This window comes from Mastigoproctus giganteus, chromosome 11 (assembly GCF_048544385.1).
Source record: "Mastigoproctus giganteus isolate SK-2022 chromosome 11, ASM4854438v1, whole genome shotgun sequence".
Taxonomy (NCBI): Eukaryota; Metazoa; Arthropoda; class Arachnida; order Uropygi; family Thelyphonidae; genus Mastigoproctus; species Mastigoproctus giganteus.
In genome coordinates this window covers 48,886,208-49,030,386 of record NC_143585.1, presented here as the reverse complement: position 1 = coordinate 49,030,386, position 144,179 = coordinate 48,886,208, and the positions used below count along the sequence as shown (strand labels likewise).

General features: G+C 37.9%; 4 protein-coding genes across 4 annotated transcripts; 2 read left to right on the top strand and 2 right to left on the bottom strand.

Annotated features, from left to right (window-relative positions):
* Positions 1-46,229: 46,229 nt before the first annotated feature.
* LOC150077995 (uncharacterized) lies at positions 46,230-53,634 on the bottom strand. The gene is made up of 5 exons (XM_090385055.1): positions 53,521-53,634; positions 53,218-53,346; positions 51,942-52,135; positions 48,339-48,433; positions 46,230-46,419 (listed from the first exon to the last, which is right to left on the bottom strand). Coding segments are annotated over exons 1-5 (483 nt in total). The 5' UTR covers positions 53,585-53,634; the 3' UTR covers positions 46,230-46,418.
* Positions 53,635-72,341: 18,707 nt separating this feature from the next.
* LOC150077994 (uncharacterized) lies at positions 72,342-81,757 on the top strand. The gene is made up of 5 exons (XM_090385229.1): positions 72,342-72,458; positions 76,926-77,051; positions 77,809-78,002; positions 80,353-80,447; positions 81,610-81,757. Coding segments are annotated over exons 1-5 (480 nt in total). The 5' UTR covers positions 72,342-72,394; the 3' UTR covers positions 81,611-81,757.
* Positions 81,758-90,193: 8,436 nt separating this feature from the next.
* Positions 90,194-113,706, bottom strand: LOC150077993 (uncharacterized). The gene is made up of 6 exons (XM_090384424.1): positions 113,595-113,706; positions 113,291-113,419; positions 112,013-112,206; positions 109,005-109,099; positions 93,435-93,520; positions 90,194-90,258 (listed from the first exon to the last, which is right to left on the bottom strand). The coding sequence occupies exons 1-6, from the start codon at positions 113,656-113,658 to the stop codon at positions 90,194-90,196; spliced, it is 633 nt and encodes a 210-aa protein (XP_090240550.1). The 5' UTR covers positions 113,659-113,706.
* Positions 113,707-129,310: 15,604 nt separating this feature from the next.
* On the top strand, positions 129,311-143,476 carry LOC150077992 (uncharacterized). Its single transcript, XM_090385089.1, has 5 exons — positions 129,311-129,435; positions 139,106-139,231; positions 139,990-140,183; positions 142,546-142,640; positions 143,320-143,476. Coding segments are annotated over exons 1-5 (480 nt in total). The 5' UTR covers positions 129,311-129,371; the 3' UTR covers positions 143,321-143,476.
* Positions 143,477-144,179: the final 703 nt, after the last annotated feature.

Here is a 144,179-nt window from a genome sequence, read left to right as displayed (position 1 = left end):
TTAAAACATAATGCATGCAGAAACAAATTAACAAATATCAAGGCATTTCCTTGAAAATAGCAACAATATTTGAATAGCATAAACAAAAATAATAAAAAATCGTCTGTGAGCATTCATTTTGGAAAGAAACATATAAAATTAGATAAATTAATTCACTACAAATAATATGTCTGAAACACACATTATATCGAATATATTTATTGTTAATTGAAGCACGAGATGTTTATGAATATTATGCAGTGCTTTTTCCCATTATTATCTCTTTCTTATCTTTATGTTTTTTTTCCCCATGAGACCCATCCAGACTGGTACTAGGTGCGGGGCACCTGTATAGCATAATTATTGATCAAGGAACTCTGGTTATCTAATTAGTAGCATCATAGATGAATCCTATATGAGTATATGAAATAACCTTCGGGTGACCTTAATATAATAGTTTGGTTTTGTCAGACCCCTTTCTTCTTCTTTCCAAACTATGTTCATTTTCTCGACAGCAGATATCGGATGGTGATAGAAGATTTCCGTCATCATTATCTGACCATTCTTACGTTATCATTGTCTGGTCCTTCTCATGATCTACGCCAGACCGTTGGTAGTCAAATCTATAATCCCAAAGGAACATGTTAGTACTAGGATTGTGCAGGTTTTAATGATTTTGACTGGATTCCCTCCGTTTAGCTTTGGTTTTCTATCTTATTTATGGTCTCCTTTATCTTCTTTTGTTCTAGATGTTTATCTTACATCATTTGCATCGGTGCATCATCTTGCATCGGTTTATCAGTCTTGTTAGTTTCGTTTCTTTTTTCGGATGCAATCCGAAGTATTTGCATTTCCCTAGTCATAATTCCATCTTGAGTTCAGTGTGGAACTTTAGGTTGATCCATAGTAGCTGGTAGAATTGCATGCCTGTTATCGCGTAGAGCTTGATATCGTCAATGCACTGACTATCAGGTTTGAGAGGGCATACCGGTTCTTCCAACCTTCTTTAAGGATATATCCGCACTTGCAAGTATTAAGCATATTGAACAGCGGTGGACGGCTAGACAAAATCCCATTGGACTGAGGGTATCCCCCTGGAAGACTCTCTCCTGATGGAATCGCTTTTGTCGTGAATTTCTGACCTTCAGCGTGGTCTTCCATTTCGCCATGATTGCTTATAGGGAGTTTGCACAGCCAGCGGCGATTTTGTAGACATTCATTGTCTCTGTCATCCAGCTATTGTGCACATAGTCGAAAAATTGCTGTTGTCAATATAGGCAGTGTACAGGGTTGCGTTGATTGTTGTCGGCTTGTTCCTTACCTGCTGTATCGATCGCAATGCTCAAATTTAAAGATCCATAGGTTTCTCCAGAACGCTTCGATGGCTTTCTCGTAATGTGGTCCGTTATCTTCCTTTTCATCTTGTCCAATGCCTCTATACAAGGATTTTTGATTTTAAATTCTTGTTTGTGTTTACTCTGACAGCTCTCTCTGTATTAGAGTAACGATGCTGCTTCAGGGTGTCCAGATATTCGTCTCTTCTCTGACTCTAGGTCTCGAGTTTGCTGCAAGTGTTGTCTTTTTTTAGGTTTTGATTGCTATTCACTTGGAAGATCAGTTTCTTGCTTCTGTTTCCATGATAGTACTAGGTTAGTGGTCTATTTTGATTCTGGGGCTCATCCAAATTTTGCTGAACCTTCTTTCTCATGTTGATGGTTTCTCTTTTTTTTTTTTTTTTTGAGTTTCTCTTTCTGATTTCTCTGGTTTCTGTTCCATGTGGTTCTTACGCAGAGAAGTATACGGCTGTACGATTGCCTCCCATCGTTCCACCATTAATAAGGAAGAATAATATCTTCCATCCATTATTATTCTATTCTTTTTCCGCTCTCAACTGCTCTGAGTTGTACTTCTTGCACTTCCCTCTCTAGTTTTTGTTTAGCGTTTTACTAATTGTTTGTTCTTTTTTTTGTAGTTGATTTTGTTTGATTTTTTCCAATATTTCAGGAGCTATTAGATTCTTAATGGTGATGGTCCGTCTCTAGTAGGCTATTCGCAGTTCGGTGACCTGAACTATTAGGAATCATACCGACCACTTTTTGTGCACTTTGGTCCTATACCTTTTCATATCGGTCTCCATCTTGGTTCACATTATGAACGCATCATTTCCATGCAGCGCTTCATGCATTGACGTGCTTGATGGTTATTAGCGCAGTTGTGGTCGAGGCATTCCCAATTGGTTGGGTTGGATGGTTTCCCAATTTTTGTGGTAGCCATACGGGGGACGGCGCCACTTACTCCACTTTTTTTTTTCCTCGGGAGACACTTGCCGACTTTTCGAATGGATTCTCTACCTACGGCTTGACTACGAGTGATTTTTCCTGCGCCACTCTCCATGCAGTTGTTCAATACTTCTATTCGATATCGTCAATCGGTTCTGGAAGTGGTCCTATTCAGCTTCAGCTTGAGTTCAGTAGTGCTTTTAGTTATTTGGTGCAGCATAAGATTGCACAATTTCCCTCCTTAGCTGTCACTTCTGCTCTGGGGAGGTAGGTCCAATGATGCACCTTTCGCGATTCTGTTTATTGCCTAGGCGGGACATGAATTCGAATCTTCCAGTTGGTAGGCCAACGTTGTAACCACTTGGCTATCGCGCCCCTTTATTATTATTTTTTTAAATAATATTTCATATCATATGAGTTTATTTACATTTGGGAAAGACGCGCCAGTGGACAGTTTCACGGGTTGAACGATGTACCGAGCCTTCCGAATAAAAGCTGTAATTTAACTTTATTCCACAAAAACATAATTTGGAATTTCTGAAATCTGAGAATGTCTCTGGCGATGCCTGCGACAATTCCAGTCTCATATAAAGTTTTAATCAAATGCATCGTTCAAATTCGTGTTAGATTCGGAAAACGAGTAGCGTAAGCTGTATTGTTCTTACAGTAAGCGCATAATTAAAGTTCAATCTACCACTTACCTGAAGTTCAGGAGGGAGTTGGTAACAAATAATCAAGTCTACTTCTGTGTTGGGAAGTAATTCGAATCCGCCACACGACATTCCATTACACGTAATATTTCCTACTACTGGACAGTCGATACATGGTCCCCCACTCTTTGGGCACACTTTAACAGTTGGATAGATTGTTAAGATTTCAATTAGTAGTCTACTTACGACTGAAATACAAAGGGAACATATTTAAAATTACAACCTAAATTTCTGAAGGAATTTATAATCGAAATTAGGTAATTTTGCATTGGTAAGTGATTTACTCGGAACATAAAAAAATGGAACCATGCTGAACTAGAAATTTAGCGAAAAGAAGAGCTGAATTCTTCGGTTCGCTAAAAAAAATATGTGTAAAGTGAATCTTTCTATGTGTATTCTTAAAGATGTTTAGCTTATTCCCAAAAATTTAAATTTTTTAGAAAGTTAGAAATTTTTAAAGAGAGAATTACATTGCAGAATTACATTCTACAATGTAATGTCTTTCTCCTGAGGCGGCGCGCAGTGTGTACGTGCTTCTCTCCTTCTTTCCTGTTTGTGAAGAGTGTGTTGTCGGTAATTTGTTTCAGTGATCTCCGTTTTCGTTCAAAATTTATTTTTTTGGACTTATAAATTATGTTATTAGGATGCTATTATAATGACATTACTTGTCGTGTTTCACCTCAGATGAGTTATTCAGTTTTTCATTCATCGATCTTAAGTGTTAAGGGACAAGATTTTTAAGTTCTGTGTTATGTTAGTGTTTAACAGTGCTCAATTAATTTTCCTGACATCGACTGTTTTTGAATTTAAGAGTTTGCTAAGGTAAAATATATAAAATCATGTAAATCGTGTCATATGCAAACTTATAATCACCTTACATGTTCTGTTTGTAAGGAAACCTTTTGCCTCCTTTACAGCGGTGGAAAATATGCGCAGAAGCTAAATCAAACGTTACGCAAAGTTTTTCGTTGTAAGCATGTAGGAATAAAAATCTAACCTCTCTCTCTATCTCTCTCTCCCCGCCACATCGATAGAAAATATTACTGTAGACCCTAATAATGAACTCCCTCGGTCTTTGGAAGACTCTCAGGTAGAGACCTCTATCTAGGTAATATTATTTTTAATCAAAAATCCTTACAGAGTTGATAACTACGATGATCAATAATTTCATGTCTTTGATGGATTCTATTTTAATTGAATTCAAGGATTTTAGGATGCTATATGAAAAAAGAAACGAAGAAAATCACTCTCTCTATTTTATAGCTATATCCGCAAGCAAAATTCCATCGGAACACCTTTAATAAGTTTCTTAACAACTAGGATGCAATGACGCTAGAATTGACGGATCTGTGCTCACAAATTATCGATTCCATTAATACAAATCACCCCTTATTAAAAGTTTTAATACAGCCAACTCAGCACTAATTAATATTACTTTAGGGAACTTATCGACTGATTCAACGAGCAATAAAAAATGATCGGATGTCTCCTCTAGTTTTACCCATACCTCAGTGTCATTTAGAAAGTCCTATAATCTGAATTGAAGCTATCCAGAATGATCTAGACGAAAGGAAAACTGCTCATTCAATATTAAAACCAAGCTTATGTGGAAGATATAAAATTTGACAGAGTGGTGGATACAACACTTCATTCTATATAACCCCAAAAGGCACTGGATTCCTTTCAGACATGGACAAATTGATAAATAGTCTATATATGAACATGACAATTGCAACATAATGACCTTTTCCAATCCTCATAGTTCTAGTGCACATTTTGACTCTTTTTTTAATCAGTAAATGCTAACAGAGTAATCATTTACAAAGACCTAGGAGTTACTTTTAATCAAACGGTAGCTTTATCACACATATTAACGGCATTATTCGAGCTGGCTACCAATTAACTAGATTACTCAAACGCTTTCCTTTTACCCTGGGTTCAACAACGCTGTATAGAATCCTTTACACAACGCCGGTGCTCCACAGACCGGGATTCGCCCCTCCCCCTTATTTGGTCACCACATCCATGGATATTGACCTCGGAACTTAAAAAAGGCCAGAGATGTGCTATTAAGCAGTTACTGGAGCTGGATAGTAAGATCAAATAATGATCGCTACGATTACAACGGATTAAATTACAGGTAACTGCATGATTTACAAGAAATAAGATTCTTCTTATGATTAAATTTAGAACTAACTATGGATGGATTAACCCAATAAATAAAATATTAAATATAATACATACTTTAGATCTAGAACCCTTTTTCATATTTGAAATTTTTATTAATTCTTATAGATTTGCTTAAAATTCGCTTAATATATATTTGTATTAGATTCATCTTTTATCTCGCACTCACATATGCAATTGTGAATGGATGCCGGCAGAATTTAACAAAATTGAATACTTCAACTGCTATCTGTATTGCTATGCGTTTTACTGAAATGCTCTTTCTTACTTCCATTGTTTTTAACATTTACGAATAGTACTTTATTTCTTATTTGTATTTTACAGTTTCATCATATTTTATTTTTATTTGTGTTTTCTTTTGGTCTGAAAGTATATTTCATTTTTCAACCTACTGATTTCAATGATTTCGATTATTTTGTACCTGTTGTTTGCATCTGATTGTTTGCATGCAATGTCAAAGGGGTGTTGCCCTGTTTTTTTTTTTAGTAATAATAATAAAAACGAAAAAAAAAAAATTGTAGGTGAACATCCCGAAATGAATTCTACTTATTTAATACGCCATGTCTAAACAACAGTGTTTGAAATTTAGTTCTTGCAGAATGGTTAATATATGAAAAAATGTTTTTTCGAAATATAAGCAGATGAAAAACTTTCTTTAGAAACTAAACAAAAACGAAAATTCATATATATATATATATGAAAGTGGTCTGGCATAAGTAATTAACAGTTATTATAAGAAAGAAATTATCAAAATTAATATCAGTTATTTTTCTTTATGAATAAAATTAAAAACTTCTTACTCCCAGTAAAGCGGATGCAGTACACCTTTCCTGGTTGGAGTTCGCAAGGAGGAGCAGTAGGGGAACAACCCGGATTCTCTAGGCAGTCGTCATGGAAACATGATTGAACAGTGATAGGATCCTCACCTAATATAAATAATAATAAAACAAACGTATAGTTAACTGTAATGAATTCTGTTGTGATATTAGCACAGGACAAAATCACTTGATAAATAACGAATTAAAAATCGCATTGCATTCGCTGATTATCCTGAAACACTGGTTACTCCCAAAGAAGTTCCACTCCTTACCTACGCATTGATATACCAGAGCGTAGAACATTATCAGAACAGCTAAACCTATGATTCCTTTCATGGTTGGTAGTTTGGAAATTATCTTCGAGTCAGAGAGAATAAATGATTTTCAGGAGCTTCCTGGATTCTGTTTCATCGAGTGTCAGCTGCCGTTTATATAGCAATGTGAATGATCCAGCAGCCAATGAAGATTTTCCATGACAGACGTTTTTTGGCACGCGTACCAGTATGAATGGCGTATTAACTAGAGTGAGACATTGCATAATTGAACCTCACAATGGCACTGCACATAATAAATAGACATATACACGAAGCAGAATGCAATATTAATTCCAGATATTGTGTGACTCCACCTTTCCCGCTCTCTCTCTCTCTCTCTCTCTCTCTCTCTCTCTCTCTCTGTGTGTGTGCGTGTGTGCACGAGCATACAGATGATGATCGTACTTCAAACAAAATGATTAAAAAGAGGTGAGAAACACAAACGAAACTCTTTTGCTGTTACTTATATTTCACAGATATATTTTTTTCTTACTGAGAAAGTAGGCTATAGAAAATATTAATATTGGATTCCTTTCGTTTCTAAGGTGTTTTATCGAGTTAAAAGGTACCAGAAAAGTGATAAATTAAGAAATAAAATAAAATAGCTTAATAAGCTTAAAGAAAAATTAATTTTAATTTCTGACTCCCATTTTCTGCATTGTTTGACATAGTCACATAAGTGTGTTTCTTCAATATTCAGCTATATGACTTCTTGTATCCTACTTTGCCATTTACTGAATGAAAAATACGTGGTTCTTTCTTCTTGTTGTTATGGTAAAGATTTGGGCACACCATAACTTAGACCATATTGTGCCGTACATTATACGTACGAAAATCTATAAATTGCAGGTGTTCTGTGGTCGATTTGTTGCTTTCTGGATGAAAAACAGGAGATTTACGAAAAAAGAAGAACATGGTACCCTCGCTTGAGACCGACTTACTCAACAAACTTGTGAAAAAGAACCAAAGAACGATAATAATTCTTTTCGTCCTTGACAGGATTCGAGCTCAAGTCTTTACCATCCGCTCGGAAGAGGACAGTGATAATACCAACTGTTCTGCACACTACGGCGCTTGAGGTTCTCTGTGCAAAAGGTTACATGTCCAGATGTTTAATACATCTAATGGCGCGGATGGGATAAATAATAATAATAATTGAGATACTAAGATCTGGATGCTTTCCCGCTACAGACATCAGTACACTATGCCACAAACGTTGCAATCACGATATTCACTAATGGTAACTAATTAACAGATTTTACCATAAACTAGTGTTTAACTTAATAATATCGAGGACTTTTGGTAACTTATTATGCACGCTTCTTCCATAATTATAGTTAGGTCGCTTTTTCTCGGCTGTAGGAAATCCCATAAAAGTTCCTCGGCTCAGTGACGTGAATCGAACTCGGTCTTTTTCACCAGTTGTGGTGAGTACGGTAGTTATAGCCATTGTGGTACCAGAGCAGAACCTCGGTAGTAGGAAACAAACAGGCACTCGCTAATTTTAATTAACGTCTTTAAATGGAATGGCCCTTATGTCCATATACCAAACCATTGACAGGCCGATAACGCAGACACCGTTTTGGAAGAAGTGCAGTTTTATAGGGCTTGGCATCATGTTTCTCAAGAAAACATCCCCCATATAAAACTCAACGTACGACTGAATGGTTTGGGAAAAATAATGTGACACTGATTGAATGAACTGGCGAAAATCTGCAGTATTAGACCTAGAGAACACTGGCGAGATGCAGTGGAAAGGAATGTGAAGCAGATCCATGGAAAACATCACTTGCTTAATTGAAATGTCATGCTCGAAGAATAATGAATACTTTATGTCAATAGATTACAACAAAAAATAATTTGTTTTTCTCTGCTGTTGTCTCACAAGCCAAAGACGGCCCGGAAAAGAATGCAACACTGGTTTATAATTTTTTTTTTCCATTTCTCTAAATTATTTTGGTTCCACAACCTATGTACATAAAAACTATGATATTCAGATGCATTGAATAGTTATTGATCATTTTTTGTAAATTTTTATTTACAATAGCTATGAAGATGGTTCAATGAATAAGCTGGAGTGAGAGCGTAAATCCCAAACTAATGTATAGGTTATCCTATACTGGAAATAACTGGCCCACGTTTCCGGCATTAGATGATCATACAACCAACTGATGATCATACATACAGACCACCCAACTAAAGTATATTAATTGGGTGGTCTGTACGTAAAAAGTATATTTTCTGCATACTTTTTACAAGGTGCAATGGTGGCTAGTTGATGAATTAATAATTTAAAAAATTCAAGTTATTCTTTAAATTCCGTTCGAGCTTATTACATGCCTGATAATCTTGGCCCGGTTGTTGTGTTATAAGTAGAACATCTATTTAATTCTTTCTCTTATGACTTTATTGTTATTATATTTTTCCTTTTAAGACTTCTTTGAGGGATATGAATGACAGTAACTCAGCTAAACTTTGTTTAAATACATGGGATGTGTTAGGACAACTAAGAGTAAGAACAGGTGCATGTATGCTTGCAGTACACCAATACTAAGAGTATAGTAAACAAATTTGATGAATTTTAAGTGCTGGTCAAGACATCAAACATGGGTATTGTTGGGATATCAGAGACGTGGTGTCACACAAATATAAGGAATGCAGAATTATAATTTGGGGAGTACAATGTGTACAGAAAGGATAGCCAGGATAGGAAGGGAGGATGGATTATACTGCTGGTTAAGAAACATAAAATCTAAGTAAGTGCATTCAGTCGACACAGATGGACACTGAAATGTTGAGTCAGTTTGGTGTGACATAAGCACTGGGAAAGCAAAAATGAGAGTAGGAGTGTGTGTTAGGACAAATGACTCTGATGAGTACAATGGACAACTATACAGAGAATTAGAGTGGGCCTGTCAATCAGAATGTCTTATAATAATAGATTTTAACTTCCCAGATATTGACTCGAAGATCTGGAACAGTCACTCGCCGATTAGCTAGTCTTTTGTTGATTCACTGGAAGAGTGTTTTCTAAAGGAGCATGTTCGAGAGGCAATCAGAGGGAGTAACACTCTTGATCTGATTATCAGCAGTGATTATTCATGCATTAAGAATTTACAGATAAAGTAACCTCTGGGTGGCAATGTTCACAGTGTAATGAGGTGGAATTTACTTGAAGATGTAAATACCATCAGGGATAACGAGAATGGTTTTTGCTTTCGTAAAGGTGACTTCAGTGGTCTCAGACAGTTTTAAAATTCTATACGGTGGCACTAATCGATGATGTTGCCAACAGCAAATTCTAAATGGGAAGCATTCAAGGAATTAATCTTGACAGCTACTAGACTTTTCCTACCGATTAAGAAATACCGTTCAAGCTTTAATCCTAATTGGATGTCAGATGAACTAATGAGGCTCGTAGCGGAGAAGAAAAATGCATGGGATGCATATAAATTATCAGGCGACACAGAAGCCTAGCCTACGGCAGATATAAGCTAGCCTGTAATAAAGTCACAAATTAGATTAGGCAAGCGAAGGCAGATTACGAGAAATATTTGGCAAACGATGCAAAGAAAAACAGCAAAGTCTTCTTTACTTATATAAACTCTGGGAGGAATAGGATGAATCAGATTGGTCCACTTGATATCGATTGTTTGACTGTTGATGATCTTGCTCAGAGAGTTGAGAGACTTAATCAGTATTCTGCATCTACATTCACAGATGAGTAATTATTCAGGGAAGTGGAGGATATAAGTTTATTAAACTCTAACAGGGAGCTAAATGATTTTGTAATAACTGAGAGAAAAGTGCAGGAGAAATTGTTGAAATTAAACATAAGAAAGGAACCTTAGGTGGATGGGATCCATCTAGTTATATTAAAGGAGGCAGTAAAAGAAGTAAGCAAACCCTTAGCCATAAATATAAGAGCATCGTTGGACACAGGAGAGGTTCTCACGGACTGGAGATGTGCAAATTTTATCTCCAATTCACAAAGGGGGAACAAGGGGTGAGACGACTTTAATACACAAGTTTGTTTAACTTCTATTTAGGGAAAAATAATGGAATCACTAGTTAAAGAAGCATTGCAGGACCATCTAGCCAAGGCTGCACTAATAATTCAGACACACGCATGGGTGTGTTAAGAAAAAGTCTTGTCTGAACAATAGGATTGGATACTATGATGTGGCCAAAAGGAACTGGATGCAAAAGTAATTTTGATATCATATACATGTACTTGGATTTCTGGAAAGCGTTTGATAATGTTGCTCAAGGAAGACTATTCTACAAATTGGAGCAGTATGGCATTAAGGGAAAATTGCTACAATGGACAAAAGAACAGTTGAGGGGGAGAAGACAGAGAGTGGTAATCAACGGGCACTGCTCTTCTTAGACTAATGTTATAAACGAAGTGCCCCAGAGTTCGGTGTTAGGCCCAATGTTGTTTTGTATATTTATCAATGATATTGATGAAGGTATGCCAGGTTTAATTCCGAAGTTTGCAGATGATGCAAAAGTTGGCATGGTTGATAATGACAGTAATGAGAGTATGCTACTGCAACAGAATCTAGAAAAGTAGGGCAGATGGGCTGATAAGTGGCAACTGAAGTTTAACATTAACAAATGAAAAAGTACTGCATATGGGTAGCAGTAATCCTAGAGAAATGTACCACTGTGTGGTACTACACTCAAGGTAGTGGAGAATGAAAAATACCTCTGAGTAATTGTGCAGTCAGATATGATTTTTCTGAGCAATGAAGACAGGCGGTCAGAGCAGGGCATGGCGTATTGTCAATGATATACAGGTTTGGTTTTGTTTGTTATTTGGTTTTTAGGAGCATTAGCAACTAAGGCCATATTGCTCCGGGATATGCGGTGGTAATTCCCTGACCTTTCCGCATCCTTCGTATTTGGTGGTGACGGGCTCGAACCCCGGTCTAATCAAGAAGCGTGTGCTACGCACTGCTGCTCCTGCCCACCTGGCTACAGAGGCGCCGATATACAGGAATTTTGCTAGCAGGGATAAGTGGGTGATTATCCCTTTGTATAACGCAATGGTAAGGCCACGCCTTGTGTACTGCGTACAGGTCTAGAGGCCTCATTTAAGAAGGATGTACAGTTGCTAGAAAGAGTACAGAGAGGTTCAACAAGACTGGTGAGGGGAACAAAGGAGTGCTTTTACGAATAAATGATTAAGTTCTGCAACTTGCAGCATCTGGACACTAGGCACCTGCGAGGTGATCTGATTGAGGTGTATAAGACCTTGAATTGGTTGAGCGGGCTGAATTCTGATGGAACTCTTCCTCTTGCTCAGATTACAAGCCTGGGTGGGCAGAAACTGAAATTTCGGAAGGCAGTTGTCGAATAGTTGTGCGGAAATTTGCCTTTAGCCAGCGGGTAGTTGATTGCTGGAATTCCATCTGTCATTGTGGAAGTTGATAGCTTAAATAAATACAAGGAAGAGTGGATAAACGTTTTGAGCGAATGAATGGTGAAATCGGAAGTTTTTTTTTTTTTTTTTTGGTTAATGCTGTACATGTATAAGCTTGATTTCTTGCATCATATGCCTCTGCTAATGGTAATCTCCTGATAAAACTACTTCAATTATACTCTGTGGAACTCTTCAAATAAGCAGGCCGCTGCAGATTACATTTGCTGTTAGGACTGCAAAACTTGCAATGCAGCTGAAGAAACCCTGTGGTTATTCTTAACCCCCAAGTGTGAGAATTTACCTGCATCTTCGATAACTTCACCGCAAAGGGCAAAGTCGGAAACTACACTGCAATTTTAGCGAGGATCAGCGGATGTAAATTGCTGCTTACTGGAAATGCTATACAAAGCTGCATTCCTTACCACTATAACCTACTGTGCAGGTGCCTGGTATCATCCTGCAATCATTGTTCCTAATCATTAAAAGCTCACTTACATTCAGCGTAATATTCTTCTCACAATCTTCCTACAATAAGCAACCAAGGGCTGCAAAGTCCTGGAGGAGATCTCCTCCTGGACCGAAGGTAATTCGCAAAGGTATGGACTACCGGCTCGGCAAGGGGGTTCGTTTAATAGTGTTTGCTGGGTTATTAAATTTCACTAATAACCTATCAAACAATTAATGAATGAAAAAAAAAAAACGCCTTGCAGTCCATCAAATTCAAGCCTCGGAAAACCGATGGAATATCACTTCCAAAGGCTTCATCACTTACCTCAAAAATATTCTTACCTCAAATAGCCGAGATATACGAAAAAGCTCCAACATGGCACAGCCCATGTTTATACACCACATTCCAAATAACGATCTATGGATCCATGAATCACAAACTTGCTTTTGTGAATAACTTGGATGATCCTCACTGCCTTTGCAGTGAAAACGAAGACTGGGATAAGCCATTCTATGTTTTCCCGCTCTGAGAGGACCTGCAAGCTTTGCTCATGGAAAAAATGCATTCCTTGTTTCGAGGAAGTGAACGTCTTCTGATCAAAGAAGAAGACCAGTACCACGCTTTCTCTGCTTTCGCCATGATATATTCACCAGACGAATATCAGTGGTACAGAGTCTTGGAACCGATGCACACTGATTGACACCCTCTTCCCAGATATTGAACGTCTCCACCAGATTCGATTATCTTAACCCGACCGTGACTATCTTCACCTAGATTGGGACCCATTCCACCTACTGAACTTGACGCTCATATCGCTTCAATGGATAAACTCAGTAGTTTCGCTTCGACGTTGTCACATGGAATAGTAGTAGTAGTAGTAGTAGAAGTAGTAGTAGTAGTAGTAGTAGTAGTAGTGGCATGTGATGCAAGAAAGCAAATGTATGAGCTTAGGCAGCATCAGCCAAAAAAAAAAAAAAAAAAAAAATCACACCATTCCCTCCAAATGCCTGTCCAGTTCCTCCTTAAATTTATTCAACCTATCAACTTCCACAACGACAGATGGAAGTTTGTTCCAGCAATTAACCACCCGCTGGCTAAAGGCAAATTTCCGCACATCTATTCTACATCTGTCCTTTCTTAATTTGAATTTATGCCCCCTTAGGTTCGTAATCTAAACAAGTGGAAGGATCCCATCAGAATTCAGCGTGCTGAACCCATTCAAGGCCTTATAGACCTCAATCAGATCACCGCGCAGGTGCCTAGTCTCCAGCCACTGCAATTTGCAGAACTTAAGCCTCTCTTGATAAGAGGATCCCTTCATTCCCCTCACCAATCTTGTTGCCTTTCTCTGTACACGCTCAAGTAAATCTACATCCTTCCTAAAATGAGGCCTCCAGACCTGTACGCAGTACTCAAGGCGTGGCCTGACCATTGCCTTATACAGAGGGATAATCACCTCCTTTTCCCTGCTAGCAAAAGTCCTATATATCATTGACAAAACCCCATGACCTGCCCTGGCAGCCTATCTGCATTGCTCAGAAAACTTCATATCTGCCTGTACAATTACTCCCAGGTCTTTTTCATTTTCTACCACCTTAAGTGTAGTACCACACAGTTGGTACGTTTCTCTGGGGTTACTTCTACCCATATGCAGTACTTTGCATTTGTCACGGTGAAACTTCAGTTACCACTTCTTAGCCCATCTGCCCAAATTATCTAGATCCTGTTGCAGTAGCACACTGCCATTACTGTCATTAACAACCCTGCCAACCTTTGTATCATCTGCAAACTTCGACATTAAGCCTGATATACCTTCATCAATATCATTGATAAATATACAAAACAACAGTGGACCTAACACCGAACCCTGTGGGACCCCACTAATAACATTAGTCCACGAAGAGCAGCACCCATTGATTACCACCCTCTGTCTTCTCGCACTTAACCATCCTTTTATCCATTGTAGCAACTTACCCTTAATACCATTCTGCTCCAATTTGTACAATAGTCTTCCATGCGCAACAGTGTCAAAAGCTTTCCTGAAATCCAAATATATGATATCAAAATTATTTTTTGCATCCAGTTCCTTTGTATCCACATCATAATATCCTATCAAATTTGTCAGACAAGACTTTCCCTTAACAAACCCATGCTGTGTCTGAATTATTGCTGCAGTCCTGTCTAGATGATCCTGCAATGCATCTTTAACCAGCGACTACATTATTTTACCTGGAACAGAAGTTAAACTAACTGGTCTGTAATTACTCGTGTCACCCTTCGATCCCCCTTTGTGAATTGGGGATACATTTGCACATCTCCAGTCCGTGTGAACCTCCCCTGAGTCCAGGATGCTCTAATAATTATGGCTAAGGGTTTGCTTAGTTGCTTTGCCGCCTCCTTTAATATAACTGGATAGATCCCATCCACCCCAGGTGCTTTTCTTACGTTTAACTTCAACAATTTCTCCTCCACTTTGCTCTCAGTTATTACAAAATCATTAAGTATCCTGCTACAATTTGATAACCTTCTGCCATTTTCAAACCTTAATAATTCCTCAGGTCTGAATGTAAATGCAAAATACTCATTCAGTTTGTTTGCTATCTGAGTAGGATCATCAACAGTCGAACCATCGATGTCAAGTGGACCAATCAGATTCATCCCCTTCCTTTTAGAGTTTATATAAGTAAAGAAATCCTTGCTGTTTTTCTTAGCATCTTTTGCCAATGATTTCACGTAATCTGCCTTCGCCTGTCGAACCTCCTTTGTGACCTAATTACAGATTAACTTATATCTGCTATAGGCTTCTGAGTCGCTTGATAATTTATATGCATCCCATGCATTTTTCTTCTCTGTTACGAGTCTCATTAATTCATTTGACAACCATTTAGGCCTAAACCTTGAACAATATTTCTTAATAGGTATGAACCTTTTAGTAGCTTCCACGATTAATTCCTTGAATGCTTCCCACTTAGAATTTACTGTTGGTAACATCGTCAGTTGATCCCACTGTACAGAATTTAAAAACTGTCGAAGACCACTGTACTCGCCTTTACGGAAGCAAAACCCTTTCCTTTACCCCTGATGGTAATTAAATCTTTAAGTAAATCTCACGTCAGTACACTGTGATCACTGCCACCTAGTGGTTCTTTTATCTGTAAATTCCTAATACATGAATGATCACTGCTGATAACCAGATCAAGAGTATTACTTTCTCTGGTTGCCTCTCGAACATGCTGCTGCAGAAAACAATCATCCAACAAATCCACAAAAGTCTGACTAGTGTGTGAGTGACCAACCCACAAGTTCCAGTCAATATCTGGGAAGTTAAAATCCCCCATTATAAGACATTCCGATTTAGTAGCCCACTCTATTTCTCTGTACAATTGTTCATTGTACTCATTCAAGTCATTAGGCCTATAACACAGTCCTACTCTTATTTTTGCTTTCGCAGTGCTTATGTCACACCAAACTGACTCAACAGTGCACTGTTCATCTATATCAACTGGATGCACTTCTTTTGATTTTATGTTTTTCTTAATTAACAGCATAACACCTCCTCCCTTCCTATCCTGTCTATCCTTTCTGTACACATTGTACTCCCCAAATTCCAGTTCGGCATTCCTTATATCTGTGTGACACCACGTCTCTGCTATCCCAACAATATCCGCCTTTGATGTCTTGACCAACACTTCAAATTCATCAAATTTATTTACTATACTTCTAGCATTGGTATACATGCAAGCATACATGCACCTATTCTTATTCTTAGTTACTCTAACACATCCCATATACCCACCTGTTTCACGATGACTGCCATCCGCCCCTGAAACCCCCAACACCCCTCGCTCCAGGTCGCTACTTATTTTAATAGAAGTTGTGCAAGAATCACCTTCACCTCTGCCTACGGCTACTGTTAAACTATTAGTCCTTGTATCCCCCCAAGCTATCAGTTTTCCGATCCACCCAACACTGCCTCAATAGCATCAGCAAATATTCTTGCACCCTTTCTATTTAAGTGTATCCCATCCCTGTAGAAGCAGTCTACAGGGATGGGATACACTTAATACATTTCCCGCCCTCGGGAGGGTGGGAAAGCTGTCTTTCCCACCCTCCCGAGCGCCCTCTTCTTCCACTTTTCGCCTAGGTGGGAGAAATGGCACCCAGTCTGCGCAGATTGCCTTCCGTTACATCCTCCTTGGCTCTGTCTATACCCTCTTTCCTTCATTCTCTTCAGTACATCCTGTACTCCCTATACGCTATAAATTTTTAAATTGGTCTCTTTCCAGGATGCTGAGGAAACCTTGGTGGAGACCAGCCAGAGAATTATGGGTAGCCTGGCTACCTCCTAGCAGTATTTGCGGGCAACGTAAGGGTTCCACCTTCAGCCAAAAGTCAGAACTCAACACAATATGTCATATACAACACACAACACTTCCTGGCTCTCAAAATGATATACCCTTGTCAGAGCAGAGTTCGTGTGGAGCAGATGTAGGAAACTACCGGATGCGCCTTTCTCCTAACACTTCTCATACGTCATGTTACCGCTGCGAGAGGTATATATCAAAGTGGGAGTTGCAGAAAATTTAAGTGAGATAGAGGAAGCTTTTATACTTGGAGAAGGAAATTACGTGGTGAATTTTCATGGAGTCTAGATTTCTATAATGGCCTCTTATACTATGATCACCGAAAGGTATAATATGATTATCGAAAGGTGTGACCAAGTTAACAACTTGGGATTCTCTTCCCCAGCAGTGCTAAATTTGATGCCCATGTCTTTAAAATCACCAGCAAAGCATACAAAACACTGGAATTTATCAAACGGAACACCTACAAGTTCACAAACTACAGATATGCTGTCATCCTTTATAAAACTACACCGATGAGCCAAAACATTATGGCCAGCGAGTCGTTATGCAAATCGAAGCAACTGATGGTGAACTACGGCGTGTGCGCGGGTCAGGACACGGTATAAAAAATATCTGATACTGAGCTTCGTTAATCAGTGTTACTCTTGTTCTTCAGATGGGAAAGGCAGCAGACTTAAGCGAGTTTGACAAAGGCCAAATTGTAATGGTCAGGCGGCTGGGTCAGGGCATATCCGAAACGGCACGGCTGGTGGGATGCTCACGGTCAGCCATGGTCAGTACCTACTGAAAGTGGTCCGAGTAGGGAAAACCCACGAACCGCCGGCGAGGTGTTGGACGACCACGCCTCATCGATGCTCGAGGTAAGTGGAGGCTCTCCCAAAAGGTACGTGGCAACAAAAGGGCGACTGTGGCGCAACTCGCCGGTAATTCGAATTCTAGTGACGGGAGTAATGTGTCAAAACACACAGTACATCGAACCCTGCTGAAAATGGGGCTCCGTAGCCGCAGGCCGCTCTCCGAGTGCCTATGTTAACAACAGTTCACCGGCGACAGCGCCTACAATGGACACGCGAGCATCAAAACTGGACCTTGAGTGATTGGAAGAAGGTCGTCTGGTCCGATGAATCACGTTTCCTGTTGTACCATGTGGACGGCCGGGTACGTGTTCGTCGTTTACCTGGGAAAGTAATGGCGCCTGGATGCACAGTGGGACGAAAACCAGTGGCAATGGTGCCATGCTTTGGGCAATATTCTGCTTGGTTAGCCTGGGTCCAGTCATCCATGTGCCGGGCATTCTGACGTCTTAATTCCGCTGCCTTTCCCATTTGAAGAACAAGAGTAACACTGATTAACGGAGCTCAGTATCAGTTTTTTTTTTATACCGTGTCCCGACCTTTGTACGCGCCGTATTTTACTTGTAGTTGCTTCGATTTGCATAACGACTCGCTGGTCATAATGTTTTGGCTCATTGGTGTATATTATGTCTGTAAATTGCATGTATTCTGTGATCAATTTGCTGCTTACTGTACGAAAAGCCCGAGCTTCCAGGGGGAAAACCATGCCACCGTCGATTTGGACCAACTAACTCAGCTAATTTGTGAAAATGACCTATGTAAATTCCTTAATTTATAGACAGGAATCGAACTCAGTTTTTTTCCATCCGTTGTGGGGAGGACGGTGATTTTACCAACTGTGCTGCCCTCGAGAACATCTATATACAAATTATACGTAGCATATTATATATTATTTATTACATTATTAATTTTCATTTATTTTCTTCCATTTGAAAAATTTAACATTAAAATTATTCAGAATTCCTTACCAGTTGTCTTGAGGTATGTCTTAATTCCGACTGCAGGTTCTGTTGACAGCACTTCGTAACAAGACCGTGCAGTCGAAATTGGGACATTTGGCAAGAAGCAGGCTGGCAACAAGTAAGAAATTCTAATAAGTTGAAATTTTGTATATATAATATTAATTTTAACATAATAATAATTTCGTTTATTCTTTTTCTTTCTGTCTTTAAAAAAAAAACAGCCTAAGTCTGAGGATGGGTTCCGGCAAGGGTCCCGAAACGTTACTTAATTGAATAACGATTTATTTAACAGCTAAATAAACTATCTCAATATTCACTTGGCAAAGGAGGGTCTTTATAGAAAAATCGAGGAATGTTTGTTCTTCTTTAAGCAGAGGAGAATAAATAAATCTACTGACACGACAATTATTTAAATTTTAGTCAACGTGAAAATGAACCATAAAACAAGTCGCATATTTTATATTCCACATAAAAAGTATATTGTATTTTCGTTATATACGAGGTATGAGTTTGTGGGAGTAGAGTATCTATGTCATGCTGCCATCTACAAATATGAGTTGCAGAAATCTTTCAGACTACATTAAGCCAAATAACTGAAACAGAAATTCGACTGAGATTTTTTTTTTTTTTTTTTTTTGTCAACAAATGATTTTCTTATCTAGAGGAACTGTAATTTTTCTTCGAAAAATGCATCATAGGATCAAATAAACTTTTATTACATAGCAAAAGTTTTGTTTATACTCAGGCATGACCACAAAGTCAGCGGAGTTTACAATAAATCGTCAATACAAATGTTAATCGTATTTAGCAGTCACGGGCTTGAATCCCGGTCCGCTTAAATAGCGCGTGCTACTGCACTCACGCTCCTGACCGCTCGGCTACGTCAGGCCTGCTCACAGTCATTTAATAAAGAAATTTCGATACTGCAGCATTCATTAAACAGATATTCAGTGCGAATAATGGACCACAGATACGGCTTAATTTAGTCTGAACAAAGGATGATCGCGGGGAAACAGATTATACATGAGTTGCAAAAATTTCAGATTCAACCACCTTTTATAATGTTCCCTTACATCCTGTTCTACGTCTGTCAAGAGGGTTAACCGGGGAAGAACCACAAGTCAAAGTTTCTATGCCGGGCAACCATGCGTCGTGGACGAAAGGAGTAAGAGGAGGAGTATTCCAGCGTATTGTCCTGTGGATCCTTCTTAGAACAGTATGGAAACTGGGTATGCAAAATGGAGGTTGGAAATTTAATGTAAACTACGTGGTGGACTCTACCACTGTTCAGCTATAGCAGTCGACGCTGACCCCAAGTATCCCCGTTAACGCTTGTCACAAGCAAATTATACCGACAGTGATCATGAGAATTGAACAGCAGTTCATCGAACATGAGACCAGGATAGTGGGACAATGTATCATCAGATATGGGACAAGGATAATGAGGCAGAGTTTCAATGGGATGGGTCCAAGATAGAGAGACAGTTGTTCACTGTGCGTGGGACCAGGACAGTGGGACAGTAGTTCATCGGACTTCTGGTTGTTCAGTGGTCAGATTAATCGTGTTTACAGTTGCATGATGGGTTTAGTCTGGTTCTACAGATCGGCAGGGAACCGTAACGGCCTTGGGCATCTTTCGTTGGGAGATCTAACCTCTCAATAATACCTATAGATCTGCGCTTCTACAGACTCTTACAACTTCATAATTTCTGATCATGCGAACTTCTTTCAAGGCGACTACGGTATTTTTCAGCAAGAAACGACTATGTATCATTGGATGCAACCGCATTGGAATGGTTATTCTTACATTCTGATAGGTTCACTGATCTCTAGCAAAGGCATGGCTGTAAGAAAGATTTTACTCGTGTTGATGAAAGAATGATTCGGTGCAACTGTAGACATTGCATTTGGATTTCAGAGATTGTATTTCAAAACCATAATAACATATTCCGACAATAGTAACAAGCTATATATCACATGCATATTGACTGTATTATATTTTTGCCTTGATTGAAACAGGATGCCGCTAATTGGCAATATAGTTGAGAAATTAATTTTTCATTCAAAAAATAACTTTCCAAGCAGAGGGGAGTCTGGAGTTCATTGTACATACTCTACGTACTTCACTACTTAATATTCGAAATCTCAGTTTTTCTCTGTCGTTCTGTTTATCCAATATTAATTCATTTGATTCTACTCAGAAAAAAACATTGCGAAATACTGGAATTCTCATGGATGACTGCAATACTGTAGTTCATATTTGGTGCTAATCTCGTATTCAGCTTTCTATATGTGTCATTATATTTGTATGCAGTCCCATTAGGGATGTATCATCGAAAGAGCATTGCAAATCCTTAACATTATCTCTCATAATTTACTACATGTCACATTAATCAACATTCAGTACAAACATATACGCATGTCAAGCAATGTCTGTGGTGGAAGACCTTTATTAGCTGCTGGATCATTCTCATTGCTATAAAAATAGCCATCTGTGACTTCGTGAAACAGAATCTTCGGAAACCTCCTGAAAATCGTTTCTTCTCTTCGAATTCTAAAGTAATTTCCATACAATCAACCATGAAAGGAATCATAGGCTTAGCCTTTGTAACAATATTCTTCGGCCTAATATATCAATGCGCAGGTAAGAATTCGGAATTTAGTTCCATTTCTGTTTTCATATTGTGATTAAATGAAGTAGACAGATTTCACCTTGAAACCGACATTGCTTTTTATCAATTAATTCAATTCACGTTACACAATATTATATCAGAATTCGTTCTCACTAATTTTGCGGTATTTTTTCATATTAGCTGGTGATGAATCAAATTTCACTGTTACATCATGTGGCCATTCCAATTGTCCTCCGAATCCAGGTTGCATTCCTCCTCCTATTCCTCCTCCATGTGAAGTTAAACACGAAGAAGTTCACTGCGTCCGCATCGATGGAAGTAAGAAATTTGTAATGTTTTTTTTTTTTTTAAATCATAAAGAAAACTGTATGAGTAATCTTATTTTGGTAATTTATTTCTTGAAATTGCTATTGAAATAATTTTAGACCTCGCCATACCCTGATATAAATAGGAAGTACCTAAATATACCATAGAGAATTTTGACTCCTATTAATTTATATTTAGGAAATCTAAACAGAGCAGCTATAAGTATAGAAAAAAGTTTTTATATTTGTTTATTCGTAGAAGTAAATTTCACTCCCGTTTACATTTCCTTAAGCAATTTTAATATATTCGTAAATGTGTAAGGAAAATTTTCCTAATACTGCTGTTCGTATCCTCGCACCCCTAAAGAAGGAAGTTCCATGTCAGCAGGTCCTTCTATACGTGGAATTTCTGCTTAAGAATTCATTCACTCTGATACAAACATAAATATGGGTTGGTTATTTTAATCGTTCCAGCGAGACCTGAAAATGTTATTTGATATTTTCTAACCGCATGATGCTGCGATTAGATTTAAATTGTTATCATTAAAGAGATATCCTTTAAGTATACTGAAGAAAACTGGAAACTTTAAACTTACATTGTACATGTTTGTCAAGAATGCAACTCTTCCGTTGGAAATTCTCAGAGCAGTAATTTTTATTATTTTTGTTTATATATTTTTTTTAACTTGAGTAAACAAATTTCAATGTGTAGTTTCTTAATTTAATTTCTAAAATCCATCCGATATTTTGGATTGATGTAACGTGAAATATCTTCCATTTTGTATTTCAGTTGTGAACATAATTCTTGGAATATTACTAGATTGTTTCGGAACTGTGCAAGCCTGCCCCAGTAGTGGTGATGGTACATGTACAGATTGCGAAGTTAAAAACATTACATGTAATTGTAATGGATTATCATGTATTGGATTACCATTAGGTCTCAACGCAGAAGTAGAATGTGTTGTCTGTTACTACCTTCCTCCTGGACTTGAAGTAAGTTGCGGCTTTGAATTTTAACCGGTTACTTATTAAACATAACAATCCAGCCTATGATATTCTTTTTTTCCTATCCTTATTTCGAATTAAATTAAACTATATATTTTTTGAAAATTTTATCGCTTAAAGTTATATCGCGATTGAAAGTTTATTGGTACTTTTGTATTTCATATTATGTAATTGTGAGCAAAATATAAATTGCAGCTTCTACTTGTAATTCGCACGACCCGTTTTTAGTTGATGCTATTGACAGGTGTCCTCCACTCATATGATTAAACTCATGATATGCAATATGGTTTTTATAAGAATAATCATAATAATAAGTGCAAATGGTAGGGACAGGATATTAGAGAAAATATTCCCTAATTAACACTTATGCTAACTTAGGAATCCACCACAATCTAATCCTCGATTAGACTGTAGATTGAAATTACAAAATCCTCTAACCCATCAATACGTGATTTTAGAAATTCATTAAAAGTTATGTCGCAGAACCTTAGAGCGGTCCGAAGACAGAATTCTACAGACGAATTCGTCAACTTTGCTGTATTAGTCTATGTAGGTGGTAGATGACTTTCATCAACCGGTGAAATACCACCACTTTGCTTATTGGAGGCTTGAAGTGGTGAAACCCATGTTTAGTCTCTAGAGCAAAGTTTCCGGCATCCCCCTCCCCCCATACTTCTCCTTCAACCCATGCACGGTACTAAATACTATAGGTTTTGATACCTTTCGTGTTTGGGGTTTTCATAAAAAAAAAAAAAAAAAAAAATTGAGTACTGTGAACTGAGAAATTTAAAAACAAAATTTTAACTTTATTTTTCGAATGAACCATGATTTTGTTACCTATATACACCGATGAGCAAAAACATTATGACCACCTACCTAATAAGATGTCGGTCCTCCACGTGCAGCCAAAACAGCTCGTACCCGGCGAGGCATGGACGCTACAAGATTTCTAAATCAGCAGATCCTTTAACTATTGTAAGGTCCGTGGTTGAGACGCCGCAGATCGGAGTTGCTGTTCCAGCACAAACCACAGATGCTCGATGGGATTGATATCTGGAGAATTTGGAAGCCAAGGCAATACCTGGAAATCTTCCTCATGTTCTGAGAACCAGTCTCGAACAATCCGGGCGGTGTGGCATGGCGAATTATCCTGCTGAAAGACGGCACTGCCAAAGTGGAAGACCGTTGTCATGAAAGGGTGTATCTGGTCAGCAATGATGCTTAGATAGGTGGTCGATGTCAGTGTTCCCGACACATGGATGACTGGGCCCAGGGTATCCCAGCAAAATATCGCCCAAAGCATGACACCACTGCCACCGGCTTGTTTTCGTTCCACGGTGCATCCAGGAGCCATCACTTCCCCAGTTAAACGATGCACATGTACCCGGCCTGGACGTCCAGATGGTGCAACAGGAAACGTGATTCATCGGACCAGACGACCTTCTTCCAATCACTCAAGGTCCAGTTTCGATGCTTGCGTGCCCATTGTAGGAGCTGTGGCCTGCGAATCGTGGTTAGAATGGGCACTCGGAGTGGCCTGGGGCTACGCAGCCCCATTTTCAGCAGGGTTCGATGTACTGTGTGTTGTGACACATTACTCCCGTTACCAGCATTCCAATTATCGGCGAGTTGCGCCACAGTCGCCCTTCTGTTTCCACGTACACTCCGGGAGAGCCTTCACTGACCTCGAGCATCGATGAGCCGTGGTCGTCCAACACCTCGCTGGCGGTTCGTGGGTTTTCCCTCCTTGGACCACTTTCAGTCGGTACTAACCACGGTCAGCCGTGGTTAGTACCGACTGAAAACGACACCAGCTGTGCCGTTTCGGATATGCTCTGACCCAGTCGTCTGTCCATTACAATTTGGTCTTTGTCAAACTCGTTTAAGTCTTCTGCCTTTCCCAACTGAAGAACAAGGCCAACACTGATTAACGGAGCTCAACATCCGGTGTTTTTTATACCGTGTTCGGACCCGCGCACGCGCCGCAGTTCACCAGCAGTTGCTTCGATTTGCATAACGACTCTTGGTCATAATGTTTTGGCTCATCGGTGTAAGTGTTACTTTTCGAAGAGAGCATTATGCGCTTAATCATAATACAATGCAATACAATGCAATACAATGTAATTTATTTAATTTATGTAATTTATATAATTTATTCGTAATAATAATTAAATAGCAATGCCAAGAATTCGTACGCACTGTCCACAATCCCACTCAGCAACAGCAGCATTCTGATTTGTAAACAAAATCACCTCTATCTGAAATGTGTTGCTTCAAATATACACTTTTTTTTTTATATTCCAGCACGACCAAGATAACACAGTAGTTTAAAATAAATCATGAATACAGTCGTTAATAGCAATGATAATACAATCACTGCTATTAACGACTGTATTCATGTTCGTTACAGTCTCGAATACAGTCGTTAATTGCTATTAACGACTGTATTCGAGTTCAGATAACTGCTAAATTAGCAGTTACGCGAACTCGAACAACGGTTACCCAAACTGTTTGTGCTACTGCATTGATCACTCCAGATGTGTTCCTTTAATGAGACGTTTGTGGGAATTCATCTACAGTTGTTATTCTAACTTAATAAATATCCGTTTTTGTACAATAAAAAAATAACAGTAATCTTTGTACAAGCACTTCGCATACAGGGATTAATTACTAGTGTATATATGGGTTAATTATAAAATATACAGGGGTAATAGGAGCTATAGGTTAGTATGTATAGCAGTTATTTATTAGTGTATATATTTTATTTAATACCCTTCCTTTAATTAAGAGTATACCATTCTTTTTTTTTTCTTTATTTCCAGGGTGCAATAGAACTGATTGTGTGCATCTTCGTTAACATCCTCGAATTGATAAAGATTCAACTTTGTTGTATCAGAATTTTATTATTCTGCGTTTGGTAAGTAAGATATTGAATCGCTTTTCGTCTGTCCTGATGATGGGTAAATTTTTTAATCTCTCGTTTTACAAACAAATATTAAAATATTCAGCGTTTCCTGTTTATATCATAAATGGAATTAGTTCATTGGTATCAATACAGAGAGCGTCTATAATTATTGACTTGATTATGAAGCTCGATTAAAATTTTATTGTAATAAATATATTGAAATGCTTTGTTGTAGTTATGTTGCAATTAGGTACCACCTCAGCTGGAAGTTATGCAGCCACATGTATTCCATAAGCAAGATGAGGCACAATAACGCTGAGAGTTTGCATGTGGGCGATTTTCTGAATGATAAAAAATATTGCTAAACGATGGATCGGCCGGGAGAGTCCCATTCTGTGGCCTCCTCGTGCTGCCTAGGGATCACATCTGGGGATTTCGTTGTTTGAAAATAAAGTTATTAACGTCACAGAGTTAAAAGACCGGATAGATGAAGAGGTAGTTAGTTCCATTTTTCAAAGGATTCTTCAAAACACAGATTAAAATCAGCTACCGTCTTGACATTCTGCGAGCCACAGAAATTGCCTGTATGCAGGTTTGCTGAAGTGCGGTTATGTGATAAGAAATTGCGATAATGAATTCTTTGAATCGCTTTATTAAATTCAGCAAACCGTTTTACAGTATTTGCAACAATAAAATTTTAATCGAACTTCATAATCAGATGAATAATATGTAGCCACCCTGTATTCACCAAGCGCTAAAAGTCATTTTACAAATATACCTGGTCTCATAATCTCAGTGATGTCCTAAAATCTGCCAAGCTACATTCAGTTTTCTGAAAGAATCCAATTATTGGTCGATTCAACCGCTGTTCATCATAGTTATCCTAGTTATTCTCTGTACGATTCCTGGCACTTCAAAGGGGACAGTTGTCAGTATGTCTGCTCTGATGTTCTCTCTCAAGACTTATTAACGTAGAATCACCTCTTATCGACCTTCTCTGGCTTAAAATCTCTCTATCCGATTCGGGTATAACTGATGCTTCTATCGTTCTAGGAACTCAATGACTTCCTTTCTTTGAAACTTGGATTTCTTCAGTCCAAATTTCATAACAGCGAGGTAAGTTTCCTTGGTGATTTTAATGTTCACAACGCCAACGGCTTCCATTTTCTAGTCCTGCGGACCTAGCTGTTCAAAATATTGAGGATTTTTCTATTAATAATGACTTTGCACAGATTGTACATTTGCCTACGAGAATGCCTGCTTCAGTAGCACAGTGGCATATTCACCGTCATTCCCGCACGAGGTGGTAAAGCCCAGGGTTCGAATCCCGTCAAAGAGATTTTTATGGGCTTTTTTTTTTTTTTTTTTTTACACTCCGTAGCTGAGTACTCGGGCTCAGGCAAAAATGGCGATGTTTCCCTACTCCCCACAAACTCAGGTTTGTCGTCAGTCGGGTTTTTCACCAACACGGAAATCGGAGAGAACCCATCCAATGCACAAACAAAATAAACTTTGGCCGATGAAGGCATATTCCGGGTTGCCCTAGTGTTTTATTTTTTTTACCTACCAGAATACCATTCGAGGCAACCAATATTTTTGATCTTTCTCTCAAGAACAAGTCTTTCAAGAATACGGTCGAAGCGCGTGGTCATCTGGGCACCTCCGATCACAAATTGGTAATGGTCTCTTCACTAAAGGAGCAGTTCTCTCGTGACTATTTCTAGCCTCGTGTTATTTGGCATTACAAATATGCAAAATTAGATGTTCAACAAGATTTCTATTCTTCTTTCCTTGATTGGATTAGGGTTTTATATCTTCTGATATTAATGTTTGCTCAGATCATGTCAGTGAAATTATTCTTGTAGGGATGAAATCGTTCATTCCACACTTCTCTCTAAATTCTCGTCCTTTATCTAAACCTTGGTTTCCCGATAAATCTGCTAAGGTTGTTCAAAATAGGAACGTTGCATATTGCAACTGGATTGTATTCAGATCTTCTACATTCATTTTCTGCTACTCCAATGCTCGCAATAATTCTAATGCAGTTACCAATCAGTCTAAAGTAGATTTTGAACAGGATAAGAGTAGAAAACTTTCTTCTTGTTCAAACTGTAGTCCAGCATTGTGGTCAATTGCCAGAGCTATTAGCCGCAACTTTTGCCCATTTTAGCTCCCAACTGTGTTAAAACCTGATGGTTCTATTTCTATTTCAGCTAAAGATAAAGCCAATCTCCTAGCATCCTACTTTTTTTTTTTTTAATCTTGTATTGATGATCCTTATAAATCACCTCCTATTACCCTCAGTACTCTCAATTCAATACCTCCCGTGGTCTTCCATCGAAAGGATATCAGAAAGATTTCGAACAAACTTGATGTCAAAAAAGCACCAGGTCCTGATGGTGCTTCTCCCCTTGTTCGCAAAACCTGTGTCCTGAGATTACTCGTATTCTGTCTTTTTACACTTTCTTATTTCACACGTGACTCTCATCTACTTGGGAATCTTCTCGTGTCCAAACAGTTTCCAAAAAGGATAAAAAAAATCCTACAGAACCAATTTTCGTCCCATTGAGCTTACTTTCTCTCTTTGTAAACAATGGCGAAATCCATCAACCGCCAACTCCTAAACTATTTAGAAACCTTCGGTCTGATCAATGATCTCCAATATGGATTCCCTCAGTGTCGATACAGTGGTGATATATTGGCTTATGTTACCCATCTATGGACAAATTCAACGGAAAAGTTTGGTGAAACTCAAGGACTTGCTCTTGATAGTTCAAGTAATTTTGAACTTGTTTGGTATTAAGATCTTTTAAACAAAATACCATCTTATGGTTTACCAATTTTTTGTATCTTGTTTTTTCTCCAATTGCTTACTGCGGTTGATAGCAGACGACTCACTATCTCTTAATTTCATTACTAATGATGGTGTTCACCACGATTCAGTTTTTCTCTCTGGCTCTTTTCCTTCTGTATATTAATAACCTTTTTCCTTTGACTTGAAAACGACGTATCTATACCTTTTCTGATGTTAGTACATTGCATCTGACCTTCCAGTTTGAGAAACCTTGCCCTGCTCAACCAGCTTCAACTTCTCGACTAAAACTGCAGCCATTATCAACCCACTGCAGGATGGAAGCCTCCTCAACAATTCTTGCTGAGGGAAATGGACCATAATCTGCCACTCTGGTCCAGTGCGGGTTGGCAGATCGACCGTATTTAGCAGTCAGGGGCTTGAACCCCGGTGTACTCAAAGAGCGTGTGCTTCTGCACTTCCGCTCCTGCCCTTCGGCTACGGAGGCCGTCTATTCACTACTAATTCCTTAAATGATGAATTTCAGGTATTCTCCAGTGGGGAAATGATAATGTAGTTAATTTCAATCCTTCCAAAACTCAGTCCAATCTTATATCTCGAAAAAAAAAGGATTCTTTTACTCCTATGCTTGTCTTCCTTGACACTCAACTTTCTAGATAAGATCACATGTCCCTATTAGGGACATGTGATCTTATCTAGAAAGCTGTTCCACTCCGTATAAAAAAATGGGTTTTCTATTTCACTCTCGATGTTACTTATCTGACGAAAAGAGATTTAAAACCGGGTTTGATTGAAGATGATGAAGTTTGAGAATATACGTATCGTAGCTCCCTCGTTCAAATATGTTATATATTATAAGGTAGAAAATGTATTTTTATGAATATAGTGATATAATAACACGTGTATTTATTTATTCACAGATTTCCCAATGATACTTTTTAGTTGAGTCAACAGAGGTGTATAGAGCCAGTATACACAGCACTATATGAGATCAAAGGCATTTATATTTGAAGAAGGGAGAAAACAGCACGTAGCACTTTATGACTTACTGATGATTTTGTTGTAACCACACAACCTTATATTTTAATAAATTATCACTTTCTTTACATTGTATTCCTAACGGCATTTGAAATTTCATTTTGAATGAAAAAATATTTTAAAAATATGTTTATTTGATTTACTTGCAACATTTTCAGTTTCTAGTACGTTTTCTGATCATCTTAAGAGTCTAAGCAAGATGAACACAGGCATTGAAGACAACGTTGTAATAATTTTAATTAGCACAAAATAATGCCTGAACACAAAAAGCATAACTTGATATATAATGACTGCTCCGCTTTTTTATTTCAATAAATTGCGTGGTGAAATGAATATTCTGTATTAAAAGAAACAATGTGCAAATGGTCTTAGATTAAGATGCTATTCAACCAAGACTTTAATTACTAAACAAGAACCTAAACGACTTCTAATTCGAAATTTTAGAACACTTTTAGAAGTATCGGATTAATTTATATGCAAGTGGGTAGCCCCTTACCTGAAGTAGCAGGATATCAGGCGCTCCCTTGGTCGGCCTTAAGGTATAGCTGGTTAGCCACGGCCCTGGCCCTTTGTGCGTTATGCTGGAATATTTTCATCTCTGTGGTGTTGAATTTCTTAGTTGTAGTCGCCATAATCAGTTATAGTTTGGTGCATGCTGGAATATTGGCTTTGATGTATGAGGGGCCGTTGGGGTCCCTTATCGGGTGTTTGCAATCCATTTTTACCGACTTTCAATTAGCACAGATAGGGTCTTTGTCCTTATTTGGACAGTTTTTAAGCTCGTGACCCCGCTCCATACAATAGCTGCAGGTGGGCTGAGTCTGGGCACAGGTGTGGGTAGTATGCCCGAATTTACAACACCGGAAGCATTTTGGGACGGGCACGTACGTACTCCCTGAAGCGCTGGCTGCCCCAGTTGATAAAGACTCTGTTTTGCTGGCATATAGTCTTCCAGGCCTGGTGAGAGCTCTTCCACCCAGTTGGTGGCGTTTCCTGCTCTAGCTTTAGTCTGAAATCTCGGAGTAACGATGGTTGATGGTTCCTTCCCTGGATGGTCTTGCTGTAAGTTTCTTATGTACAGCCATGTTTGGATCTCAGTCGGGGTTATGTCCTTATCCAAGTCGCATATAATTACACCAGGTCACTTTCTTTTCTGTGGTAGGGCTTGTAATCCAAGTGTGTGGATTCTTTGATTGTTTAATATCATGTTTGCATCCTCCTTTGTCTGGGTTTCAATGATAACACCCACATTTCAGGTTTGCGGATCGATTTGATTTTTGCCGCTCTTAAGTCTTCGGTAAGATAGTTTACTATATGCTCTTTACCTCTTCGCTGGTGTGAGTTTCATCTTTGGATGTCGGTCTTACGATGACTAGGTGTGGGAGTTGAGAAGAGGGTCTTGCATTTAGTGGTAGGTTCCTTGGTTGCTGTGTCCTCAGCGCTTCAGCAAAAGTGGGTGCGCGCTATCCCACTTTGTTCGCCCCACTTTCAAGGTAACACCAAGCCTGGCAGTTATTTTTTTCATTTTCCAGATGCGTTCGGTCCAAAATTGTTTCTAGTTTGGTCCACAGGAAACTATTTCAGCTCTTAGTCCTGTAGTTACTCTGCTGCTGTGCTTCTTGAATAAGTTTTCAAGGGCGTTTCGCAGGATCAGTTTCTGCTCAGGAACGGTGCCCTTGGGCAAGATTGGATCCAGTGGTGGTTCCTCTTGTTTCTCTTCGGTAGAATTCCGTTGGGAGGCATGAATCTCTTTTGATTCTCTCGTGTCGGTTTGTGAGCAGGTTTTCCTTTTAGCGGAGGGGGCTCCGGCGCGGAGGTCCATCGGCCCTTCGTCATGCTCGATGACTGTAATGTCATCCATGTTGGTATGTTGCAACGCGGTTTGGGTTTTATTGGTTTTTTTTCTCTCCATGTTGGGATAATTTCGGATAATCGAAGTAGGTTCCGATTTCCGAGTCTGTACGATGTTGATTTTTGGTGCAGGAAGACACCCGCTACAAGTTCGTAGTCCAATTTTGTGAATTTCTGTGCACTAAAGAAGATTTTGGCTGTCTCCCACAAACAGGTGGGGGGGGGGGAACAGCTATTCACAAAAACACCCCTAGAGGATCGGAACAACTTTCTCCTGGGGGTTTTCAGGGGCGTGAGCACGAAGATAATATTTGTTTTTTTCCCGTAGAAGCAGTATTTGTGGAGTTCGTCTTCCATCATAGAATGTTTATGGAAGAGGGGGGAACACAAAAGTCATGTTTTCTTCGTTATATCCACACTGAATCTTTGGAAATTGTTGGAGCACAGTCTTTGCCCAAAGTTACACTGTTTTGGATCACCTCCCCAGTCAAGAGCTAGATCCAAGCGCGGCGGCCAGAAATAATTGGGCACCCTCTCTATTTCGCTGTTGTCAGTGGCATGGTGACTGTCTGGCAAACAAAGGAAACAGATAAAAACGCTTGTATTTAACTAATAAGCCCAGACAAAAACAAAAGTTTCTCACCTAGAGAATCCACTGCAGTTTAAAAATTCATTGATGTACTTTGCCTGAAAGGAAGCACACTTAGTGCACATGTTATTAACTGAAATCGCGGAGCAGTGAACAATGTGTCCCACGCGGTCGGCAGCCATATTGGCGATCGTGAAGGCAGCCATATTGGCGATAGTGAAGACAGCCACATTGGCTCTAAGCATAGGCGCTACATATAAGCACAACGCTATCATATATAAGAATTCAAAACTCCATAAATTCATTAAATCCGCACAGAATTACGCCTACGCCTACAAGACGTAAGCGCCTGGCCAGTAGGTACCTTAGTCAAGCCCTACAGAGACAGATGGGCCAGACCACTGGTTAAAAATGATGCAAGGAATCGGGCTCAATAGCAATCAAGAAAACTACCCCCAGCTGGGAATGCAGAACATCACATCCACCTGTTTGTACAAAACGTGAGGAGCATCTCAAATAAGCTCCACACCCTACAAACGATGATGATGTACGAGGACCTGGATTTCATTTGCCTAATCGAAACCTGGTTGGGAAATGGAAAACAGTTAGATCGGCTAACTGCGGCAGCAAACTGCAAATGTGTGGGAACCGGAAGAACAGATAGGCGAGGAGGGGGAGTTATAATTTGCTATCAAAATAAATACCAGCCTATAAGAGAACGAAAAACCAATTCAAATAATTTTGAAGGGATTTGCGTTACCTTTTCAAAAGAGCACGTGAAAATACAGTTATGCATCATATACCTCCCACCTGAGCACTCAAAGGAGACAAGAAACGAACTCTATGCTTGGCTTGCTGCAAATCTAAAGCCATCAGTCGACACAATAATAGCGGGAGATTTTAATTTGCCTTTTCCGAAACACAGGGAGGCCAAGAAAGAGCTGGATGCTACATTGGGTGCATTGCACGTAACGCAGCTTCCGACACCAGTGACAAGGGGAATGCAGCAACTTGACCTGTTGTATCATAGTTCCTTAGACATAAGGCTAGCGCAAAACTGCATAAAATTTAAGTCGGACCACAATCCCATTGAAATAGAAGCAGCACTGAAGATACACAAATACATGCAGGGTAACCACACGAACTGGGAAAAGCAAAGTAAGTATCTTTTCTCCGTGAAGTATATTAAATCAGAGGTCATTCTCAGTCACCTGACTAGTTACAACTGGAATGACCTGCAAGAAAAGCCAGTAGACGAAGCTTTAGAAATGATCACTAAAAAGCTATACCAAACAGCATTGGAAGGAGCAGCAAAAGAAATCAAAATATCTGAGAGAACAAAAGAATGGTTTAACCCACAACTGAAAGCAAGTTTCCTCAGGAAGCAAAAACTGTATAGAAAATGGCAAAGAACGGGTCATCCTGCCGATCACATTCGTTATAAGAAAGAAAGAGCACATTTCATCAAAGCAAAAAGACAGGCACACTGCAGTGTTGTTCGTAACAAACTAAAACGAGCAAAAAGAATTACTAGCAATAGAAATAGCACAGAGAATATGACCGAATGCATTTTCAAGGAATGGGCTAATAACACTTTTAGTAACCTGCATGGACTGAATCAAATTGAGAACACTGATAATGGTAACAAAATGTTTGAATTCCTGAAAGATTTAAACAAGCGAAACCATTCGGCAATAGAGGAACCAACAAGACCTCCTTTGAGTGAAATACAAATCACCAAAGAGAGCGTAATGAAAGCAATCAACGATCTGCCCAATAAGGCCACTGTTGGACCAGACAAATTTCCAATGTTCATCCTTAAGATAAGTAGCCCATTTATAATAGATCTATTACTGCACATCTATCAGGAAATCATCAGGTCAGGAGCTTTCCCGCAAGCCTGGAAAAATTACATTGTAACCCCAATACCAAAGATTAAACACCCAAAATTGGCTAAGGATTACAGACCAATTTCTGTCAGCTGCACCCTACAGAAGGTATTCGAAAAAGCACTGCTTCCCACCATCAATCAACACTGCTTCAGCCGTAGACCACAACATTTGCACTCAGTCATTTCGGGTAGATCAACAATAACAAACTTACTGGAAACCCTTTTTCGCGTGCAGAAAGCACTAAATGCGAAAAAGCAAATTGATATTATTTTTTTGGATATCTCTGCAGCCTACGACAACGTCTCAATTCCAGCGCTCATTGCGATTTTAAAGAATTATTTTAATGTAAGAGGAAATTTGTTAACTATAATAACCAGCCTGCTAGAACATAGAAAACTTATTGTTAAGCACCAAAAGCTACAATCTTGCTTTACCATCTCGCGAGGAGTGCCACAAGGGGGAGTTCTTTCGGCTACTCTCTTCGCGGCCGCCCTGGAGCCGTTTCTTGCACGGTACTACAATTTTATAACATATGCTGACGATGTAAAATTCTTCATCACTTCCAAAGACCATGAATCAGCAGAAGGTATTTGTCAGATGGCAAATAGCACAATCAGAGAATTTGAGAGCTACCTGGATTGCATCGGGCTCCGTATTAATGCGCAGAAGTCTGCCCAAATGACCATAACTTGCAAGCAGAATAAAAATGACATTTCGATCTCTGTGAACGGGTCCAATGTGGTAAAAGTGCACTCTCACCTGGACCTGGGTCTTAAGTGGGATGACAGACTCACCTTTGCTCAACACTTCGCCCATATGAAGACAAAAATATTCGCCGCTTTATGGGCTACTAGACAGGAACTTGTAGGAATTAGGGATCCTCAGCTAGCGACCAAGTACATTTTAATGTGTGTCCTGCCAATTGCAATGTATGCCTCGCAAATCTGGTCTTCAGCTCCAGATTCACATTATAAGTCCGTCCTTGGGATCGAGTACTGGTTCTTGCGATGGCTTAACAGAATTGCTGGCCACCCTTTTACTATCTCAAGGGCCATTCTCTACTCAAACCTTAACATCACACCCTGGATGCAGCGGACAATTAACAGGAACATACACACTCTCGCACAAATGCTCACAGGCAGAGTGGATGCTCCAGTCCTGGATAATATTCTAGTCAAACCGCGTGCCACTGCTAGACGTTGCGGGGAAGTAAATAATCCACTGCGTCCAGTCCTGAACAATCTTAGTAGCCTGCAAAGATTCTTCCCATCAAATGCAGCGAAAATATTTAACTCACTACACATAGATGCCGAAAAACTGTGTGAGGATGCAACATACCGGAAAGAGATCTTCCACGATTCGTATAGACTTACCAAAATATGAATCGGCTGCAAAGTACCAAAGAATTTAGAGTAAAAGAGAAACTTTCTGCTTTCAGAACAATAATAATTTGTTGACTGTAAAAATATACCTTCTGTAACAGTTATGTAAATATGTAATTTATAGATGGAATTATTAGTGAATTGTAAATATATCAGTTGTATAATGTATGTACAGAATCATCAATGTTTAAATACTGTATATATTAAACATAAAATGTGTATATAATATTTCGGGATGAGACTACGTGTTCAGTATATGTAACCCACTGCACGTAGTATCTCGTACCCTGATATGTACTTAGCACCCTCCTGGCACTTTGCCGTCCCGGGGTGGTTTCCTTATGGAAATAAACGGATAATAATAATAATAATAATAATAATTTCACATAAAGTCATTTGGTGATCCAGTATCTTTAGTTCTTTAAGTCCAAATCTTTGGCCGAACGGTAAATCCAGGATTAATCCGGTGATGACCAGGAGAATTGAGCGTTGTATGGTGTCCAAGATCATTTTGATCCACTGTTGTGGCTCTATGGAACTTCACCGGGGGAAGCGTACGTAATCGCCGGGGTGAAGAAGGCTTTATAGTGCAGGATTAGTATGGTAAAGCAAATAAAGATTGATTTATTTATAGTTCTTTCTTGAAATATCCGCTATGGCACCGTGCACAGATGTATACATGTGTGCAGCGCCAATACGGATGGAAATATCAGAGCGGATCCACCAACTGGAATATTATTTTCAATAGTACTGTAATATTTGTATGAAAATGTACTACATTCCAGCTCTTAGTCGGTACATGCTTTGATATGACTGCATTTTACGGTTTTTTTTTGTTTTTTTTTTAACTGAGCTATAACTATGGATACTAAACTGTAATTATGCTTTATAAAAAAAAAACATTCTAAACGATCTATTTAGATAAAAAAGCGTTTGCTAGTTTCCAAGAATTTAAATGAAAAGTAATTTAATTTAGGACTATCATCCTATAGCTATGTTCTTCATTATCCATCTGTTGGGCGGTAAGGGGTTTTGGCCTTGTTGTTGTTATTATTAGCGTTAGTTGTTACGCCACCAATATTAGGAGGAATGGGAGGTTGTAGTGTTACAACATCCATGTAAGCGCGACAGAGTTCGGTGTTACAATACTTCTTTGTCATGGACCCCCCCCCCCCATCTAAATTGGTCACTGTTGCTCCAAACTGAGCGTCTAGTATTTGCTAGGGCACAATTTGCGTACCCTTAATATTCAAGCGAGAAGCTTTTCCATGAATACCGCAGTTTGGATTGGCGTTGTGTTTTCATTTAATACTCCAAGACCCTGGTGGCTTTGCCTTAAAAGCCGCAATAATCCTTTACGTATATCTTATTCCTAATTTTGATTTTATCTGGTGTGGATGAGAAGTAACAGCGAGGCAAACATTAAAAAAAAAAACTAAACAAATAATTATTTAAAACCAATCATACACAAAACTAACAAGTTACAAAATAAGTAAAGTGATATACTGTACTAAGTTTGAATATTATTCTCTTATTATAGTAATTATATGCAAGTAAACACATTTCCATCTTCTTCCGTTCAATTACTGTTATTCAGACATTCGTGTTTCATACTCATATAATAAGCACACATAATAATCATCTCCTCACTTATCAAATTTACTGGAACTAGGATGTAGATGCTGAATCTGCCTTCCGTTCCACCGAGGATCTAAAAATTTCTGGCTGGTGGCTCATGCAGGTAACAGCATGGCGACTTGTGCGTTGGAATTTCTTCCACCCTCTTCTACGACTGCCTCTCTGCTCTGCCTCTTGGGTCTTCAAGGGCTCTCTTTTAAGCCTGAAGCTTCTCCATGAGTTTATTCACAATCAGCATAAAATTTCACGCCGACTTGAAGACACGTCCGAAGCACTTGAAAAAGACATGATGGAAAATGAATGATACCATAACCAGACACTCTCGGCACGTCTAATATCTAGCTAAGAATTTATAAACAAACCCTCTTCATCACCCTTTTCGGAATGGAAGGGTGATACCTGATACGTGGGCACATTTGTTACATGCTAAAGGTATTCACTTATTCACGTGAGAATCACGGTTTTTCTCTCTCTCTCTCTCTCTCTCTCTCTCTCTCTCTCTCTCTCTCTCTCTCTCTCTCTCTCTCTCTCTCTCTCTCTCTGCCTTACTAGTGAAAGAAGGCACATACTGACGTGTTTGGGTTTTGTTGTCATAAGATAAATACCCATAAAATTCCTTGCGTAACTGTTGGGATTCGAACAAAGAGTTATTTTCACTAGTGTAGAAGAATGATTGTTATAACCACACAATCTACAAGGGTCTAAGACTTGATAACTAGAGTCCAAGTTATGAAATAAAACAATAATAAAAGGCTCCATCTTCGATGAAAGTTCTGATATTTTCCTAGCTGGTGAAGAGTAGAGAAGCCCTGATACTATAAAGGATGATGCACGATGGTTGAATCTTCTAACCGCTGATGGTGCCTCACATTGAATTTAGTATTCCTCACACGAAATCATTGACGCATATCCGCTGTTGTGATTATGCCATATAAATGAGAGTTTCTGAACGTTGAGAAAGAGATTTGTATATTTGCAAAACTGTACCATTAGTACTCATAAGGAATATTCGCAAAAACCGAAATATTGCAATATATTTTAATTAACTGTAAGAAACAGGCTCGCGTTCAGCAGAGTATACGATTGCTCTCCTCAACAAGTTGTGGAGAATAGATCTCGTTTTCGCCGGTCTAGATGGTAGGAAACGTTTTCGGTTTTATGAATATTATTTTTAAGTAAGTTGATCTTAAGAAGGGGTGGGTTATTGTTCAATATTCATCTTTGACGAGATGCTGAGAGTAACATTCATGAGTCTTTTTCACCAGGTGGCTGATTTAGCAGATCTACGGCTAAGCTAATGATTTTTCTAGCCGAAATTGGAAGTTTTTCTTCATTTAATCAGCAAATCTCCCACAGAACACGTGCAATTTACAGATATATTATATATGCTGCAATTTATTGATGCGCACCTAAATACAACAATAATAATAACAACCAAAACAACAACAAAAGAAAACAGGGTATAACTCACAAAGAATACTGTACTCCTTCCAGTTGTGATCAGAAACTTGCAGCCTCAATCCACGAGGACTGATGCACCTCTAGCCGTCAACGACAATCCAGTCAAACCTCCGCGAACCAAGGCAGATGGCGATGTACTGATTAGATTAATTAATGTGAGTATTTCTTAATGCATTAAACGTTCCTGAAGGCTGATAATCTTCAAATCACTGGTGGCTACAGTTAATTACAGTGGAAACCGCTCAGAGCTGAATCTAAACATGAAAAACACCCAGATGTAATAAAATTCAGTTCAGCTACAAAAATCATATTCCTTCTGTACTTATGAATTGTATTATGCTGCAAAACATATCATCAGAGAAATTATGGAATTCTATCTCCCCAGCAGCACTTTCACAAGGTCAGCTCCATCCACTCATCTTGAATAATCTGATAGGGTCATTTGTTTCTTAAACACTTCACGGAAAATGGAGTGCGAGTGATACATCTTAGGGTGCAGTAGCAGACCTGTTTGAATTGCCCGTGGTTCAATTCACACTTCACTCCTAAATATGGCAATAACTCTATTTATTGACAAAAATGACTAGTTCTAAACTCTTTATTGAGTTATTTTTGTTTTCATAGCCAATTTATTGCATTTACATTCCAAATTCCTGTTTGCACCGTTGTACACAGTTCCTCAGATATTATACATTTTCATATTGAGCCTATGGTGAAACAAACGTAATAATACGAATAAAAATATATGAATAATTATATGAAAAATTTTTGAATAAATATATGAATAATTTTGACCTTTGAAAATAACAGATCTCGCTTAACTTTCTGGCAATGGCACAATTCTCCAGACTTTAAGATCAGTGCCAGATATGAGAAATATCCATCAACAAGCTTCAAAACCTTCTGATACTTTACAGGCTGTAAGTTGAAATTTAACCTGCTCACTAAGATTTTCACGTGTAGACGAAAGAATGTTTCGGAGAAACTATAAGCATTGCTTCGATTTCTAGAGATTCCATTTCAAAACCATAATAAATTATTTCGCCAATAGTAATTGGCTGTATATTGCATGCATGCTGATTGTATTCTACTTTTGTCTTTATTGAAACAGAATGCCGCTAATTGGCACTAAAAATTGGGAAATTAATTTTTCATTGAAAAAATGATTTTCCAAACAGAGAGGAGTCAAGTGTTGATTATACTGTACATCTTGTTACAGGTTGATTAGAACGGAGAGTACTACTAGGGGGCCCCTGAAGCCAAGAAGCCAGCACAAACAATAGAACCAACGCTAAATGACGCAGGCGCCTCCGTAGCCAGGTGGGAAAGAGCAGCAGTGCATAACACACACTTCTTGATTAGACCGGGGTTACCCGTCACCACCAAATACGGAGGATGCGGGAAGGTCAGGGAATGACCACCGCATATCCCGGAGCAATATGGCCTTAGTTGCTAATGCTCCTAACGACTAAACTACGCATGCAACACACAATGAATTCCCTAACAACAACGCAGAAGAAATCATCTCTTTATGCACAACACGCAAGAGCTGAATATAATTCATATTTCTTCCGCTACAGGATGTCACTAATTGGAGCTATACCTCGCAAAATTTCTTTTTCCAAATATAACCCTCCATGTATAATAAAGTCTGTAGATTGCACAGCATACAGTATCTCTCAACCTCTCTTTGTACAGTTCTCTTTTTAAAATATGCATTACAATATTATTTTTTCAATTAATTAAATAAGATTTAGCCCACTATAAATCTTGCTCAGAATAAAGGGTGATTCATGTTTTTTTTAGATGTACTGCACTTAAAACTGTACTTGCAGGCACTATACCTCTTGACTTGCTTGTTGTGTTTAGAGGGCTTTGCTTTTAGATCCACAGAGGCATTTCTACGGAATTTCAGGGAATCATTGTTAACCCTCAGGCTGATCCCAAAACTGAACGAATCCAATGCTGGAATTTGTTGGTCAACACCTGACAAAATAGATGGACTTCTACCTAAAATGAGCCATTACAAAAAAAATTCGTTCCTGACATAACTACAGTACTTTCATCATCCACCAGAAAATGGTTTTCATCCTCACTATTTACCTCCTTTTTTTTTTTTATTTATTTATGTAAACCCAGGAGAGGTATTAGAATCTATAGTACTTAGTACCATGCTTGGGTTGGAGGTTGAGAAGAAGATATTTGTTGATATTGGACTTGAACGTCTGTAGACTGTAATTTTCAGGAAATACGTATGAAGGAAGGTTGTTCCAGAAAACGGCAGTTGAATGAATAAACGAGGAAGATGAAATGTTGGTTCTGTGAGTTTGAAGTTGGACAGTAAATGGATGTTGGCTGATGGCGGCACGTGTTCGGACTGTTTTCAAAGAGAGAGCGGAAATTACAGAAGCCAATTCAGAAGAACAGTACCCATGGAAGTATCTGTAGAAGAGGCATGCAGCAGAAACAGTACGTCTATGAGAAAGCGAGTGGAGAGACTCTGTTACAGATGAATCATTAATTAACCTAACTGCCCTCTTCTGAATGGAATCAAGAAGCCTGAGAGAGGTTTTGGGGGGGACCAGCCCAGATGTGGAAATAATATTCCATGGCAGGGCGGATTTGCGATTTTTACAGAGTGAACAGCTGTTTGGAAGAAATGTAACGCCGAGAACGAAAGAGAAATCCAAGTTTTTTAGATGCAGAGAAAGCAATATTTGTAATGTGCTTGTGACAAGAGAGAGCTTTGTCCCACTGGAGAATTACCTGAAGAACCGCATTTAAATAATTGGTAGCAGATTTTCGAGATGTTTAAGCTGATTGAGCACGGCAAGATTTCTCAAAATGGAAAGTGGAATGCAATGTGCTATCGTCGGCAAAACTATGGATAGGATTTCCAGTCAATGGAAGAAGGTCATTAATATACAAGAGGAAAAGAGTGGGGGAAAAACTGAAACTTGGGGGACACCGGAATTAGTGAAGAAGTTAGAAGACAGAGAGCCATCTACCATCACCCTCAGTGAGCGATCAGAGAGAAAACTGGATAACCAATTACAAAAAACAGTTGGCAAGCCATGAGATGGAAGCTTGTTTAGAAGACCTTTATGCCAAACACGATCGAAAGCCTTTGAGACGTTTAGAGCCACTGCTTGTATTTCTCCGAACTTTTGCATTAAATTAGTCCATAAATGGGTAACATAAGCCAGAATATCACGAGTGGATCGACACTGACGGAACCATACTGGCGATCGCTGATAAGACGGAAGGTTTCTAGTTGGTTTAAGAGTTGGCGGTTAATTGATTTCTCCATTACTTTAGAAAGAGTAGAAGTAATTACAATCGGACAATAGTTGGATGGTTGGGATTTGTCACCCTTTTTAGGAACTGGCTGGATATGAGCAAATTTCCAGGCAGAAGGAAAACATCTTTGATATAAGAAAGTGAAAAAAAGGCGGCAAAGAACAGGAGTAAGTTAAGGAGCACAGGTTTTGAGAACAAATACCATCGAGACCTGGAGCTTTCTTCGCATCAAAATTCATCAAAATCCTTCTGACATCGTTTTGACTGAAGACCACAGCAGGCATTGAATGGGGCGTGTTGGGAATGGTGGGAGGTGTTTTATCAAGATCATTAATACATGAGTTGGAAGAAAAATGGGATGCTAGCAGGTCAGCTTTATCTTTGGCTGAAGTGAAAACAGAACCATCTGGTTTGGACAGAGGTAGGAGCAGAGATGGGCAAACGTTACGGCCAAGAGCTTTGCCAAGAGACCAGAATGCTCTGCTACCATTAGGGCAAGAATGAAATTTCTACTCTTAGCCTGTTCAAACTCTAGTTTGGACTAATTAATAACTGCTTTACAATTGTTGCGAGCTTTGATGTAGGCAGAAAATTAAGCTGAAGAATTAAAACAAGCCAATTACGATATGAAACGTACATCTCTTGAACAGCCTTAGCACATTTATTGGAAAACCAAGGTTTAGATAAAGGACGAGATTTTAAAGTGGAGTGTGGGATAAAGGATTCCATTCCTGCAAGAATAATTTCACTGACACGATCTGAGCAAACGTTGACATCAGAAGTTTTGAAACAGTAATCCGACCAAGGAAAAGAAGAAAAGAAATCTCGTAGGTCATCCAACTTTGCATTCTTATAATGCCAAACAATACGAGGTTGGGAATAGCCATGAGATAAAGGCTCCATTTGAGAAGAGACAATCACCATGTTTTGATCTTAAGTACCTAAAGAACCTCTAACTTTGACCGTGTACTTAGAAGGGTTGTTTGTGAGAAAAAGATCAAGCGTGTTGGCTGTATGGTTAGGATCGTCCGGTATTCTTGTAGGTAAATGAACAATCTATGGAAGGTCATTAGTAATTGCAAAAGCCTCAGCATCTCGACTAGCTGGGTCGGTGTGACTAGAAAACGGAAGCCAGCTGGAGTTGTGAACATTAAAATCACCAAGGAAAATTACCTCACTGTTAGAAAAGTTGGACTGCAGAAAGTCAAGTTGTAAAGAGAGGAAGTCAAAGAGCTCCAAGTGAGTAGTGGAGTTGGGAAAACGGTAGAGACAACAGACGAATTTTGCACAATGAGGTAGAAAGATTTTAAGCCAGAGAACATCGAAAAGAGGAGATTCCAAATTACCAAGTCTCTGACAGGGAATATCGGAACGGAGATGTGTACAAGTACCACCTTTGAGGTGAAAGGAATCATACAGCGAATAACTGTATGATTCGTTTGGGCAACTGACATGAGCAGTAGTTGAATCAACCGATAACTGAATTTCTGTCAGAAAAAGTAAATAGGGTTTGGCCGACTGCAAGTGGAAATGGACATCGTTCAGATTAGAATTCAGACCACGCATATTTGTGAAATGAATTAGAAAGTGTTTGAACTTTTCGCAGATTGGTTTTCTCTATTAGTTTGACAATTCATGGTGTATTCAATAGCAAGAAAAAGTGGGTGGGACATGCTGTGTGAAGTAATGAAATTTGTGGATATGGCGTCACATGGTAAGAATATACTCAGATCTTGATATAACGTGGCATCGACAATGCTCCCCACATACAACCTACTCGTACTCCCTCCAATCACTATCTGGCAGAGTAGAGGTAGCAAGCTTATGTACTAGCTGATCCGGAAGCCTCCTAGAGAGTTACTAATAGGTTCCGTCCGGTGTACTGACTAGCGGCCGGCCTGCGAACACCGTTTTAGAGCTGTACACTAGAAATGTAAGTAAGATTGGATCTCGCCACGATGTTCATCATAATCTCAAAATTCATCAAACATCCTGCATGATGGAAGAGTTGGGAAAGTTTTGACCGGAACTTAGCTCTGGAGACTAAACATGGGTTCCACTACTTCAAGCCTCCAATAAACAAGTGGTGGTATTGCACCAGTTGATGAGGGTAATCTACCACCTAGTTCTGCCTGGTAACACAGAGGGGCGGCATTCCTTCATGTTGTGTGGGCGCCACACCTCGCCCCTGCTTACGTTGGTTCACACCTGGGTGGTCACCCACCGTGTGCTTGTGCATGGAGGTTATACCCAGGATTACTAACAGTCCCACCATCGTGAAAGTGGAAGCAGAGGATTTGGCTGACACGGCCGTCCGGACTTCATCGAAATTGGGTCCGCTTGACTTGAGTGTCACCCAAATATCAGTTCCATCACCGTTTTAGACTTCCAAGTAGCAAGTTCAACTTGTCTGGCATATCTGAGAGACTGTGTGTGACAACCTCAAGGATGATACTAACCTACATTCTAACTGGATATGGTTATCTTAACGCAAAACTTTACCAATTCAGACTTTCTAATACAGTCTCCTGTTGATATGTGCTACCGGCAGACTCTTCTGAAGTCGTGTTTGAATGCTCCCTTTACGATTGATTACCTAAGATTTTAAGATTGGCTCTTAAGACAACAGTTCCAAACTTCTCTCCTGGATGTGAGGAAATACTCATATCTATCAATAATTTCCAGGCTCTTCAAACCTTTTGTAAAGCGGCTTTTAATCGTAGTTAGACTTTCAACCTCAATGTTAATTCAAGAAAGAAAACTGAAAACATCATAATTCAGCCTGTTCTGTCGTAGTGATGATATCATATCCAAAATTGTTGTGGTTTTCAAGAACACGATAAGGTTTTAACAGATGCTGCACTTTTCTGGCTTATCCTCTATCAAGACTCCCTACAACTAAATCCTTCCTGTGCTCAGTGATACCACCAACCACTGACTTCTGATACCACTCCAGATTAACAGAACAGATTTATATCTAGGATTTGTTCCTGCCTTACAGACCTCGTTTTTGGATGGCATTACTACTGCTGTTTGACTGTACATCTTTTCTCCTTGTTTACTACTTTGGGCAGCACTGGATAAAGACTTGTAATGTGTGTGTGCGTGTGCGCGCGCTGTTGCCGGCTTGTGACAAGCAGGTTCTTTTGAATGATTTCAAACTCGCTTTGGACATTCAGTGCGTGACAGTTGAGGTTGGTTGGCCATGGTATATGCGTAGTTGTGACCTACCTCCCCGTAGTGTAGATTTTTTTTTTTTTTTTTGTTAGTTGTTGGCGCATCAGCTTCTATGACCATAATACACCCCCAAAGTTTTTGCATTTTACTGTGATCCAGGCCCGAGGCGGGATTCGAACCCGCGAGCTTTGGGTTGCCAGGCAGGCACTTTATCCACCTGGCTAGCCCGGTCGGCCCGTGGTGTAGAGTAGACGGACACTGGGCAGGCTTTCCAGGTGATCCACAAACATAATATTACACACATTTATGGCCTTTTACAGTGCTCTCTGTAATCATCGCAGTGTACAAAGGCGGAGTTGAACTTTCGTTCAGGTGCCGTCCTACATAAGATATTATACATGTCTATATTAGCTATGCGTTATTCGATGCTTATCAAAGGAAAACTATTCCGATTGAAATTTATCATTTACTTTTTGCGTTAAAATTACAAAACCAATTTTTTCTTGCACTTCGATAACCCGCTTCTTTCTACTAAGTAGCTCTCCTTTTGGTGACAAAAAAGTTGCTAAATAGTTAGTTAATAATTCTATATAGGTCATTTTTCAATTTTGCGAAGAGAAGCATTTTTTAACAATTTTCAAAGCTGGAGTTGTCCCGGAGAGCCAGATTTGAGGCGGCAGTGGTGGGGAGAGGCCTGAGTGGAGTCTTCCACGGCCGTCACCTGCCGGTAGCTTCTTCCCCAAGACTTTATTCGCTTCTCCAGGAAGAAGTCAGAGTCGCGTCTTCCACCCTTGTCATTCACAACAACTGGAAAGACTCGAATAGACAACGTTTTCGTTAGTTCTTCAGTTTTAGGCCAAGCCGCGGTACTAGAAAGGATTTTCAGAGTTGGCTTGGCAGATTGCATTGTTCACCTCTTGCAATATTGTATTAGGTTAATACAGAAAAAGAAATAATTCTGTTCATAGGGCTAGAGGAAAGGTATGGTGCTATTTGCTGCCATGATCCTAACCATCTGTATGCTAAACAATGATAAAGAATAAAATTTAAAATACAGAATGTAAAGAATAGGAAATGAAAATAAACCAAAGCAACATTCATCCTCGGAGGAGCTAGCCCACTCTTCTTTGCCCAAAGAGACATACGCGAACATTCCAAAGCGCAAGCATTATAAATAGAACTACCACAGAAAGAACCACAAAGAAAGAAGCACTATCTTTTCAAGAATTACCAGCTTGTGACCTCCAAAAAAGGTCTTATTTCAATCATTGATTGCTTACTCAGTAAAAAGGCAGTGGATGTCCCGATACGTCCCGCTCATTACGAGAAATAACTAAATAAAGATAATATACTCTAGGACAACCACCCTCTATGGTAAATAAAGACACAAAACAAACTTCAGATTTAGACGTCAACACCAACAACCAACAAATCGGTAATTGTCTGAATAAAAATAAATTCAATAAAAACTCTGTATTAATTACGGAATCTTTACTCGTTTCATCGAAAATTCTAAAAGTATTCTAAAATTTCGATTTAGAAGTAGCTTACTTTCTAGTTTATTATTTAAACTGTGTTGAATGGTATCTTAATCTGACACCCCTTGATTACTATTTCTTTTAATACAGAATATTCATTTTACCACGTATATTATTTAAAGAACAAATAGACGTCATTATTTATCAAGTTATGCCCTGCACATTTTTTCTGTTCAGACAAGATTAGATTTTAAAAAAAACTTCTTAAAAGTCTATGCAAGATTAGCATACACTTTTATGACGATCAGAACACGTATCAGAAACTGAAAATGTTGGAAGTAAACCAAATAAACATATTTGTGAAATATTTATTACCGCCTTTAATTCAAAATGAAATTACAAATGTCGTTAGGAATACAGTGGAAAGAAAATGGCAATTCATTTAAAATATCAGGTTTCATGGTTAAAACAAAATCATCAGTAAGTCAAAAAGAGGCATGTGCTCTTTTCTTCCTTCTTCAAATATAAAAGTATTTGATCTCTTATAGGGCTCTGTAAATTGGCTCCACTTCGCTGTTGGATCAAATACAAAGTATCAGAGGGAAATCTGGAAATAAATTAATACACGCTTTATTATTTCAGCACATTCATAAAAAAAGAACAATTAAAAGAAAGTTTATATCTAATATTATATTTGACGATGGATCTATGCTACATTTTAGCAATTACACAGATAGTAAGAACCTCTTTACGAGGTATGTTAATGCAAATATATTATGGAAATTTGCATAAACATACCTCGTTATTATATAAATATAAGGTATACTCCAAATAGAGAGAGAGAGAGGTTCAGATTTGATAATATCAAAATTAGTTTTTATTCACCTTCATTGAACATAAAACAATTTTGAATCTCAGTTCATCAATAATTTGATTAAGCACCACAGCTGCACGTTCCTAAAATTCTGTGTGCCGTTTTGCTGTATTAATAAGTGCATTGCACTTATCGATGCCTTAATTTACATTTGTACAGTTGCTATAATGTCTTAACATGGAATTTTATAGTTATAATAATTATCAGAGTGTTTTGATGAATCTATTGCGTACTGATTGGGAATAAAAGTAAATTTTTCAATAAAGTTCATTCGTTTTTAAAATATTCGCTTTGAAAAAGCAAATTTTATTTTTTAGACATCTAAAGATATAAAAACATAATTCCTATAAAATATTAGTTGAGAATTTTGTCAGAAAAAAAAAAAAAATATATATATATATATATATATATGAATAAAATTACGATACCAGCCAGAATCCCGTTGTTTCTGGTTTTATTTTTTTTCTGAAAATCAGAAAATTAAAAAAAATAGTCATTCTGGTAGGGGAACCATGTGTCTAGTAATGGATAAATCATGCTACAATGAGAGTGGAACTTGCTGAATGCAAACTTTTATATAATGATCTGATATGGTCATTTTATAAAATCAGTCGTTATCATTCAGATTTTATTTCATAACTGTGGTGCCCTTATTGCTGTTAGAATACATATGGCTGCATATCTTCCAGCTAAGGTGCAGCATACAATTTCAGCATATCTAGGTTTGCGAAGTCACAGGGCTTTTGTGGAAGAACAATGGCCCAGTCACCTGGATAAAAGTCAGTGCGCACCACACGTTTAGTTTGGGACTCTCACTATCCTGCTCAAGAATTGAGTGGGAATTTTCAGGTGAACATATGCACAAAATATCTGTTAACTTTACCAGACAGGTGGAATGTCGCTTCATTACTGAAAACGCCAGAAAGAGATCATCTTCGTCTATATGGTTGAGATCGTGAGCGAATTCTACTCGTCGTGTTTCGTCCTGATTCTTAATTTCGTGGATGATTTGCACTTTGTAAGCGTGAAGTTTCAATTTCCTGAAAAACCACACTGTGCAGTGTTGCCCGTGTTAAGTGCAACTGTTGGCTTGCCAGGCGGATAAATTTTGTTTGGCTTCTAATAAACACTTCTCGAATTTCCAGTACTTTTTCTGAAGCTGCTCTAGGCCTACCTGCTCATTTCTAATACAGCACAGTGCCGGCTTTTTGAAACTGTTTCAAAAATCTGCTTAGGTGGAGCGTTCTTGAATCCTCGTTGAAAACGTCTCTTTACAGTCACTGGAAGTTTGGTATCTCACAACCACAGCAAGCACATTGCTCTATCCTGCACTGTCACCATTTTAATGAGCTGTACTGTGGCAATGCTTGTTGGGATCAAAGCGGCCAACCGCACGAGGGGAAAAAAAAAAACTCCTTGAGTGGCTTTTCATAACTGCAACAAAGCTTCTCAACATATTTATTACAATAAAATTTTAATCGAGCTTCATAATCAGGTCAATAATTTATAAACGCTCTCTGTACTGATACTAGCGAACTGATTACATTTATGATATTTAAATATGGATAATATTTTGATATTTATAAAATGAGAACATTAAAAATTATACCCATCACCAGGCCAAACGAAAAGCAATTCAATATCTTACTTACCAAATGCAAAATAATAGAATTCTGATGCAACAAAGTTGAATCTTTATCAATTCGAGGATGTTAACGAAGATGCACACAGCCAGTTCCACTACACCCTGGAGATAAAAAAAAAAAAAAAAAAAAAAAAAACCCGGATTACTCTTAATTAAAGGAATTTTATCAAATAAAATATATACTCCAATTAATAAATGTATTAACCATAAATATTTATGGTTAATACATGATAGGATTTATGTAAAGAAGAATGAATCGTCAAGAGCCATAAGAATTTTGAGTTCAAAATATCTGCAGAATATAAAATATACGCTTTTATTCCGTATAATTGTAATATTTTGAAACGTATAACTAAGCAAAAACTAAGACATGAGGTATATTTTTGAGGAATCACAGATCTTTAATCCACCTTTACATTTTTGAATAATCCTAATATTAAAACTCTTATAGTTGGTTAAGATCAGCTCTTTCTGTTAAATTTAAATATGAGGTCAGCAAGAAAACAATTGATTTAACGTGTTACAATATATATATGTATATGTAATGAAAGAATATATTTCAAGTATAGTTTTAATAGAGGTTAGCATAAAAAATTTGATGGAATTTCTCAATATAACATACATGATTATGACAAAGTGTATATGGTGAGAGAGTTTAGGAGAGGTGGAGGAATTATAATTTATTACAGAGCATGCTTTAAGGCTGGTTGGTTTAGATTTTATTGTTGCATTAGCAACTAAGGCTATAATGCGCCAAAACCAGGTTATTTTGCTTTATGGCCGTATAGGATGTAGCACGTTCAGGTTTTTCGTGACTCAAACCGATCCATGTAGAATGTTTCTGTCATCTGCTGCACTCAAACCGGAAGGGGTGATTTAATCACAGGTGACACTTGTGTAAAACTCACATCTTCTATCGTATCCTTTATGGAGGTGAAAACCAACATCATCTTCAGTAGTAGGTGATTATTTCTTCCTTAAAACGTGAACCATGCAACATCATATTGAAAACAACTTCAACCATGCCGTGAAAAAGCTCCTATAACATGTTCTTGAATGATCCTTGCTGCATGAGTTGATCCTCCGGGTAAATCATACTGAAATTGTAATTCCAAGGTGTACCAGTTCCTACAACACGATGTCCTAAGGTTAGCTGTTTCATTTGTCGATCATTATATTACAGCAAGGCGGTTCCTTTTGCTGCCGACTGTGTGGTGCGCTTCCTTTTGCTGCCGACTGTGTGGTGCGCTTCCTTTTGCTGCCGATTGTGTGGTGCGCTTCCTGATACTGCTGGAACGAGCTATAGCAGCTGCTAAATAATCACTAATGGTTCAAAGAAGACTAGTACAAATAGTCCAGACAAAATCCCTAGTAAGCCCACATTTCATCACTGAGTGCTCTTTCAAGACGAGGACAGGTGCTTCCCTGAGTGGTATTTCAAGTATGAGTACTTGACGAGGAGAGGTGATTCAGATTTTGCATTTCATCACTGATTGGTCTCTTAATTCGGTGTACTGGACGTGTCGATTGGAAACGTCAACCTCTAACCAAACATGTTTCAACGATTATGAAGATTTGCAATAGATTATGTTCATCTTCTGACTGCAATTTACTGATGAGAATACTTCCATGGTCTGACTGCAATTTACTTTGGAGAATACTTCCATGGTGTGAATTCAGCTTTCCGGGTAATTTTTCATTTATTAAAAAGACTTTACTTTCTTAGACTGGAACTGTGCATACAATTCTTAGAATTGTATGCATAGACGGCAATTTCCCACTAGCTACTTTCCATAGCAGGGATTCCAAATTCGTTTTATATGAAATGCAGATCTTCAATGTCTTATACTTGTGCGGGAACATAAAGTACAGAACTTCAATATCTTGTAATGGGGCGTGAATTAGTGCTGTAAGTCTGTAAATATCTGTACAGCATTTTGATTAGTGTCGGGGATGCCAGAAAAGCTGGCTTGAACCGCCTAGTATTATAAATAAAAAAAAGTACAGGTATACCACTTAACTCAGTCTTGTGGAAACTGCTGTTTGAAATTATTAGGAAAAGATCCTAATAATATATTCATGATTTGTGCTTTATATAATCCACCATCGAATATGTAAACAATTTCCTAACAGAATTAGAAAACACAATTTGGCAATTGGATGATATACAGGTTTATAAAACTATACTTGTAGGAGATTTTAATATTAATATACTTAGTAATGAATCAGATAATGTGATACTCAAATAGTCTGCGGTTTTAAACAATTAACGATGGACATTTCTTATACTGCCTAATATTAACACAATTATAAAAAAACTTGGAAATAAACTGACAGAAATGTTTAAAAAAACATTTATTACAATCAATATTTTATGGATAAGCCAATTATTCAAAAGGAGAAATGGAATATCATAAATAACAGGTTAAGGACAAGGAAGAAATAAGGAAGAGCACACAGATCTTATTAGAGAACTTAGTGGATTCTTTTAACTTACATTTAAATAATAATTTCATAATGATTTTATTTATAGATTTGACCAAAGCATATCACTTAATTGAAATCTCAATATTGCAACAAAAATTACTGAAATATGGTATTAGGGGAAGAATCAATCTACTTTCAGCATGTTATTTAACCAAAAGAATAATAAAAGTTGAAGTAAGAAAATATAAGAGGAAAATCATATAATATAAAGAGAGTACCTCAAGGCAGGGCCAGTAACATTTAATATCTATATCAATGACATATTTCAAGTAATTAAGAAATCTTTTATAAAAATTATGCAGATGATATAATCTTATAAACAGTTGGAAAAAAAATAACTTACCAAATATGACTAATGATTTACAGTAGGATCTTATTCATTTGCAGAGTTGGCTACATGATTATAAATTAACACAGCTTTAAAAAAACGAAATTTAGGCAATTAGACCTCCTCATCAAATCTTAGATAGTCACCCTTCTATTAATGGTAAAAATATTTGGAATGACTTGACTAAGAGAAGGCTTGACAGATAGAACAAAATGAAGTTCGATTCAGAAATGTAATTAAATAAGTCCCTCTTACACTAGAAAATAATCCCTCACCAAACGTTTCGTACCGTGAATTATCAAGTACAAAGAGGTACTTTGTAATTGGACTAAAGTCAGAAAAATGGTCTGCGGTACATTTTCTTTCATTCGTGCGGAAGAAGGTCTTTACTGATTGCACTCAATTCGAGTGAGAAATGTTATTTTTATAGATGTAAAACCAGTTTTGCGCTTAATGAATATATTGAAATAAATAGCTGAGGTAAGGTTCTAGAATATTTCGTGTTCCTTAAAGCGAACAGAGTTCCAATCTAGAAAAGAGCGATCGGCCGATGGTATTCCCTTAGAGTAGAGAACAGTCACCACAAATGTCACTTTAGACATTAACTTTGCATGTTATACATTAAGTGCATATGCTCGTTCATTTGCATTACTCACATGACAAATGCGCATAATTTCAAATCTCTTTAAATGTAATCGCGCGAATTCAACAATAATTTAAGTTTTACCCACAAACGTATAATATGAAATAAAAATAAAGCGCACTAAGAGTGCCTCTAAGGATTCCGCTATTTACCTGAAGTCCAGGAGGGAGATCGTAACATATATAAATGTCTAATTCTAGGTTGAGAACTAGTTCTAATCCTTCACACTCTTTTCCATTGCATGTAATGTTTTTTACTTCGCAATCGGTGCATGGACCACCACTTTTAGGACATGCTTGCACAGTCCCTAAGATACTTCCTATAATTCCAAGTAGTCTCTCCACGACTGAAAAAGAAAGAAAATGGCTCATATTTCAATTTACATCAATAAAATATTTCTGAAAAGTTTTAGATTTAAATCGGGAAATAATAAATTGTTAACTGACATATTCAAAACAAAAAAATAAATAAATAAAAATTGTTGCTCTAGATATTTTGCAAACCGAACGATTGTATTCTGCAAAAAGGTCAACATTTATTAGATCCATTGCTTTTTCGAGTCTATCGGTTCGGCGATGTATGGTTTGTCTAATGTTCGAAATGCAAGGATTCCCTGACCATTATTGGCCTTGTGGTCTTCCGAAGTGATGGGGCATAATGATGAGTCTATTTTATTTATTCACTTTGTTCCAATTTCGAAATTCGGTAGTTGGTCCTCATCATTGGCTTCCTTCAACAGTTTGAGCGCATTAGGAATTTTGTTCCTTCTATAAAACCGATGCATTTTTAATCGAAAGCTGACAAAGTAAAACTGTGGTGATTCTGCAAGCGCGAATGCTTAACTATAGCTGGCAGTGGCTTTCGATGAGGTGAAGCCAGTTGACCAGTGGACGTCACTTCAGCTTTAATTCTCAACACACTCCTAGCTGAAAAACCAGTTAAGTCGCTTGTATTTGAGTATGTTAATAATCCCACTGGCACTGTTCTGATAGCACAGTCAGTGGGATTATCGATACTAAGTTTTAAATAAGCGTTGTTGATAATTTGCTTCGCCTGATGCCATAATTTAGTATCTTTAGTGAAAACTTTAAACACGTTGCCATTCTTAAAATGCTCAGAAGCTTATTACGCATCGATCATTTCTATAATTTTTACTCATGCTGTATCCAAAATGTTTGGTATGATTTGTTGTAGATAAGGTTTTACCTGATCAAATATTTATTTATATGGTACTGTTTATTCCAAATCGTCTCAGCAGATACAAAACTCTTCCAAGTATATTGTCTTGCGTAGCGACACGATCGAGCTAACCATAGACGCTTACGTTGACTCACGATTCTGCCACGAAGTATAGATAGAGTAAGAAAGAAATTAACAAAAAGATTCATCCTTAAATTTTCTTTATGGATAAAAAAACAAATTTCTTACTTCCAACAACATGGATGCAGTGCACTTCTCCGGGTTTCACTTCGCATTGAGGAAAAGTAGGGTCGCACTTTGGATTCGTGGGGCAAGGTGGATGCGAACATGATGAAACAGTGAAATCTGGTTCACTAGCTAATATAAAAAAAAAAAATACGTAAATTAGTAACAATGAACATTGTGGCTGATATTATGAAAAAGGACAATTAATTCATAAAAAGGAATTCACATTTAAACCTGAAAACACGGTACTCAACTTAATAATAAATAATATGAAAGAAGAAACGGCACTAAACTCCAAATGGTTACCTGCGCATTGATAGATCAGAGCAAAGAATCCCGTCAGAATAGTTAAGCCAATGAGTCCCTTCATATTTGATGGTTGAAAGAACTTCGATCCAGAGAGAGATTAACAACGATTCTCAAGAGCTACTCGGACTTTGTTTTACTAGGTTCCAGCCTGTTTTTAAAGCAATGAGAATGATACAGCAGCCAATGAAACTTTTTCACCACACTCGCTGTTTGAGTTGCATGCGTACGAATTGCGTATTCATGAGATCGTCTCCTGACTCATTCTCTCATATTCATATATATTAGCAGCATGGATATTGCTTATTGCGCTGGTGCAATGCATTGACAATTCTTATATTATTAATTCGGGTGTAATAAATTGTGAAAAATGACATTCTATTTATGTATTCTTCTCTCGATGGTGCACATCTGAAACAACAGTAATAGCACTGCATACAAAGTATGAAGATAAATGAAGCAATAATAATAATAATATATATGATTTTCGGTATTATGTTAATATGTCTAGAAGCATTATTTTGTTTTGTTGAATTTATTTCTGTGTTTTATTTGCTGTGAAAACAAAACTGTCTCATTTTTAAATAAAGTATTTTCGCCTCCTTATCTATTTTTTCCTCATCGTCCTTGCAGGTGGTGGTCATTGCACATTTCCTGCGGTCTATTTTTCACCTTTGAATTTCAAAGCAGCAAGGAGATTAGAGCTCCCTCCTTGCTGGTTAGTGTATATTTTATCTTCCAGACTGAAAATAGACTAAGCTTTCATTTCGAAGATGAACCGGTTGAGGAGGTACAGTACCTCTGTCATCCTCCTAACTAAAAATATTAGTCAAAGTAATCTTTCCGACTATATTCAAATTGAAATTTAATTAAATTCGGCTCAATATTCGTCTATTTTCCGAAAAAATAATTAAATTTTATAAAGAAAGACTAATTTTGCGTAATAGAAGTAAAATTGACGCTGAAATCAGTAAAAAGAAGGATGGTAAATCATGAAATCTTTTGCCACTCACTTTTAATATAATAGACGTTTATTTTATCCTCTGATATAAGAAATAAGATAAGAAAAATTTCTTTAGTTAAGAAAATCATTCGACTGAAATAAACATCTGAATCAAATTTCTATTAAATTTATTTCGCTTAATTCAGTCTGAAAGATTTCTTTGACTGATATTTGTAGCCGCAAACATGATATAGCTGCTCTCGAAAACTTAATTCCTTGCATGTGATAAAAATATAGTCTACTTTTTATATCGAAGATAACACATAATGGTCCATTTTCACGTGGGTAACCATCGTATCAATTGTCTTGTCAGTAGATTTATTTACATTCCGGTGTTTAAATAAGAACAAAGATTCTTCTAACTTACCTAAATTTTCTATAACTCCCCCTTTAATATATATCTATCAAAAACGGGTACATTGAGATAAACACTAGGAACATACAATCTACAGTCAAAATATTATGACCACCTCTCTAATAGCTGGGTATGTCCTCCTCCTGTTCAGCCAGTACCGCCGCCACACGATAGGGCATCGACTGTATAATGACTCTAAACGTTGCAGGAGGAATGTTGAACCATGTCACCAGGATTGTATCAGTAAATCTGAGATAATCTATGGTGGAGGAGATGAAAACTTCTGAGCTGTTGATTTACGTAATACGACAGATGTTCTTTGGGATTTATATCCGGCAAATTTGGCAGCTAAGGGGTTAGGAGGCACTATCCTGTTGCAGAACACCTGTGTTATTCACGAACACAATCACCATGAAGGGGATTACCTGGTCAGCCGCAATAGATAGTTGTTATTATCATTCTAGGGGTGTAATCTATGGGAAGGAAGGCACCAAGAGATTCCTAGGAAAACATCTCCCTCCCAAACCAAAATACTGCCAACACCTGTTTGTTTCCGTTGGATCAGAACTTTAGAGTCAATCCTTCTCGTATCATCCGTCTACCATCCTTACGGCATTGCAGGAAACGTGATTCATCCGAAAAGACAGCCATTTTTCTCATTTGCAACTTGTTCAATTACGACGTTTAGATTTAGGTATCATTGGCGATGAGTGGCTGTAAGTATAGATAACTCCTTGACCGGAAGTTTAATTTTGAGGGCTCATAAGAGGAGGATTCGTTGAAGTGTAGTCCAGGAAACACACCGCTACTAGTGGCAACTTTGCTGGCTGCCAGCTAGGCTAATTGGCCAGTATACTTTAGTGATTGGCCTTTATCAGTTGAGTAAAAACGCATTACACTGCCGAGTTATCATAGTTTGGCTGGGGGCGCATAACATAATAAACAAATAAAGAAAATGTTTGCCCACTGGTTAAATTATATGAGAAAAAATTTGTTATATAATCACTCAAGAAATAACTTATATGCCTATGTGTAAAATGTCCATCAATTGCTTGTGTTCTCTAGTTGATTATCCCATTTTGCTGGGCGGTGACCGTATCATGTGAATACAAAGATCATGATCATGCATTTATGCATATACAGCAGTAGCGTAGCTAACCTTTTTTGGCCCGGAGGCAAAGAACATGTTCTGGCCCCTACTTAAATAATGAAAAATGCTAAAACAGGAGACAGCCAAAGACGCCGGGCCCAGAGGCAATTGCCTTGCCTGCCTACATGGTAGCTACGCCACTGATATACAGGTATGTGTTGTTTGATTTGGATGGGTCAAAGACGTACGTCTAACTCCATCTTATATCTCTGTGCGGGGTACAGAATAATCTGTATTTTAGGCCAGAATGTGTAGTTTAGTAAATGTTTGGGTAGTAGGCGAAGGTGTGTTTGTTTGTGTTGTTTCAGGCAATATAACTACCAAGGAGCAGCAAACACCAGGGAATCTGCTAATACCTAAGCTTAGTCAACAAGGAGCCAGGGCCTGTTATACTACCTGTCTGTATATTTTATACATAAAATTCTGCATCCACAGGTGGTAGGAGGCCAGACTTTTGCGGGAACAGACTTGCGCTACGTTAGACTTAGCGCTGGCAAATGGATCAAGAAAATGCTAGAAAATTAAATATGTGAATAAATCGTATTATGAATAATAAGTTCCAGTTATTAGTACTAAACCAGTGGATGCTTTAGAAATTCCTGCACACAAGCTGTCCAAATCTAGGTACCAACAAAAAAAAAATGGTTTATCACTAAGTCCAAAACAACTGGACTAAACATGGACTATAACAATATAAAAATATTAGTCTAGAGCACCTACTGACTAAAATTATACATATACAGTATATGATTATAATATATTAATTAAAAGCGTTCCTATACCTAAACCTTGCCTCTAAACGAAGTTTAACTGAGGTAAGATCCTTCATATTCCTCAATGAAATCATAGTACAACGAAACATATAAAATAACGTTATAGAAAAAAGTATTTAATACAGTATACCCATGTTATATGAATATAGACAGATGGAACAAGCCAATCGTCGTTAGAGGAGAGCAACTGATAAAAATTTAAAAAGAAATAATACTTAAAGGCACTCCAAGTAAAAAGAACCCAAGGGAAAAAAATTGGAAAAGTAAAAATTAAAAGTATTTAAATAAGAAAAGCTTAAAAACGCCACTTTGAGTTCCAAACTTTAATCAAAATTTGCGTTTGCTTGCACGCTGTTTTTAGCCATGAACTGAGAATAATTGATAGCACTTGTAATAATCTTATTCTGTCCATATTTCTGGAAAAAATACGTAAATACATATGATGTTTTCTCTGTATTGGACAAACTGTTATCTGTTTACAGAAATAGTGAAACTAAGAGAATGATATGTATTAGGTAACGTTTTACAGAGCAGCTGCAGTAGAATTTGGACTCAGCTGTGGGTTAAAACGCATATTCAAATAAAATTATAAATTCCTAACTTGTAGAGCCAATTAGCCGCATCCTGTTTCAACAAAACCAAAGATACGAAACATTCAGTATACAGCTTGGTAATAATATTCGCTGCACGATTTATTATTGAATTCATGCAAAACCACAAGCTATCGAAACAGCGAATATAGCTGCTCCAAAACACTGATTCATCAACACGTTAAAGTCCTTTTTGGTCAAGCCTCCATTAGTCCTGCTTTCATTTAGCTTATTTCGCTGTACAGTAAACAAATGTTTTATTCTGTGGTCAGTGGTTCCATTTCTCGTATAACATGATAAATTTTCTTTTAATCTTTAAATGCAGAATAACAGGAACAGTGTGGCTTTGTGCTTCTGTCTTTCCCTCACGTAAAAATCGATTTTTGTTTGGCTAGTTTACACCATTCATTACATTCTGATGTAGAAGAGGTTAGCTCACCCAATCAGAAAGCTGATCATGAGATCAATCTTGCTTACAGTTCTTTCTTCTTTTTTCTTTCTTCTTAATAACGTTTAAGCCAAATCTTCAATATACGAGTTTCGGAACATCTTATGAGGGATGAGGATCTGTTAAAAAAGGCATATAGAGAAGCGACAAGATTAATTATAGGAATAAACGATCATGTTACTTTTTAACTATTGTATCTTTTAATTCTTTTTTCTTAAACAACTAAATACATCAGAATGCTAATAGACACAGGAGAAGCATATTGGTATATTGACGAATTTTGAATAGGAATGCAATCAGTGGGAAGTCTGGGTAAGCGAGGTTAGTAGAGATTAAAATGCGAATGAAACAGTACTGCATCACCGATTTAAATTCAGCTTGGGAGGAGGTGAAACATCCACACATGCATACCAACCTTGCTTGTTCTATTGATTCGTGAAATTGTCTCATGAACTCATTCTATTCTTCGTTTCTATTCTTTCGTAAACATATACACAAAATACCTCTATCATGAGTCTATAAAATTGATTTTAAAATATAGTTTGGCTTTGATTTACACAAAAAAAACAAATCTTTTCGGCAAATAGGGGAAGAAAAGAATAGAATATTTACATGGATTATTGAGAGAAGTAATACCATAGGGGTAAAGTAAGTAAGTAAAACCATAGGGATCAAGCTGTTCTCTATAGCTATGACGCGTTTAGGATTTGTCGTTATTCCGAAATATTCCTATCATAATAGCTTGCATATACAAGAGAACTTAACGAACATCTGTGTCACGTCTTACTCATAAATAACAATTAAAAAAGCGGATGCTTCTACTTGGAATTCAAAATTCGACTCACTCATTTACTGGCATGGCAGTGTTTCCTGTAGAACTTATGGGAAGAATAGCAAATAGTTTAAATAAGTGTAAACCTAGCAAAAAAAGTGTACCTATACCGTTGGGTTTGGCTGTTTAAGGTTTAAAGTAGAGGAGACTAATATAATTATGAGCTGCCGTATATTTTGCTAGTTTAAAGTAACAGAAAACAACCGTTTAAAGTCCTTTTGAACAATCAACCCCATACTACTTCACTTCACTCTGAGGTGTATAAAACAACAGAAAAAAATAGATTGGAGTTTTAGTATTGGTATTAGTATTATAATCACTAAGTGATGCAAGAAAGCGAGTATTTTTCTATGCATCAGAAAAAAATAAATTCTGTCACCCATACCTTCCCCGTCAGAGGAAAGTGCGTGTGTAATTTCGCTTTGATATTCACCATTCTATTAACTCTACCACTATTGCAGGCAGTTCATATTTGTATGATTTATGGCAGGCTACCGAAGGTGAACCTCATAAGATCCAGCCTTCTGTTACACCACAAATTTTTGAATTTGTTTCTTTTGTATTCAAAAAAGCAAAGAACATGGGTTTTTTTTTTTTTTTTTTCGATTTTTCCGGTGATAGTATACTGCCCTCATTCACTTTACTGTTTTCCTTCATGCCTTATACACCTCTATCAGGCCCACTCTAAGCTATCCAGGCTTTGCATCTCGCACTTTCTAAGCCGTTCTTCATATAAAGATCAATTAGCAACCCTCACATATTCAGTTGTCCTTCTGTGAACCCATTTTAAAAGTTCTGCCTTTCTTCAAAATTATCCTCCAAACCTGAATACAATATTCTAAATGTTTTGGAAAAAGTGCTGGGCTGTCAGCATCATTTTTTTTCAAAATGACAATAACATCCTTTTGCCCACTCCTGAAGGACCTGAATATCACAGACAAGACAGTCCCCATGTGATTTCCCAGTTGCTTGCTTACACTGCATGGAAAGTTTCAGGGCTGACTAAATTTAAACCGGTAAGTCCTCTTCGTCCTGGGCTATTTTAGCCCTCCCTCCTCCCACAGCTTGTAATTAACTCCTGGATTCATGTTCCTATGTGCAAACCTTAGATATATACTTTCTCAGTGACACTAAAAAAAAAACTCTTGCATTACCTGTGCTCAAACGAATGCCGTCTTTACAAAACAAAATTTCTTCTAACTACAGCAGGCCACACTGAGAGAGACTTCCTCCAATAAGCCTTGCACTTCGTAAAATCTAGAGTTAATCCACAAGGCTCTCACCATAAATTGCATTCTATCTTGTGTGTCAGATTTGCAGGCAAAATAATATTTTGTCCCTTCTGATAACATTTTTCCATAAGGATATTTAATTTCCTAACCACGTCATCACTTCGTTTATGGTATAAATTTTTAGTATCCACATGAATTACCAAACACCCTTTATTATCCTTAAAACTAATTAGTCATATCATCTATTTTTGGACTTTTCAGACATACAGTGGTTCTGTTCCGGCTGTCTTTATTACAGAATGCATTTTCCTTACAATTGGATCCTCCAGAAAACTACCTCCTGTGCAGTAAGAGCGTTCTATACTGAAACATTCACTCCTGGGGCAGGAATGGGGAGAGCATGGCTCGGTAAAGGATTAGGCACTGGAATCTCTATCGAGCTTGCAATTCGAATTTTTCTAGGGCATCTACTCAGGTTTTCGGAGATGTAATCTCACCTAACAGTACACCCATTTCTAATTTCAGGTCGTCGCACTACCTACATTTAGAACACTGTCAATAATCACCAACAGCCAGAGATAGTTCTCCCTACATGCGACAGCGAGTAAGTACAAGGTATAAGGCCGTAACTCACAAGCAAATTGTCAGTGACATTTCTCCAATCAGTCACAATATCCTGTGATGCACATCTTTGCTAGATGAATCTATTATTTAAATAAAAGTAAAGTAAACATTTAATAATAAAAATATCAAAATAAGCACCAATGATTTAACTTTCAAATTTTCCTCCTCAAAAGTTAAACTAAAAGTTGAAAATTATTACAGATATAAAGAATAAATTTAGCCTTGTTTTATCGTGTGAAATGTCTGTTACAAAATTTATTCGGCCTGTGAAGCGAATCCACCTTCACATAACTGGTAAAGAAAATTAAGGAAAAATGTAGTGCATTACAGAGAAAACATATTTACTAATTTTAACTAATTATAACTAACAAGCTATAAAACAAAATGAAGAGTATGTGAGAAACTTAACTCTTAGTAATCGTATCACCAGCTTTTAACGTTAAATGCTGGTGATATCTCAGGACACCCAGGGTATAATGCGAAACAGTTGAAATAAAATTCGATTAACAGCCTAATAATAAATGCGGTAGCGCGCGTGCATCTGTGTGAGTCGGTCAGTAGTTTCTGTGCTCCGCAGTTTAATGCTAATTACAGTGGCTTTAATGCTTAACCTATGGATGAAGTACACAATCAATATCCTTATCGAGCGACCGATCCACTGACAAAGCTTTCATCCTACCACCTGAATCAGGCAAATAGTATTTACTGTTTTGCCCTATTCGTATCATTGCAAATGAATACGAAATGCTAGAGCACGTTGCATTCTGCCTTTGTTCACTAGCTATAGCCCGGCTGCTCAAAAGCTTACCTTCCGATCCCAGCATTAAGCTGAAGTGCGCCCTTTGTTATCGCTCAGCCTCCCGCTGATTCTGCTTGCCGTACTATTCAACTGTGCGAAAAGTTCGCAACCCCTAGCCTGAAGCCAACTCACAGCAAGACATCCACGTAGACTACGCAAACACCCGTCTATTGAATAGCCCCACTGCTTTCCTCCCAAATATGAGTAGAAATGGAAAACCTCTCAACTCGACACAAAAGTGTGCCCACTGATATCATTTGACTGGTGACGTCATCCGCTGCAACAGCTGTGATAACCGCTTCTGTCCCGGATGTTCGGGCCCATCCTCAACCAGCTGGAAGAAACTTTCCATGACAGCCAGGCTGAAATTCAAGGGATCGTGCTGCAAGAAGATACGCTCATCAGGACACAAGTACAACCCAAAATTTTCCAACAATAATTCACAGAACTCACTACGCACAGTCTAAAGCGGTAAGTAGATAACTCCCAGCGAGGCAGAATTTACGGAAGTCGTAAATTTGCAGACTGGCATAAGAATTTATGCCAGTCTGCAAGAAAATATGAACAATAATACCTACGAGATTGACACCACCGTTACAGATATAACGCCTCATACCGACGCCCCCTACAGACGAACACCAGACCACCTGAACCTGTCCGCATCGGATGCAAGTATCGATGCCTCTTCAACAACCCCTCACACAGCTAATATTATGCCAATATCTGAAAACAGTCAAAGCACACCTGTGCGGAGATCCGAAGGGTGCCAAACCAAACCAGAAATTACCATTCAATACCTAAAGTCATCCTTAAAGCAAATCATTGACAGCAAAATCAAAGAAATAGTGGAAGATCTCATAGAGAAAATAACTAAATAAATAAATTTTCTGTTTATACTCCGGGACGACCAAACGGTCAGAGGAGTTTACAAGATATACAGAATACAAGAAACAGCACCGTATTCAGCAGTCACAGGCTTGAACCCCGGTCACTCAAGGCACGTGTACTTATGCACCCGCGCGCCTGACCACTAGGCTACGGCGGCCAGTTGCCTAACAAGTCACACAATCAACGCCAGCCTGCAAGTCAACTCTCACACACTGTAAAGTACGATGTGCAAGTCTACTGATACAACAGCATCACCCCAACATGGCTGTACAGCTTTAACAAACACACATGATGCTCAATTTTCAGAGTCCCCCCGGGATAAGTCACACGCGGAAATCCTGGCCACCGAGGCGAGCAATAGTGGCTAAATCGTCAAAGGTCAAGCTCTAATATGCACCGCGATAAAATCAGAGTTCCCTCCGGACTTCAATCCCTGACAATGACCTAAACCCATCGCTGACTTCCCAACGCAGTCAAGAAAATATACCGACAACCTCATCAAGCCACGTCGATGCCCAATCTAGCTCAGTCGACACATTTCAAACTCAGACGGATGATTAGCCCAATAACAGCGCTGCCCAATCTGTAGCAGCTTCACTAAACGGCGATACCAGACAAGAAACCTGCACTCAGAGAAAAGCATTTGGCCTGTCGGAACTAGGATCAAGCCGTTTGTTCACTATCAATCAACCTCGAAACCTAAAGCGACTACTCAGACCCGACAGAAGTACTCCCACCGCAGTCACAGCGGATTTGGCGATTATAATTGCTTGCCAGAAAGGATGCCAGCACCAGAACTTTCCGACACTAACATACTTAAACAAACTCCGCCCAAGGTTGCTAATACCGTCCTCCAACGCGAGGGAATCTAAGTTCGCCTCATCCTTGTTCCCTGTCCTGAACTCTCAGCACCGAGAGCCTCTACTTGTTGGCAGCCGGGAATCAAGGCTCCCTCCCGGGAGGATAAGCATAACAACCTCTCCTACAATCCGAATAATGTTCCAGAACATCAGGTCTTTACGAAACAAACTAAATGCACTGGAAGAGATTCTACTCTGAATCTCCTTAGACATCTTGTGCCTCGCTGAAACGTGGTTAGAAACGAACCAGACAGATATAAACTACTCCATTCCCGCAGGCTTTCATGTACTGGCTGCCTCTCGCGATAACCGCAGAGGGAGTGGAGTTGATATAATCTTTGATACGGCAAAGTTCTCCATCGTACACACTGTCTCAAGCATCTCTCAAGATGTGGAAGCTTTAATGATAACTCTGGAACATCAATATACCACTATAGACGTCGCATCCCTGTAGCTTCCTCCAACGCCAACTATGATGCCATCGACGAAGCCACTAACTGGTTAATAAATAAACTGCACCCAGCAGCCACTCACATCGTATGTGGAGACTTCAATCTGCCGCGATCTACCCAACACATCAAATGTCGGCTCACAGAATCTCTCCAATCAATCCAAATCTTCCAAGTTAACTACCGGCCAATGAGAGACCAAAACGTGCTGGACATAGTCTATTCTACGGCGCTATTGTCAACTTGAAGAAACCACAGCCGACATGTTTCAATCAGACCACCAACCAATCACATTTACAGCTCTTCTACCCAAAAAATATTTCAATACCCCCAAACCAAATTTCTGCGAAAGGTCACCACTCCAAAATTTCTGAATCCAGCGCTCTGCATTGAACCTGCATCCACAGTCACATAGAACATCTTAGATGGATGTGAAGTGAGCCTCGCAATCGATCTAATGACCAAATGGATCAATACCATCGCCCTTCACACTGCTACCTAGAGAATCACCATCACTCCGCGCTCCAGAGCGTGGTGGATTCCCCAGCTCAACAAAAGTTTCCACTACAAACATCACTATACGCCAAATGTCCAAGACTGCATTTCATTCTCCAAAGCCAGGGCCGAATTAAACAGAAACAAATCAGTTGCAATTAAGAAGCACCTCGAAAGAACCCTAAAAGGGGGAAGAGAACCATTCTACAGAATAAAGGCTAGTTCTTTCAGTAACATCGACCCAGTTGCCTGGCTCGACTACGTTCCAGATTTTCTAAGCAACCTCCAGCTTTATCCAACCTGCTACTCTTCAACCACTCTTATCCCACTGATGGTCTCGCTACGGTCCGAATTTCCAAGCAACAACTGATGCAGGCCAATAATACTCTCCCTCTCACAGCAACCATCTGTGACAATGGCATCCCCCAGTTCATCATCAAATGCTTAAGAGTCTTCATCATCGATTCACTCCTCCACCTATATAACAGATGCCTCGAAGTTCATTTCTTTCCACCACAGTGGAACAAGTACTCTGTCCGGCCTCTTCCTAAGCACCAAAAATCAACGCTCCCAAGCCAACATAGGCCCATCGCTTGTACCTCTGTATTGCTAAAAATTCTGGAGAAAGCACTGCTACTGTCTGTCACCCATCAAATTCTCTGTGACAGTCCTCAGCAAATACACTATGGGATATCAGGAAGGTCAACTATAACAACCTTGCAACAACCACACTGCACATCTTAGAAGCCATCGAAGAAAGACAGGAATTGTCAGTTATATATTTTGACATCCATTCGGCATTTGATGTCATCTATATACCAAATCTCCTACATCTCTTAGAAAATTACTTCAATTTTCGCGGCGATGTTCTCTGGTTCCTAGAATCTCTCCCATCCAAGAGGACCCTTTTGCTAATGATCGTAACAAAGACCTTCACCTGTCACGTAACTGCCAGTGTACCTCAAAGGGGGGCTGTCTGGCGTTCTTTTCTCAGCAAACATGGTGCCGTTTGTAACCAACAAGTGCAATTGGATCACATATGATGACGATGTCAAGCTCCTTACTAGGATATCGCCATCCAACTCGGCAGCCGAAACCACTCAGCAAATCAATTGCAGGACATGGCTGACTACCTCAATACTTTCAACCTCCAAATCAACCCCCTAAAATCGGCACAAATAATTTATTCAATAAAGGGCAGCCCAACAACGTTGGAGTCATTGCTTAACAGGCTCCAACGTTGTTGGGGTTCCGAGGAGCCGTTAAGCACAGGCCTGAAGAGCTTGAAATATTACATAAGATGTGAACAATGGGATCTAACAGCGCCTATTCTCATACTTCTAATGTACTTTTTTAAGGAATGATAAAAATTATAAATCGGCTTTAATTCAAACAAACACAAATCATTTCGGAAAACCAGAGAAAAATAAATTGATGGAAGTCATAAACCATACGGATTAAGCTGTTCCCTATAACTACGGCGCCTTTAAGATTCTACAAGGATCTTAAAGTAAATAATACAGATAAGCAATACTCGCATTACACTGTAAATTGCACTTTAAAATTTCCCCTTTTCTCTTACTCTTCTTCTATCTGTCATATTTTCCTATTCCTCTGCTTTTCTCTCTCTCTCTCTTGGTCTCTCTCTCTCTCTCTCTCTCTCTCTCTCTCTCTCTCTCTCTCTCTCTCTCTCTATTTTCTGTATCAATCTCTCTTTCACTCTATCTCTCTCCCATTTCTCGCCTCCCCGCCTTTCTCTCTCTCTCTTAGATTGATCTGTATCAATCTTACTGTGTCGAAATCATTTCATATCGCCTACAAACTGGTGAAATCAGCCGACTGATTCACTCCCTGTCATAAGGTGGGCAAATGAGTTTGGTCTTTGAATAATAATAAGGATTTTGCAAATATACAAGTCTTTCTCAACGTTCATAAATACACATTTATATGATATTAACAGCCGATATTCGTCAATGATTTCGTGTAATGAATACTAAACACAATGAGAGACACCCTGAACAGTTAGAAGATCCTTCCATCGTATATCATTCGTGATAGTTCCGTGGCTTCGCTAATTGTCACCCGCTTGGAAAATGTCAGTTTTCTTTCACAACGAGTACATCTGAAAAGAATTTCAATTTACACCGACTACTGACCATTTTAAGCCATAACATTTGCATAATTAATCGAAAGCACCTACTTTCAATGAGACCAGTCTCCCAAAACTTTTTAAAATATTGTATATATGAACGATCATACATTATTATTATTATTTTTTTTTAATTTGGTGATTCTGTTTGACCCAGTTATTAAATGAGACATTCAATGGCCTAAGATGAAAGGAAATTACCTAAATTTGGATATCACTAAATAATGTTGAACTATTAAAGTTGCACATCCTAGACAGAGAGAGAATATTGTTTTTAGGTATAATCGCAATTCCAAAATTTTGTCGCTTGTCTTTGCTAATATAGTGAGCTGCCAATCGCATGTCTTCTAGTGGCAGCTTACGACATAGATTCATCACTGCGACTTCGCTGATTTCTAAATTAGGGATAGGAGTGTGTGTGTGGGGGGCGGGTGAAGGGAATTTAAATTCTTTTTATTTATTTATTTCTTAGTTTATTTTTTCCTTGTTATTATTTTTCCTTTCCTTGGTTAAACTTATTTAGATTTTCTTAGGTGTCCTCACACCTCTCAAGGCCGCACTTTTTGCCACCTGATTATAATACACTAAAAACGATTCTCAGGATCATGACGGTAATTTGCTTTGGTTTTCCTTAATCAATTTCCGGCATTATCTCACCAAATTGTTGTAGAGCAAATTCTTAACTAGGCAAGAAAAGGAGTGTTATTTAGCAGAACAAGGCTCAAAGTGAAAACAAAATATGAAATTTATTACATACATATATACAACATAATACACAACTGAACTAGATAGCATATGATCAAAATATACAAAGTTGTTGACTCAGAGATACCGTGCATTTATTATTCTTATTACAGCTTCCGTTCATTAGTTAATCTGATTTGACAATTATATAAAAAACCTGATTGATTCTTCTGGTCTTATTTCCTAATTAATTCCTAACGGTTATACGTTCAATGTACCCATTTTATTTACTCCTGGATACAATACTGTTTCATATAGTAATAATAGAAACTGCTACGTTCATCATTCAGCTCTTTGTTCTAACCACACAGGTACAATATACTTGTAGACCAATCTTCAGTAACCTAAATTCCCTACTTGTTACTAATCTTTCAGCTAAACTACTTGTACACAAATTTCCATAACTTAAAACACTGTATTCAGCATTGCCCATATCCCTTAATTATATATGATTTAAAACATATTCAGAATCTTTATTTCAACCCGTTGCTTCCTTTCTACCACATTATAGCTATTTGTATATCAATTTCATCTATTAAAACACCATATTTAAAACACTGCTTTGCTCACCTAACTTAATAATCTATCATTTGCACCATATTCAGAATCTTTCTTAAACTCTTTTACCTCCATTCTCCTCACACACGAATATTTTTTTAACGTAATAAACTCTGTTAGTATATCTACCTCAGAGATAATTTATCTTTCACTTACTTTCTAGTACTATCCCCTTTCATTAATTACCCTAATATTTTACTAACCGTCCTTGTTAACTTAGAATATACTTCATATATATCCCTCACCTACTGCTATCTCCTTCTCCTCTTCACCAGGAAGGTTTCAGGCTTTCATCTTAGGCTCTCCAGGCTCTCCTCTAAGGTTTCCTTTTTGGTTTCCTTCATCTGCTTTCTCCTGAATCTGTTTCAAATAATTTTCCGGACCTCTTGGCTCACATATCTGCCATTTCTCAACTGGCCGAACCCTAGGCACACGTGTAATCTCTTACACGACAAAACATCGGGGGTACAGCTTGAGATTTCGTTTCTGGGCTCGCTGATCACCCGATGACTGCCTTCCATTTCTTGTGCACTCTGCTTTCCTTAGTGGCTAACAGGCTTTCTTTGTTTTCTTAGCTCACATATCTGTACAATTGGCCATTTCTGAACGGGCCGGACCCTAGACACAAGTGTAGGCTCTTACATGACAAAAACGTTGGAGGTACAGCTTGCGATTATGTTGCCCGGGTCGCCGATCATCCTATCACTGCCTATGCAAGAGAAGGCTTTCTTTCTTTTCTTGGCTCACATATCTGCACAACTTTCAATGCGCATGTTTCCCACTCTTCCGTTTTCACTGCCTTCCGATGCCGGACAAGGTTTTCTTTCCCATCTTGGCTCACTTTTCTAAGAAAGCCAATCACCCGTAACTGCCCTCCGATGCCGGACAAGGCGTTGTTCCTTTTATTGCAAGTTTATCTTAACCTTAATCTTTCGAGGCACATGTTTCCCACCCTTCCAAACTTCCAAAAAACATAATCACCTTCAATCCGCATGTTCTCGCGTCCTCTACGCTTCACTGCCCCTTTCTTTCATCCCCCCCATTTTTTCTTATTATCTTCTTCATCTTGCTACAACGGTCCTTCCCCTCTCCTTCCACTTCTTTACTCTTCCTCCACGATCACTCTTTCAGCCACTTCTCTTTTTTCCATACTCACGACCTTCAACGTTATCTCCGTCGTTTGAAACTTCTCCCACAGGACTCTCCACCAATCGCAAGAATTCTCTTAACGATCCCTCTTTTCTATTCGTTAAAAAAATTTACCATAACCTTTTTGTCCCGTGTTCAAACCAAGCCTTTTTTCTGTAATTTTCTGGTCTTGTTCTGGTCTATGATGGCAACAATAATTTATCTTCTACTGGACCAAATTTAATGAAATTTTGCACGAAGCTTCATCTTACCTCTATATTAGAGGAAACATTTTAAACCTCTGAAAATTGCGGTATTTTTTTCAGGATAGTGGAAAACATGAACATGTGATCAAGGAAATTTTCTCACGTAACAAATGAGATTATGTGGACATACAGCATATCGTTGGAATGTAAGAAATTTAGAAAAAAGAAATAATAAGGCTTTAAGATATAAAAAAAAAAAACTTTCGGAAACTGGGAAATGCGTTAATTCGAAAACGCATCTGGTTTCAAGTCACATGGTGTTTTCAGATTGAATGTATTTTTTTTTTTTCTTTAAAATTAATCTCTGAGGCTGGAAAATAATCCTGCACATTTATGAAACCACTCTTCAACTTAGACATGTCATCAAAACTTTCGATATATATTCCACGTAATGGAAAAACTGTAGATGGTATTTAATCGCAAACTAAAATCTCTTCAATTTAAAAATTACATATCCTACTTTAGTCATTTATCACACCAATATTTTCAGTAACCGATATGTAATTGTTATTAATAAAATAAAAACATTGTTATATTATTATCCATGAATTTTGTTAATATCTGAAAATTAAAAGGTTTTAACGCCAGCCGATGACTCTTAAATGTCATCATCATCATTTAAGGATGAAGGATGAAGGCCTCTCCAGCAACTTTCCAGTTCCTTCGTTTTGTGCAATGGCCATCCATTTACTATCCACAAACTCATGACTTTCATCTGTCCATCTCCGTCGTTATCTTCCAGGTTTTCTACTAGCTCCTCTTGAGTACCATTCTGTTATTTTCTTAGTCCATCTGTCATCATGTCTTCGAGCTATGGGTCCTGCCCAAGACCTTATGCTAGCGGCAGGAGACAATCTGTAGCTGAGTGGTCAGGAGCGGGAGTGCAGTAGTACACGCTCTTTGAGTAGACTGGGGTTCAAGCCCCTGACTGCTAAATACGGTCGATCTGCCAACCCGCACTGGACCAGCGTGGCAGATTATGGTCCATTTCCCTCAGCATGAATTATTGAGGAGTCTTGCATCCTGCAGTGGGTTGATAATGGCTGCACTTTACCTTTTTACAGAATTATGGGCTTTTGTATGGTACTAAAACAATCTTTATGTTAATTTTTATTGTAGTCCTTTGTGGGTGCTTCAAAGACCTTAACGGTATTTGGAACTTGATGACCTCCGTTTCTGTTTAAAGGTCTTAGTGATTACTTCGTATGCGATTGAGTGCAAGTATATAAAATGTCAAATCTTTTCCTCGTGGGTTTTCTGCAGGTTGCCAGTGTTCGGCACTGCTCTGTCAATTAGACAGGTAGCCTTTTCCTTCTTGTGGACAAGGGTTATATCCAGTCTCTTGTGAGGGATGGTCATGTCCGTTCGTATGGTGCGGTCCTAGAGCTTGTAGGTTTGGGCTCGTGCTTGTAATAACTTATACTTTATTTGAGCAACTGCTATTTCCTCTCTAGCATCTGATGCATTATCCTGGCTACTTCGTGTCTACGACTGTACGAATTTTTGGGTGATCATCTTGAATCCTGCCGTGATTTGTTGGATCGTTTCTGAGGAGAGGTAGCATCGTCTAACTGTTTCACCTGACACTCAATGCTCTTTGGCAATGCATTTTCTATAGTTACTGGTGTTGATTACCTGGTCCTGGAGGGCGAACATGAATCTTTCAGTATTTGGCAAGGGCATTCGGCTCATGAGTCATGTATTGGAAGCCATTTTATCTATGTGATCTTGATGGAGGTAATTGCAGTGGATGCCATGGAGTGTCTTTTTTCCCAAACTTTCTAGCCTCGTTTATGCCATCTGGGCAGGCGGGGACTCCATGCATATATTGAGTGGATATGCCGCTTGTCTATCTTCCTTATGGCCTGGTAGAGAGCCGCTGTTTTTTCTTTTCTTTTTTTTTTTTTCTGGAAGTAATCCTTCAGCTTAGTTATCGCTGTTTTCTGTTGATCGTGAAGTGTATCAGGACACTTCCTCCCTCTTTTCCAGGTATTTTCTGTCTTTTCACGGTTGACGTTGGCGGCTTTTGGTCATTATTGTTTTTGTGCACCATCAGAACAGATAAACTACAACTTGTGTTTGGTACTCAGGAATTGTGCACTTAGTGATTGTGGAGTAGGAGATAAGAGTTTCTTAAAATTTTAAGTGATGTTCAAACAAATTCATACGCTAAATTTAATAGCTCAAATAAAAACAATGAGAATAATTTCACCTGGCCGCTGTTAAAATTTAATATTATTATTCCTTTTAATTTATACCTACCGTGGACAGTCATTTTGGTTCAATTTATTTTTATCTCACATAAAATACATCTCACAATATTAAATATTTTATATACTAGAAAATTGTTAACTTTTACTAATTAGCATCCACCGTTGTAACTGAGATAGTCGCATAGCTTTTTTTTTTTATAATTTGCTAAACCCAATAAAAAATATCAAACGAAGGTTAATGAGAGCAGTCAATGATAAAAAGAAAGGTTTTATCATATATTTGTAGAATTTTCACAATCAGTGGCCCATCCACATTGAAACTCAGAAACTCGCGTGGTGTCTGTCAACCAGCACGTTTGTACTTTTGGGAGTTGCTCCAATGAAATGTAGGCTGTTTTGTTCACCCGGCCTCTATTAAACACCAAAAGGTTTAATGGCTCGTAATTCACAGTATATGGAAACGAAAACATAAAATACATTATAACCGGTTAGAGGATATTGGTGGGGAAAGGTACACGGGAGAATTTGATTTTAAACTCTCCACATTAAAAAAAAAAATAATAATAATAATAGTAAAAATAAAATAAGGACTAGCAGATTAAGGTTCTAACTCGAGACAATAGCAAAGGGATCGTAATCCCCTATCCGATGCGCAAATGACCAGCAAAAAGGAGCTGTAATCTCCGTGTTGGTGTGAAATTCAATCCTGAGAAATAGACCGCAGAAACTATGCCATTGACCACCGCCTGCGAGGAGCATGAGGCAGAGAATATTAAGTGAAGAAAATACCTCATTTAAAAACAAGACAGTTTTGTGTTCCCATGAAATAAAAAACAGAATGAAATTTAACAAAATAAATCATGCTTTTAGACATTTTAATATAATATTGAAAATGATGTATGGTATTATTGCTGCATTGCTTGATAGATGCATATTCTTTTGTACGCAGTGCTTTTACTGATGTTTCAGATAAGTACCATCCAGAGCACCATACATACCCATAACGTTCTTGTTTATAATTAAAATTTATTACACACCAAATTAATAAAATAATAATTGTCAATGCGTTCCAAGGCGAAATAAGCAATATCCTGCCAGATAATATACGTGAATGTAAGAGAATGAGTCATGAGAATGGATCTCATGAATATATAATTCGTACTCGTTTCAAACAGCGTGTGTGTGGTAAAGTTTCATTGGCTGCTGTATCATTCTCATTGCTTTAAAAAGACAGCTGAATCTTAGTGAAACACAGTCCAGGTAGCTCTTGCGAATCGTTAGTAATCTCTCTGGATCGAAGTTATTTCAACCATCAACCATGAAGGGACTCGTTGGCTTAGCTCTTGTGACGGGATTCTTCGTTTTGATATATCAATGTGCAGGTAAATATTTGTAGTTTAGTTCCATTCCTCTTTTCACATTACTATTAAGCTGAGTACCGTTTTTTTTCAGGGCGAAATCTGAATTAATTATTCATGAATTGATTGTGCTTTGTTAAAACATTTTGAAAGGGCTAAAAGTAGAAAACCTGCTTTGTGCCCTAACGGTAGCCGAGCTTAAGGTCTGTTGCCAAAGCTATTAAACGCAACTTTTGCCAGGCTCTGCTCCCACCTCTACTCTCTTCTGTCAAAACCAAATGGTTCTATTGTCACTTCAGCCAAGGATAAAGCTCACCTGTTAGCCTCCCATTTTCTTCCAACTTATGTATTAATGATCTTGGTAAAACACCTCCCACCATTCTCAGCACTCTCCGTTCAATGACTCCTGTGGTATTCCGTCAAAAGCATGTCAGAAGGATTTTGACTAATCTTGATGCTAAGCTGCCCTCCTGAACTTCTTCCTGTTCTTTGCCGCCTTTTATTTAACTTTCTCATTACAAAGGTGTTTTTCCTTCTGCTTGGAAATTTGCTCACACCCAGGCTGTTCCTAAAAAGGGTGACAAATCCCTCCCATCCAATTATTGTCCCATTGCAATTACTTCTATAATCTTGTTAAATAATGGAGAAATAAATTAACCGCCAACTCTTAAACTACCTAGAAACCTTCAGTCTGATCAATAATCGCCAGTGTGGATTCCGTCAGTGTCGATCCACTAATGATGTTCTGACTTACGCAACCCATTAATGGACAAATTCAACGGAACAGTTGGGTGAAATACAATCAGTTGCTCTTGACATCTGAAAGGTTTTCGATCTTGTTTGGCATAATTGTATTATAAACAAGCATCCATCTTATGGCTTTTCAACTGTTTTTTTTGAAATTGGTTATCTGTATATTTCTAGGTGGTAGATGACTTTCATCAACCGGTGCAATGCCACCATTTTGCTTATTGGAGGCTTGAAGTGGTGGAACCCATGTTTAGTCTCTGGAGCTAAGTTCTGGTCAACCCTTCCACATCTCTTCCATCATGCAGTATGATTGATGACTTTTGAGGTTATGATGAACATCGTGGTAAGATCCATTATTCCTTACATTTCGAGGGTACAGCTCTAAAACGGTGTTCGCAGGTCGGCCGCTAGTTAGTACACTGGACCGAACCTATTGGTAACTCTCTAGGAGGCTTCCGGATCAGCTAGTGTATAATCTTGCTACCTCTACTCTGCCAGATAGTGAATGGAGGGAGTCCGAGTAGTGTGTGTGTGAAGGGGGACATGGTCGTGGCTACGTTATGTCAAGGATCTGGGTATATTCTTACCATGTGTACGCCATATCGAAAAGATTCATTAATTCATACAGCATGTCCCACTCACTTTTTCCTACTATTGAATACACCATGAATTGTAAAACTAATAGAGCAAGCTTATCTGCGAAAATATCTAAACCTCCCAAACACTTTCTAATTCATTTCCCAAATATACGTGTTCTCAATTCTAATCTGAACGATATCCATTTCCAGTGGCACTCTTCCAAACCCCATCTAATTTTTCTGACAGAATCTCAGTTATCAGTTGATTAAACTACTGCTCATCTCAGTTGCCCTAATTATTCGCTGTATGATTCCTTTCGCCTCAAAGGTGGTACTTGTGCATATGTCCGTTTGGATATTCCCTGTCAGAAACTTGGTAATTTGGAATCTCCTCTCTTCGATCTTCTCTGGCTTAAAATCTCTCTATCTCATTGTGTCAAATTTATCTGTTGTCTTTACTGTCCTCCCAACTTTACTAATCACAAGGAGCTCTTTGACTTCCTCTCTTTGCAACTTGACTCTCTCCAATCCAACTTTCCTAAGAGAGAGGTAATTTTCCTTGGTGATTTTAATGTTCACAACTCCAGCCGGCTTCCGTTTTCTAGTCACACCGACCCAACTTGTTGCGATGCTGAGGCTTTTGCAATTACTAATAACCTTGCACAGATTTTTCATTTACTTACAAGAATACCGGACAATCCTAATCATACAGCCAACATCCTTGATCTTTTTCTCATAAACAACCCTTCGAAGTACACGGTAGAAGTGAGAGGTCCTTTAGGCACTTCAGATCACAATTTGATGATTGTCTCTTCTCCAATAGAGCCTTTATCTCATGGCTATTCCCAACCTAGTATTGGTTGGCATTACAAGAATGAAAATGGGATGACCTGCGAGATTTCTTTTCTTATTTTCTTTGGTCGGATTACTGTTTCAAAACTTCTGATGTCAACGTTTGCTCATCGTGTCAGCGAAATTATTCTTGCAGGAATGGAATCCTTTATCCCACACTCCTCTTTAAAATCTCGTCCTTTATCTAAACATTGGTTTTTCAATAAATGTGCTAAGGCTGTTCAAGAGAAGAATGTTGCATATCGTAATTGGCTTGTATCTAATTCTTCAGTTTAATTTTCTTCCTACACCAAAGCCGCAACAATTGTAAAGCAGTTATTAATCAGTCCAAACTAGAATTTGAACCATCTAAGAGTAGAAAACTTGCTTCTTGCCCTAATTGTAGCCAAGCATTCTGGTCTCTTGCCAAAGCTATTGGCAGCAACGTTTGCCCATCTCTGCTCCCACCTCTGTCCAAACCAGATGGTTTTGTTGTCACTTCAGCCAAGGATAAATCTGGCCTACTAGCATCCCATTTTTCTTCCAATTGATGTATTAATCATTTTGGTAAAACACCTCCCTCCATTCCCAACATGCTCCATTCAGTGCCTCCTGTGGTCTTCCGTCAAAGGGATGTCAGAAGGATTTTGACGAATCTTGATGCTAAGAAAGCTCCAGGTCCCGATAGTGTTTCTCCATTTTTTCTCAAAATCTGCTCCTGAACTTATTCCTCTTCTTTGCCGGCTTTTTTCACTTTCTTATTCCAGAGGTGTTTTTCCCTCTTCTTGAAAATTTGATCATATCCAGCAGTGTTCCTAAAAAGGGTAAAAATCCCTTCCATCCAATTATCATCTCATTACAATTACTTCTACTCTTTCTAAAGTAATGGAGAAATTCGTTAACCACCAACTCTTAAACCTAGCTGGAAACCTTTCGTCTGATCAACGATCGCCAGTATGGATTACAGTAGTGTCGATTCACTAGTGACATTCTGGCTTATGTTACCCATTTATGGACTAATTCAATGGAAAGATTCGGTTAAACGCAAGTAGTTTCTGTTGATATCTCAAAGGCTTTCGATCGTGTTTGGCATAAAGGTCTTCTAAACAAACTTTCATCTTATGCTTTCCCATCCGTTTTTTGTAATTGGTTATCCAGTTTTCTCTGTGATCGCTCACTGAGAGTTATGGTAGATGGCTCTCTGTCTTCTCACTTCTCCTATAATGACGGTGACCGCCAAGGTACAGTTCTTTCCACCACTCTTTTCCGCTTGTATATTAAGGGCCTTCTTCCATTGACTGGAAATCCTATCTATAGTTTTGCCGATGATAGCACATTGCCTTCCACTTTTCGTTTTGAGAAAACTTGCCCTACTCAATCAACTTCAAATTCTCGAATAACTGCTACCAAGTCCTTAAATGCCGATCTCCAGGTAATTCTCCAGTGAGGCAAAGACAACTTAGTTGATTTCAATCCTTCAAAACTCAGTCTTGTTTTATATCACGCAAAAAGGATTCTTCTGCTCCTATGCTTATCTTTAGTGACACTTCGATTTCTAGGCAAAATGAAATATCTCTTTTGGAGATTACACTGACTTCTCATCTCTTTTGGTACAAGTACATTACAAATACATGTATCGCTTCGTCTGGATATAAAAAACTTGGTTTTCTCTTTCGCCCTCGGCGTTACTTTACTTCCAAACAGCTGTTCACTCTACACAAATCGCAAATCCGCCCTGCCATTGAATATTGTTCCCACATCTGGGGTGGTGCTCCCAAAACCTCTGTGAAGCTTCTTGATTCCATTCAGAAGAGGGCAGTTAGGTTAATTAATGATTCACCTCTAACAGAATCTTTCCACTCTCTGTCTCATAGATGTACTGTTTCAGCTGCATGCCTCTTCTACAGATATTTCCATGGGCACTATTCTTCTGAATTGGCTTCTATAATTCCCGTTCTCTCTTTCAAAACAGTCCGAACACGTGCCGCAACAGCCACCATCCATTTACTGTCCAACTTCAAACTCACAGAACCAACTTTTCATCTTCCTCATTTATTCATTGAGGTGCCGGTTTCTGGAATAACCTTCCTTCATACGTATTTCCTCAAAATTACAGTCTACAGAAGTTCAAGTCCAATGTCAACAAATATCTGCTTTCATCTTCTCACCCACCAACCCAAGCACGATACTAAGTACTATTGGTCCTATAATATTTAGGACTATAGAACCTTTAATTCTATAATAAAAATTAAAAATAAAAACTATATGTACAGTATATATCAGTCACAATATTCATTCTTACTAATTTTGCTTCTTTTTTTATTCTTATTAGCTAGTGATCCATTGAGTGTTAAAGAATGTTCCCATGAACCTTGTCCCGCGAATCCAGAGTGCAACCCTGAAGCTCCTCCATGCGAAGTGAAACCCGGAGAAGTGCACTGCGTCCGACTTGTTGGAAGTAAGAAATTTTATTTTTTTATCCATAAAGAAAATTGCATATGATGAATAGTTTTTTTTTTCTTTCTTACTCTTTAATTCGACAGCAAAGTGAGTCACCGTTAGCTTCTATGGGAGGGATGAAATTAGATTGTGTTTGCTAAGCAAGACAATATAGTTAGAAGAGCTTTTGTATCTGCTAAGAAGATTTGGAAAAAAATAGCACTAAATTCATAATTATATGATCAGTGAAACCTCATCTATACCAATTAATACGAGAAGTTCTGCTACAGCATTAGTAAAAATTAGAGAAATGATTGATACGTAATAAATATCTGGGCAATTCACGCATGGCGTAAAATGCCCATAAAGAAAGCAAATAAAGTAATCGCTAGATCGTTAACGAAGACAACCTAATGCAACTGTTATTTTCGAAAACTTCTCGGACAATTCTGAAAAATTCACATTATATTTTGGATGTGAATCTAATGATGAGACTAGAATATACATTAGGAATAAACTAGAATAAATATCGACAGCATTGTGAGTCACGAAAATATACTAAACACATTTAAGAAAACTCAAGAAAGGATTCATCTTCCACATTTTTGAAGAATACAATTTGCGTTTGCAAAATAGCTAGAGCAGCAATTGTTATTTATTTATTTTTGTTTTGAATATATCACTTAACAATTTATTATTTCACAATTTAATTCTTTTCAGAAATTTTTTATTGATGTAAATTGAAATATGAGCCATTTTCGTTTTTTTTTTTTCAGTCCTGGGGAGAGTCCTTGGGATTATATTACGTATCTTAGGGACTGTGCAAGCATGTCCTAAAAGTGGTGGTCCATGTACCGATTGTGAAGTAAAAAACATTACATGCAATGGAAAAGAGTGTGAAGGATTAAATCTAATTGGCAACCTAGAATTAGACATTTATATATGTTACTACCTCCCTCCTGGACTTCAGGTAAATAGTAGAATCCTTAGAGGAACTCTTGGTGCGCTTTATTTAAATTTAATATTATACTTTTATGGGCAGAAATTAAATTATTTTTGAATTTGCGCTGTTGTATTTTAAAGAGAGTTGAAATTATGCACATTTGTCATGTGAATAATGGAAATGAATGAGCACATGCGTTTAATGTATAACATGCAAAGTTAATATCTAAAGTGACATACCATCGGCCAATCGCACTTTTCTAGATTGGAACTGTAATCGCTTTAAGGTACACGAATTAATCTAGAACCGCAGCTGTTTATTATGGCTGAATTATCTTTTTTCCCGCGTTATAACTCAGGTTTGGTCTTAGCCTTTTCAATGACGTTCCACCAGTAAGCCCTACCAGCTTCTTATTATCACGATCTTTAAGGTCTCTTCTAATTGATGAATCCATCCATCCATCTTTTCTATGGTCTTCCTCTTGCCCGCCTACCGGTAGGGTTCCATTTCATTATACTCTTAGTTGTTCTGCTGTCATCCATTCTCAAAACATATCCAACCAGGCAAGTCTCTGGCTTTTCACAAATCTGACGATGTCCGCACGCTGAATAAGATTGTCAAGTTCATGGTTCGTTCTGATCATCCAGATTCCCCCTCTTTCCCCTTCCTTTATCAACTATTTCCTCTTCTGAACAATGTTTCTTTTTGACTTCTCTAGAATTTTTTGGAAAATCCAGTGGGAGACCTGTCCTGGATTGTTTCTGGAGCGCCTCCAGTGACTGCGATGTCGCCAGGTGCCGGCACACTACAAACATAACACTTGCAAACCTACATTACACTTACACAGCAGACTTTGGAATTTGCCTAGTACAGATGATACAGCGTGTATAGAGGAACCTGGAGAACGAAAAAAAAAGAACAAGAAAGAAAAAAACAACAAAAAAAAACCTCCACCTCTCCTAAACTCTCTCAACATATACATCTTGTCATAATCATGTATGTTATATTGAATAATTTCATCGTTTTTTATGCTAATATCTATTAAAACTATACATGAAATATATTCTTTCATTGCAAGAAGTTAATCCAATTGTTTTCTGGATAACCTGATATTTAAAATTAAGAGAAAGAGCTGACCTTTATCAACTATAAGAGCTTTAATATTAAGATTATTCAAAAATTTAAAGGCGAAATAAAAATCTGTGAGTCCTCAAAAACTATAACCTTATGTCTTAGTTTTAGCTTAGCTCTACGTTTCAAAAAATTACAATTATACGGAATAAATGAGTCTATTTTATTTTCGGCAGATATTTTGAACTGTTATGGCTCTTGACGATTCATTCTTCTTTACATAAATCCTTCCATGTTTTAACCAAAAAAAATTATTGCTGTGTGTTTTATCTAATTGTTTAATTGCCGAAAACTACTTTATAGATTCTGATGGTGGCTTGTAACACAAATAATTCAGATAATGCGCATTATTTGTATTACAAATAATAAAACAAATAGTAATAATAATAACAATAATAACCTGACCATTTCGATCAACCTGTCAACCACTGGTATGGTGCCAAAGACCCTGCATAACAGTCTAGCAGCAATAGATCTCACAGCGAACACCTACAAGGAACTCCAGAATGTCGCAATCCTGAACACCTACAAGGAACTCCAGAATGTCGCAATCCTGAACACCTGTAGGATAGTCATAGAGTTCCTCGACCAACAGTAACACCAGACATAACAACCACCACCTTGGGAAGAATAATAAAACAGCAACAATAATAATAATTAAATAGCACCGACCAGTACTCTTTTGAATTGATACCACTGAGAAAGTAAAAGCAGCATTCGAATCACCTCCATCTGAAATCTTGTGGTTCATTTATATTTTTTATTACAATGCTACCACCAGATCACAGGAGTTTACATTAAGTCACGAATACAGTCGTTAATAGCAGTGATAATACAATTGTTAGCAGCTCATGTGACTCATAATTTAGCAGACTGGAGCTCGAACCACGCTCCAATCACACTGTTTGTGCTACAAAATTGACCACTCCAGATTTGTTCCACATAATGAATCTTTTGTGGGAATGCAACAGAAGTTGTTATTCTAACTTAATAAATACTGCTTATTGTAAAACGAAAAAAAAAAATACTACTGTTTGTACTAATCCTTCACAGCCAGGGGTTAATTATTATTGTATAAAGAGATTGTAGGATTCATAGGTTAGTGTATATAGGGACAAATTGTTAAGTATATAGAGTTAATAGGAGTTATAGGTTACAGTATATAGCGTTTATTAATTGAAGTATATTTTTTTTTTATAAAATTCCATTAATTAAGAGTAAATCGATTTTTTTTATTTATCTCCAGGGTGCATTTGAACTGATTGTGTGCATCTTCGTTAATATCCTGGAATTGATAAAGATTCAACTTTGTTGCATCAGAATTGCATTATTCTGCATTTGGTAAGTAAGATATTGAATCGCTTTTCGTTTGGCTTGGTGACGGATATATTGTTTAATGCTCTCATTTTATTAATACGAAAATATTCTTGATTTCTGCGTTATATCATAAATGTAATCAGTTCATTAATACCAATACAGAGAGCGTCTATAAATTACTGACTTCATTGTGAAGCTCGATTAAAATTTTATTGTAATAAATATGTTGCCAAGCTTTGTTGCTGTTATGAAAGCCATTCAATAAGTTTTATTTTTACCTCGTGCGGTTGGCCACTTTGATCCCAACAAGCATTTCCACAGTACATCATATTAAAATGGCGGCAGTTCAGGAGAGAGCAATGTGCTTGTTGTGGTTGTGAGACACCAAACTTCCAGTGACTGTAAAGAGATATTTGACGAGAATTCAAGAACGATCCATCCACCTAGGCAGACTTTTTAAACAGTTTCAAGAAGTCAGCACTGTGCTGCATTAGAAAGGAGCAGGTAGCCCTAGAGCAGCTGCATAAAAAGTATCGGAAATTAGAGAAGTGTTTATTAGAAGCCAAAATTTATCAGCCTGGCATGGCAACAGTTGCAAATATCACGAACAACATTGCACAGTGTGGTTCCCAAGAGATTTAAAATTCAAGCATACAAAGTGCAAATCATCCAGGAAATTAAGCATCACGACAAAACACAACGAGTAGAATTCGCTCACGATCTCAACCGTATAGACGAAGTTGAGCTCTCTCTGACGTTTTCAGTAAAGAAGCGATATTCCACATGTCTGGCATCGACTAAGTGCAATGCACTTATTAAAACAACAAGGCGGCACACAGAACTGTAGGAACGTGCAACTGTGGTGCTTAATCAAATTATTGATGAAGTGAGATTCAAAATTGTTTTATGTTCAATGAAGGTGAATAAAAACTAATTTTGAGATTATCAAATCTGAACCTCACCTCTCTCTCTCCATTTGGAGTATACCTTACATTTATATAATAACCAAATTTCCATAATATATTTGCATTAACATACCTCGTAAAGAGGTTCTTACTATCTGTGTAATTGTTAAAATGTAGCGTAGATCCATAGTCAAATATAATATTAGATAGAAACTTTCTTTTAATTTTTATTTTTTTGTGAATGTGCTGAAATAATAAAATGCGTATTTATTTATTTCCAGATTTCCCTCTGATACTTTGTATTTGATCCAACAGCGAAATGGAGCCAATTTACAGAGCCCTATAAGAGATCAAATACTTTTATATTTGAAGAAGGAAGAAAATAGCACATGCCTCTTTTTGACTTACTGCTGATTTTGTGTTAACTTCCACTGTATTCCTAACGACATTTGTAATTTCATTTTGAATTAAATGCAGTAATAAATATTTCAAAAATATGTTTATTTGGTTTACTTCCAACATTTTCACTTTCTGATACGTATTCTGATCGTCATAAAAGTCTGTGCTAATCTTGCATAGACGTTTAAGGAGATGTAGCGCTAACTTCAATTACCATAACATTATTTAAAAAAAAAAAAAAAAAAATGTTTGAACAGAAAAAATGTGCAAAGCATAACTTGTTAAATAATGACGTCTATTTTTCTTTAAATAATATACGTGGTAAAATGAATATTCTGTATTAAAAGAAATAATAAGCAAGGGGTGTCAGATTAAGATACCATTCAACAAAGTTTAAATAATAAAGTAGAAAGTAAGCTACTTCTAAATCGAAATTTTAGAATTGTCGATGAAACGAGAAAAGATTCCTGATTTCTAAACGCTATTGGCTACTAAATTCTCTGCGTTACACTCTAAATAAAGAAACCAAAAATCCCAGAATGGCTTTAAAAATTTTATATCTTTTAATGTTAATTAACCAATTAATTCGAGAATTTAATACATACAGCATTAGTAAAAATTAGAGAAATGATTGATACGTAATAAATATCTGGGCATTTCACGCAATGCGTAAAATGCCCTGAGGTTTTCACTAAAGGCACTAAATTTTCACTAAAGATGTTAAATTATTGCATCAGGCGAAGACAATTATCAGCAACGTTTATTTAAAATTTAATGACGATAATTCCACTGACTCTGTGCGGACACTTGTGCTGCGTAACAGCGATTTAACTGGTGTTTCAACTGGCACAAGCCTGACAATTAAAACTAAAATAACTGGCTTCACCAGGCCGAAAGACACTGCCAGTTATAGATTCATGCTTTCAGAAGCAGCACAACTTTACTTTGTCAGCTATTCCTTTTAAAGCGCATCAGTTTTACTCTGAGCATTGTAGACTGGTTGCATGGAAGGCCCATGGTTTATTATCGTTGATTTATAGAGCAATTGCTAGTAGAGATAAGGAAGTCATAATCCCATTATATAAGGCTATTCTTAGGCCACACTTGGAATACTCTGCTCAAGTATGGACACCGCACCTAATGAAAGACATTGTGTTTGTTGAAAGGGTACAAAGATGGGTTACTCAACTGCTGAGATTGGAAAAGTGCATCCATATGAGGAAGACTTCGAATATGTGCGTTGCAGAGTTCGAAACTAGGAAATCTTAGAGGAGACTTGATTGAGGTGTTTAAGGCTCTGAGAGGCATAAGCAAAATGAATAAGGACAAAATGTTCATGGTTATAAATGATTCTAGAACTAGGGCCCATAATTTTAAGTTACGGGTGGGAATGTTTAGACGGGATTGCAGGAAGTTTTATTTTATCCAGCGAGTTATAAATTACTGGAATAGTGTTAACTGTATGGGTGGTAGAGGCTGATAGTTTGGGGAAATTTAAAGATCAGCTGGATAATTACCTACGGGAGGAGGTAAACGCATAGGTTGTCTATTTCCTTTTCTCTTATTAATTATAATTAATTTTCTTCTTATTGTTATTTTTTTATTTTTTGGCTGGTGTAGCATAAGGCTTCCTTGCACCATGTGGCCATTGCTGATACTAAAACTAATAATGCATTAGAGCCACTGATGCCAATTTTCTTTCTTTTCCTTATTCTGTTTTATATTTTTAGTTTATTGAAATCACAATAAACTAAAAAAATCACATTGAAATCGCAATGTTAAACCGCCTTCATATCAGGATAGAGTATAGAAGATGCCATAATTTACTGTAGGGAGTTTTAACTATCTATTAATTTATATTTTGACAAGCTAATCAGATAGACGAATAGAGCAGTTTTTTTTTTTTTTTTGTTTAATTGTGTAAGTTAGTTTTTATCTTGCTTAAGTTTTATAAAACAATTTTCTTAAATTTAAAAGTAGTGTGCAAGCATTAAATTCGAGACACTGTAGTTGAAATGTTCGTAATGATAAACAAGGAGGGTCCATATCAGGGTGCTCTCTACAAATAGCGATTACTTGAAACAAATGGTTTCAAGTAATCGCTAGATCGTTAACGAAGACAACCTAATGCAAATGTTATTTTCGAAAAATTCTCGGACAATTCTGAAAAATTCATATTATATTTTTTAACAATCTAATGATGAGACTAGAATATACATTACGAAAAACTAGAATAAATATCGTAAATATACAAAACACATTTAAGAAAACTCAAGGAAGGATTCATCTTCCACATTTTTGAAGAATACAATTTGCGTTTGCAAAATAGCTAGAGCAACAATTGTTATTTATTTATTTTTGTTTTGAATATATCACTTAACAATTTAATTCTTTTCAGAAGTTTTTTATTGATGTAAATTGAAATATGAGCCATTTCCGTTTTTTTTTTTCAGTCTTGGGGAGAGTCCTTGGGATTATAGCACGTATCTTAGGGAATGTGCAAGCATGTCCTAAAAGTGGTGGTCCATGTACCGATTGTGAAGTAAAAAACATTACATGCAATGGAAAAGAGTGTAAAGGATTAGAACTAGCTCTCAACCTAGAATTAGACATTTATGTATGTTACTACCTCCCTCCTGGACTTCAGGTAAATAGTAGAATCCTTAGAGGAACTCTTGGTGCGCTTTTATTTAAATTAATATTATACCTTTGTGGGCAAAAATTAAATTATTTTTGAATTTGCGCTAAAAAATTAAATTATTTTTGAATTTAAAGTGTGTTGAAATTATGCACATTTGTTATGTGAATAGTGGAAATGAATGAGAACATGCATTTAATGTATAACATGCAGAGTTAATATCTAAAGTGACATTTGCGATCACTTTTCTCTAAGGGAATACCATCGGCCGATCTCACTTTTCTAGATTGGAACTGTAATCGCTTTAAGGTACACGAATTAATCTAGAACCGCAGCTGTTTATTATGGCTGAATTATCTTTTTTCTCGCGTTATAACTCAGGTTTGGTCTTAGCCTTTTCAATGACGTTCCACCAGTAAGCCCTACCAGAAGTCAAACTTCAACTTCTTATTATCATGAACTTTAATTCCTCTTCTAATTGATGAATCTATCCATCCATCTTTTCTGTGGTCTTCCTCTTGCCCGCCTACCGGTAGGGTTCCATTTCATCTATACTCTTAGTTGTTCTGCTGTCATCCATTCTCAAAACATGTTCTAACCAGGCAAGTCTCTGGGTTTTCACAAATCTGACGATGCCCGCACCCTGAATAAGATTGTCAAGTTTATGGTTCGTTCTGATCCTCCAGGATTCCCCCTCTTTCCCCTTCCTTCACCAACTGTTTCCTCTTCTGAACAATGTTTCTTTTTGACTTCTCTAGAATTTTCTGGAAAATCCAGTGCGAGACCTGTCCTGGATAGTTTCTGGAGCGCCTCCAGTGACTGCGAAGTCGCCAGGTGCAGGCGCACTACAAACATAACATAACATTTGCAAACCTACATTACACTTACACAGCAGGCTTTGGAATTTGCCTAGTACAGATGATACAGCGGTGTATGGGGGAACCTGGAGACCGAAGAAAAGAACAAGGAACAAAAAAACAACAAAAAAAAATATCCTACACCTCCCGTGACACATTACCCCGTTATCGGCGAGTTGCGCCACAGTCGCCCTTCTGTTTCCATGAACACTCCGGAAGAGCCTTCACAGACATCGAGCATCGATGAGCCGTGGTCGTCCAACACCTCGCTGACTGTTCGTGGGTTTTCCCTCCCTGGACCACTTTCAGTCGGTACTAACCACGGCTGACCGTGGTTAGTACCGACTGAAAACGACATCAGCCGTGCCGCTTAGGATATGCTCTGACCCAGTCGTCTGTCCATTACAGTTTGGTCTTTGTCAAACTCGTTTAACTCCTCTGCCTTTCCCAACTGAAGAACAAGGCCAACACTGATTAACGGAGCTCAATATCAGGTGTTTTTTTATACCGTGTTCGGACCCGCGCACGCGCCGCAGTTCACAAGCAGTTGCTTCAATTTGCATAACGACTGGCTGGTCATAATGTTTTGGTTCATCAGCGTAAATGTTTCTTTCTGAATAGAGCATTATGCGCTTAATCATAATACAATGCAATACAATGTAATTTATTTAATTTATGTACTTTATATAATTTATTCGTAATAATAATAATAATTAAATAGCACTGCCAAGAATTCGTACTCACTGTCCACAATCCTACTCAGCAACAGCAGCATTCTGATTTTGTTTACGCGTGGTGATTACGCTAATCACCACGCGTAACTGCTAAATTAGCAGTTACGCGAACTCGAACCACGGTCACCCAAACTGTTTGTGCTACTGCACTGATCACTCCAGATGTGTTCCTTTAATGAGACGTTTGTGGGAATTCAACTACAGTGGATATTCTAACTTAATAAATATCTGTTTTTGTACAATAAAAAAATAACAGTAAAAACAAGCACTTCGCACACGCGGATTAATTACTAGTGTATATAGCGGTTAATTATTAAATATACAGGGGTAATAGGAGCTATAGGTTCGTATGTATAGCAGTTATTTATTAGTGTATATATTTTATTTAATACAGTTCCTTTAATTAAGAGTATTCCATTCTTTTTTTTTTTCTTTATTCCCAGGGTGCAATAGGATTGTGTGCATCTTCGTTAACATCATCGAATTGATAAAGATTCAACTTTGTTGTATCAGAATTTTATTATTCTGCATTTGGTAAGCAAGATATTGAATCGCTTTTCGTCTATCCTGATGATGGGTAAATTTTTAATGCTCTCATTTTACAAACAAATATTAAAATATTCAGCGTTTCTGGTTTATATCATAAATGGAATTAGTTCATTAGTATATTCATTTCTATAGTTCATTCAATACAGAGAGCGTCTATAATTATTGATTTGATTATGAAGCTCGATGAAAATTTTATTATGATAAATATATTGAAATGCTTTGTTGCAGTTAGATAGCACCTCAGCTGGAAGGTATGCAGCCACATGTATTCCATAAGCAAGATGAGGTACAATAACGCTGAGAGCTTGTATGTGGGCGATTTTCTGAATGATAAAAAATATTGCTAAACGATGGATCGGCCGGGAGAGTCCCATTCTATGGCCTCCTCGTGCTGCCTAGGGATCACATCTGGGGATTTCGTTGTTTGAAAATAAGGTTATTAACGTCACAGAATTAAAAGACCCGATAGATGAAGAGGTAGTTAGTTCCATTTTTCAAAGGATTCTTCAAAACGCCGTTTAAATTAACTACCGACTTGACATTCTGCGAGCCACAGAAATTGCCTGTATGCAGGTTTGCTATGTGATAAGAAATTACGATAAGGAATTCTTCGAATCGCTTTATTAAATTCAGCAAACCGTTTTACAGTATTTGCTACAATAAAATTTTAATCGAACTTCATAATCAGATGAATAATATGTAGCCACCCTGTATTCACCAAGCGCTAAAAGTCATTTTACAAATATATCTGGTCTCATAATCTCAGTGATGTCCTAAAAATGCCAAGCTATATTCAGTTTTCTGAAAGAATCCAATTATTGGTCGATTCAACCGCTGCTCATCATAGTTATCCTAGTTATTCTCTGCACGATTCCTGGCACTTCAAAGGGGACAGTTGTCAGTATTATTATTAACGTAGAATCTCCTCTTATCGATCTTCTCTGGCTTAAAATCTCTCTATCCCATTCTGGTATAACTGATGCTTCTATCGTTCTAGGAACTCAATGACTTCCTTTCTTTGAAACTTGGATTTCTTCAGTCCAAATTTCATAACAGTGAAGTAAGTTTCCTTGGTGATTTTAATGTTCACAAAGCCAACGGCTTCCATTTTCTAGTCGGCGGACCTAGCTGTTCAAAATATTGAGAATTCTTTTATTAATAATAACTTTGCACAGATTGTACATTTGCCTACTAGAATGCCTGCTTGAATAGCACAGTGGTATATTCACCGTCATTCCCACACGAGGTGGTAAAACCCAGGGTTGGAATCCCGTCAAAGAGATTTTATGGGCTTTTTTTTACGCTCCGTAGGTGAGTAGTCGGTCTCAGGCAAAAATGGCGATATTTCCCTACTCCTCCCCCACAAACTCAGGTTTGTCGTCAGTAGGGTTTTTCACCAACACGGAAATCGGAGAGAATCCATCCAATGCACAAACAAAATAAACTTGGGACGATGAAGGCATATTCCGGGTTGCCCTAGTGTTTCATTTTTTTTTTTTTACCTACCAGAATACCAGTTGAGGTAACCAATATTTTTGATCTTTCTCTCGAGGACAAGCCTTTCAAGAATACCGTCGAAGCGCGTGGTCATCTGGGCACCTCCAATCACAAATTGGTAATGGTCTCTTCACTAAAGGAGCCGTTCTCTCGTGACTATTTCTAGCCTCGTGTTATTTGGCATTACAAATATGCAAAATTAGATGTTCAACAAGATTTCTATTCTTCTTTCCTTGGTTGGATTAGGGTTTTATATCTTCTGATATTAATGTTTGCTCAGATCATGTCAGTGAAATTATTCTTTTAGGGATGAAATCGATCATTCCACACTTCTCTCTAAATTCTCGTCCTTTATCTAAACCTTGGTTTCTCGATAAATCTGCTAAGGTTGTTCAAAATAGGAATGTTGCATATTGCAACTGGATTGTATTCAGATCACTGCACTCATTTTCTGCTACTCCAATGCTCGCAATTATTCTAATGCAGTTACCAATCAGTCTAAAGTAGATTTTGAACAGGATAAGAGCAGAAAACTTTCTTCTTGTTCAAACTGTAGTCCAGCATTGTGGCCAACTTCCAGAGCTATTAGCCGCAACTTTTACCCATTTTGTCTCCCAACTGTGTTAAAACCTAATGGTTCTATTTCTATTTCAGCTAAAGATAAAGCCAATCTCCTAGCATCCTACTTTTTTTTTTTAAATCTCATATTGATGATCCTTATAAATCACCTGCTATTACCCCCAGTACTCTCAATTCAATGCCTCCCGTGGTCTTCCATTGGAAAGATATCAGAAAGATTTCGAACAAATTTGGTGTCAAAAAAGCACCAGGTCCTGATGGTGCTTCTCCCCTTGTTCGCAAAACTTGTGTCCCGAGCTTACTCCTATTCTGTCTTTTTACACTTTCTTATTTCACACGTGACCTTCTTCTACTTGGGAATCTACTCATGCCCAAACAGTTTCCAAAAAAGGATAAAATATTCTACAGAACCAATTTTCGTCCCATTGAGCTTACTTTCTCTCTTTTTAAACAATGGCGAAATCCATCAACCGCTAACTCCTAAACTATTTAGAAACCTTCGGTCTGATCAATGATCTCCAATATGGATTCCCTCAGTGTCGATACAGTGGTGATATAATGGCTTATGTTACCCACCTGTGGACAAATTCAACGGAAACGTTTGGTGAAACTCAAGGAGTTGCTCTTGATATTTCAAGTACCTTTGAACTTGTTTGGTATTAAGATCTTTTAAACAAATTACCATCTTATGGTTTACCAATTTTTTGTATCTTGTTTTTTCTCCAATTGCTTACTGCGGTTGATAGCAGACGACTCACTGTCTTTTAATTTCATTACTAATGCTGGTGTTCTCACGATTCAATTTTTCTCTCTGGCTCTTTTCCTTCTGTATATTAATAACCTTTTTCCTTTGACTTGAAAACGACGTATCTATACCTTTTCTGATGTTAGCACATTGCATCTGACCTTCAGGTTTAAGAAACCTTGCCCTGCTCAACCAGCTTCAATTTCTCGACTAAAACTGCAGGATGGAAGCCTCCTCAACAATTCATGCTGAGGGAAATGGACTATAATCTGCCACTCTGGTCCAGTGCGGGTTGGCAGATCGAACGTATTTAGCAGTCAGGGGCTTGAACCCCGGTCTATTCAAAGAGCGTGTGCTACTGAACTTCCGCTCCTGCCCACTCGGCTACGGAGGCCGTCTACTAATTCCTTAAATGATGAATTTCAGGTATAGTCCAGTGGGGAAATGATAATATAGTTAATTTCAATCCTTCCAAAACTCAGTCCTATCTTATATCTCGAAAAAAAAAAGGATCCTTCTACTCCTATACTTGTTTTCCATGACACTCAGCTTTCTAGATAAGATGACATGTCCCTATTAGGGATTACCCTGACTCCTTCTCTCTTGGCATAAGAACATCACAAAAATTGCTTCCACTCCGTATAAAAAAATGGGTTTTCTCTTTCATTCTCGATGTTACTTTTCTTCTAAACTTCTACTTACTACTTAATAAACGTTTTTTTTGAATTCTATAAATAGTCCCATATTCACTGTTCTTCTGAATTGGTTTTATTATTCTGCCTCTTTTTATCCAATACAAACGAAACACGTGCCGCAACCATTCAGCACCCTTTTACTGCCCGACTTCAAACTTACAGAACTAACTTGTTATTCTTCCTCATTCATTCCGTCAACTTTCATTTTTTGGAACAAGCTGCCTTCACACGTATTTCCTAAAAATTAAAATTTACAGAATTTATAGTTTAATGTGAACAAATATCTTATTTCGCTTTTTCGACTTTGAACACACGCACTGTACTACATACTATAGTTTCTAATACGTTTCGTTCTTTGGAGTTTTATGAAATAATACAGTAATAGTACCAATAAAATAATTTTGGTAATTATTTATCGGAGAACACATACCACACACCGAAGAGTAAGAAGGTGAAGCAGCAATACATAATCAAATATTTGATGAAAAGAGATTTAAAACCGGGTTTGATTGAAGATGAAGTTTGAGAATATACGTATCGTAGCTCCCTCGTTCAACTATGTTATATATTATAAGGTAGAAAATTTATTTTTGTGAATTTAGTGATATAATAACACGTGTATTTATTTATTCACAGATTTCCCAATGATACTTTTTAGTTGAGTCAACAGCGATGTATAGAGCCAGTATACACAGCACTATGTGAGATCAAAGGCATTTATATTTCAAGAAGGAAGAAAACAGCACATAGCACTTTAAGACTTACTGATGATTTTGTTGTAACCACACAACCTTATATTTTAATAAATTATCACTTTCTTTACATTGTATTCCTAACGGCATTTGAAATTTCATTTTGAATGAAAAAGAGAACAATAAATATTTAAAAACTATTTTTATTTGATTTACTTTCAACATTTTCAGTTTCTAGTACGTTTTCTGATCATCATAAAAGTCTAAGCAAGATTAGCACAGGCATTGAAGATAACGTTGTAATAATTTTAATTAGCACAAAATAATGCGTGAACAGAAAAAAAGCATAACTGGATAAATGACTGCTCTGCTTTTCATTTCAATAATTTGCGATGTAAAATGAATATTCCGTATTAAAAGAAACAATGTGCAAATGGTCTTAGATTAAGATGCCATTCAACCAATGCTTTAATTATTAATTATTTTAGAGCACTTTTAGAAGTATCGGATTAATTTATATGCAAGTGGGTAGCCCCTTACTTGTTTGGAATGTGCATATGGTTCCTGAAGTAGCAAGATATCAGGCTCTCCCTTGGTCGGCCTTAAGGCGTAGCTGGTTACCCACGACCCTGACCCTCTGTGCGTTATGCTGGAATATTTTCATCTCTGTGGTGTTGAATTTCTTAGTTGCAGTCGCCATAATCAGTTCTAGTTTGGTGCATGCTCTTGGCTTTGATGTATGAGGGGCAGTTGGGGTCCCTTATCGGGTGTTTGCAATCCATTTTTATCGACTTGCAATTAGCACATATAGAGTCTTTGTCCTTATTTGGACAGTTTTTAAGCTCGTGGCCCCGCTCCATACAATGGTCGCAGGTGGGCTGAGTCTGGGCAGAGGTGTGGGTAGTATGCTCGAATTTACAACAACAAAAGCATTTTGTGACGGGCACGTACTCCCTGAAACGGTGGCTGCCCCAGTTGATAAAGACTCTGTTTTGCTGGCATATAGTCTTCCAGGCCGCTGGTGAGAGCTTTTCCACCCAGTTGGTGGCGTTTCCTGCTCTAGCTTTAGTCTGAAATCTCGGAGTAACGATGGTTGATGGTTCCTTCCCTGTATGGTCTTGCTTTAGGTTTATTATGTACAGCCATGTTTGGATCTCAGTCGGGGTTATGTCCTTATCCAAGTCGCATATAATTACACCGGGTCCCTTTCGTTTCGGTGGTAGGGCCTCTAAGCCAAGTATGTGGATTCTTTGATTGTTTAGTATCAGGTTTGCATCCTCCTTTGTCTGGGTTTCAATGATAACACCCACATTTCGGATTTGCGGTTCGATTTGATTTTTGCCGATCTTAAGTCTTCGGTAACATTGTTTACTATATGCTCTTTACCTCTTCGCTGGTGTGAGTTTCATCTTGGAGGTCGGTCTTACGATAACTAGGTGTGGGGGTTGAGAAGAGGGTCTTGCGTTTAGTGGTAGGTTCCTTGGTTGCTGTGTCCTCACAGCAACCAAGAACTGATTCTGTTCAGGGGGCTCCGGCGCGGGGGTCCATCGGCCCTCCGCCATGCTCGATGACTGTAATGTCATCCTTGTTGGTATGCTGCGACGCGGTTTCGGTTTTATTGGTTTTTTTCCCCTCCATGTTGAGATAATTTCGGATAATCGAAGTAGGTTCGGATTTCCGAGTCGGTGCGATGTTGATTCAGTAGGACTTGAGTTTTGGTGCAGGAAGACACCCGTTACAAGTTCGTAGCCCAATTTGGTGAATTTCTGTGCACTAAAGAAGATTTTGTCTGTCTCCCACAAACAGATGGGGGGGGGCAAACAGCTATTCACAAAAACACTCCTAGAGGGTCAGAAAAACTTTCTCCTTTAGGTTTTCAGGGGCGTGAGCACGAAGATATTTGTTTCTCCCGTAGGAGCAGTATTTGTGGAGTTCGCCTTCCTTCATAGAATGTTTATGGACGAGGGGGGGAGGAACACAAAAGTCATGTTTTCTTCGTTATATCCACACTGAATCTTTGGAAATTGCTGGAGCAGAGTCTTTTCCCAAAATTACACTGTTTTGGATCACCTCCCCAGTCAAGAGCTGCTGGATCCAAGCCCGGCGGCCGGAAATAATTGGGCGCACTCTCTATTTGGTGACACTGTGGCAAACAAAGGGAACAGATAAAAAAGTTTGTATTTAACTAATAAGCCCAGACAAACACAAAAGTTTCTCGCCTAGAGAATATACCGCAGTTTAAAAATTCATTGATGTACTTTGCCTGAGAGGAAGCACACTTAATTCACATGTTATTAACTGAAATCGCGGAGCGGTGAACAATGTATCCGACGGGGTTGGCAGCCATATTGGCGATCGTGAAGGCAGCCACATTGACTCTAAGCATAGGAGCTACATACAAGCACAACGCTATCATATATAAGAATTCAAAACTCCATAAATTCATTAAATCCGCACAGAATTTCATATAAAGTCATTTGATGATCCAGTATCTTTAGTTCTTCAAGTCCAAATCTTTGGCCGAACGGTAAATCCGTGATTAATCGGGTGATGACCAGGAGAATTCAGCGTTGTATGGTGTCCAAGATCATTTTGATCCACTGTTGTGGCTCTATAGACCTTCACGGGGGAAGCGTACGTAATCGCCGGGGTGAAGAAGGCTTTATAGTGCAGGATTAGTATGGTAAAGCAAATAAAGATTGATTTATTTATAGTTCTTACTTGAAATATCAGCGATGGCACCGTGCACAGATGTATACATGTGTGCAGCGCCAATACTGTTGGAAATATCAGAGCGGATCCACCAACTGGAATATTATTTTCAATAGTACTGTAATATTTGTATGAAAATTTACTACATTCCAGCTCTTAGTCGATACATGCTTTGATATGACTGCATTTTACAGTTTTTTTGTTTTTTTTTTTAAACTGAGCTATAACTGTGGATACTAAATTGTAATTATGCTTTATAAAAAAACCTTCTAAATGATCTTTTTAGATAAAAAAGCGTTTGCTAGTTTCCAAGAATTTAAATGAAAATGAATTTAATTTAGGACTATCATCCTATAGCTATGTTCTTCATTATCCATCTGTTGGGCAGTAAGGGGTTTTGGCCTTGTTGTTATTATTAGCGTTACAATATGTTCGGTGTTACAATACTTCTTTGTCATGGACCCCCCCACTCTATATTGGTCACTGTTGCTCCAAAATGAGCGTCTAGTATTTGCTAGGACACAATTTGCGTACCCTTAATATTCAAGCGAGAAGCTTTTCCATGAATACCGCAGTTTGGATTGGCGTTGTGATTTCATTTAATGCTCCAAGACCCTGGTTGGCTTTGCCTTAAAGCCGCAATAATCTTTTACGTATATCTTATTCCTAATTTTGGTTTTATCTGGTGTGGATGAGAAGTAGCAGCGAGGCAAACATTTAAAAAAAAAAACTAAACAAATAATTATTTAATTATTTAATTATTAAGCATTCGTAAATAAATATTATTTACGACTGCCTCTCTGTTTTGCCTCTTGGGTCTTCAAGGGCTCTCTTTTAAGCCTGAAGCTTCTCCATGAGTTTATTCACAATCAGCATAAAATTTCACGCCGACTTGAAGACACGTCCGAAACACTTGAACAACACATCATGGAAAATGAATGATAAAACCTCACCAGACACTCTCGGCACGTCTAATATCTAGCTAAGAATTTATAAACAAACCCTCTTCGTCACCCTTTTCGGAATGGAAGTGTGATACCTGATACGTGGGCACATTTGTTACATACTAAAGGTATTCACTTATTCACGTGAGAATCACGGTCTCTCTCTCTCTTTCTCTGTGTCACTAGTGAAAGAAGGCACATACTGAGGTGTTTGGGTTTTGTTGTCATAAGATAAATACCCATAAAATTCCTTGCGTAACTGTTGGGATTCGAACAAAGAGTTATTTTCACTAGTGTAGAAGAATGATTGTTATAACCACACTATCTACAAGGGTCTAAGACTTGATAACTAGAGTCCAAGTTATAAAATAAAATAAAACAATAATAAAAGGCTCCATCTTCCATGAAAGTTCTGATATTTTCCTAGCTGGTGAAGAGTAGAGAAGCCGCGATACTATAAAGGATGATACACGATGATTGGATCTTCTAACCGCTGGTGGTGCCTCACATTGAATTTAGTATTCCTCACGAAATCATTGACGCATATCCGCTGTTGTGATTATGCCATATAAATGAGAGTTTCTGAACGTTGAGAAAGAGATTTGTATATTTGCAAAACTGTACCATTAGTACTCAATAGGAATATTCGCAAAAACCAAAATATTGCAATATATTTTAATTAACTGTAAGAAACAGGCTCGCGTTCAGCAGACTATACGATATTATTTTTAAGTAAGTTGATCTTAAGAAGGGGTGGGTTATTGTTCAATATTCATCTTTGACGAGATGCTGAGAGTAATATTCATGGGTCTTTTTCACCAGGTGGCTGATTTAGCAGATCTACGGCTAAGCTAATGATTTTTCTAGCCGAAATTGGAAGTTTTTCCTCCTTTAATCAGCAAATCTCCCACAGAACACATGCAATTTACAGATATATTATATATGCTGCAATTTGGCCTAATTTATTGATGCGCACCTAAATACAACAAAAATAATAACAACAAAAACAACAACAAAAGAAAACAGGGTATAACTCACAAAGAATACCGTACTCCTTCCAGTTGTGATCAGAAACTTGCAGCCTCAATCCACGAGGACTGATGCACCTTCAGCCGTCAACGACAATCCAGTCAAACCTCCGCGAACCAAGGAAAACTGCGGTGTACTGATTATATTAATTAATATGAGTATTTCTTAATGCATTAAACGTTCCTGAAGACTGATAATCTTCAAATCACTGGTGGCTACAATTAATTACAGAGGAAACCGCTCAGAGCTGAATATAAACATGAAAAACACCCAGATGTAATAAAATTCAGTTCAGCTACAAAAATCATATTTCTTCTGTACTTATGAATTGTATTATGCTGAAAAACATCTCATCAGAGAAATTATGGAATTCTATCTCCCCAGCAGCACTTTCACAAGGTCAGCTCCATCCACTCATCTTGAATAATCTAATAGGGTCATTTGTTTCTTAAACACTTCACGGAAAATGGAGTGCGAGTGATAAATCTTAGTAGTGCAGTAACAGACCTGTTTGAATTGCTCGTGGTTCAATTCACACTTCACTCCTAAATATGGCAATAACTCTATTTATTGACAAAAATGACTAGTTCTAAACTCTTTATTGAGTTATTTTTGTTTTCATAGCCAACTTATTGCATGTCCATTCCAAATTCCTGTTTGCACCGTTGTACACAGTTCCTCAGATATTGTACATTTTCATATTGAGCCTATGGTGAAACATACGTAATAATACGAATAAAAATATATGAATAATTATATGAAAAATTTTTGAATAAATATATGAATAATTTTCACCTTTGAAAATAACAGATCTCGCTGAACTTTCTGGCAATGGCACAATTCTCCAGACTTTAAGTTCAGAGCCAGATATGAGAAATATCCATCAACAAACTTCAAAACCTTCTGATACTTTACAGGCTGTAAGTTGAAGTTTAACCTACTCACTAAGATTTTCACGTGTAGACGAAAGAATGTTTCGGAGCAACTATAAACATTGCTTCGATTTCTAGAGATTCCATTTCAAAACCATAATAAATTATTTCACCAATAGTAATTGGCTGTATAATTCATGCATGCTGATTGTATTCTATTTTTTGTCTTTATTGAAACAGAATGCCGCTATTTGGCACTAAAAATTGTGAAATTAATTTTTTAATTGAAAAAATGTTTTTCCAAACAGAGAGGGGTCAAGAGTTGATTATACTGTACATCTTGTTACAGGTTGATTAGAACGGAGAGTACTATTAGGGGGCCCCCTGCGGCTAAGAAGCAAGCACAAACAATAGAACCAACACTAAACTACGCATGCAACACACAATTAATTCCCTAATAACAAGGCAGAAGAAATCATTTCTTTATGCACAACACGCAAGAGCTGAATATAATTCATATTTCTTCCGCTACAGGATGTCACTAATTGGAGCTATACCTTGCAAAATTTCTTTTTCGAAATATAACCCTCCATGCATAATAAAGTCTGTAGATTGCGCAGCATACAGTATCTCTCAACCTCTCTTTGTATAGTCTAGTTTTGTCTGCCAACAATTCTCTTTTAAAAATATGCATTACAATAATATTTTTTCAATTAATTAAATAAGATTTAGCCCACTATAAATCTTGCTAAGAATAAAGGGCGATTCATGTTTCTTTAGGGTCCCTAATCTGACGAAGGACCCTTGTAATGTCACTCGGTTGTCTGTCTGTCCGTCCGTTCGTTTGTCACGGCATTGTATCGCAGGAACCACTCAACCTACTGACTTGAAATTTTGCACGGATTTGTACATCATGTGGGCCAACATAACGCCCTATTGATCATTGTTGACAAAAATTTGTCTGAGAAATTGGGGGGGAGGACACAAAATGTTGTCGACAACCTATAACGTATTACACACCTTTGGAAAGAGTTCAACGAGTAGGTTTCAAATATAATCTTAAAATATTTTTAAAATTAAAAATGGCGGTGCGGACAGAAAAATGTGAGTAATTTTCTTGCCCCCCTCTATGTCCGTCGCTAATCGAGCTAAAAATTTAAAAATCACATTAGCTATGCGTTCCAATCATTGCTATCTTCAGCTTTATAAATTGGCGGGAAAAATATTTTGCTGATTGCACTGTCACCGTCATCACTAAAATCAGAGAGATTCGCAGAACTGTCTCCTGTGGTTGCCACCAAGAATCAATTTCGCGTCCCTTAATTTGGAACCTGGTCCTTGATGATTGGCTGCTTAGGAGGATTGAATTTCAAAATGTGCCACAACTTGCATATGCAGATGAGGTTATATTTTGTTGAATGGAAACTCAAGTTCTGATTTAGAACTCTATGCCAAGAAAGTACTCCTTGAACTATAAAACTTGACAAGAAATTACTTCCACTTGACCGAAGCTCCAAATTTTTAGGACTCACCATCGACGACCGCTTTTCTTTTACTGCACATATTCAACACCTGTCCGTCACAGTTAAGAGTTTTACCGCATTGCTGCTCCGAATTACCAGACAAGACTGGGGACTGAACACTACATCTATTTTCTAATGCTGCCATAATCACAATTACAACCTACGCTGCCAGTCTATGGTTTAGATGTACTGCACATAAAACTGTAATTGCAGGCAATATACCACTTGACCTGCTTGTTGTGTTTAGAGGGTTTGGTTTTAGATCCACAGAGGCATTTCTACGGAAATTCAGGGAATCGTTGTTAACCCTCAGAGTGATCCCAAACTGAACGAATCCAATGCTGAAATTTGTTGATCAACACCTGCCAAAATAGATGGACTTCTACCTAAAATGAGCCATTACAAAAAAAATTCGCTCCTGACATAACTACAGTACTTTCATCATCCACCAAAAAATGGTTTTCATCCTCACTATTTACCTCCTTTTTTTATTTATGTAAAGCCAAACATGAGAGGTTTTAGAACTTATAGTACTTAGTACCATGCTTGAGTTGGAGGTTGAGAAAAATATATTTGTTGATATTCGACTTGAACTTCTATAGACTGTAATTTTCAGGAAATATGTATGAAGGAAGGTTGTTCCAGAAAACGGTGAATGAATAAATAAGGAAGATGAAAAGTTGGTTCTGTGGGTTTGAGGTTGGACAGTAAATGGATGTTGGCTGATGGCGGCACGTGTTCGGACTGTTTTGAAAGAGAAAGCGGGAATTATAGAAGCCAATTCAGAAGAACCGTGCCCATGGAAGTATCTGAAGAAGAAGCATGCAGCAGAAACAGTACGTTTGTTTGTTTTAGAGTTTTATGGCGCATTAGCATCTAAGGCTATAATGCGCCAAACGGTACGTCAATGAGACAGCGAGTGGAGAGACTCTGTTACAGATGAATCATTAATTAACCTAATTTCCCTCTTCTGAATGGAATTAAGAAGCTTGAGAGAGGTTTTGGGGGAGGGGACCACCCCAGATGTGGAAACAATATTCCATGGCAGGGCGGATTGCGATTTATACAGAGTGAGCAGCTGTTTGGAAGAAATGTAACGCCGAGAGCGAAAGAGAAAACCAAGTTTTTAGATGCAGAGGAAGCAATATTTGTAATGTGCTTGTGCCAAGAGAGATTAGAAGTCAGGGTAGTCCCCAAAAGAGATATATCATTTTGCCTAGAAATCATTGTCGCCAAAGACAAGCATAGGAGCAGAAAAATCCTTTTTGCGAGATATAAGCCAAGACTGAGTTTTAGAAGGGTTGAAATCAACTAAGTTGTCTTTGCCCCACTGGAGAATTACCTGAAGAACGGCATTTAAATAATTTGAAGCAGATTTTCAACAATTTGAAGCTGATTGAGCAGGGCAAGATTTCTTAAAATGGAAAGTGGAATGCAATGTGCTATCGTCGGCAAAACTATGGATAGGATTTCCAGTCAATAGAAGAAGGTCATTAATATACAAGAGGAAAAGAGTGGAGGAAAGAACTGAAACTTGGGGGACACCGGCATTAGTAAAGAAGTTAGAAGACAGAGAACCATCTACCATCACCTCAGTGAGCGATCAGAGAGAAAACTGGATAACCAATTACAAAAAACAGTTGGCAAACCATACGATGGAAGCTTGTTTAGAAGACCTTTATGACAAACACGATCGAACACTTTGAGACGTTTAGAGCCAATGCTTGTGCTTCGAACTTTTCCATTAAATTAGTTCATAAATGGGTAACATAAGCCAGAATATTACTAGTGGATCGACACTGACGGAATCCATACTGGCGATCGTTGATAAGACGGAAGGTTTCTAGGTAGTTTAAGAGTTGGCGGTTAATTGATTTCTCCATTACTTTAGAAAGAATAGAAGTACAGTAATTGTAATCAGACAATAATTGAATTTGGGGCGGGATTTGTCACCTTTTTTAGAAACTGGCTGGATATGAGCAAATTTCCAGGAAGAAGGAAAAACACCTTTGAAATAAGAAAGTGAAAAAAGGCGACAAAGAACAGTAGTAAGTTCAGGAGCACAGGTTTTGAGAACAAATACCATCGGGACCTGGAGCTTTCTTAGCATCAAGATTCATCAAAATCCTTCAGACATCCTTTTGACGGAAGACCACAGGAGGCATTGAACGGAGCGTGTTGGGAATGGTGGAAGGTGTTTTAGCATGATCATTAATACATGAGTTAGAAGAAAATGGTATTCTAGCAGGTCAGCTTTATCCTTGGCTGAAGTGAAAACAGAACCATGGGGTTTGGACTGCGGTTGGAGCAGAGATGAGCAAAAGTTGCGGCCAATAGCTTTGTCAAGAGACCAGAATGCTCTACTACCATTAGAACAAGAATGAAGTTTTCCACTCTTAGCCTGTTCAACCTCTAGTTTGGACTAAATAATAACTGCTTTACAATTGTTGCTATCTTTGTTGCAGGCAGAAAATGAAGCTGAAGAATTAAAACAAGCCAATTACGATATGCAACTTTGTTCTCTTGAACAACAGCCTTAGCGCATTTATTGGAAAACCAAGGTTTAGATAAAGGACGAGATTTTAAAGTGGAGTGTGGGATAATGGATTCCATTCCTGCAAGAATAAGTTCACTGACACGATCTGAGCAAATGTTGACATAAGAAGTTTTGAAACAGTAATCCGACCAAGAAAAAGAAGAAAAGAAATCTCTCAGGTCTTGCAACTTTTCATTCTTATAATGCCAAACAATACGAGGTTGGGAATAGCCATGAGATAAAAGCTCCATTGGAGAAGAGACAATCACCATGTTGTGATCTAAGGTGCCTAAAGGACCTCTAACTTTGACTGTGTATTTAGAAGGGTTGTTTGTGAGAAAAAGATCAAGCATGTTTGCTGTATGATCAAGATCGTCCGGTATTCTTGTAGGTAAATAAACTGTCTCTGCCTGGTCATTAGTAATTGCAAAAGCCTCAGCATCTCGACCAGCTGGGTCGGTGTGACTAGAAAACGGAAGCCAACTGGAGTTGTGAACATTAAAATCACCAAGAAAAATTACTTTTCTGTTAGGAAAGTTGGACTGGAGAAAGTCAAATTGTAAAGAGAGGAAGTCAAGAGCTCCAAGTGATTAGTGGAGTTGGGAAAACGGTAGAGACAACACATGAATTTTACACAGTGAGGTAGAGAGATTTTAAGCCAGGGAACATCGAAAAGAGGAGATTCCAAATTACTAAGTCTCTGACAGGGAATATCGGAACGAACATATGTAAAAGTACCACCTTTGAGGTGAAAGGAATCATACAACGAATAACTGTATGATTCGTTTGGGCAACTAAGATGAGCAGTAGTTGAAGCAACCGATAACTGAATTTCTGTCAGAAAAGTAAATGGGGTTTGGCAGACTGAAAGCGGAAATGGACATTGTTGAGATTAGCATTCAGACCACGTATATTTGTGAAATGAATTAGAAAGTGTTTGATCTTTTTTTCCAAATATGTTTAATCTATTAGTTTGACAATTCATGGTGTATTCAATAGCAAGAAAAAGTGGGTGGGACATGCTGTATGAAGTAATGAAATTTTTGGATATGGCGTCACATGGTAAGAATATACCCATATCTTGACATAACGTGGTATCGACAATGCTCCCCGCATACACACTAATCGTACTCTCTCCGGTCACTGTCTGGCAGAGTAGAGGTAGCAAGCGTATGCGCTAGCTGATCCGGAAGCCTCCTAGAGAGTTACTAATAGGTTCGTTCCGGTGTACTGACTAGCGGCCGGCCTGCGAACACCGTTTTAGAGCTGTACCCTCGAAATGTAAGTAAGATTGGATCTCGCCACTTTGTTCATCATAACCTCAAAGGTCATCAAACAATCAAACATCGTGCATGGGAAAGTTTTGACCGGAACTTAGTTCTGGAGACTAAACATGGGTTCCACTACTTGAAACCTCTAACAAGCAAGTGGTGGTATTACACCAGTTGATGAGGGTCATCTACCACCTAGTACTGCCTGGTAACACAGAGGGGCGGCATTCCTCCATGTTGTGTGGGCGCCACACCTCGACCCCTGCTTACGTTGGTTCACACCTTGGTGGTCACCCACCGTGTGCTTGTGCATGGAGGTTATACCCAGGATTACTAACAGTCCCACCATCGTGAAGGTGGAAGCAGAGGATTTGGCAGACACGACCGTCCGGACCTCGTCGAAATTGGGTCCACTTGACTTGAATGTCACCCGAATATCAGTTCCATCAGCGTTTTAGACTTCCAGGTAGCAAGTTGAACTTGTCTGGCATATCTGAGAGAATGCGTGTGACAACCTATCTCAAGGATCATACTAACCTACATTCTAGCTGGATATGGTTCTCTTAACGCAGAACTTTACCAATTCAGACTTTGTAATATAGTCTCCTGTTGATATGTGCTACCGGAAGACTTCTCAAGTCGTGTTTGAATGCTCCATTTACGATTGATTACCTAAGATTTTAAGATTGGCTCTTAAGACAACAGCTCCAAACTTGTCTCCTGGATGTGAGGAAATACTCATATCTATTAATAATTTCCAGGCCCTTCAAATCTTCTGCAAAGCGGCTTTTAATCGTAGGAAGACTTTCAACCCCAATGTTAGTTCAAGAAAGAAAACTGAAAACACATCCTAATTCAGCCTGTTGCCTGGTCTGTCGTACCGATGATGTCATATCCAAAATTATCGTGGTTTTCAAGAAGATGATAAGGTTTTAACAGATGCTGCACTTTTCTTGCTGATCCTTTATCAAGACTCTCTACAACTAAATCCTTCCTGTGCTCAGTGATACCACCAACCACTGACTTCTGATACCACTCCAGATTAACAGAACAGATTTATATCTAGAATTTGTTCCTGCCTCAGACCTCGTTTTTGGATGACATTACTACTGCTGTTTGACTGTACATCTTTTCTCCTTGTGGACTACTTTGGGCAGCACTGGCTAAAGACTTGTAATGTGTGTGTGTGTGTGTGTGTGTGTGTGTGTGTGTGTGTGTGTGTGTGTGTGTGTGTGTGTGTGTGTGTGTGTGTGCGCGCGCGCGCACTGTTGTCGGCTTGTGGCACGCAGGTTCCTTTGAATGATTTCAAACTCGCTTTGGACATTCAGTGCGTGACTGTTGAGGTTGGTTGGCCATGGTACATGCGTAGTTGTGACCTACCTGCCCGTAGTGTAGATTTTTTTTTTATTTTGTAAGTTGTTGGCGCATCAGCTTCTATGACCATAATACACCCCCAAAGTTTTTGCATTTTACATGATCCAAGCCTGAGGCGGGATTCGAACCCGAGACTTTGCGCCTAATCAATACGGATTCACTCCTGGAAGGTCCTGTGAGGACGCCCTTGTAGACTTCATTTCTTCTGTTGAACACTCCAGTTTCAAGTATACTCTTGCTATCTTTATTGACTTTGAGGGTGCTTTTGATTCCCTTTGGTGGGAAAGTGCCCTCGAACGTTTACGTCATGCCGAATGTTCCCAGCAACTTTATCTTCTAATTAAGAGCTATTTCTCTAACAGATTTATCACCACCAGATCTAACTACAGACAAATTTTGCGTCAGGTCTTTCGAGGGTGTCCTCAAGGCTCCATTTTGGGACCAGTTTTCTGGAACTTTGTCCTGCAAGGTTGGATTACCCGAACTTTTGACAACGTGAAGATCATGGCATATGCGGATGATTTGAAAGTCCTTGTTGGTGGAAATTCAAGATCTTCTATTGAAATATCCACTGAGAAAGTTCTATCTGATCTTCAACAATGGACAGTTGAAAATAAGTTAAAAATTAGTTCTACCAAGACAAAAATTATGATCCTTGGCTCTAAATTGGATGTTCGTCGACTACCAAGAGTTAAAATAAACAACAGACAAATACCTCTAATAACGGAAATTAAACTTTTGGGAATAACTATTGACAGCAAGTTAAACTTTCTCCCTCATTTATCCAATCTGCGAATTAATATCAGAAATTTTACCGGCGCTCTTGTCAGAGTTTCTAGAACTGAGTGGGGTCTTTCTAGAAGATATTTAAGAATCTATTATAACTCTGTGTTTCTCCCTATGGTTACCTATGCTGCTGGCGCTTGGTTCCATAGGGTGCGGACTGTACAATTTCAATCAAAATTGATGTCAATCCAGCGTACAATATTACTTTGTATTTTGAAGATTTGTCGAACAGTTTCAACACCTGCTTTACAGGTTTTAGCCGGGACGTTACCACTCGATCTCTACGTAATTTTCAGAGGCTTATGTTATCGCCTGAAACGTCAGATTCCCACTCAGATCCTTGGTATTTCTATTAACACTCAAGTCGATGTTAAAGCCGAACGACAAAGAATTTGGCAAGAGTTGATCAACTTGTGGCAGGGTAGGTGGGATGACACAATACTGGGCAGTGTAACGCGTACGTTTTTTCCTGAAGTTGACTCTCTTACGGATAAAAAATCTACAGTCTGGTTTAGCCTTGACTTGTTTACCTCCTATTTGATATCAGGACACGGATCATTAAATAAGAAATTGTTTAAATTTCGCTTGTCTCCTACGGAACTCTGCCATTGTGGCGGTGTGGAAGATTGGCAGCACGTGTTGTACTCTTGTCCCTCATACGATGAATTTCGAGTAATTCTGCAGAATGCAATTCCCAACTTTTCATCAGGATTGGAACCTAATTTTGTATCAAATGCCACGAGTTACCGCGCTCTTCAGGATTTTGCTAAGGCAACCTTCAATAAAAGGCTCGCAATCCTTTCTGCAATGACTACACATGCGAATGTTTCAAATTCAGCTCAAGACTCTTCACTTTCACTGCAATGACGTCCACTTTCTCAACAAGATCTACAACTCTGGACTTGTGCTCTGTGTGTGTGTGTGTGTGTTTTTTTTTTTTTTTTTTTTTTTTGAAACTCTACAAGTGTCCTACAACTACAACTCAATTTGATGATGAAAATTCCTGTGCTCCTTTGCTGGGATGGCTGTTAACTGACTGGGACGTGACTTTGTTATTGGTGATTGACTGTGACTTTGCTACCAATGACTGCAGGACTTACTGGATTTAACCTCAACTGTTTTTAAGGTTTGTGCCTGCTTCTGGGCTTGTGCAAAGTTTTGTCGGTTGAATGGTACTGTTATCCCTAATTATTTTCTTTGAACTTTTTTTTTTTTTTCTTTATGTTAATATGCATAAGATTACTTTCATTGTTTACTTTGAAATTATCTGTGTTTACCTCAATCTGTTGAGGTTTTCTTTTGTACAGTATTTAATCCTTGTATAGTTGTATAAGTTAACGAGGCGGAGATGAACTAACGTTCCAGGTGCCGCCCAAAACAAATAAATACATAAATACATTTTGGGTTGCCAGGCAGGCACATTATCCACCTGGCTAGCACGGTCGGCGCGTAGTGTAGAGTAGACGGATACTGGGCAAACTTTCTAGGTGATCCACAAACATACTATTACACACATTTCTGGCCTTTTACAGTGCTCTCTGTAATCATCACTGTGTACAAAGGCGGAGTTGAACTTTTGTTTGGGTGCCGTCCTATACAAGATATTATACATGTCTATATTAGCTATGCGTTATTTGATGCTTATCAAAGGAAAACTATTCCGATTGAAATTTATCATTTACTTTTTGCGTTAAAATTACAAAACCAATTTTTTCTTGCACTTCGATAGCGCGCTTCTTTCTACTAAATAACTCTCCTTTTGGTGACAAAAAAGTTGATAAATAGTTAGTTAATAATTCTATATAGGTTATTTTTCAATTTTGCGAAGAGAAACATTTTTTAACAATTTTCAAAGCTGGAGTTGTCCCGGAGAGCCAGATTTGAGGCGGCAGTGGTGGGGAAGCGCCTGAGCGGAATCTTCCACGGCCGTCACCTGCCAGTCGCTTCTTCCCAAGGACTTTAAACGCTTCTCCAGGAAGAAGTCAGAGTCGCGTCTTCCACCCTTGTCATTCACAACAACTGGAAAGACTCGAATAGACAACGTTTTCGTTAGTTCTTCAGTTTTAGGCCAAGCCGCGGTACTAGAAAGGATTTTCAGAGTTGGCTTGGCAGATTGCATTGTTCACATCTTGCAATATTGTGTTAGGTTAATACAGAAAAATAAATAATTCTGTTCATAGGGCTAGAGGAAAGGTAAGGTGCTATTTGCTACCATGATCCTAACCATCTGTATGCTAAACAATGATAAAGAATAAAATTTAAAATACAGAATGTAAAAAATAGGAAATGAAAATAAACCAAAGCAACATTCATCCCCGGAGGAGCTAGCACGCTCTTCTTTGCCCAAAGAGACATACGCGAACATTCCAAAGCCTAAGCATTATAAATAGAACTACCACAGAAAGAAGCACTATTTTTAAGAATTACCAGCTCTTTTGAACTCCAAAAAAAAGGTCTTATTTCAATCATTGGTTGCACACTCAGTAAAAGGACAGTGGATGTCCCGATACGTCCCGCTCATTACGAGAAATAACTAAATAAAGATAATATACTCTAGGACAACCACCCTCTATGGAATAAATAAAGACACAAAACAAACTTCAGATTTAGACGTCAACATCAACAACCAACAAATCGGTAATTGTCTGAATAAAAATAAATTCAATAAAAACTCTGTATTAATTACGGGATCTTTACTCGTTTCATCGAAAATTCTAAAAGTATTCTAAAATTTCGATTTAGAAGTAGCTTACTTTCTAGTTTATTATTCAAACTGTATCGAATGGTATCCTAATCTGACAGCCCTTGATTATTATTTCTTTTAATACAGAATATTCATTTTACCACGTATATTATTTAAAGAACAAATGGACGTCATTATTTATCAATTTATGCCCTGCACATTTCTTCTGTTCAGACAAGATTAGATTTTAAAAATAATGTTATGGTAATTGAAATTAGCACAACAACTTCTTAAAAGTCTATGCAAGATTAGCATAGACTTTTATGACGATCAGAACACGTATCAGAAACTGAAAATGTTGGAATAAACCAAATAAACATATTTGTGAAATATTTATTACCGCCTTTAATTCAAAATGAAATTACAAATGTCGTTAGAAATACAGTGGAAAGAAAATGGCAACAGATTTAAAATAACAGGTTTCATGGTCAAAACAAAATTAGCATTAAATCAAAAAAAAAAAAAAAAAAAGGCATGTGCTATTTTCTTTCTTCTTCAAATATAAAAGTATTTGATCTCTTATAGGGCTCTGTAAATTGGCTCCATTTCGCTGTTGGATCAAATACAAAGTATCAGAGGGAAATCTGGAAATAAATAAATACACCCTTTATTATTTTAGCACATTCACAAAAAAAGAACAATTAAAAGAAAGTTTCTATCTAATATTAAATTTGACGATGGATCTATGCTACGTTTTAACAATTACACAGATAGTAAGAACCTCTTTAAGAGGTATGTTAATGCAAATATATTATGTAAATTTGTATTAACATACCTCGTTATTATATAAATATAAGGTATACTCCAAATATAGAGAGAGAGGTTCAGATTTGATAATATCAAAATTAGTTTTTATTCACTTTCATTGAACATAAAACAATTTTGAATCTCAGTTCATGAATAATTTGATTAAGCACCACAGCTGCACGTTCCTAAAAATCTGTGTGCCGTTTTGCTGTATTAATAAGTGCATTGCACTTATCGATGCCTTAATTGCATTTGTACAGTTGCTATAATGTCTTAACATGGAATTTTATAGTTATAATAATTATCAGAGTGTTTTGATGAATCTATTGCGTAGTAATTGTGAATAAAAGTAATTTTTGTTCAATCAAGTTCATTTGTTTTTAAAATATTCGCTTTGAAAAAGCAAATTTTATTTTTTCGACATCTAAATATATAAAAAAATAGTTCCTATAAAATATTAATTGAGAATTTTGTCAAAAAAAAAAAAAAATATATATATATATGAATAAAATTACGATACCAGCCAGAAACCGTTGTTTCTAGTTTTATTTTTTTTTTCTGAAAATCATAAAATTAAAAAAAAAAAAAGCTTGAAATGCAATTTGATGTGGGAACCATGTGCCTAGTAATGGTTAAATCATGCTATAATGATAGTGCAACTTGCTGAATGCAAATTTTTATACAATGATCAGATATGGTCATTTTATAAAATCAGTTGTTATCATTCAGATTTTATTTCATGACTGTGGTGTCCTTATTGCTGTTAGAATACATATGGCTGCATACTTCTAGCTAAGGTGCAGCATACAATTACATATATCTAGGTTACAGGGTTTTTGTGGAAGAACAATGGCCCAGTCACCTCGATAAAAGTCAGTGCGCACCACACGTTTAGTTTGGGACTCTCACAATCCTGCTCAAGAATTGAGTGGGGATTTTCAGGTGAACATATGCGCAAAATATCTGTTAACTTTACCAGACAGATGGAATGTCGCTTCATTACTGAAAACGTCAGAAAGAGCTCATCTTCGTCTATATGGTTGAGATCGTGAACGAATTCTATTCGTTGTGTTTCGTCCTGATTCTTAATTTCGTGGATGATTTGCACTTTGTAAGCGTGAAGTTTCAATCTCTTTAGAATCAAACTGTGCAACATTGCTCATGTTATTTGCAACTGTTGGATTGCCAGGCGGATAAATTTTGTTTGGCTTCTTATAAACACTTCTCGAATTTCCGATACTTTTTTCTGCAGCTGCTCTAAGCCTACCTGCTCCTTTCTAATGCAGCACAGTGCCGACTTCTTGAAACTGTTTCAAAAATTTGCTTAGGTGGATCGTTCTTGAATCCCCATCGAAAACATCTCTTTACAGTCACTGGAAGTTTGGTATATCACAACCACAGCAAGCGCATTGCTCTATCCTGCACTGTCGCCATTTTAATGAGCTGTACTATGGCAATGCTTGTTGGGATCAAAGTGGCCAACCGCACGAGGAAAAAAACAAAACAAAAAACTCCTTGAGTGGCTTTTCATAACTACAACAAAGCTTCTCAACATATTTATTACAATAAAATTTTAATCGAGCTTCATAATAAAGTCAATAATTTATAGACGCTCTCTGTACTGGTGGTACTAACGAACTGACTACATTTATGATATTTAAATATGGAGAATATTTTGATATTTATAAAATAAGAACATTAAAAATTATACCCATCACCAGGCCAAACGAAAAGCAATTCAATATCTTACTTACCAAATGCAAAATAATAGAATTCTGATGCAACAAAGTGGAATCTTTATCAATTCGAGAATGTTAACGAAGATGCACACAGCCAGTTCCACTACACCCTGGAGATAAAAAAAAAAACAAACCGAATTACTCTTGATTAAAGGAATTTTATCAAATAAAATATATACTCCAATTAATAAATGAATTAACCATAAATATTTATGGTTAAAACATGGAAGGATTTATGTAAAGAAGAATTACTCGTCAAGAGGCATAAGAATTTTGAGTTCAAAATATCTGCAGAAAATAAAATATGCCCTTTTATTCTGTATAATTTTAATATTTTGAAACGTATAACTAAGCAAAAACTAAGACATGAGGTATATATTTGAGGAATTACAGATTTTTAATCCACCTTTACATTTTTGAATAATCCTATTATTAAAGCTCTTTTGGTGGTTAAGATTAGCTCTTTCTGTTAAATTTAAATATGAGATCAGCAAGAAAACAATTGATTTAACGTGTTACAATATATATATATATATATATATATATATATATATATATGTAATGAAAGAATATATTTCATGTATAGTTTTAATAGAGGTTAGCATAAAATATTTGATGAAATTTCTCAATATAACATACATGGTTATGACAAAGTGTATATGGTGAGAGAGTTTAGGAGAGGCGGAGGAATTATAATTTATTATAGAACATGCTTTAAGGCTGGTTGGTTGGTTTAGGTTTTATTGTTGCATTAGCAACTAAGGCTATAATGCGGCAAAAACCAGGTCATTTTGATTTATGGCGGTACAGGATATAGCACTTTCAAGTCTTTCGTGACTCAAACCGATACATGTAGAATGTTTCTGTCATCTGCGGCACTCAAACCGGAAGAGGTGATTTAACCACAGGTGACACTTGTGTAAAACTCACATCTTCTATCGTATCCTTTATGGAGGTGAAAACCAACATGATCTTCAGTAGTAGGTGATTATTTCTTCCTTAAAACGTGAACCATGCAACATCATATTGAAAACAATTTCAACCATGTCGTGAAAAACGTCTATAACATGTTCTTGAATGATCCTTGCTGCATGAGTTGATCCTCCGGCTAAATCATACTGAAATTGTAATTCTAAGGTGTCACCAGTTCCTACAACACGATGTCCTAAGGTTAGCTGTTTCATTTGTCGATCATTAGATTACAGCAAGGCGGTTCCTTTTGCTGCCGACTGTGTGATGCGCTTCCTGATACTGCTGGCACGAGCTTTAGCAGCTGCTAAATAATCACTAATGGTTCAAAGAAGACTAGTACAAATAGTCCAGACAAAATCCATAGTGAGCCCACATTTCATCACTGAGTGCTCTTTCAAGACGGAGTATTCGAGGACAGGTGCTTTCCTGAGTGATATTTCAAGTCTGAGTACTTGACGAGGAGAGGTGATTCAGATTGTGCATTTCATCACTGATTGGTCTCTTAATTCGGTGTACTGGATGTGTCGATTGGAAACTTCAACCTCTAACAAAACATGTTTCAACGATTATGAAGATTTGCAATAGATTATGTTCATCTTCTGACAATTTAATGGTGAGAATACTTCCATGGTCTGACTGCAATTTACTTTGGAGAATACTTCCATGGTCTGACTGCAATTTACTTTGGAGAATACTTCCATGGTCTGACTGCAATTTACTTTGGAGAATACTTCCAAAGTGTGAATTCAGCTTTCCGGGTAATATTTCATTTATTAAAAAGACTTTACTTCCTTAGATTGGACATTACATTGAAATTGTATGCACAGACGGCAATTTCCCACTAGCTACTTTCCATAGCAGGGATTCCAAATTCGTTTTATATGAAATGCAGCACTTCAATGTCTTATACTTGTGTGGGAACATAAAGTACAGAACTTCAATATCTTCTAATGGAGCGTGAATTAGTGCTGTAAGTCTGCAAATATCTATACAGCATTTTATTAGTGTCGGGGATGCCAGAAAAGCTGGCTTGGACCGCCTAGTATTATAAATAAAAAAAAAAGTACAGGTATACCACTTAACTCAGTCTCGTGGAAACTGCTGTGTGAAATTATTAGGAAAAGATCCTAATAATATATTCATGATTTGTGCTTTATATAATCCACCATCGAATATGTAAACAATTTCCTAACAGAATTATAAAACACAATTTGGCAATTGGATGACATAGAGATTTATAAAACTATACTTGTAGGAGATTTTAATATTAATATACTTACTAATGAATCAGATAATGTGATACTCAAATAGTCTGCGGTTTTAAACAATTAATGATGGACAATTCTTATACTGCCTAATATTAACACAATTATAAAACACTTAGAAATAAACTGACAGAAATGATTAAAAAATAAAAAAAAAACATTAATGACTTGACGAAGAGAAGGCTTTTGACAGATAGAACAAAATGAGGTTCGATTCAGAAATGTAATTAAATAAGTCCCCCTTACACTAGAAAATATTCCCTCACCAAACGTTTCGTACCGTGCATTATCAAGTACAAAGAGGTACTTTGTAATTGGACTAAAGTCAGAAAAATGGTCTTCTGTACATTTTCTTCCATTCGTGCGGAAGAAAGTCTTTACTGATTGCACTCAATTCGAGTGAGAAATGTTATTTTTATAGATGTAAAAGCAGTTTTGCGCTTAATGAAAATATTGAAATAACTAGCTGAGGTAAGGTTCTAGAATATTTCGTGTTCCTTAAAGCGAACAGAGTTCCAATCTAGAAAAGAGCGATCGGCCGATGGTATTCCCTTATAGTAGAGAACAGTGACCACAAATGTCACTTTAGACATTAACTTTGCATGTTATACATTAAGTGCATATGCTCGTTCATTTGCATTACTCACATGACAAATGCGCATAATTTCAAATCTCTTTAAATGTAATCGCGCGAATTCAACAATAATTTAAGTTTTACCCACAAATGTATAATATGAAATAAAAACAAAGCGCACCAAGAGTTCCTCTAAGGATTCTACTATTTACCTGAAGTCCAGGAGGGAGGTAGTAACATATATAAATGTCTAATTCTAGGTTGAGAGCTAGTTCTAATCCTTCACACTCTTTTCCATTGCATGTAATGTTTTTTACTTCGCAATCGGTGCATGGACCACCACTTTTAGGACATGCTTGCACAGTCCCTAAGATACTTCCTATAATTCCAAGTAGTCTGCCCACGACTGGAAAAGAAAGAAAATGGCTCATATTTCAATTTACATCAATAAAATATTTCTGAAAAGTTTTAGATTTAAATCGGGAAATAATAAATTGTTAACTGACATATTCAAAACAAAAAATAAATAAATAAAAATTGTTGCTCTAGATATTTTGCAAACCGAACGATTGTATTCTGCAAAAAGGTCACCATTTATTAGATCCATTGCGTTTTCGAGTCTATCGGTTCGGCGATGTATGGTTTGTCTAATGTTCGAAATGCAGGGATTCCCTGACCATTATTGGCCTTGTGGTCTTCCGAAGTGATGGGGCATAATGATGAGTCTATTTTATTTATTTATTTTGTTCCAATTTTGAAATTCGGTAGTTGGTCCTCATCATTTGCTTCCTTCAACAGTTTGAGCGCATTAGGAATTTTGTTCCTTCTATAAAACTGATGCATTTAAAACGAAAGCTGACAAAGTAAAACTGTGGTGACTCTGAAAGCGCGAATGCTTAACTATAAAGCTGGCAGTGGCTTTCGATGAGGCGAAGCCAGTTGACCAGTGGACATCACTTCAGCTTTAATTCTCAACAGAGTCTTAGCTGAAAAACCAGTTAAGTCGCTTGTACGCCTTGAGTATGTTAATAATCCCACTGGCACTGTTCTGATAGTACAGTCAGTGGGATTATCGATACTAAATTTTAAATAAACGTTGTTGATAATTTGCTTCGCCTGATGGCATAATTTAGTACCTTTAGTGAAACTTTGAACACGTTGCCATTCTTAAAATGCTAAGAAGCTTATTATGCATCGATCATTTGTATAATTTTTACTCATGCTGTATCCAAAACGTTTGGTATGATTTGTTGTAGATAAGGTTTTACCTGATCAAATATTTATTTATATGGTACTGTTTATTCCAAATCGTCTCAGCAGATACAAAACTCTTCTAAGTATATTGTCTTGTATAGCGACACGATCCAGCTAACCATAGAAGCTTACTTTGACTCACGATTCTGCCACGAAGTATAGATAGAGTAAGAAAGAAATTAACAAAAAGATTCATCCTTAAATTTTCTTTATGGATAAAAAAACAAATTTCTTACTTCCAACAACATGGATGCAGTGCACTTCTCCGGGTTTCACTTCGCATTGAGGAAAAGTAGGGTCGCACTTTGGATTCGTGGGGCAAGGTGGATGCGAACATGATGAAACAATGAAATCTGGTTCACTAGCTAATATAAAAAAAAAAAAATACGTAAATTAGTAACAATGAACATTGTGGCTGATATTATGACAAAGGACAATTAATTCATAAAAAGGAATTCACATTTAAACGTGAAAACACGGTACTCAGCTTAATAATAAATAATATGAAAGAAGAAACGGCACTAAACTCCAAATGGTTACCTGCGCATTGATAGATCAGAGCAAAGAATCCCGTCAGAATAGTTAAGCCAATGAGTACCTTCATGTTTGATGGTTGAAATAACTTCGATCCAGAGAGAGATAAACAACGATTCTCAAGAGCTACCCGGACTTTGTTTTACTAGATTTCAGCCTGTTTTTAAAGCAATGAGAATGATACAGCAGCCAATGAATCTTTTCCACCACACTCGCTGTGCTGTTTGATTTACATGCGTACGAATTGCCTATTCATGAGATCGTCTCCTGACTCACTCTCTCATATTCATATATATTAGCAGCAAGGATATTGCTTATTGCGCTGGTGCAATAAGCAATATCCTTGACAATTGGTTATTGCAATTGACAATTCTTATATTATTAATTCGGGTGTAATAAATTATGAAAAAAAGCATTCTATTTATGTATTTTTCTGTCGATGGTGCACATCTGAAACAACAGTATACAACAGTAACACTGCATACAAAGTAATAAGATAAATGAAGCATTAATAATAATATATACGATTTTCAGTATTATGTTAATATGTCTAGAAGCATTATTTTATTTTGTTGAATTTATTTCTGTGTTTTATTTGCTGTGAAAACAAAACTGTCTCATTTTTAAATAAAGTATTTTCGCCTCCTTATCTATTTTTTCCTCATCGTCCTTGCAGGTGGTGGTCATTGCACAGTTCCTGCGGTCTATTTTTCACCTTTGAATTTCAAAGCAGCAAGGAGATTAGAGCTCCCTCCTTGCTGGTTATTGTATATTTTATCTTCCAGACTGAAAATAGACTAAGCTTTCATTTCGAAGATGAACCGGTTGAGGAGGTACCGTACCTCTGTCATCCTCCTAACTAAAAATATTAGTCAAAGTAATCTTTCCGACTATATTCAAATTGAAATTTAATTAAATTCGACTCAATATTCGTCTATTTTTCGAAAAATAATTGAATTTTATAAAGAAAGACTAATTTTTTAATAGAAGTAAAATTGACGGACTGCACGCTGAAATCAGTAAAAAGAAGGATGGTAAATCATGAAATATTTTGCCACTCACTTTTAATATAATAGGCGTTTGTTTTATCCTCTGATATAAGAAATAAGATAAGAAAAATTTCTTTAGTTAAGAAATTCATTCGACTGAAATAAACATCTGAATCGAATTTCTATTAAATTTATTTCGCTTAATGCAGTCTGAAAGATTTCTTCGACTGATATTTGTAACCGCAAACATGATATAGCTGCTCTCAAAAACTTAATTACTTGCATGTGATAAAAATATAGTCTACTTTTTATATCGAAGATAACACATAATGGTCCATTTTCACGTGGGTAACCATCGTACCAACTGTCTTGTCAGTAGATTTATTTACATTCCAGTGTTTAAATAAGAACAAAGATTCTTCTAACTTACCTAAATTTTCTATAACTCCCCCTTTAATATATATCTATCAAAAACGGGTACACTGAGATAAACACTAGGAACATACAATCTACAGTCAAAATATTATGATCACCTCTCTAATAGCTGGGTAGGTCCTCCTCCTGTTCAGCCAGTACATCCAATAGGGCATTGACTGTATAATGACTCTAAACGTTGCAGGAGGAATGTTGAACCATGTCACCAAATTGTATCAGTAAATCTGAGATAATCTATGGTGGAGGATATGAAAACTTCGGAGCTGTTGATTCACGTAGTACGACAGATATTCTTTGGGATTTATATCCGGCAAATCTCCTCCGGATATAAATCCCAAATCCGGATATAAATGCCATTTTATCTCCTCCACCATAGATTATCTGAGATAATCTATGGTGGAGGAGATGAAAACTTCGGAGCTGTTGATTCACGTAGTACGACAGATATTCTTTGGGATTTATATCTATGAATATAGAGAGATGGAACAAGCCAATCGTCGTTAGAACAGAGCAACTGATAAATATTTAAAAAGAAATAATACTTAAAGGCACTCCAAGTAAAAAGAACCCAAGGGAAAAAAAATTGGAAAAGTAAAAATTAAAAAAAAAGGTATTTAAATAAGAAAAGCTTAAAAACGCCACTTTGAGTTCCATAGGTGGGGTTAAAAGAATGAATACTTTAATCAAAATTTGCGTTTGCTGCTCGCTATTTTTAGCCATGAACTGAGAATAATTGATAGCACTTGCAATAATCTTATTCTCTCCATATTTCTGGAGAGAATAAGATTATTACAAGATTATTATAATTGGAAAAAATACGTAAATACATATGATGTTTTCTATGTATTGGACAAACTGTTATCTTTTTACAGAAATAGTGAAACTAAGGGAATGATATGTATTAGGTAAGGTTTTACAGAGCAGCTGCAGTAGAATTTGGACTCAGCTATGTATGGAAACGCATATTCAAATAAAATTATAAATTCCTAACTTGTAGAGCCAATTAGCCGCGTCCTGTTTCAACAAAGCCAAAGATACGAAACACTCCGTATACAGCTTGGTAATAATATTCGCTGCACGATTAATTATTGAATTCATGCAAAACCACAAGCTATCGAAACAGCGAATATAGCTGCTCCAAAACACTGATTCATCAACACGTTTAAGTCCTTTTTGGTCATGCCTTCATTAGTCCTGCTTTCATTTAGCTTGTTTCGCTGTACAGTAAACAAATGTTTTATTCTGTGGACAGTCGTTCCATTTCTGGTATAACATGATAAATTTTCTTTTAATCTTTAAATGCAGAATAACAGGAACAGTGTGGCTTTGTGCTTCTGTCTTCCCCCCACGTAAAAATCGATTTTTGTTTGGCTAGTTTACAACTTTCATTACATTCTGATGTAGAAGAGGTTCGCTCACCCAATCAGAACGTTGATCATGAGATCAATCTTTCTTACAGTTCTTTCTTTTTTTTTTTTCTTTCTTCTTAATAACGGTTAAGCCAAATCTTCAATATACGAGTTTCGGAGCATCTTATGAGGGATGAGGATCTGTTAAAAAAGGCATACAGAGAAGCGACAAGATTAATTATAGGAATAAACGATCATGTTACTTTTTAACTATTGTATCTTTTAATTATTTTTTTTTTTTAAACAAGTAAATACATCACAATGCTGATAGCCACAGTAGAAGTATATTGGTATATGGACGAATTTCGAATGGGAATGCAATCAGTGAGGAGTCTGGTTAAGCGAGGTTAGTAGAGATTAAAATGCGAATGAAACAGTACTGCATCACCGATTTAAATTCAACTTGGGAGGCGAAGCATCCACACATGCATATCAACCTTGCTTGTTCTATTGATTCGTGAAATTGTCTCATAAACTCATTCTATTCTTCGTTTCTATCCTTTGGTAAACGTATACACAAAATACCTCTATCATGAGTCTATAAAATTGATTTTAAAATATAGTTTGGCTTTGATTTACACAAAAAAAACAAATCTTTTCGGCAAATAGGGGAAAGGAATAGAATATTTACAAGGATTACTGAGAGAAGTAATACCATAGGGGTTAAGTTAGTAAGTAAGTAAGACCATAGGGATCAAGCTGTTCTCTATAACTATGACGCGTTTAGGATTTGTCGTTATTCCGAAATATTCCTATCATAATAGCTTGCATATACAACAGAACTTAAGGAACATCTGTGTCACGTCTTACTCATAAATAACAATTAAAAAAAGCGGATGCTTCTACTTGGAATTCAAAATTCGACTCAATCATTTACTGGCATGACAGTGTTTCCTGTAGAACTTATGGGAAGAATAACAAATAGTTTAAATACGTGTAAACCTCGCAAAAAAAGTGTACCTAAACGGTTGGGTTTGGCTGTTTAAGGTTTAAAGCAGAGGAGACTAATATAATTATGAGCTGCCGTATATTTTGCTAGGTTAAAGTAACAGAAAACAACCGTTTCAAGTCCTTTCGAACAATCAATCCCAAACTACTTCACTTCACTCTGAGGTGTATAAAAAAAAAAAAAAAAAAGATTGGAGTTTTGTTTTAGTATTGGTATTAGTATTAGAATTAGTATTATGATCACTAAGTGATGCAAGAAAGCGAGTATTTTTCTATGCATCAGAAAAAAAAAAATAAATTCTGCCATCCACACCTTCCCCGTCAGCGGAAAGTGCGTGTGTAATTTCGCTTTAATATTCACCATTCTATTAACTCTACCACTATTACAGGCAGTTCATATTTGTATGATTTATGGCACGCTACCGAAGGTGAATCTCATAAGATCCAGCCTTCAGTTTGCCAGCACCAGAACTTTCCGACACTAACATACTTAAAATAAACTCCGCCCAAGGTTGCTAATACCATCCTCCAACACGAGGGAATCTAAGTTCGCCTCATCCCTGTTTCCTGTCCTGAAATATCAGCATCGAGAGCCTCTACTTGTTCGCAGCCGGGAATCAAGGCTCCCTCCAGTGAGGATAAGCATAACAACCTCTAATACCATCCGCATAATGTTCCAGAACATCAGGTCCTTAAGAAACAAAATAAATGCACTGGAAGAGATTCTACTCTGAATCTCCTTAGACATCTTGTGCCTCGCTGAAACGTGATTAGAAACGAACCAGACAGATATAAACTGCTCCATTTCCGCAGGCTTTCATGTACTGGCTGCCTCTCGCGATAACCGCACAGGGAGTGGAGTTGCTATAATCTTCAATACGACAAAGTTCTCCATCGTATACACTGTCTCAAGAATCTCTCAAGATGTGGAAGCTTTAATGATAACTCTGGAACATCAATATACCACTATAGACGTCGCATCCCTGTAGCTTCCTCCAACGCCAACTGTGATGCCATCGATGAAGCCACTAACTGGTTAATAAATAATTTGCACCCAGCAGCCACTCATATCGTATGTGGAGACTTCAATCTGCCGCGATCTACCCAACACATCAAACGTCGTTTCACAGAATCTCTCCAATCAATCCAAATCTTCCAAATTAGCAACCGGCCAATGAGTGATCAAAACGTGCTGGACATAGTCTATTCTATGGCGCTATTTCAACTCGAAGAAACCACAGCTGACATGTTTCAATCAGACCACCAACCAATCATATTTACAGCTCTTCTACCCAAAAAAATATTTCAAAACTCCCAAAACCAAATCTCTGCGAAAGGTCACCACTCCAAACTTTCTGAATCTAGCGCTCTGCATTGAAGCTGCATCCACAGTCACATGTAACATCTTAGATGGATGTGAACTGAGCCTCGCAATCAATCAAATCACCAAATGGATCAATACCATCGCCCTTCACACTGCTACCTGGAGAATCACCATCGCTGCGCGCTCCAGAGTGTGGTGGATATCTCAGTTCAACAAAGGTTTCCACTATAAACCTCACTATACGCCAAATGGAAAGCTTCTGACGATGAACAAGACTGCATTTCATTCTCCAAAGCCAGGGCCGAATTAAACAGAAACAAATCAGTTGCAATTAAGAAGCACCTCGAAAGAACCCTAAAAAGGGAGGGGGGGGGACCATTATATAGAACAAAGGCTAGTTCTTTCAGTAACATCGACCCAGTTGCCTGGCTCGACTACGTTCCAGATTTTCTAAACAACCTCCAGCTTTACCCAACCTGCTACTCTTCAACCACTCTTATCCCACTGATGGTCTCGCTACGGTCCGAATTTCCAAGAAACAACTGATGCAGGCCAGGCCAATAATACTCTCCCTCTCACAGCACCCACCTGTGACAATGGCATCCCCCAGTTCATCATCAAATGCTTAAGAGTCTTCATCATCGATTCACTCCTCCACCTATATAACAGATGCCTCGCAGTTCATTACTTTCCACCACTTTTTTTTTTATTTATTTATTATTTTTTTTAAGGTCCTAGCCACTGAAATCTCAGGAAATTAGGTGACAGGACCTGACAGAGTAAATCTTAGTCGACTGGTGTTTCCTAGTCTGCCTCTACGGGGCTAAAGTGGGGCACCGTTGGGCCTCAGTAGGGGTCCAGCGGCTAAATGACCAGATGAACAACGGTACACGACACTACACATGTACAATATCCATACACTTTTGAATCTCTGGCATTTCCAGTAAACTGGCACACCCATCACAACGCAAGCAATGCGGAGATGGGGGAAACCCCTGGTGCTGCTTGACACCAAACACATTTTACACTTTACTTTCCACCACAGTGGAACAAGTTCTCTGTCTGGCCTCTTCCTAAGCACCAACAATCAATGCTTCCAAGCCAACATAGGCCCATCGCTTGCGCCTCTGTATTGCTAAAAATTCTGGAGAAAGCAGTGCTACCGTCTGTCACCCATCAAATTCTCTGTGACAGTCCTCAGCAAATACACTATGGGATATCTACGTTGATGGGATACCAACAACAACACTGCACATCTTAGAAGCCCTCGAACAAAGACAGGAATTGTCAGTTATATATTTTCACAATCATTCTGCATTTGATGCCATCTATATACCCAATCTCCTACATCTCTTAGAAAATTACTTCAATTTTCGCGGCGATGTTCTCTGGTTCCTAGAATCTCTCCCATCCAAGAGGACCCTTGTACTAAAGATTGGAACAAAGACCTTCACCCGTCACGTAACTGCCAGTTTGCCTCAAGGGGGGATGTCTGGCGTTCTCTTCTCAGCAATCATGGTGCCGTTTGTGATCAACAAGTGCAATTGGATCACATATGATGATGATGTCAAGCTCCTTACTAGGATATCGCCATCCAACTCGGCAGCCGAAACCACTCAGCAAATCAATAGCAAACTGCAGGACATGGCTGACTACCTCAATACTTTCAACCTCCAAATCAACCCCCTAAAATCGGCACAAATAATTTATTCACTAAAGGGCAGCCCAAGAACGTTGGAGCCTGTGCTTAACGGCTCCTCGGTTCCGAGGAGCCGTTAAGCACAGGCTTGAAGAGCTTGAAATATTACATAAGATGTGAACAATGGGATCTAACAGCGCCTATTCTCATACTTCTAATGTACTTTTTAAGGAATGATAAAAATTATAAATCGGCTTTAATTCAAACAAACACAAATCATTTCGGAAAACCAGAGAAAAATAAATTGATGGAAGTCATAAACCATACGGATTAAGCTGTTCCCTATAACTACGGCGCCTTTAAGATTCTACAAGGATCTTAAAGTAAATAATACAGATAAGCAATACTCGCAGTAAACTGTAAATTGCACTTTAAAATTTCCCCCTTTCTCTAACTCTTTTTCTGTCTGTCATATTTTCCTATTCCTCTGCTTCTCTCTCTCTCTCTCTCTCTCTCTCTCTCTCTCTCTCTCTCTCTCTCTCTCTCTCTCTGTTTTCTGTATCAATCTCTCTTTCACTCTATCCCTCTCCCATTTCTCGCCTCCCCGCCTTTCTCTCTCTCTCTCTCTCTCTCTCTCTCTCTCTCTCTTAGATTGATCTGTATCAATCTAACTGTGTCGAAATCATTTCATATCGCCTACAAACTGGTGAAATCAGCCGACTGATTCACTCCCTGTCATAAGGTGGGCAAATGAGTTTGGTCTTTGAATAATAATAAGGATTTTTCAAATATACAAGTCTTTCTCAATGTTCATAAATACACATTTATATGATATTAACAGTAGATATTCGTCAATGATTTCGTGTAATAAATACTAAACACAATGAAAGACACCCTGAACAGTTAGAAGATCCATCCATCGTACATCATCCGTGACAGTTCCGTGGCTTCGCTAATTGTCACCCGCTTGGAAAATGTCAGTTTTCTTTCACAACGAGTACATCTGAAAAGAATTTCAATTTACACTGACGACTGACCATTTTAAGCCATAACATTTGCATAATTAATCGAAAGCACCTACTTTCAATGAGACCAGTCTCCCAAAACTTTTTAAAATATTGTATATATGAACGATCATACATTATTATTATTATTATTATTATTATTATTATTATTTATTATTATTTTTTTAATTTGGTGATTCTGTTTGACCCAGTTATTAAATGAGACATTCAATGGCCTAAGATGAAAGGAAATTAACTAAACTTGGATATCACTAAATAATGTTGAACTATTAAAGTTGCCCATCCTAGACAGAGAGAGAATATTGTTTTTAGGTATAATCACAATTCCAAAAATTTGTCGCTTGTCTTTGCTAATATAGTAAGCTGCCACCTGAAGATCGCATGTCTTCAAGTGGTAGCTAACGACATAGATTCATCACTGGGACTTCGCTGATTGCTAAATTAGGGATATGAGTGTGTGTGGGGGTGGAGGGAATTAAATGCTTTTTATTTATTTATTTCTTAGTTTACATTTTTACCTTGTTATTATTTTTCCTTTCCTTGGTTAATCTTATTTAGATCTTCTAAGGTGTCCTCACAACTTTGGCCCTGCTTTTTCCCACCTGGCTACTATACACTAAAAGAAGATTCTCAGGATCATGACGGTAATTTCCTTTGGTTTCCCTTAATCAATTTCCAGGATTCTCTCACGAAATTGTTGTACAGCAAATTCTTAACTAGGCAAGAAAAGGAGTGTTATTTAGCATAACAAGGCTCAAAGTGAAAATAAAACATGAAATTAATTACATACATACAACATAATTCACAACTGAACTAGATAGCATACGATCAAAATATACAAAGTTGTTGACTCAAAGATACCGTGCATTTATTATTATTATTACAGCTTCCCTTCATTAGTTAATCTGATTTCACAATTATACAAAAAAACCTGATTTATTCTTCTGGTCTTATTTCCTAATTAATTCCTAACGGTTATACATCCAATGTACCTATTTTCTTTACTCCTGGATACAATACTGTTTCATATAGTAAAAATAAAAACTGCTACGTTCATCATTCAGCTCTTCGTTCTCACTACACAGGTACAATATACTTGTAGAACAATCTTCAGTATACTAAATTCCATACTTGTTACTAATCATTCAGCTAAACTACTTGTACACAAATTTCCATAAATTAAAACACTGTAGTCAGCATTACCCATATACCTTCATTATATATGTTTTAAAACACATTCAGAATCTTTATTTCAACCCGTCACTTCCTTTCTACCACATTATAGCTATTTGTATATCAATTTCATCTATTAAAACACCATATTTAACTTTGCTCAACTAACTTAATTATCTATCATTTACACAATATTCAGAATCTTTCTTAAATTCGTTTACCTCCATTCTCCTCACACACTAATCTTTTTTTAACATAATAAACTCTGTTAGTACATATATCTACCTCAGAGATAATTTATCTTTCATTTACTTTCTAGTACTATACCCTTTCATTAATTACCATAATATTTTACTAACAGTCCATGTTAACTTAGAATATACTTAATATATCGCTCACCTACTGCTAACTCCTTCTCCTCTTCTCCAGGAAGGTTTCAGGCTTTCATCTTAGGATCTCCAGGCTCTTCCCTAAGGTTTTCCTTTTTGGTTTCCTTCATCTGCTTTCTCCTGGATCTGTTTCAAATAATTTTCCGGAACTCTTGGCTCACATATCTGCCATTTCTCAACTGGCCGAACCCTAGACACAAGTGTAATCTCTTACACGACAAAACGTCGGAGGTACAGCTTGCGATTTCGTTTCTGGGCTCGCTGATCACCCGATGACTACCTTCCATTTCTTGGGCACTCTGCTTTCCTTAGTGGCGGACAGGCTTTCTTTCTTTTCTTAGCTCACATATCTGCACAACTAGCCATTTCTCAACGGGCTGGACCCTAGACACAAGTGTAGGCTCTTACATGAAAAAAAATTTGGAGGTACATCTTGCGATTACGTTGGCCGGGTCACCGATCACCCTATCACTGCCGATGCCAGACAAGGCTTTCTTTTCTTGGCTCACATATCTGCACAACGTGCAATGCGCATGTTTCCCACTCTTCCATTTTCACTGCCTTCCGATGCCTGAGGTTTTCTTTCCCATCTTGGCTCACTTTTCTAGGAAAGCCAATCACCGGTAACTTCCCTCCGATGCCGGACAAGGCTTTCTTTCTTTTTTTGCATGTTTACCTTAACCTTAATGTTTCAATGCACATGTTTCCCACCCTCCAAAACTTCCAAAAAACAATCACCTTCAATTCGCCTGTACTCACGTCCTCTACGCTTCACTGCCCCTTTCTTTCACCCCCCATTTTTTTCTTATTTTACTTCCTCATCTTGCTACCACGGCCCTTCCACTTCTTTATTCTGCCTCCACGATCCTCTTTCAGCCACTTCTCTTCTTTCCATACTCACGACATTCAACGTTTTCTCCGTCGTTTGAAACTTCTCTCACAGGACTCTCCACCAATCGCAAGAATTCTCCTAACACTCCCTTTTTTCTATTCGTTAAAAAAAATTACCATAGCCTTTTTGTCCCGTGTTCAAACCAAGTCTTTTTTCTGTAATTTTCTAGTCTTGTTCTCAGGGCAGCACAAACCTTTAATGTCTACCGTCGTTTCCCAGGATAACAATTTTTGTGTTTTTACATTTGAGAAAATGTTGTCAACTTACCAATAAGTCGCCACAGTGACTGAGTGTTTTCTGAGACTTATGTCCAGATGCCACATAGATGAAACGTTTAATCCGCATTTCACTGACCCATTGTTCTGTTTCTAGTAACCCTTTTCGGCTTTTTCACTAATGACCACTACTTCGCTAGTACGGTGGCTGTTTTTTTTACTCGCAGTTCACCCCTTTTCCCACGCATTTACATTTATATGTTAATTTCTCTTCCCTTTAACTGCTATTCAATTTACATATCTATAATCGCTTGTTTCTAAATCCAGTATTCTTTCCATATATGCATCATTTAAATGTCTAAAATTTCCCTTTCCATATCAAGAATTCACCATATCAAAGAATAATTTTTTCTCAAATCACAAAAATTTTCCCATAACTAACTCTGCATATTAGTAAGATTCATAACTTACATGAGGTTCATCTATAAGGAGATTGACTCGCTAAGTATTTGGACGACATTTAAATTCAACAGGATTGTGGCAAGTCAAAAATAACTAGCTTTGCTGATTGGTTGGTTAAATGAATGTTGGTTCTGTTAAACGGTTCAGTTAGTTTAGGAGGTTTATGAGTTTTGAAATATAAGGCTTTGATTTGGGGCGCCTCCGTAGCCAGGTGGGAAGGAGCAGCAGTGCGTAGCACATGCTTCTTGATTAGATCTGGATTCGAGCCCGAGACCACCAAATACGGAGGATTCGGAAAGGTCAGGGAATGACCACTGCATATCCCCAGAGCAATATGGCCTTAGTTGCTAATGCTCCTAAAAACCTAATAACAACAAAAACAACAGCTTTGATTTGCATACAGATCATTAAGAGCAGACGTCCGTTTATCAATTAACACAGGTAATAATTTGCTTTTCGATTCATCTGCAATAGACATAAATTATTGACTCATTCGGCATTTCTGGCTTTGTGTTTTGAGTTCTTGCTGAGTTTAAAATCTTCCGAATTTGCTGTTTTAAAAGGTCCTGATTGGTGATGATCGTATCAAGTTTGTTTTGTAACTCATTTATATGGGATTTTGATTCTTGATTATTTGTGTTGCTTCGATTTAGTAATGATTTCTGCTCTAAAAATATCTTAACTATTTGCAGAGTGACTATACAATTGGCCTCTTTGTACGTCGAATTTGTGTGCAAGGATTTCTATTTTTGATTCCTCAGAAGAAACTTCGTTATCTGAGAAATCAATCATCTTTGAGATCCATTCCTTTCGTTTTTCTACTGATTTTTACTGGTTCGGTTTATCTCTGTTATGGCATATTCGGTACAATTATATTCCTCTTTATCATGCTTCATTTACTGAAATAAAGTATTTTTTTATAAAGTATTTTATAAAATAAAGAAATAAAGTATTTTTTTATAAAGTAAGTAAAGAATAAAGTATTTTTTTACTTGATATTTTGCAGCTCTGGCATGTTTCTATTCCCTCATCTTGGTTTTAACTAATTCTTACTTCTTTTAGAGAATCTAACACTGTGGGGTTCTTTGTGGCATTCTAATATCTTAAGAAAAGAAAAAAAAAAAAAACCCGATTGTCTACAGTACAACAATTTTGACATTAAATACGTTTTTACTGGAGTTATGCGAACAGCGTTACGGAAGTGACGTCATCTTTAGCTTCCGCCAGAAGCCAAATATTGTAACTTGCACTGTTGCAATCATACTTGTATGATGGCAACAATAATTTATCTTCTACTGGACCAAATTTAATGAAATTTTGCACGAAGCTTCATCTTAGCTCTATACTAGAGGAAAATTTTTAAATCTCTGAAAATTGCGGTATTTTTTTAATGATAGCGGAAAACATGAACATGTGATCAAGGAAATTTTCTCACGTAACAAACGGGATTATGTGGACGTACAGCATATCGTTGTAAAGTAAGAAATTTAGAAAAAAGAAATAATAAGGTTTTAAGATATAAAAAAAAAAAAACTTTCGGAAATTGGGAAATGCGTTAATTCGAAAACGCATCTGGTTTCAAGTCACATGGTGTTTTCAGATTGAATGTACAGTATTTTTTTCCCCTTTACAATTAATCTCTGAGGCTGGAAAATAATCCTGCACATTTATCAAAACACTCTTCAACTTAGACATGTCATCAAAACTTTCGATATATACTCCACGTAATGGAAAAACTATAGATGGTATTTAATCGCAAACTAAAATCTCTTCAATGTAAAAATTACATATCCTACTTTAGTCATTTATCATACCAATACTTTCAGTAACCGATATGTAATTATTATTAATAAAATAAAAACATTGTTATATTATTATCCATGAATTTTGTTAATATCTGAAAATTGAAACGTTTTTAACGCCAGCCGATGACTGTTAAATGTCATCATCATCATTTAAGGATGAAGGATGAAGGCCTCTCCAGCAACTTTCCAGTTCCTTCTGTTTTGTGCAATGGCCATCCATTTACTATCTACAAACTCATGAATTTCATCTGTCCATCTCCGTCGTTATCTTCCAGGTTTTCTTCTAGCTCGTCTTGAGTACCATTCTGTTATTTTCTTAGTCCATCTGTCATCATGTCTTCGAGCTATGTGTCCTGGCAAAGACCTTAAATGTAAAACACGTTAAATATGCTAGCGGCAGGAGACAATCCGTAGCCGAGTGGTCAGAAGCGAGAGTGCAGTAGTACACGCTCTTTGAGTAGACCGGGGTTCAAGCCCCTGACTGCTAAATACGGTCGATCTGCCAACCCGCACTGGACCAGCGTGGCAGATTATGGTCCATTTCCCTCAGCATGAATTGTTGAGGAGGCTTCCATCCTGCAGTGGGTTGATAATGGCTGCACTTTACCTTTTTTACAGAACTATGGTCTTTTGTATGCTACTAAAACAATCTTTATGTTAATTGTTATTGTAGTCCATTGTTGGTGCTTCATTGACCTTAACGGTATTTGGAACTTGATGACCTCCGTTTCCGTTTAAAGGTCTTAGTGATTACTTCCTATGCGATTGAGAGCAAGTATATAAAATGTTAAATCTTTTCCTCGTGGGTTTTCTGCAGGTTGCCAGTGTTCGGCACTGCTATGTCAATTAGACAGGTAGCCTTTTCCTTCTTGTCGACAAGGGTTATATCCAGTCTCTTGTGAGGGATGGTCATGTCCGTTCGTATGGTGCGGTCCCAGTACAGCTCGTAGATTTGGGCTCGTGCTTGTAATACGTTATAGTTTATTTGAACAACTGCTATTTCCTCTCTAGCATCTGATGCATTATCCTGGCTACTTCGTGTCTACGAGTGTACGAATTTTTGGGTGATCACCTTGAATCCTGCCGTGATGTGTTGGATCGTTTCTGAAGAGAGGTAGCATCGTCTAACTGTTTCACCTGACACTCCATGCTCTTTGGCAATGCATTTTCTATAGTTACTGGTGTTGATTACCTGGTCCTGGAGGGCGGCGAATCTTTCAGTATTTGGCAAGGGCATTCGGCTCATGAGTCGTGTATTGGAACCCATTTTATCTATGTGATATTGATGGAGGTAATTGTAGTGGATGCCATGGAGTGTCTTTTTTCCCAACCTTTCTAGCTTCGTTTGTGCCATCTGGGCAGGAGGGGACTCCTCGCATATATTGAGTGGATATGCCGCTTGTCTATCTTCCTTATGGCCTGGTAGAGGGCCGCTGTTTTTTCTTTTTTTTTTTTTTTCTGGAAGTAATCCTTCAGGTTAGTTATCGCTGTTTTCTGTTGATCGTGAGGTGTATCAGGACACTTCCTCCCTCTTTTCCAGGTATTTTCTGTCTTTTCAAGGCTGATGTTGGCGGCTTTTGGTCATTATTGTTTTTGTGCACCATCAGAACAGATAAACTACAACTTGTGTTTGGTACTCAGGAATTGTGCACTTAGCGATAGTGGAGTAGGAGATAAGAGTTTCTTAAAATTTTAAGTGATGTTCAAACAAATACATATGCTAAATTTAATAGTTCAAATAAAAACAATTAGAATAATTTCACCTGGCCGCTGTTAAATTTATTATTATTATTCCTTTTAATTTATACCTACCCTGGACAGTCATTTTGGGTCAATTTATTTTTATCTCACATAAAATACATCTCACAATATTACATATTTTATATACTAGAAAATTGTTAACCTTTAATAATTAGCACCCTACGTTGTAACTGAGATAGTCGCATAGCTTTTTTTTAATAATTTGCTAAACCCAATAAAAAATATCAAACGAAGGTTAATGAGAGCATTCAATGATAAAAAGAAAGTTTTTATCATATATTTGTAGAATTTTCACTATCAGTGGCCCTTCCACATTGAAACTCAGAAACTCGCGTGGTGTCTGTCAACCAGCACGTTTGTACTTTTTGGAGTTGCTCCAATGAAATGTAGGCTGTTTTGTTCACCCGGCCTCTATTAAACACCAAAAGGTTTAATGGCTCGTAATTCACAGTATATGGAAACGAAAACATAAAATACATTATAACCGGTTAGAGGATATTGGTGGGGAAAGGTACACGGGAGAATTTGATTTTAAACTCTCCACATTAAAAAAATAAATAAATAATAATAGTAAAAATAAAATAAGGACTAGCAGATGAAGGTTCTAACTCGAGACAATAGCAAAGGGATCCTAATCCCCTATCCGATGCGCAGCTGACCAGCAAAAAGGAGCTGTAATCTCCGTGTTGGTGTGAAATTCAATCGTGAGAAGTAGACCGCAGAAACTATGCCGTTGACCACCGCCTGCGAGGAGGATGAGGCAGAGAATAGTAAGTGAAGAAAATACCTCATTTAAAAACGAGACAGTTTTGTGTTCCCATGAAATAAAAAAACAGAATGAAATTTAACAAAATAAATCATGCTTTAGACATTTTAATATAATATTGAAAATGATGTATGGTATTATTGCTGCATTGCTTCATAGATGCATATTCTTTTGTATGCAGTGCTTTTACTGATGTTTAAAAGCACCATCCAGACAAGAATACATACCCATAACGTCATTGTTTATAATTATAATTTATTACACACCAAATTAATAAAATAATAATTGTCAATGCGTTCCACGACGAAATAAGCAATATCCTGCCAGGTAATATACGTGAATGTAAGAGAATGAGTCATGAGAATGGATCTCATGAATATATAATTCGTACTAATTTCAAACAGCGTGTGTGTGTGTGGTAAAGTCTCATTGGCTGCTGTATCATTCTCATTGCTTTAAAAAGACAGCTGAATCTTAGTGAAACACAGTCCAGGTAGCTTTTGCGAATCGTTAGTAATCTCTCTGGATCGAAGTTATTTCAACCATCAACCATGAAGGGACTCTTTGGCTTAGCTCTTCTGACGGGATTCTTCGTTTTGATAAATCAATGTGCAGGTAAATATTTGCAGTTTAATTCCATTCCGCTTTTCACATTACTATTAAGCTGAGTACCGCGTTTTTCAGGGCTAAATGTGAATTTATTTTTCGTGAATTGATAGTGTTTTGTCATAACATTTTCAAAGGGATAAAAGTAGAAAACTTGCTTTGTGCCCTAACGGTAGCCAAGCATTAAGGTCTGTTGCCAAAGCTATTAACCGCAACTTTTGCCCATCTCTGCTCCCACCTCTGCTCTCTTCTGTCAAAATCAAATGGTTCTATTGTCACTTCAGCCAAGGATAAAGCTGACCTGTTAGCATCCCATTTTTCTTCCAACTTATGTATTAATGATCTTAGTAAAACACCTCCCACCATTCTCAGCACTCTCCGTTCAATGACTCCTGTGGTATTCCGTCAAAAGCATGTCAGAAGGATTTTGACTAATCTTCATGCTAAGCTGCGCTCCTGAACTTCTTCCTGTTGTTTTCCGCCTTTTATTTAACTTTCTCATTCCAAAGGTGTTTTTCCTTCTGCTTGGAAATTTGCTCACACCCAGGCAGTTCCTAAAAAGAGTGACAAATCCCTCCCATCCAATTATTGTCCCATTGCAATTACTTCTATAATATTTGACTTGGCGCATTATGGCCTTAGCTGCCAATGCGCCATTAAAAACCAAACCAAACCAAACTTCTATAATATTTCTAAAATAATGGAGAAATCAATTAACCGCCAACTCTTAAACTACCTAGAAACCTTCAGTCTGATCAATAATCGCCAGTGTGGATTCCGTCAGTGTCGATTCACTAATGATATTCTGACTTACGTTACCCATTTATGGACAAATTCAACGGAAGAGTTCGGTGAAATACAGTCAGTTACTCTTGACATCTGAAAGGTTTTCGATCTTGTTTGCATAATTGTCTTATAAACAAGCATCCATCTTATGGCTTTCCAACTGTTTTTTTGTAATTGGTTATCTATATATTTCTAGGTGGTAGATGACTTTCATCAACCGGTGCAATAATACCACTTTGCTTATTGGAGGCTTGAAGTGGTGAAACCCATGTTTAGTCTCTGGAGCTACGTTTTGGTCAACCCTTCCCCATCTTTTCCATTACACAGTATGATTGACTTTTGAGGTTATGATGAACATCGTGGCAAGATCCATTATTCCTTACATTTCGAGGGTACATCATCATCATCATATTTACACTCATTGCAGCGTTCCCTGAGCAAAGGCTCAACAACGCAATTTAACTATTTACATCGACCTATTTAGCCTTCCAAGCCGCAAGGACTCGCCTTACTGCCTGGAAGTTACCATCCCTAGCCCCGAGGAGGCAGGTCGCTACTACCCTTATTTGCACCCTCTTAACAAAACTCTAAATGAGTAGAATTCTGATTGCTTTGATCAACCCACAATCGAAATCTATACAATTTTTAACCAAACGTTTACATTTCAATTTCGAAATCAAAATACCATGTACATAATATACAATTCTGCAACGACAAGCAGTTGCAATATAAAACTAACTTCCGCAAACATGCGGGAATGAAAGGACGTAACAGTTCAAGTAGTGCCCTGAGCACTACGTATAACATTTACATCGGTTAGGTACCGTATAAAAATTTTATATATACATTCATCTTCAAAAAGCTTCCGCATCCCATGAGGAGTGGACACACCTAACTGGCCAAGAAGCCTCTGCCTTGGCACATTATATAATTGACACTTAAAAATTACATGCTGGCTATCCTCTATCTGGCCGCAACGACAGCGATCACTGTCCGCGAGACCCAGCTGATGAAGCCGCAACCGAAGTCCGTGTCCAGTAACAACCATAGCCTGGAAAACTCCAAGTTTAGGCCACTTGCGTATCTGTTCTAACTGTGAGATGTCAGGTATCATCTCAAACGTCACTCTGCCTTTGGTAGACGTAGTCCAACGTTCCTGCCATAGGCAGCGAACCTCTAGCGAAATCTTTCTGCTTTCGTCCTTCAAGTCGGGTTTACCGTACACTCTTCCCAAATCGGGGCAACAACGGACACCCATCAACTCCAAAGGCAAGTTGTTCTTAGTTCCGTATCGTAGGACCTTCTCCAGAATCAGTAAGTCAACTGGCTCTGCCTGTGCAAGAATCTGTAGGGCTTCTGTGGAGACAGTGCGGCAAGCTCTGGTCACACTCAACAGCGCAAACCGCTGGGCAGCCATCAAGTGGCGCCGAACTAAACATCTGTCTATAGCCTGTCCCCAGGCTCCACAGGCATAGGTAATTATAGGGACAAAGAGGCACTTGTAAAGAATATCCAAGTTCCTGCCTTTAATACCCCAATCAGCTCGGGTGATCCTCCTGAGCTTCCCATACAGTTTCTTGATCTTATCCCTCATGAACTTCGCATGAGGAATAAAGCTCAGTTTCTGATCTAGTAAGACTCCCAGGTACTTAATCACTGGCACAAAACCCAGGGAAAGCCCACCAAGGCCAACTGAGGGATGTCTATTAGGACTGAAATGCCCTTTAAGCATCATGCACTGCGACTTCGTCGGCGATATCATTAACTTGTGAACCGAGGCCCAAGTCTGTATCCGATCTAACACCCCACTGGCTTTCTGCTCCAGTTCTAATCGGGCGTTACCGCACACAAGTACGGCAACATCATCTGCGTAAGCTACAATCTCCACATCATTCCAGTCTTGGTTCAGTAACTCGTCCAAGACGAAGTTCCACATAAAAGGGCCTATAATGGAGCCCTGCGGAACTCCTCTGGAGACCGTGTGACATACTTTCTCGAAGCGGTTAGACACCACCACTCTCCGATCTTGAAAGTAGCTACGCAAGAGACGATAGATATCACTTGGACAGTCCACAAGTCTCAATCGGCATAAGATGCTTTCCCACCAGAGGCGGTCAAAAGCTCCCTTAAAATCAAGGAATATGCCAAGAACGTACTTGCACTCTGAGGAACGAACCAGCGAGAGCAGTCTCACCATAGCATCCTCAGCAGAACGGCCCTGTCTGAAGCCAAACTGCCGATCGGACTCCTGGCGCTTCGCTCTATATACTGCGTTCAATCGGCTCATTATGAGTCTTTCAAACGTCTTTCCCAAGACAGATAGCAAGGCAATCGGCCTGTAAGAAGACGGGTCCGTCTTCTCACGATCGTCTCCTTTCAGGAGTACGACAAGTCTGGCTTCTTTCCAACTCTGCGGAAAGGTGCACTCTTCGAGGCACTGGTTGTAAAGCGACAATAATAAGTCAGGAAAATGTCTAAAAAATTCCTTGAGAATCTCAGCAGAAAAGTTATCAGTGCCAGGGGCCCTACGGTTTCGCATGCTTTTCACGGCCTGCTCGAGTTCAGCCATAGAGAACATCTCAGTGGATGCAACAGAACTACAGTAGTTCTGATTAGCCAAGCGTAGAGCAATCTGATCTGCCGTCTCCACATCGACATCGTCGACGGGAAAGAGCGTGCTGAGAACCGTAAGCATCGTGTCATTCCAGGTCTGAGTCGTACTCAGTCCTCCAAGAACTGTGTGCTGGACCTGTTCAAGTCGAACCTTTTCCATCACTAACCGGTAAGGCAAACCCCAAGGGTTCGAGTTGCCTCGCTCAGAGACAAAATCCTGCCAAGCCTTCCGCTTGCAGTCTCGAATCTCCTTGACAAAATTCCGTTTTGCCGTAGCGTAACGCTCTCGGTAGCTGGCAAGGTTTAAATAACCTGAACGTCTGGCTCGCTGAAACTTTCTACGAGTCTGATTTACAAGGCATCTAAGTCTGCTCAACTCCCCGCACCACCAGGGAACAGACGTCGTCCTATTCCTTCCCCTCCTCATGGATGCATTGCAAGCCCTTTGAAGCAACTTATTCACTAAAGAAACTCTTTGGGCCGCCAGGCTACAACTCCATTGCTGTCTCCAAGATTCTTCGGCAGTTACGCTGTCTAAGACTGACTTAAACCTTCTCCAGTTAGCGGTACTCGCCACATACCTATCCACGTTACAATTTTCAGTTCTGCGTTCAAAAGGACGGATCTCGCATCGTAAGACCCTGTGATCACTAGTCGACCAATCGGTCTCCACGGACCACACAGCGACTTCATTCACTAAGGTACCAGTGCAAAGAGTTATGTCGATGTTGGACTCCCCTTGCTGTGTAGAAAAGGTACAAGGTTGGTTAGGGACATTTAGGATTTCGAGCCTGTTAGCCAAGATACAGTCTTCAAAAAGTACCCCTCTATAGTCCGAGGTCGTACTACCCCAACTCACCGACTTGGCATTGGCGTCGATACCTATGAGTAATTTCTTACCCATTAACTGAGTACATAGCTCATCAACATATCGGAGATAGGCGTATGGTTCTTCCCGATACTGGGCGTAAATACTAACCAAGTAGACTCTGCCAAAAGAACCGATAATCTCGGCACAAACATAGTGCGTGGAGCACAGCTGCTGTAACTGGGTAACCACCAAATCTCTGTTACAGACTATAATCGCAGCCTGACAACCCTGACCAGACTGAACAACCCTATAATCTAGGGGATAGCCACGAACTTTGTCGTTGGCTATGTACGGCTCCTGCAGGAGAATACAGTCACACTTTTCCCTTCTGGAGCGCTCTGTCAACTGTAGAGCGACCGGGTACGATCTCTGACCGTTGATCTGTATAACTCGGAACACATCGTTGGAAGCCTTGTTGGATGTACTATCCATACACGACTTTACTCTTGATTTGTTCTAAGTAACTCTTGTAGATAGGGCAATCTCTACTTCTGACAGAATGGTCGGAGGTCTTCCCTCGCCTAGCACAGTTAACACATTTCGGTTTTTCTGCTTTTTTAGGGCACTCTTTGTAAAGGTGGCCGACTCCCGCACAGTGACCACACACAGTCTTCGACTTACAGTTCTTCGCCATATGCCCGAAGGCAAGACACTTAAAGCACTTGACCGTGAAATAAATGTCACGGACTTTATGAGACGACCAATTGAGGAAAACTCTTCCTTTCTCAACGAGAATGTTCCGCAACTGTGCAGAAACCTCGATGATCCAGTTCTTAGTCTCCTTGTTGGCAACTTTCGCCACTGATCTCACTAAGGTATCCTTCTGGAACTGCTCTTTAGATATACCACATGGACCGATATTACGCTCAAAAAGTTCCGACAGAAAGTCATCCTTCCCAACTTCTGCATCCACATCGTAGATGATGAGACGTTTCCCAGGCTTCTTAGGGACCTCCGTCCTTAAACCCTTGGCTTTTATTGTCTCACAGTTGAGAATGCGTTGTGCGTCTTCCGTGCTGTCCACCTCCAGCACTACTCCAGTATCCTTTATTGTTCGCATCCTTCGAACATTGATACTCTTCAACGCAGGCTTTACAGACTGTAAAACTACTTGCTTAACAGCCTCACTGGTCTTCAGAGTCTCAGAGTCTGATTTTATGAGAACAGCATGGACTTCTGCTTTCTTAGGAGGAGAACTCTTCTCACTTTGTACGACGGTAGCGTATGATGTAGGCGCAACACTGACGGAGGGTTGACTCCTGCTCAGTGCTGCCTTTAACGACTGGTTTTCGGCGTATACTTCGATAGCCCTCAACTCCAGTTCATCCCACATTCCTAAGATAGTACGCATGGCTGTTCTATTGACTTTGCTCGAATCGTTGAACATAAAGTCATGAAGACTTTGACGCACCGCCTTCAAGTCCTTGAAGTGGTCTGTCGGGGTTTCCTCATCATCGGAGGAATCTGGTCTGAGACGTTTAACAGCAGTCCGCTGTGTTGATTCAACAACCGCCGAATCATTTGAAGAGTCATCCATATAGGCTTCAAGGAGATCGTCAGGCAAATGTTCAAGCACAACTTGCGTCGTTCCTGGAACTGGACCTCCAACGCTGCCGTCCGCAGAGATAGAAGCGCCATGATCAACGATCGCAGCCGTCTTGGAGTCCGATGTCTTCGGGCCCAGCTTGACTTTATTTGATACAGACATGGTCAACACTGCAACAGTACTTGATACTAATATATATGGTTATATGGTAAAATATGGTTTGGAAACACAATGTCCGATTCCACGAGAGTCCCGCACTACACTGATCGCTTTAGACCGACAAGTCCGCCGATCAAGGCCTACTTAGCCGACCAGGACTCGCCTGGCCGCCCGCCCCGGACTACGTGGAAGTAAGGCCCACCAGTTAGCAGTAGTCACTGCACAGTAAAACAAGAAGTCTCTTGTGGAAAGCTCTACGATCACTATAATAAACGCTAGATCAAAGCAATAAGAACACTGTGCACCCAGACCGCCAAAATGGTACCGGGGCATTTCGAGGGTACAGTCTAAAACGGTGTTCGCAGGCCGGCCGCCAGTTAGGACACCGGGCCGAACCTATTGGTAACTCTATAGGAGGCTTCCGGATCAGCTAGTGTATAATCATGCTACCTCTACTCTGCCAGATAGTGACTGGAGGGAGTCCGAGTAGTGTGTGTGAAGGGGGCATTGTCGAGGCCACGTTATGTCAAGGATCTGGGTATATTCTTACCATGTGTACGCCATATCGAAAAGTTTCATTAATTCATACAGCATGTCCGGCCCACTTTTTCATACTATTGAATACACCATGAATTGTAAAACTAATAGAGCAAGCTTATCTGCGAAAAGATCTAACCTCCCAAACATTTTCTAATTCATTTCACAAATATACGAGGTCTCAATTCTAATCTAAAATATATCAATTTCCACTTGCAGTCTGCCAAACCCCATGTAATTTTTCTGACAGAATCTCAGTTATCGGTTGATTAAACTACTGCTCATCTCAGTTGCCCTAATTATTCGCTGTATGATTCCTTTCGCCTCAAAGGTGGTACTTGTGCATATGTCCGTTCGGATATTCCCTGTCAGAGACTTGGTAATTTGGAATCTCCTCTCTTTGATCTTCTCTGGCTTAAAATCTCTGTATCTCATTGTGTCAAATTCATCTGTTGTCTTTACCGTCCTCCCAACTCCACTAATCACTAGGAGCTCTTTGACTCCTCTCTTTGCAACTTGACTCTCTCCAGTCCAACTTTCTTAACAGTGAGCTAATAATCCTTGGTGATTTTAATGTTCACAACTCCAGCTGGCTTCCGTTTTCTAGTCACATCGACTACTGAGGCTTTTGAAATTACTAATGACCTTGCACAGATTTTTCATTTACCTACAAGAATACCGGACAATCCTAATCATACAGCCAACACGCTTCATCTTTTTCTCACAAACAACCCTTCTAAGTACACGGTCGGAATGAGAGGTCCTTTAGGCATATTAGATCACAATTTGATGATTGTCTCTTCTCAAATAGGGCCTTTATCTCATGGCTTTTCCCAACCTCGTATTGTTTGGCATTACAAGATTGAAAAATGGGATGACCTGCGAGATTTCTTTTCTTATTTTCTTTGGTCGGATTACTGTTTAAAAACTTCTGATGTCAACGTTTGCTCATCGTGTCAGCGAAATTATTCTTGCAGGAATGAAATCCTTTATCCCACACTCCTCTTTAAAATCTCATCCTTTATCTAAACATTGGTTTTCCAATAAAGGTGCTAAGGCTGTTCAAGAGAAGAATGTTGCATATCGTAATTGGCTTGTTTCTAATTCTTCAGCTTCATTTTCTGCTTACACCAAAGCTCGCAACAATTGTAAAGCAGTTATTAATCAGTCCATCTAGAGTTTGAACAGGCTGAGAGCAGAAAGCTTGCTTCTTGCCCTAATGGTAGCTGAGCATTCTGGGCTTTTGTCAAAGCTATCGGCAGCAACGTTTGCCCATCTCTGCTCCCACCTCTGTCCAAACCAGATGGTTCTGTTGTCACTTCAGCCAAGGATAAAGCTGACCTGCTAGCATCCCATTTTTCTTCCAATTCATGTATTAATCATCTTGGCAGAACACCTCCTTCCATTCCCAACATGTTCCATTCAACGCTTCCTGTGGTCTTCCGTCAAAAGGATGTCAGAAGGATTTTGACGAATCTTGATGCTAAGAAAGCTCCAGATCCCGATAGTGTTTCTCCATGTGTTCTCGAAATCTGTGCTCCTGAACTTATTCTTTGCCTCCTATTCTTTGCCGCCTTTTTTCACTTTCTTATTGCAAAGGTGTTTTTCGTTCTGCTTGGAAATTTGATCATATCTAGCCAGTTCCTAAAAAGGGTGACAAATCCCTCCCATCCAGTTATCGTCCCATTGTAATTACTTCTACTCTTTCTAAAGTAATGGAGAAATTCATTAACCCCCAACTCTTAAAACTACCTGGAAACCTTTCGTCTGATCAACGATCGCCAGTATGGATTCCATTAGTGTCGATCCACTGGTGGTATTCTGGCTTATGTTACCCATTTATGGACTAATTCAATGGAAGGGTTCGGTGAAACACAAGTAGTTGCTCTTGATTTCTCAAAGGCGTTCGATCGTGTTTGGCCTAAACGTCTTCTAAACAAACTTTCATCTTATGGTTTCCCATCTGTTTTTTGTAATTGGTTATCCAGTTTTCTCTGTGATCGCTCACTGAGGGTTATGGTAGATGGCTCTCTGTCTTCTCACTTCTCCTCTAATGCCGGTGTCCGCCAAGGTTCAGTTCTTTCCACCACTCTTTTCCTCTTGTATATCAATGACCTTCTTCCATTGACTGGAAATCCTATCCATAGGTTTGCCAATGACAGCCCATTGTATTCCACTTTCCATTTTGAGAAACCTTGCCCTGCTCAATCAGCTTCAAATTCTCGAATATATGCTACCAATTCCTTAAATGCCGATCTCCAGGTAATTCTGCAGTGAGGCAAAGACAACTTAGTTGATTTCAATCATTCTAAACTCAGTCTTGTCTTATATCTCACAAAAAGGATTCTTCTGCTCCTATGCTTATCTTTTGTAACACTCCGATTTCTAGGCAAAATGATATAATCTCTTTTGGGGATTACCCTGACTTCTAATCTCTCTTGGCACAAGCACATTACAAATAAATGCTTCCTCTGCATCTAAAAAACTTGGTTTTCTCTTTCGCTCTCGGCGTTACTTTTCTTCCAAACAGCTGCTCACTCTATTCTATTAAAATTGCAAATCCGCACTGCCATGGAATATTGTTCCCACATCTGGGATGGTACCCCTAAAACCTCTCTCATGCTTTTTGATTCCATTCAGAAGAGGGCAGTTAGGTTAATTAATGATTCATCTCTAACAGAGTCTCTCCACTCGCTGTCTCATAGATGCACTGTTTCTGTTGCATGCCTCTTCTTCAGATACTTCCATTGGCACTATTCTTCTGAATTGGCTTCTATAATTCCAGCTCTCTCTTTCAAAACAGTCCGAACACGTGCCGCCACCAGCCAACATCCATTTACTGTCCAACTTCAAACTCACAGAACCAACTTTTCATCTTCCTCATTTATTCATTCAACTTCTGTTTTCTGGAACAACCTTCCTTCATTCGTATTTCCTGAAAATTACAATCTACAGAAGTTCAAGTCCAATGTCAACAAATATCTGCTTTCGTCTTCTCAACCACCAACCCAAGCACGATACTAAGTACCATAGGTCCTACAGTATTTAGGACTATAGAACCTTTAGTTCTGTAATAAAAATAAAAATTAAAAAAATATATGTACAGTATATATCAGTCACAATATTCATTCTTACTAATTTTGCTTCTTTTTTTTTTTTCTTATTAGCTAGTGATCCAATGAGTGTTAAAGAATGTTCCCATGAACATTGTCCCCCGAATCCAGAGTGCAACCCTGAAGCTCCTCCATGCGAAGTGAAACCCGGAGAAGTGCACTGCGTCCGACTTGTTGGAAGTAAGAAATTTTATTTTTTTATCCATAAAGAAAATTGCATTATGATGAATCGTTTTTTTAATTTCTTTCTTACTGTTTAATTCGACAGCATTGTGAGTCACCGTTAGCTTCTCTGGGAGGGATGAAATTAGATTGTGTTTGCTAAGCAAGACAATATAGTTAGAAGAGCTTTTGTATCTGCTAAGAAGATTTGGAAAAAAATAGCACTAAATTCATAATTATTTGATCAGTGAAACCTCATCTATACCAGTTAATACGAGAAGTTCTACCTAGAACATTAGTAAAAATTAGAGAAATGATTGATACGCAATAAATATATGGGCATTTTACGCATGGCGTAAAATGCCCATAAAGAAAGAAAATAAAGTAATCGCTAGATCGTTAACGAAGACAACCTAATGCAACTGTTATTTTCGAAAACTTCTCGGACAATTCTGAAAAATTCACATTATATTTTTGATGTGAATCTAATGATGAGACTAGAATATACATTAGGAATAAACTAGAATAAATATCGACAGCATTGTGAGTCATGAAAATATACTAAACACATTTAAGAAAACTCAAGGAAGGATTCATCTTCCACATTTTTGAAGAATACATTTTGCGTTTGCAAAATAGCTAGAGCAACAATTGTTATTTATTTATTTTTGTTTTGAATATATCACTTCACAATTTATTATTTCACAATTTAATTCTTTTCAGAAATTTTTTATTGATGTAAATTGAAATATGAGCCATTTTCGTTTTTTTTTCAGTCCTGGGGAGAGTCCTTGGGATTATATTACGTATCTTAGGGACTGTGCAAGCATGTCCTAAAAGTGGTGGTCCATGTACCGATTGTGAAGTAAAAAACATTACATGCAATGGAAAAGAGTGTGAAGGATTAGATCTAATTGCCAACCTAGAGTTAGACATTTATATATGTTACTACCTCCCTCCTGGACTTCAGGTAAATAGTAGAATCCTTAGAGGAACTCTTGGTGCGCTTTTATTTAAATTTAATATTATACTTTTGTGGGCAAAAATTTAATTATTTTGAATTTGCGCTATTGTATTTAAAGTGTGTTGAAATTATGCACATTTGTCATGTGAATAATGGAAATGAATGAGCACATGCGTTTAATGTATAACATGCAAAGTTAATATCTAAAGTGACATTTGCGATCACTTTTCTCTAAGGGAATACCATCGGCCGATCTCACTTTTCTAGATTGGAACTGTAATCGCTTTAATGTACACGAATTAATCTAGAACCTCAGCTGTTTATTATGGCTGAATTATCTTTTTCTCGCGTTATAACTCAGGGTTGGTCTTAGCCTTTTCAATGACGTTCCACCAGTAAACCTTGCCAGAAGTCAAACTTCTCCAACTTCTTATTATCACGATCTTTAAGTCCTCTTCTAATTGATGAATCCATCCATCCATCTTTTCTATGGTCTTCCTCTTGCCCGCCTACCGGTAGGATTCCATTTCATTATACTCTTAGTTGTTCTGCTGTCATCCATTCTCCAAACATATCCAACCAGGCAAGTCTCTGGCTTTTCACAAATCTGACGATGTCCGCACCATGAATAAGATTGTCAAGTTCATGGTTCGTTCTGATCCTCCAGGATTCCCCCTCTTTCCCTTTCCTTCACCAACTATTTCCTCTTCTGAACAATGTTTGTTTTTGACTTCTCTAGAATTTTCTGGAAAATCCAGTGCGAGACCTGTCCTGGATAGTTTCTGAAGCGCCTCCAGTGACTGCGAAGTCGCCAGGTGCCGGCACACTACAAACATAACACTTGCAAACCTACTTTACACTTACACAGTAGACTTTGGAATTTGCCTAGTACAGATGATACAGCGGTGTATAGGGGAACCTGGAGACTGAAAAAAAAAGAACAAGAAACAAAAAAACAACAAAAAAATCCTCCACCTCTCCTAAACTCTCTCAACCTATACATCTTGTCATAATCATGTATGTTATATTGAGTAATTTCATCGTTTTTTATGCTAATATCTATTAAAACTATACATGAAATATATTCTTTCATTGCAAGAAGTTAATCCAATTGTTTTCTGGATAACCTGATATTTAAAATTAACAGAAAGAGCTGATCTTTATCAACTATAAGAGCTATAATATTAAGATTATTCAAAAATGTAAAGGCGAATTAAAAATCTGTGAGTCTTAAAAAAATATACCTCATGTCTTAGTTTTAACTCAACTCTACGTTTCAAAAAATTACAAGTATACAGAATAAACGAGTATATTTTATATTCTGCAGATATTTTGAACTCAAAATTGTTATGGCTTTTGACGATTCATTCTTCTTTCCATAAATCCTTCCATGTTTTAACCATAAAAAAATTATTGCTGTGTGTTTTATCTAATTTTTTAATTGCCGAAAACTACTTTATAGATTCTGATGGTGGCCTGTAACACAAATAATTCAGATAATACGCATTATTTGTATTTACAAATAAAAATACAAATAGTAATAAGAATAATAACCAGACCATTTCGATCAACCTGTCAACCACTGGTATGGTGCCAAAGATCCTGCATAACAGTCTAGCAGCAATAGATCTCCCAGCGAACACCTACAAGGAACTCCAGAAAGTCGCAATCCTGAACACATGTAGGATAGTCAGAGTTCCTCAACCAACAGTAACACCAGACATAACAACAACCACCCTGGGAAAAATAATATAACAGCAACAATAATAATAATTAAATAGCACCGCCGAGTACTCTTTTGAATTGATACCACTGAGAAAGTAAAAGCAGCATTCGTATCACCTCCATCTGAAATCTTGTGGTTCAATTATATTTTTTATTACAACGCTACCACCAGATCACAGGAGTTTACAATAAGTCACGAATACAGTCGTTAATAGCAGTGATAATACAATCTTTAGCAGCTCATATTTAGCAGCTCCTAATTTAGCAGACTGGAGCTCGAACCCCACTCCACTCACACTGTTTGTGCTACAAAATTGAACACCCAGATTTCTTCCACGTAATGAGGCTTTTGTGGGAATGCAACAGAAGTTGTTATTCTAACTTAATAAATACTGCTTATTGTACAACGAAAAAAATTAATACCACTGTTTGTACTAATCCTTCAAACAGCCAGGAGTTAATTATTATTGTATAAAGAGATTGTAGGGTTCATAGGTTAGTGTATATAGGGACAAATTGTTAAGTATATAGAGTTAATAGGAGTTATAGGTTACGGTATATAGCGTTTATTAATTGAAGTATATATTTTTTTGATAAAAGTCCATTAATTAAGAGTAAATCGATTTTTTTTATTTATCTCCAGGGTGCATTTGAACTGATTGTGTGCATCTTCGTTAATATCCTGGAATTGATAAAGATTCAACTTTGTTGCATCAGAATTGCATTATTCTGCATTTGGTAAGTAAGATATTGAAACGCTTTTCGTTTGGCTTGGTGACGGATATATTGTTTAATGCTCTCATTTTATAAATATGAAAATATTCTGGATTTCTGGGTTATATCATAAATGTAATCAGTTCATTAATACCAATACAGAGAGCGTCTATAAATTACTGACTTCATTGTGAAGCTCGATTAAAATTTTATTGCAATAAATATCTTGAGAAGCTTTTAATAAATATGTTGAGAGCAGCTGCAGAAAAAGTTTCGGAAATTAGAGAAGTGTTTATTAGAAGCCAAAATTTATCCGCCTGGCATGCCAACACTTGCAAATACCACGAGCAATATTGTAGGCATGTGCAGCTGTGGTGTTTAATCAAATTATTGATGAAGTGAGATTCAAAATTGTTTTATGTTCAATGAAGGTGAATAAAAACTAATTTTGAGATTATCAAATCTGAACCTCACCTCTCTCTCTCCATTTGGAGTATACCTTACATTTATATAATAACCAAATTTCCATAATATATTTGCATTAACGTACTTCGTAAAGAGGTTTTTACTATCTGTGTAATTGTTAAAACGTAGCATAGATCCATTAGCAAATATAATATTAGATAGAAACTTTCTTTTAATTTTTATTTTTTTTGTGAATGTGCTGAAATAATAAAACGCGTATTTATTTATTTATTTCCAGATTTCCCTCTGATACTTTGTATTTGATCCAACAGCGAAGTGGAGCCAATTTACAGAGTCCTATAAGAGATCAAATACTTTTATATTTGAAGAAGGAAGAAAATAGCACATGCTTCGTTTTGACTTACTGCTGATTTTGTGTTAACTTCCACTGTATTCCTAACGACATTTGCAATTTCATTTTGAATTAAATGCAGTAATAAATATTTCAAAAATATGTTTATTTGGTTTACTTCCAACATTTTCACTTTCTGATACGTATTCTGATCGTCATAAAAGTCTGTGCTAATCTTGCATAGACTTTTAAGAAGATGTTGCGCTAACTTCAATTACCAAACATTATTTAAAAAAAAAAAATTGTCTGAACAGAAAAAATGTGCAAAGCCTAACTTGATAAATAATGACGTCTATTTGTTCTTTAAATAATATACGTGGTGAAATGAATATTCTGTATTAAAAGAAATAATAATCAAGGGGTGTCAGATTCAGATACCATTCAACACAGTTTAAATAATAATCTAGAAAGTAAGCTACTTTTAAATCGAAATTTTAGAATTGTCGATGAAACGAGCAAAGATTCCTGATTTCTAAACGCTATTGGCTACTAAATTCTCTGCGTTACACTCTATATAAAGAAACCAACAATCCCAAATGGCTTTAAAAATTTTATATCTTTCATCGTTATTAATAAGGGCACAGAGCATTGTTAATTTAGAAATTGGAAAATTAATATTATTTTTTTGGGATATTCGCGTATGTCCCTTTGGGAAAAGAGTTGCCGGCTATCTCTTCCGAGGGCGAATGTTGCTCATGTTTCATTTGTTTAGCATAGGATCATGGGAGCAAAATATCACCTTGATT

Coding starts and splice junctions, on each gene's coding strand:
- LOC150077992 (XM_090385089.1), top strand. CDS start 129,372: ATGAAGGGACTCTTTGGCTTAGCTCTTCTGACGGGATTCTTCGTTTTG. Junction 139,232..139,989: donor CTGCGTCCGACTTGTTGGAA/GTAAGAAATTTT, acceptor TTTTTTTTTCAG/TCCTGGGGAGAGTCCTTGGG. Junction 140,184..142,545: donor ACCTCCCTCCTGGACTTCAG/GTAAATAGTAGA, acceptor ATTTATCTCCAG/GGTGCATTTGAACTGATTGT.
- LOC150077993 (XM_090384424.1), bottom strand. CDS start 113,658: ATGAAGGTACTCATTGGCTTAACTATTCTGACGGGATTCTTTGCTCTG. Junction 113,420..113,594: donor TCTGATCTATCAATGCGCAG/GTAACCATTTGG, acceptor TTTTTATATTAG/CTAGTGAACCAGATTTCATT. Junction 109,100..112,012: donor ACCTCCCTCCTGGACTTCAG/GTAAATAGTAGA, acceptor TTTTATCTCCAG/GGTGTAGTGGAACTGGCTGT.
- LOC150077994 (XM_090385229.1), top strand. CDS start 72,395: ATGAAGGGACTCGTTGGCTTAGCTCTTGTGACGGGATTCTTCGTTTTG. Junction 72,459..76,925: donor TTTGATATATCAATGTGCAG/GTAAATATTTGT, acceptor TATTCTTATTAG/CTAGTGATCCATTGAGTGTT. Junction 77,052..77,808: donor CTGCGTCCGACTTGTTGGAA/GTAAGAAATTTT, acceptor TTTTTTTTTCAG/TCCTGGGGAGAGTCCTTGGG.
- LOC150077995 (XM_090385055.1), bottom strand. CDS start 53,584: ATGAAGGGACTCATTGGCTTAACTATTCTGACGGGATTCTTTGCTCTG. Junction 53,347..53,520: donor TCTGATCTATCAATGCGCAG/GTAACCATTTGG, acceptor TTTTTATATTAG/CTAGTGAACCAGATTTCACT. Junction 52,136..53,217: donor CTGCATCCATGTTGTTGGAA/GTAAGAAATTTG, acceptor TTTCTTTTTCAG/TCGTGGAGAGACTACTTGGA.